Source organism: Pinus tabuliformis, chromosome 7, assembly GCF_031772625.1.
Source record: "Pinus tabuliformis cultivar Carrire ecotype Pingquan chromosome 7, CPIR1, whole genome shotgun sequence".
NCBI lineage: Eukaryota > Viridiplantae > Streptophyta > Pinopsida > Pinales > Pinaceae > Pinus > Pinus tabuliformis.
The window spans coordinates 1,985,385,952-1,985,530,130 of record NC_142293.1 but is presented as its reverse complement, the minus strand read 5'-3'; the positions used below and the strand labels follow the sequence as shown (position 1 = coordinate 1,985,530,130).

The following is a 144,179-nucleotide window of genomic DNA, read 5'->3' as shown; positions in this document are numbered from 1 at the left end:
GAGCTGGACCAACGTTCAATTATCAGAATGTCAGGCCAGTTCAACGCACAGCATTAATATTCAACAGCCATTCAATAATGATACCAACGCAGCGTTAATATGATATGGACAGATGTGCAGAGCTGGCCAGGTTATCTCAGGACAGAGCGCATGTAGTGTAGTGGCTAATTATATGGAGGAGCAGCACAGGCATTGTCAGGGGTATGGAGGCGCTTCTATATGGAGAGCAGACACTAGCAGCAGTGTAATCAGGTTGCAACTAGAATTGAGCTGAATAAATATTCATGAAATTTATGGCTGAAATAAACTGCATAGAGAGGCCATAAAACAAATGGCTCAAATTAATTTTGCAGGGCAGGAATACGCCTGCTCTAATACCATGTTAAACACACATGGGAGCAAGAACAATATGAAATATAAATCATGCAGTGCATTTTTTTATTAACAGGGGATATACATTTATAGTACATTGTTGTGACCGTTGGGTTTCACATCCCAAGGTCTCTTGGACTACTTTAGTCTATTCAGCTTCCACACTAACCCATTGAGGATTAGGTGTCCAACATTAATAAAAAATAATTGGAGCTTTTTTCACAATCCTCAGTCTAACATAGATGTTGATGAATACTTTAACAGAGGGTGTTGGAGATTTTATTGGATATATTAAGTGCGCATATCTCGTGCTTAATTGGATATAGATGTACATTGTACGACATAGTATGAGAGTCATTCATGATTTCATTCGTGTTTAACCTCGATTTGACACATTTCTTTTTTATAATAAAAATTAAATGTATTCTAAAGAAAAATACAATGTCATCTATAACAAAAAAGTTAATGAATATACATATCTAGTTTGTTTTAATTAAAAATATTATAAAACATCAATAATCACACTCTCATTGTGCTCGTTTATTTTTTTGTTAACATTACAACCCAATACAAAGGATATGTGGTAAAAATATCACTATCACTCTTGAAGTCATAAATAAGATATTCCAATGTCGAGTTTAAATTACATAATTTTTATGTCAATTCCATGTTATGTAATGTATATTTACATATATATACCACTTCGATAAGCTATTTGAATATCCATATAATTAATATATTTAAATGTGGACTTCAAACATACATATATGGAAAGACAATGAGATAAGTGAGTTACTTCACTTCATTGAATTTTTAATATAAAACTGAGATAAGTGAGTTACTTCAATTCATTAAATTTTTAATATAAAACTGATATCTGGCAATTAAAAAATATTAATAGCAATAACACAATTTAATTTGGATGATAAATAAAATATGTCCTATTAAGTAATATTGATGTATATTTAAAAATATGTTATTTACATAAAATAATTTTAATATGGATAATGCCATTAAAACATTCTTATGGTTAAAGCACTTTATGATATTGCAAGTAGCTTCATTACTTTGCATTTGGTCTTTCCTTTAGGGATATTTTTCTATCATTTTTGTTTAGAATCTAATAAATATTTGTTGGAATTTCAGATTCAAATTGTGTAATTTATACAATCCAAATATCCAAAGGAGTTTTTAAGGAATTGTATCCATTTATACACTTAAAAATGAAAAAATACACACGCACAAAGAGAACCAATATATCCATGTTAACTAGGGATTTATAAAACACAAAAAGGGATTAAATCTCGAGTTGCAAACTTTTTCAATTTCTTCACTCTAAGAAAAGTTTTCCTATCAAGAAATTTGATCCTCTTGGGACTTGGCAACCTTATAGTTAAAATATATCTATCTCCTAGATTAGCATGTACTTAGTTGAGATATCATGTCAAATATCTCAATTGTCTTGCTAAAACAATTACATATAAAATATTGTATGTAATTATAATATAAAAATAATAGTATTTTATGTGCTATAACTAAATTTATGTTAATTATATATAACACAAAAAGAAATGTGCGTAATCTTATCAACACACGAAATTGCATTTTCCCCCTAATCCTACTATACAACTTTGGGTGGGATTGTGAATTTCTTATTTTTTGAAATGTTTCTTTGAATCAATAAATATATTTAACACCTGAAAACCCTAGGAGTACTGAAACTCTGTAAATTAAATAAATTTAATTTATTATACTGAATAATTTCCATTATTTTTTTTGGCAAAATTAATTGGAAAAATCAGACCATTTTATCTATTAATTAAACTGCTCCATGATAAATATTATTTATTACATTCTTTCATCAAATCCGTAAAAACTAGAATGATTTTCTCCCTGTTCCATAGGATACTTATCATAAAATTTTAATGTTAAATTTATCTTTATAATCCTACTAAATCTAACTTATAATACTAAAAAGACAATGTCCATTACGGAGGAGGCTTCCCCTCCATTGCTCTGAGCAACTCCCAAACGTCAGATTTAATAAAGGGAAAGAGCTATACATTCCGGTTAATGCTCAAATAATGTCGAGTAACACTTAACATGTTTAATTTCATTTCAATTTAACTAAACATTGTAACTTTACAAAGTTTATTTAATTTTAATTTAGCTTAACATTTCAATATCCATGGCTAGCATTGTGGCATGTTGTATATGAATTTAACAATAATTGTGAGAGAAAGGCTCAAATTCAAGAATGGTATTACCCTTAAATAAAGGTGAAAAGCAAATATTTCAGTCTTTACAGTGTAACTGTCAGATAACTAATTCTCGGGATTAGGGTAGTCTTCTAGTGAGTGGTCATTAGAGTTCAAGAAGACCCAAAAACTGAATCAACGACTTCATTATGTATTTTTATGTACATCATGTACATCATTCTTTGAGATCAATTTTTAATATACACTTACGTTTGGTTTCTATTTTTGTTCTCTTACACTACTATCAGAGCCGAGGTTAATCCTCTCTGTTAAAATAGTTTGAGCCACTAGTCTTGTGGCCATTCAGAGCATTGAGCATGAGAACAAAGTTTTGTAAAATTAATGCATGAATATACCTCAATGCAACAATGATCATACAGTCTTCATGCAATCAGAAATTGTAGTGATCATTGGTATTAGAAATCACTAGTGAAGGTCTTCTTTCTCGATCAGATTCCTTATGATGACTGTGAATTTGATGAATAATTTCATGATTATGATTATGATTATGATTTTCTACTCAATGGTTACCCTCTACCTAGCTCTACTAAGTCAGATATCTTCTACAGAGATTTAATAAAAAAATTGCAAGTTTGCTTGATCCTAAAGATATATTTCCAAACATTTTTTTGCATTTCATGAGTGTAAAAAAAAGTGGGGGGGGGGGACTATTTATTTCAATCAAGTGATTATTTTCCCCAGTAAAAATCATAATTTTATTTAGAAAGAGAAAAATTACATGTTGTAGATGCTAATGAGCATATGCAGTAATAGCAGGTTCTGATTTCTCATAATCCATAAAAGACTAATACATTTTTTCCTACCTTTCTTCTTTTCCACTTTTCGCCAATGAGTAGTGTTGGGAGTGGAAGTTACAATAGACATTTGATTCTCGTTTGTATTTTTTAGATATTATTTGTCAAAATCAAATCCCTCTGATCCATGAATTCATTTGCTTCCCCTTACTTCTTTTCCTGATGTGTGTTGCTCATACTGCTACAAAGGGTTGTTGGCCTCTAATTTAATGCGGTGTTGTGCTCTATCTTGTCCTTATGTGGGCTGATCTATACAATCTATACATTATTATCAGCATTGTTTTATGTTGTCTCATATTCTTCTATTCTTTCTACTCATTGCTCAGTGTGTTGCCAACCTTTTGGCTTTTGAGATTGTTTCTTATTTCTTGTGGGGTCTTTTTTACCTTGTTGACATGCACTATGAAGGTGGTTTATTTGTTGACAGCCTTGGTAACGGAATGCCATATTTTCATAATCTAGTGGTTGAGTCCATTATATATTGTTATGCACTAGTATAATTATGTCAGGTAAACCATGACTAATATCTACTTCAACTCATATTCTAGAAAAGGTAAATATGCGTCTTGAAACTCTATCTGCATCATTCTTGAGAAATTTGTCCAGCGAATTCCCTATTCCTTCCAATACTTTATGATGCCAGAAATGTAGTGGAAGATTTTGTATCCTGACCCATACATGCATTTTAGAAACCACCATAGTAGTGGCATCAAAACCTGGGAACCAAGGGATCATGAATAGTCTTGCATTACCTCAGAACCATGGTCCCTCATTGAGGGCATATTCCTTATCCTTGATTGTATGGAATTTGACAATAAAAACCTCTTGGAACATAGATGAATATCACAATTTGTTGTCCATGTAGAAAAAATCCAATGGTGTAAAGCATCTTATTTAGGCTAAAATCCATTTAATCTACATCTGACAACTTTATCTACATAAAGCTCATTTACCTCAGGCACAGAGATTGTCAAGGCTCGTATCTAGGATTTTTTCTCCACGATGTTGGATACAAGTACTTTTGGAGGTGGTGCTGGTTTGGTTTGGGCTACATCCTTCCCCTTGACCGAATATTTACAAGATCCTGTGCCTTTTGAGCTGGTTCTGAAGCATCCACCATGCAGTCACAAATTGAGGATGATGGTTGAATCTGAGGAAATTCCGTAGTCTTGTAGTGTGTCATTATTCTTTATAATTGGTCCTCCATATATCAATATTTTCATAGTTAATAATATGCCTAAATGCATTTGGATTTCATACTTTTATTCTTGTATCCGTTGTCCCTTTGTTGGCTTAGTGGGGCCTAACCTAGGTTCAGAAGTGATCTAGCCAAGCAAATCCCGGTACAACTGGCCCTTTCAACAACAGTCTATGGAGCACAGACTGAGATCTCACCCGAAGTAGTATGGGAGGGTGCTAGAACCAGGTTTCTCCACCCTGGGGATGTCTGATATGAGGTGATTGGTACGCGGTCCAACCTTCACACTTACTGTGCTGCGTACACTAGCGGGTACCCCGCGCCCTACAATATTGTCTTTGCGTAGTTCTAGCCACAGCGTGACCCATTTTATTTACCCAAGTCTTCCTTAATTAGGCTCTATTAGTTTATTACTTAGATTCTTTTCATATATAAGCATTCATACAAGTATTCATCTATTGTGTGCAGTAAATAAATAGAGTAAAATAATGTATAACATCAAAATACGAATTCAAGAACAGATGCATAGAGTAAACTTCTGTTTATTAACTTTCAATCTCAAGCACAGACCCGACTCCACCCTGCGCACTCAAATGCAGGGGTCCGCACACTCAGCTGCAAACTCTACTAGACCTCTGCACACTCAGCTACAGAGCCTCTTCCTACTACTATGACCCAGTACACTTCAGATTCAACTCTAACCTCGAACCATGCCTTTGCTATACTATCTATCAGTACCTTCCTCTTTTACACTTAGAGCCTCGCTCTATTTATACAATCCCATGGTCCATGGATCATGGGTAGGCCGACACAACTTTACATTCAATTACAATATTCTAGGGTGGACAACCCTATGAATCATCCCAGACTTCGCACTCCGCACCCGTAATTCCGAGAGCCTGATAATATAATTGACCGAAACTTAGGATTTGAGCCCCAAAACCTATTGTAAGGGGATTCCATGCCCAACAGGCCCCCAACACAATCATCATGACTCATCCTGAGTCACTCTGCTAGTGTGGCGATCTTGGCACGGAGCCCCTCCAACTGTGCCTGGGATGCGTGAAGGTATGCAACGCACTATTCTATCATTTGCTAGATTTGCTCTACTCTTTCTGCTGAATGCTCTCCATCAGGGGTAGATCCATATCTTAAGGCATGGATCATCTTCATCTTGGTGAGCTTTCCTTCGATATCGACAATGATGAGGAAGGCCTCATCAATCCAAGGTTGGATGCACGCTTTAAGTACTGTCTCTTTTTGTTGTGCAACATCCACCTGTTCCTTCAATGCCTTCGCCTGCTATAGCTTTGCCAGCCATTGCGTCAGGACAATTGTCTACGTCGTTCCACACACACTGTCATACTGCACTTGAAGCTCCTGCGCCTTTGTTTCCAGGCGTTGTATGATGGGTGTTATAGACATATTTGCGCACTGCTACCCCAAACACATATGTCCCAAGGGTTTCTAAGTCCCTAAAAGTGTTGTTTCATACCCTAAAGGAGCAAGGTCAGCTGATTACATCATCTCCCATAAGTTTTCCATGAAAAACCACTTAGAACTGGTTAAAGCAGGACCATACAGACTGCCCATTGCAAAGGGTGCGATGCATCTCACTTGCCACATGCAAAAAGTGTGATGCATACCTGAAATCCCTTCTGTAGGGTGCGATGAGTGAGAGCAGACAAATGGCACAAGCAGTTTGCTAAGTGGAGAACCTAAGAATCTTCAAGAAGTTGCTCATTTAACACTTGCCTCCCTAAGTTCGCCCAAGGATGAGTAAGAGATCATGAAATCTCCAAGTGGAACCAGGAGCTATCAAAGAGATGACACTAATAAAAATCTGAGAAGCTGACTCACCTAGCTGCAAATATCTATAAATGGATCCCTCATCCCAGAGATCCAAAGGTTGGAATTTGGTAATTTTCAAAGAGGTGTTGCTAGTATCTCTTTGAAGACAATTGTTGGGTGATCTTGCTTTGTGTGATTTGAAGAGGGCTTTTAGCTGGGAGGATGGCATTGGGTCAGACCAAGTGGTTGTAATCCTCTCTTCTACTACTTTTACTAATAAAGCTATTTGAGTTTTCCTCCATATTCTTGTGTATCTCTGAATATTATGTTGATATATGCCTTTGTATGGTCAATATATATCTGATCCTACATTGTTTACAGTGAAAGATCTCTATGCTTTGATGGTATTATGTTGCTGTGAATCTACAGGTACTCTTTGAAACAGGACAAGTAAGGAAGCAATGGCGAGCTTCTGTCAAAGGGGAAAGGAAACAAGCAAGGAGCCAAGCGGAAGACTGGGGTTGGTACTCTCTGCTTCTTTCTCATCTCTCTCTCGTAAAGGAAAAACAAGTAACTTTAATCTATTTGTTTCTAAGATAGCTACCCGTCTTAGTGGGACTAGCAGCTCTGAATAGACACTAGATTTCCTAGTAACAAAATGGCGACTCCGCTGGGGACTGATTAGTTTGATTGCTTGTCTGTATTTGTTTGATTCATATACCACAGACGGAGCCTGAAGTTAAGCCAACTAGCCTTCGAACTGCATTTTCTATGCAAGTGCAAAGTAGATCAATGCTGCTTCAGTCAATCTCCAGGTTTGTTTATAAACTGAACAATTGACTTGCAAACATCCTAAGTTCCCTAGAGGTAGCTTGAGTAACCTCATTAGATCAGACCCTGTACTTTGTAGTTACTAACTATCATTTGCTCGTCCTAAATCCCTGAACTAAACTGCAAACTGTGACCAAAAACAAAGTTAAAGTCTCGTCCCTGGACCATTGCACCCTGTCTTCTTGGCAATCTGGATGCATCGCACCTCCCATGTGCAGTAGGTGGGATGCAACCCTGTTTCCCTGTGTTACAAGTGCGATGATCAGACAAGACTAAATCTGCCTCTAGATTTTGGTTTTTCTTCACTCTCTTCAGTTTTATTCAGGAGTTTTGCTGTCTATGATCAGTAGACCACTGTTGAAACCCCCTTCTTTGCACCATCCAACCTCCATTGTACAAATAATTGTGAATCTTTTTATGTATTGTGCACCATTTACAGTTCTCTTTTACAAAGAAGTAGCTTAATCGAATTGTCGTCTTTTGATTTGGAAGTGTTGCAAGTGTCGTTTTCAGTCAAAGAAAAGAATACTTCTCTTTTTTATGGTCGATTACACTATTACTCTTGTATTTTATCTGAATTTATAAGTATTTCAAGTGTCAAAAGCAGTTTTCAATTCAAAATAGAAAAAAACAGAAAGTAGAAAACAAATACATTGCATGTGCATTTGCATTTAGATTGCTTGTTGATTTTGATTTAGGATAGTGCATCTAGTGTGTGCTACTTGCTCTTTGTTGAAAAGATTTCATTTCTCTTTCCTTAGTAGCTAGGATTTTCATTGCAAACAGAAGATTAAACGACTATTTATCATCTTAGATTGCATTTTAGGAATTGTACATCTACATCATGCGGTGAACCTGAAAGGAAAATTTCTTAAGAAAGATCAACTGTAAAATAAATTTAATGAACATAAAAACGCTTCGGAACCTAACGCACAACATCTAGAAGTCTAGGCTAGAGATGTATTCTGGCGTCGTAAAGCCTGGTAACTGTCGCTTTCATCATAGGTTTGGTGATTCCTCCTCTTTGAGATGACAAGTACCAGTACGGAACTGTGCTCCCACGTACCGTCAAGTATATATTGGGAGACCACAATAGGCTATATCCTTTATCCTTAGGAAGTCGTGTCTGCTGCCCTATCGATCGCAATGCACTGAACACAGCATTCGGGAAGATTGATTGTCGCACCATAAAAAGTATTATGTAGTTTTGCGATTGGTTTGGTAATCCCTCTGTCTAGATTTTTAGAGTAGTCCCTTTCGTTCCTTTTCAGACTCCTTAAAACAAAAGGTCCATCTGAGCACTTGTCACTTCAGGCTCATTAAAAATCGAAGGCGACTAGAGTCATCCTTAGCTTTTTCTCGACTCTTAAAAATTGAAAAAGCAAGTTGTGTCAAAGCATCTAAAATTTATTTTAATCAGAATAACGTCACTGTTCCCTCGTTGGTCTTGTTGAGAAATGGAGTCCACCAACCAAGGATTTCCCCTCGGGGGGAATCCTAGTCCTTTCCCCTCTTGGGGAGATGTTGGTGCACCCCATATGGCCACATTGTCCCATCCAGGACTAACAATTGGCCTACCGGTATGGCTTTTCTTGACCTCTGTCGTTCAAAGCACCGTAATTCCTGAACAATCGAATCAGCAACTAGATGATACCAGAGCTCCCCCCAAACCTTCTACTTCGTTCGTCTCTCCCTCTCCTTCTTCCTCTTCGCTTGGTGAAGATAGTAAAACTAAAAACCAAGTAACTGAGAAGAAGAAGAAGGGGAAGGAGAAGAAGAAGAAGGAGCCAACGGAAAAAAGGGGCAACCGTGCATCGTCTAGCGAAAATCCACACACTACACCATCTAAACCTAAATCTCCATGTGTCATCTGCAAAGGAGACCACTATCACCGAGATTGTCCTTGGATCCCATGGATTCTAAGGGAATGGTCTCCCCGCTTGCGCAACCCGGTGTCGTCAACCTCTGACGATCATGTTGAAAGTACACCATCAACTAGTGAAAACGAAGTCACCAGACAAAAGAGAAAATATAAATTTCACTGCAGACTGTGCGACGACAATCATGCCCTCCACCATTGTCCCTTCCTGAACGAAGCTAAAATAACCTTGGATAATCATCCTACATCACCGCGGCGACTCCCTCCTTGGTACAAGAAACTCTTGCCAAGTCCATTGCTAGTTGAAAATCCGACTGACCCACCTTTGGAGTCGGTCGAAGAACCTATCATTGAAGATAAACCCTCTGAGTCCACATCAGACCAAAGTCAATAGGTCGAGATAGTAGTCGACCCCATCTTGACTTCAAAAGATTTACCTTCAGATGATACAGTCACCGAAGAGAATGAGAATGACATCGTTCAAATTCTTTTCGTAAACACAGACTCTGATGAACATGGGGGAAATCTACCCATTCCTTCACCGCATGAAGGAAATTCGTCAGAGTTGTATCTGGCCATTTATTTGGCCCCACCTCCAAGCAACCTATTTGTTTCCTTCGATTGGAATCTACTAGGCAGACCCCGTTTACCATCTAATGTACATTTTCGAATCATAGTGCAAACTTACATAATGGTCATGGTTGGTACCATCATAGATGAAGGGGCTTCTATGAGTATCCTTTCCTCAACTACTTGGAAAGCGCTTGGTTCGCCATCGCTTTTTCCTGAGATGTGAAATCTGATAGGCTTCCATAAAGGAACCAGTCAACCGTTAGGTATCCTTCCAAGTTTACCTATAACTTTGAGAAGGAAAATTGTTTATCTGAATGTAATGGTAGTCCAAGGACCTTTAGATTACAATCTACTCCTTGGGCGTGACTACATTTATAGCATGAGAGCCATTTTCTCCTCTCTCTTTCGAGTAATGTCTTTTCTGCATGAAGGCAAAATGGTCCAGCTTGTAGCCTAGATTTCATTCCCCAGTTCAAACATATCTAATAGTCAAATGCAATCCCTAACAGGTATTTTTGTGCAAGGAATGTCTCGTCAATCTCCAGTCCGTCCACCTAATGAGCACGAGTGATTCAGTGGTTGTGATTGAAACCCAGGGGCCATGCACCCTGGTCTGCTTCAGCAGGAAAACATCAGGTATAGGGTAGGTTTCTACAGAGGATATATGACTAAGTCTGACACACCCATCCATTTAGGAAAATGGGATTAGACCAGAATAAGATACCTCTGTTATAAGGTAGGCCTTTCCCAATAGAACAAATGTTTTGTCTGCAAATTGAGGGGTAACCTAGAGAAGGTAGGCCTTTCCCGATAGAACTAATTTTTTGTCTGCAAATTGAGGGGTAACCTGGGAAACTCTACTTCGCTATACCTGGGGGTATGCAAACCTTTTGGCGTGAAAGTGAAAAGCGACCATTTATTTTCTTAGTTTGTAGGTTCTTAACCCTTTAAACTTGTAGGATTGGTCATTCCTAGCTTACATAATAAAAGGAGTCAGAGCATAATTTTGAATGGTGCAAGCTCCCTAAAAAATGAACCTATGGATGAGACATCCTTATTATACAACTGGCACGAGCAGTTTTACACGAATTTCAAGCTCGTTAAAAGTTAAACCTAGCAATGAGCATATGTTCCACCAGAGTTTAAGATCATCAAAAAATGAACCCACCTCTGGTAAATAACCATTGTGAATGATTATCATCAACTTTTGAGCCTTGGTCGTGTTATTACTATCACCTCCACTCTATTTTAGCCAATCATTCGCCTCCATTTGATTGTTTACCCCTTTTGAGGAATAGCTACGATGAATGATCCTATTAGCCACCTTATTTACACTGCCTTGATTGAAAGTTCCAAACCTTACCTGGAACCAGCTGCTATCTGAAAGCATCACTCGTTCCTCAAAAAACGAGTCTCCTTTAAGCTCTTTTCATCTAACTCGTAAAATATGAAAATATCGTTGGGCAATTGGCCTCTCCATCTCGTTAAAGTGATTGGAAGTGTTATCCCTCCTTCAGATTTTAATATTTTTTCACCTGAGGGATTATTACACAAAAATATTGAGCGTTTGTCTTGTTCGGCTCGTTAAAATTATCGAAAAGTCATCCCTTTTGCATTGTTTTATACTTTTTCGGACTTAAGGGATTACATTACAAAAAAGGAATGTTGGAGTTTTCTTTCCATCTCTTTTTAGACTCTCTAAAATTGAAAAGGACCGAGTTATCCTTGTCGTTAAACTCGTAAAAACAATAGCGACAAACTTGTCCATTCAAAAAGAACGAGTTTCACTGTTGCTAGGCTCGTTAAAACATAGCAATGGGTTTGCCCGAAGGGCATATTATAGAACAAGCATATCTTATCCTCCTCAATCTTGACAAAAATAAAGAGGTACTGGTCAGAAATGACTGGGGAAAATTGGGAAGAAAACTTGAAGAAACTTTATTGGTAGCAGGTCGCTCTTGAACATGACACTTTCACTCCATCACAATGATTGAGTCGGGTTGGGTTATTCCGTTCACCGGTCATATCACCATTTGTCCACCGTACCATCCACTTTTGGGGTTAATGCTACCAATCCATTTCAGTGTCGCCGATATGTTCAAGAGAAGTCGCTCAAAGGATTCACCTACCCAAATTGTGTCTCATCCACTACAATACCTTCACGCTTCATTATTTCATGACCGCCACCCTGAACCTTGTATCATCAAATCGTTTTCACCTCTATAAGATCATTTGCTCCGTTCCTTGTCGTAGATTTGCGATCCATTAATGCCCTCCTATGATGGGTCACTTCTTGTCGACATCAACTCATTATCCAAGAAGCCGACCTAGGGACAACCCTTCCAGTACTTTGAAGCTTGCATGCCTCAATGGCAAGTTTCTCACTTCCGGCGACAGGTTTACACTAATGGCCTTCGACCGAAAGATTTTGCTTGGTGTTTGACATCAACTCATGTATTCAAACCACGCGAATTGTACTGCAGTACCTTGAGGGTCATCATCATCATCGGTGATTCCTCTCGCATCTGTTAACAACTTACATCATTGGCTGGTAATCAGGTGATGTCCTTCCATGTTTGACATCAGAACATCTTTTCACATGGATCGACTTGTACTTCGGGCCAAGATTGAACGAGTTTTGAAGACCCCGGATCTAGTTTCATCCAATCGGGCTGTGATATATTCAGGAAAATAAAGACATAAAATGTACATCATTGTTGCACAGATAATCATCCAAACTAAAGGATGATGGCTCTACCAGAATCATCAGTCTGCACACAGACGATTGTCTGTCCTATGTGCATGAAAATGAATTTATCAAAGTTGAGCATGGTAATTCCCGCCTCAGCTAGATCATGAAAATATTATGAAGATAATGTATTGTATTGTATCTTATTACAGGTCACCTTCCAGTGCGAAAAACCTCGGATCCTCATTATAAAGCATTTCACCCGACATCAAAAAGGATTTATGACCTCATGCTTTAGGGGGCAACTGTTATAGACATATTTGGGCACTACAACCCCAAACACATATGTCCATAAAGCAAGGGCTTCTAAGTCCCTAAAAGTGTTGTTTCATACCCTAAAGGAGCAAGGCCGGTTGATTACATCATCTCCCAAAAGATTTCCATGAAAAACCACTCAGAACTGGTTAAAGCAGGACCATACAGACTGCCCAGTGCAAAGGGTGCGATGCATCTCACCTGCCACATGCAAAAAGTACGATGCATACTGGAAAGCCCTTCTATAGGGTGCGATGAGCGAGAGCAGACAAATGGCACAAGAAGTTTGCTAAGTGGAGAACCTGAGAATCTTCTAGAACATGCTCATTTGACACTTGCCTCCTTGAGTTCGCCCAAGGATGAGTAAGAGATCATGAAATCTCCAAGTGGAACCAAGAACTATAAGAGATATGACACTAATCAAAATCCTAGAAGCTGACTCACCCAGCTGCAAATATCTATAAATGGATCCCTCATCCTAGAGATCCAAAGGTTGGAATTTGGTAATTTGCAAAGAGGTGCTTCTGGTTTCTCTTTGAAGACATTGTTGGGTGATCTTGCTTTGTGTGAGGTGAAGAGGGCTTTCAAGCTGGGAGGATGGCATTGGGTCAGAACAAGTGGTTGTAATCCTCTCTTCTACTACATTTACTAATAAAGTTATTTGAGTTTTCCTCCATATTCTTGTGTATCTCTAAATATTGTGTTGATATATGCTTTTGTATGGTCAATATATATCTGATCCCATATTGTTTATAGTGAAAGATCTCTATGCTTTGATGGTATTATGATGTTGTGAATCTACAGGTGCTCTTTGAAACGGGACACGTAAGGAAGCAGTGGCGAGATTCTGTCAAAGGGGAAAGGAAACAAGCAAGGAGCCAAGTGGAAGACTGAGGTTGGTACTCTCTGCTTCCTTCTCATCTCTCTCTCGTAAAGGAAAAACAAGTAACTTTAATCTATTTGTTTCTATGATAGCTACCCGTCTTAGTGGGACTAGCAGCTTTGAATAGACATTAGATTTCCCGGTAACAATGGGGTCCTCCTATAAGGAAGTGAGGACCACGAAGGATTCTTCCAACATTGTAGTATAGTTCTGCACTACCTGTCCTATTTCCTCCAACCCTTTTTGGATAGTGCCAGCGCACTATTCCCGAACTTTCAGGGGCATGGATGACTACGCCTTTAATCATAGTTTGGCAATATGAAGGTTGAGGTCAAGCTGTATCCTCATTGCTTCCTCCTTTGCCTCGTAAAATCCACCGGCCAATTTGTGAATTCGCACTCCTACTAGTAGATCTGTCGCAATTTCTAGCTCTGGAGCGCGACGACATGCTTCCTCTACCATTTTCTCCAACTGTTGATTCTACGCCAGCACTTCATCGCATTGCAAACTAAGCTGCTCGATGTTGATTTGTTGTTCGCTGAGCATTTGTACTTCGCGTCCTTCCCTAGTGCAGAGTTCTACTGTCGCTCCGTCATGTAGCTGGTATAATATATCCCACGAAAGGGCAGCCAAGTTTAGGCAAAGTCCCTTGATCCATCCCACCATGGCTCTATCCTTTGCGCTTTCCACTGTTAGTGCTCCTTTCGGCAGCACGATGGTGTTAGCCATTTTGGCCCATAGCAACTGTTCTATTGCCGATGTACCTGCAGAACTGTAGGCATTTATCGTTCCCTCCTATGGGGGTTGCACCTAAAGTTCCTGTAGTTGGGCCCTGAGGGCCCCCAACACATTCTATTGCTCCTTCATTGCTTCTTGGAGCACTTCCCTAGTGACCTCGTGAACTATGTTGACGATTTCGTAGAGGTCCCCCTCTGTCAGTGTAATAGGTTCATTGTCTAGTTTGGAAGCCTTAGTCTTCTTCCATGGGCCTGCTCGTTCCATACTGCGTGACCGTTTCAGTTGTATAGATGTCGTGCTTGGGTCTACGCCTTCCACTATGTCCTCTGTTCCCTGTCCCGTGGTCAAGTCTGAGTCTCCTTCCTCCCGCGTCATGGTGGCCCCTGTTGCCTGTGTTGTTGCTGCTTTTTCGACGGCCTTGGTCTGCTATGTGACAGCCTTCACTACCTCGTGGAAATCCCTTACCTCCTTGGCCAACTACTCGTTGTGCATTTATTGAGCCAGCAACTTGGTGGCATCCTTCTACTTTTGTACTGTTGTCTTATCGTGCGCCGCCAAATCCAAGGCGCGCCACTCGAGTGGCCATGAGTCAAGCACAACAAAAATGGCATCATCAATCGTGATTAAAGGAAGTTTGGTCCAGTTCTTTGGTGGGTACTTACACGCCTTAATATACACATTATGCATATCCGCTTTGAAGTCTGCAAAGCTTCGCAAACTATTGTAATTATGGGGGATAGGCACGGCCTTTTGTTGATCCACATCTGGAGGCTCACCTCCATGAGCACCTAGAAGATGTTGGTCTCGCGGATCCTCATGGCATCCTTCGTAGCCAAGAGCGATGCAAATTTTTCCACCTCTGGCAAGTCTTGTTCAAGAGGAGGGACTGACTGTCCTCAGGCAGTTCCCCAGTCACCAATAAGATAAACAAGAGCAACCACACGTAGTGGAAGGTCTTGCCCAGCTCCTGAGCTTCTTTGCAGTTGGTTACGAATTCTTCATAGAGGAATTCAGCCCATTTGAATTAGACTCCCTCCGTGCATTGTTCGGCGCAACGACCGTCATTGGTACCTCGTTGTTGTGGCTTTTTCTCATCACCTTCCCGGCCAGCGGCTGGGTGGATACACGCACCCCTTTGTCTCGAATGTTACTAATTACGTAGCCTCTTTGCTTCTTTTCCAACTTGTATTTCTTCTTCATGGCCTATGCGAGTGCCAATTCTCTGCTTTAGCCAACTATTTCTGCTGCGTCCCTTCTATTAGCGCCTAGATTTACCTTAGGCTGAGAAAGGTAGGATCCAGGGCCAACATCAAACCACGCTTAACTTGGTAGCTAACCCTACCAGGTTGGGAGAGGGCTCTCTCCGGGTCAATCTTAGCAAAATATGATTGCTAAAGGCTTGAGATGACTGATAGAAATATTGATCTTAGGCTAGGTATATGTGTGAAAGAGTTTGATTGAATAAACTGATGTTTTTGTTGGCTCTAATGGAAAGGAAAATTTTTGGTGTGTGGAAAGAGGCTCAGTCTTGCAGAGGTCTTAATGGGGCAAGGTAGGCAGCTAATTTTGGCACTTCAAATCGAATAATATGGAGGGATTAGACAGGTGAGGAGTTGAAGAGGGCAAGAGAAACCATGGATCCTCTCCAAACAGTTGAAAACATCAAGAAACTAAAGCAAACCTCAAGTAGAGCACTGCAATTTCAATGGATTCTACTTACAATCTTGTTTGATTTAGTTATGAAGAAACAAGATAGATAATTTCATACATAACACATAAACAAATATAGAATAAGTCATTGTACCAAAACAAAATGCCACAGGGATCCCAAAGAGTGCTGCAAACCCTGGTCTCAATTCCTTAGCAAAAATGTTGATATGAATGTACAATGAAGCTCAAGGCTTTCTCAAAAGTACAACAATCTACCAAAATCCAACCCCTACACTATGAAATTCATAAAATATATACATTTTCTCATCCTTTTACTAAGGGATTGAGCTCAACCATTTTTTTCAAAATAGAATTAGTTACATTAAACTTGGGCCGAATTTTTGAAAATAGGTGTTGAAGATGAACTTGTAGCTCCTAAACCATAGCACCTGTTACAAAACTGAAATAGGTTTTTGTAGATAAGGTTATTTTGGAGAAATAGATCTCTCAAATTTGGGAAATTCGTTTCCATTAGCTCGCAATCCGTTCCACAAGATCATCTCTAAAACAGAAAATCGTTAAAAATTTAAATCTGTGAAAATGAGCTGTAAAGATCTAGTCACATATCCCAATCCATGACACTTGTGAATAAATAGAAAGAGATTTTTGTTATATGGCTCATTCTTAACAAAAATCTCCTTTTTTTTTTCAAAATTACTTTCCATCTGTTGTAAAATGGCCCCGCACTAAAATGACTAAAACAGTAAAAAATATGAAAAATTTGCTTTGTTTTAATGTAGGCTCCAAATATCACTATATATCTCCCACATAGTAGAACCTGTGCATAAACTGAAGGAGGTTTTTGTTATTTAGTATGTGATTAACAAAAACCTCTTTCACTTTTGAAAAATTCCTTACCATTATTTCAGAAACTGATTTTGTACTAAACTTGTCATTGTGTGCAGCAACTGACCTCAAAACATGCATAACCAAGAATCACTCATTCATTTCTTCTAATCCAGGAACCAGTTACGGGAGTGTGATAAGTACTGTTGGAAATATTTTTTCGAGTTTCTTTTGATGGACACACTTGTGACATGTTTTTTGTTGAACATCATGTGGAAAACATCTAACAAAACCAGAGATAATAAGAGCTCATGTTGATCCCTCATGACAGGCTGCAAAGACTGGAACTAACATTGGCTCCAATGTGGATGGTAGCTCCTTGGAAGTGCCAGGAACTACATATCTCTGGAAAGCAGACAGTGCCTCCTCCATTGGGCATGGATGTTCAAACAACTACAAATCCAAAACAACTCATACCAATCCAAAAACATATACATACTGCAACATGTACATAAAAAAATACTGAAAACTAAAATGTTGCCTCGGGAAGCTTATTTATGTACGAATCTAACCCACTTTGCTGAAAAATTGATAGATCAAGTAATGTTGTAATTCCATATCAACCAATCAAGTAACTGTGACAAGGATGCTGCTTGAAAGTGGTTCAACCATGACACAAATGTAAATGATGACAACCATACATGCACATAACGAGTCTGGTTGTGTAAAAGACAATTTGATCTATCATTCAAACTGAAAAAAAAATTCCATTTACGCTGCAATAGGAACGAAAAAACCAGACTCTGTTTGCTGCCCCAACTCCTGAAACATGCTTCTAACTGCAAATTATCAATGCAAATATCCATGGGCAGCCTTACCTTATGTTCCTTTTGCTGAAAAAGGTCCCCAAAGAATGGGACTCGACAGTCCAGATCCTGGGACTGTATTTGGGTCTCCAATTCAATTAGATCTCCTTCAATTTTGATGGAAAACTCTTGCAAAAAAATGAGCTTAACTTCATGGCTGCATCGACAGGATTTCAGATAAGAAGAAAGAGATGAAGCAAAGTTCTCATCTACCTCATCATCCATGCACATATCTTCCCATTCTCTAAAACCTTGAATAGAGGGCACCTCTATTTTGAATTCTTCCTCTTTCTCCATCCATGTTTCAAGAAATATATGCCAAAAATATGCAAAAGACTTAATAGATCTAATAGGAAAACCTTCAATCCATTTTCTACATTTTCCTTGAAACGAATCAAAGAACAATCTGAGGAAGACATCTTCCTTTTTAACTCTAAGAATGTCCACAAATGTTTTAAAATTTTCTATATGTTCTAGAGTCAAAGTCAGATCTTCCCCATTGAATTTAGGGCCATTACTCAAAATGTATACATCCTTTGGTAATTGATTAGGAAAACCGGGAAGATTAGAAAAATAGATACATGAATACCTTGAACAAATAGAAGCAACATCTGAGTCCCTCATTTAGCCAGTGGAGCCACCAGCAATACTTTGAAACTCGAGAATTCGAACAGTGGAGTCACCAAATAGATGATTTCAGCCTTCATATGTGTCTGACTGCTGTCCACCATCAGCAATCAGATCTAAACTTGATTACAAAATTGTACTGGGGCAATTTGTAATTCAGATGTTCAGTTCATAAGACTAGACCGGAGATTGACTGAAGCAGCTTTTATCTACTTTCGCTAATGCAAAGCAAGAGCATTTCAAAGGCTACCTGGCTAACTTCAGGCTCTATCTATAGTCTATAAAATAAAGAACACTAACAAACAAATACACTTTTCTTCCCCAGTGGAGTCGCCACTATGTTAGCGCCTAGATTTACCTCAGGCTAAGAAAGGTAGGATCCAGGGCCAACATCAAACCACGCTTGACCTGGTAGCTAGCCCTACCAAGTTGGGAGAGGGATCTCTCTAGGTCAATCTCAGCAAAACATGATCGCTAAAGGCTTGAGATGACTGATAGAAATACTGATCTTAGGCTAGGTATATGTGTGAAAGAGTTTGATTGAATAAAATGATGTTTTTGTTGGCTCTAATGGAAAGGCGGATTTTGGGTGCGAGGAAAGAGGCTTAGTCTTGCAGAGGTCTCAATAGGGCAAGGTAGGAAACTAATTTTGGCACTTAAAATTGAATGAGATGGAGTGATTAGACATATAAGGAGTTGAAGAGGGCAAGAGAAACCATGGATCCTCTCCAAACAGCTGAAAACATCAAGAAACTAAAGCAAACCTCAAGTAGAGCACTGCAATTTCAATGGATTCTACTTACACTCTTGTTTGATTTAGTTAGGAAGAAACAAGATAGATAATTTCATACATAACACATAAATAAATACAAAAGAAAGCACTGTATCAAAACAAAATGCCACAGGGATCCCAAAGAGTGCTGCAAAACCTAGTCTCAATTCCTTAGCCAAAATGCTAATATGAATGTACAATGAAGCTCAAGGCTTTCTCAAAAGTCGAACCATCTACCAAAATAAAACCCCTACACTATGAAATTCATAAAATATATACATTTTCTCATCCTTGTACTAAGGGATTGAGATCAACCATTTTCTTCAAAATAGAATTAGTTACATTAAACTTGGGCCGAATTTCTGGATATACGTGTTGAGGATGAACTCGTATCTCCTAAACCATAGAACCTGTTACAAAACTAAAAGAGGTTTTTGTAGATAAGGTCATTTTGGAGAAAATTATCTCTCATATTTGGGAAATACGTTTCTAGTAGCTCGCAATTTGTTCCACAAAATCATCTCTAAAACAGAAAATCATTAAAAATTTAAATCTGTGAAAATGAGTTGTAAAGATCTAGTCACATATCCCAATCCATGACACCTGTGAATAAACAGAAAGATGTTTTTTTTATATGGATCATGCTTAACAAAAACTCCTTGGGTTTTTCAAAATTACTTTCCATCTGTTGTAAAATGGCCCCGCACGAAAATGAATAAAACAATAAAAAATATGAAAAATTTTCTCTGTTTTAATGTAGGCTCCAAATATCACTGTATATCTCCCACATAGTAGCACCTGTGCATAAACTGAAGGAATTTTTTGTTATTTACTATGTGATGAACAAAAACCTCTTTCACTTTTGAAAAATTCCTTACCATTATTTCATAAACTGATTTTGTACTAAACTTGTCATTGTGTGCAGCAACTGACCTCAAAACATGCATAACCAAGAATCATTCATTCATTTCTTCTAATCCAGGAGCCAGTTACAGGAGTGTGATATACCATTGGAAATATTTTTCCTAGCCTCTTCTGATGGACACACTTGTAACATGTTTTGTGTTGAACATCATGTGCAAAACATCTAACAAAACCAGACATAATAAGAGCTCTTGTTGATCCCTAGTGACAAGTTGTGGAGACTGGAACTAACACCTTCCCTTATAGGGAAGCCAATAAATCCTTTGAATAAGCTCCACCATGATGAGAATAGGCTCCTCCAGCCACAAGTACCCATCATGCACCAAGAAAAGTGGTTTCCTGATGACAAATATCATGATAGGTGCCCAGTGAAAGTGTGGAATCCATAGTAGGTGGAGTAGCCCGGCCTTCTCCACACCGCGCATCCATTTCCATAGCTCTAGTGCTATAACTGACCCATCCTCTGTTTCATGAGGTTGCTAGTCTGCAAATGTGGGAACATTTCGTTGTCCGTGAGGTCCCAATCATCAAATTTCATCGTGGGCACATGGCCTAGGACCGAACCTTCAAACAGAATTCCATCTGGGAGGAGAGGGGTTTGGAGTGTGCACATAGCAATATCGAAATCCTTGGGTAATTTTTCTTTCCCTTTTTGCAGAGGGACATACTGGGGTAATTTTTCTTTCCCTTTTTGCAGAGGGACATACTAGGGCAATTTTGCTGTAGTGCGTACCAGCTCAATGTCTTCTTCCATTTCTTCATCCACCTCTATCTCCTCTACAAAAGCTTGGAGGTCCTCCTCCTCATCATCTGTCTGAAGATTAACAGTCTTGCTCTTGTCTTCTATATAAAGTTTACCAAACCGCGGATTTCGTGGGGACATGCGGACTGGTCCTACTACTTGTGTATCTGTCTTGGGCCTTGGCATCCAGGGTGATTTCAAAAATTTTGGTGCATAACCCATGTGCACCATAGGGCTCTACGTGTCTTCCTCAGTGGTACTTTTGACAAAACCCACACCTCTTCTCCTAGTTATCATGTTGTTCGAGCTGTCTGTAGTTGTTCGTGAGTTTGGAGGCTCAAACACCGCTTGGCACTCAACACTATGTGCTCTCTGTAACAACTCAAATCTCAAAAAAACAAGTGTTGTCTTGTGGCCAACCTTGGTAGTTTTATAGCGTCTTTCAAATTTGAATTTGACCGTTTTCCCCATTTCTAAGTCATTAATGCATTCTTGGCGGAAGATCGTCCCAAATATAGTTTTGACTTCGTGTCTTAATTGCTCGCCGCCTGCTCCCTTTTGTCTTAAATTGGAAATCTTGTCATGAATAGTGACACCAACGGTCACTTCCCAGCCTACCCGCGCGGCAGCGCAACCCCCTCTGCACGGGCGCGACCCCTGTGACACGTTGATCCTGTGCATAACCTCTTTATCATGCAGCTCCCCCACAAACTCTTTTATAGTCCCGTGCTCTCTTTCAACTGCTCAGAGTGCTGAGACTGTGCTCCCTGCGGATAGTCAGGTGGTCACACCACCTGTGTGAGACTTTAATTCACCTTCCAGCCTAGTCTGAGGGCACTCCTCAATTACCCTCGCAACAGTCATCGCTGCATGGTCTTCGTTATGCAGTGCGCTCCCCTGGTTACTTTGTTTGGTAAGGTACAGTTGCAGCCATGGTAGCAGAGTCACAAATTCTCGGCGACAATCTTCTAATGAAGTAGTATGGTTGTCCGTATGTTGCCTTGTCATTCTTAGTTTATCGACGAGACATGCTTTTGCGATTTCATTTTCCAATTTTTTGATCTCCACGTCCATTAACATGCTTTTCTTCCTTAGTCGTACCCGATCTTCTTCGAGTTCGTGAAGCTTAAGGTTCCCTCGTCGAATGGCAACCTGAATCCACATATGTTCGCCTTCGCATAGCTACATAAATCCTTCGTCCTAGTCCCCGCATACTATCCCAATTATGGGAGCTATTGCATAAGGATTCCTTTCCTCCAAAGTTATGATCTCGACTCTACTCCTTAGCTTTGGAATCATCTCCACGCTCAGGTGTTTGCACATGGTCCTATAGGCCCTTCGAATCATTGGCCCTTTTGTGATTCTTTAGGTTGATGACTCCGTTCATATCGGTGGCCTAGTCTATTCCTAACAACGTGGGATAGGGATTGCTGTCATCGACAATATCTATTACTTCAAAATCCGCCTACACGCTCGCACCTTCAATATCAATTGTTACCCCTTGCAACCTTCCCATGGGAAAAATCTCCTGTTCGTTCGCCATTCGTAATTGAATAGGGGATCATTGTAATGCGAGCCTACCCATGCGTTCCTACGTTTGCTTCGGTAATAAATTCATGTCCAAATCCAGATCTAGGATTACCTGATCCATTTCATACTCACCAATTTGTGCATTCAATGTCATTTCCCTTCCAGTGCGCAATGCATGCTTCCCCAATTTCCGGACTACGCACGGTTCTCCTAACCCCGTGCACCTAGTGATCAGCTCATGTAGTCCTTTAACTACCTTACTGTCGCGCAGTAGTTTCATGCATGTCTCTAGAAAGGTAGTGAGCATTGAAGGGTCCATTCCTGGCTCTGGTTGATCCTTTCTACCTAAAGTGGAGGCCTCCATGAATCTCTTCTTAGCTTCCATGAATGTCTCCTTTGTGCGTTCTAAGTCAAACTTGAGTTCTTTTGTAAGAGCCTTGCGAACCCACATACTTTTCTCTGGTTACTTCCCCGTATCCTCTCCCGTGTCCATACTGCATCTGAGCATCATTTGTATATTCTGAGTTGGGGGAGGCTGGAATACCCCTTTTTCACACATCCTCGTGATCAACATAGGACAATCTATTGTTTCATGATCAAACTGAGCACAATACAAATAGGATATCCTCATCAAGTTGGTACAATGACGGGAATAGTGCCCTAGTCCTCCACAATTGTAACAAATTAACTGTCTACAGTCCCTTCTTGGTCCCATTCCACCTCATCCTCGACCTCACCCCTGAAACCCCACATGTGCCATCCCCGCACCTAGGTCAAGGGCTCGCGTTTCTGTATGCATTCAATAGGCAGGGGTCTGATCCGTCATTATCTCATAACTGTGGCAAGTGCCCTCATTGTGGCCTACCGACCTGCAGAAATTACAAAACAATTGATGGGGTGTCTATGTATACTTTTGCAACAAATGACAATTATCCATCATGTGTTTCCCTCCTATCTGACAAATCGCGCACCATAACGCGGATGCCACACTTGGCCTTGCCTGTGCCTCCAGTCTCAATGGAATTGGCCCTCCTCCTACCAAGTAGTTCGCGAACACTAGACAGGGATCCTCGTCATGGCCTTGGCCTTTGAATTTTATGCACCATACTTCCTCACGCACCTCTAGTTGCGGTGCCCTATCCCACTTCAAACTTTGCATTTCCAATCATATATTCTGTAGTTACGCGTGGATTTCTTGAACTCCCAACCCAGGGTCTTGTATCGGGGTCTCATGTAATATCATTGCCATTTCCAATGCTTTAGCCTGGGTGGAAAGTTTCTATTGTGACAGCGTTGTCCTCAAGTGCGGTATCAGAGATGCTACAAACCATGCGCAATATTTTCCATATGTCAGCACCATATTGGCTTTGCGGATTGTACTCTTCAACCGTTGATCCAGATCCTAGGGAGTCTCACCCGGGAGCATCGTGATTTCTTTAAACCCAATGATTGATTGTGTTTCTGACTTTGGCCTACTAAATTCCCTGTTCACATTTTGGATCTTTGCTATCCCTATGTTTGGGTGGTCGTTAGAGTGCTTGATATACCACGTTAATGCATGATCCTGTAGCGCACTCACCAATGTAGCCTTCTTAATATTGTCATCTGTGATACCTTGTGCTTCCCATACTGCTCTTACCATGAACCAGAATTGGTTTGGATCCTCATTCCCTACTCCTCTGAATACTGGTAGTTTGATCGCGCTCACCATACTCTACTATGGAGGTAGTGGAGGTGGAGTGGGTGGAGATGGAGGTGAGGGAGGTGAAGCGGGTGGCGGTATGGGTGGAGGTGGTAATTGCGGAATGTCCTGCCTTATCAAGCTGACCGCGCTTCTTGGAGAGACCTTAGCGAACTCTTCCTCGCTCTCTTGCGGGGGTGAAATTAAGGGATTGTTTTCTAATTCTTCACTACTCTTGTAGATCTTTTCGCTCTGCGTAGTCCCAAACATTATTGTATTCACGTTACCCTTTTTTCACACAATAGCATCTTAATCCAAGTATTCAAAGATTTAATATACTTACCTAGCGGTCCTTTGAGAAAGCATCACTCTACCTCGTTGTAGCTCACGGTCGTGTCTACTACAAACTCAGTGATAAATCCCCCTATTATCTAGTCAAGCCAATGGTCCACAGCTAACGCAATCTTATCTTGTGATGCTTCTAATCTGTGCACTAATTCTATAGTCCACACTATTGGTTTGTCGAGCCTACACATTCCTTGGCTATCAGCTAACTTCGCGATCCACTCATACAACTCAGAAGGAAAGGATGGAAAGAAAATATCGTGGATTTCCATATACATGTAGCACTCCAACCACTTTTCCTTAGATACTTACGGAGTTCTGTTTTCCTATGTCACAAACTCGTAAATATTCTTGTCCAACCACTCTTCAATTTCCTTCTTTGTTGGGTTCCAATGGCATAGCATTAGACATCCCTTATGCAAATCCTGGTCCCAGCAACGGAACCATTTGTTGGCTTAGTGGGGCTTGACCTAGGTTCAGAAGTGCTTTAGCCAAGAAAAACCTAGTACTACTAGCCCTTTCGGCAACAGTATGAAGAGCGTGGACTAACGTCTCACTTGAAGTAGTATGGGAGGGTGCTAGGACCAGGTTTCCGCACCCTGGGGATGTGTAATATGAGGTGATTAGTACGCGGTCCAACCTTCGCACTTACTGCGCTACGCGCACCAGCGGGTACCCCGCGCACTGCGATACTGTCTTCATGCAGTTCTAGCTACAGTGCGACCCGTGTTATTTACCCAAGTCCTCCTGAATTAAGCTTTGTTAGCTGATGATTCTTTTCATATGTAAGCATTCATACAAGTATTCATCTATTGCACACACTTAATAAACAGAGTAAATGTAATGTATAACATCAAAATATGGATTCAAGAACAGATGCATAGAGTAAACTTCTATTTATTAACTTTCAATCCCAAGTACAAACTCAACTCCGCCCTGCGCACTCAGCTACAGGGGTCCACACACTCAGCTGCGGGCTCTACTAGGCCTCTATGCACTCAGCTAGAGAGCCTCTTCCTACTACTATGACCCTGTACACTTCAGATTCAACTCTAACCTTGAACCATACCTTTGCTATCCTATCTATCAGTACCTTCCTCTTTTACCCTTAGAGCCTCGTTCTATTTATACAATCCCATTGTCTGCGAACCATGGGTAGGCCGACACAACTTTAGATTAAATTGAAATATTCTAGGGTGGACAGCTCTATGACTCATCCTATACTTCGCACTCCGCGCCCGCAATTCGCGGAGTATTACAATATAATTGACCAAACCTTGGGCCTTGAGCCCCAAAACCTACTGTGGGGGGATTCCATGCCCAACACCCTTCCAGATCCACTTCTAGACAGTCCTTCCTTGTAGAGTTCTGATAAACATTTGTATCAGATTTGGAGTTGTGGTGAGCAAATCTGTCCTTGACAGAGGTCGATTTGTTGTAAGGTGTGTTGTATCTGATAGATTTGGGTGATATGGATCCCCATCCATTGCTTGAGTCATCCGATCTGGGTCGGCATAGCTTTTCTTCCTGGGATCATGAAAATACTCTGTCGCCTTCTTCTTTTCTACTTGTAGGGTAGGCAATGAGGATTTCTCATTGTCCAATCTAGAATGACCATCTTCAAAACTAGTCACAATGCTTTCTACTGTTACTTTGTGCATCCACTTGTTTTAAGCCTGGTGGGGGTGTGGAGATAGTTCCTATCACCAGATCCAGAGTGGCTCTCGTCAATACCAATCACATAGACTTGTGGGATTTAGATTAGATTCATAAAACTCACAGGTAACCTGTTGGAAACTAAGACCATGGGAACAAATTTCTCCTCAATGGATCTCGTTCCTTTGGCGTCCAATTTATGTCAAATGATGAATCCATTGAGGGTGATGTTTATGGGGTTCACTACATAGTAGGAGCCAATACGAAATCGTATCACCAGATCTATCCGAAGCAGGGGAAGATCTACTTTCTGTGAGAGCGGATCCACTAAAACTTTGTCTAATCTATATAGGAGCATGTGTTTCTTAGGGGAAAGACTTTTCCCATATCCAAATAGATATTGTACAGGAGCTAGAATCTTGTACACCGATTCATGAGTAAAGATCTCCAGTAATAGTCCAGTCGAGTGCATAATGCAGATGGAAGATTTATTGGATAAACCATTGGATCCTGAGCTTTGTACATTGATGTTTCCCAATAGGGCAAACTGGGAAATCCCATGGGAGACTCCTACAAAAACCCTCTTTTCCACCATCGAGATTGCTTCACATCTCCCCTCTTCTTAGACCTATGTTCTTATGCAATCAGGTGCTTATTATTCATGCTTACATTCGAGTTATGTAAACCATCATGTTAAGAGAGGAGGAAATTTAAGTGGGTTTTGTGACATTTCAAGTTTACCACTAGTCGAATGTAGTCTTCATCGAGGTTCCTTTTGGGAAGGGTCGAGTTAGGCCCAAGTTCTTTTAAGATTGAGCATTGAGCACTTTCAAAGACCCAATGTTAGATGTATCTGTTGACTTCAATATTGCCTTGGGAATAGGTCCAATGGGGAAGCCTGGTGTTCCTATTAACGTTTGGACCTTCTTCACCATTTGACATCTACTTTGAAATTTCTTAAAAAAACAATAAAAAAATTTGGTCTCCTCTTTTGGTATCTGATATATATGTTGGGCATGAGGATCAAAGAACAACATCTATTCCATGGTAGTTGTGATCCTTTCTCATCAATGAGTTTCCAATTCTTCAGCAACAAGTTTGTAGTTTTTTAGCACAATTGAAGTTAAATATTGTAAAGTGCACACCTATATCACTCGGGAGAACCATGAAGTCTTCACAACAGAAGGCAATAGATGTATATTTTCAATTTGACTTATCATTCTAAGTGGAAATGATTTATTCTAGTTGTTACATTAAAGCTACGAAATACGAATGGTCCGTTTGTCATCTATGTTTTTTGGTGGCATCCATGCATGTGCATTAATTCCCATTAACAAAACTTTGTGTATGGTTAATATTCCTGGAAGTCAGTCTAGAATCTATTGTGAAATGTTTGGTGGCACAAGATTTAAGTGATCCGTTTCCTTTTCATGTCTGGTGAATTTGAAAATCGCTATGCTAACCATGCCATTTATATTTGAAGCGGAGCCTAATTATATATAGTTTGATGGTGAAGAACAATGACAGGAAAGACAACAGAAAGATGTTGCATTGGTAGTTAGAATCAATCTCAACGATGATCTGTTTGAATATCAAATAAAAACGATGTGCTTTCGAATTCCTTTACCGAACTTGTGTTTTCAAAAAACCAAGAGCTTAGGAGGAAATGTGTTATTCCTTGGAGCTCTGGACACAATCTGTTGTTGTTTATATATGAACTATTTGTCTTTGATGATCGCTCACACAGTAGAAATGTCAGGATTGTGAAATTTATTTGGAGAATGGTGGTGAGATATATGCTGGCTTGTTGGTCTCCAAAATAGACATAGTCCAACATCATTTGGTACTCACATGTTATTTATTTGGTTGAAGGAAATGTCACACACAAGTGATATCAAGTTTGAATGCGATCAAAGTTAGAAAGTGTGATTTTTTGAAAAGCTTGGGGCCAAGAAAGAAAAAATAGGTATTGAGTTATTTAATTAAGGAAAATCATATGCTTGATTTTTTTATAATTATGTGGAAAGCATTTTTCAAGTGCATTATAGAATTAAAAGGGCATTGTGGTTAGAAGAGCTCATTTGGTATATTAAATATCTAAAGGCCATAAGTTCAAATCCTTGTGTTCGATAATTTTATTTTTACAAAACAAGAGGGAAGTTAATTTTGGAGGTTATGGTACTCGCTACACTCGTGGGGCGGAAGAAAAAGGAGATTTTTGTTGCAACAATTCCACTTTTATTTGCACATGTCATTATTTGTTATCTGATAAATTTTTGTTTTCATTTTACCTTGTAGCCAAGTTCATTTTCGATTGAACCTCACACTCGAGAATGACTAAAATGGCTCAAATTAAAAATGTATTAGATATATTAAACAATATCATTAGTTGCACCAATGATGAAACGGTAAATATCAGTAAAGTAAGTCTTGTTGGTATTAGAGTCCATTTACATGATGCATTGGAGACAGTGGAATTTACCTAGATTGAGTCTCATGTACAACGAGAATATCCTAATTCCAAACAACAGTAGAAGAGTAATGAAGCCATTTATGGAGAAAGTTTGGATGCAGCTAAAAGTTCTAATGTTAAGCGTATTATAAGACCTTGGGAAAAAATTACACATAAGAAAAACAAAAATGGTGTTTGATATGATAAATATGTTTCTTTTAATGTGATTGGGTTTTCTAAATCTATGCAATTTCGTAGTGTTGGATTTCTAGATGGTTTTGTTCTAGAACAAATTTATCGATGCGAATATTGTGATAAAATAGGACATGCGGAAGATCAATGTTTTTATGTTTACTCATGTGAGCATTGTGGAAAGTGCAATCACCATTCAAACATGTATTCCAGAAAGAAGAGTGTTGCAAGAGAGAGAATTAATTTTGGGTGGATTGCTCCTTGGGATTGGTCCAAAGTAGCCAAGAATATTTACAGGACAACCGTAGGATATGTTTGAGAGTATCGACTAGCCTTGTAGTGATAAGAATACTTCATCTTCTCACCTTATATTCAACAAGGGGGGATTTTATAGAGTTGTGATGGTCTGCTACAGGTTCAAAGATTTGTAAAGCGAGACTAAGTCACAGATCCACAAGTGAGCCTAAGCCACTATACCAATTAGAGCTAGAGTTGTAGCGAGAGAGACTTTAGTTTTTGTTGAATGAGTTGTTTGTGAACGAGCACTTCAAGATTCAAAATTGTTCGAGGAACTACATTGGTGGTTCCAAAGTTGACATTTTTTATTGGTCTAAGAAGTTCTATGAACATTCCACACCTCAGTATCATTTGTGGTTTTCTCTTAAAGACCACCATCCTTGGTTTGTGGTCATCCTTAAAAACCATTTCTGAGAGACATTCAACTTTTGGCTCATATGTGATTTCAACTCCTCGCCGAGATGCATTTTTGCATTTTTAGGTCTCATTGTTGGACTTTGATACATGCCTTGAGATTAAGGGGGGAATGTTAGACAACTAATCCTCATCATTAGATTTGTGTTATGATGAGTGGTTATTAGAATCCAAAAAAACCCAGAAACTAAATGAAGAGTTTCATTATATATATATATATATATATATTGTGTACATCATTCTTTGAGATTAATTTTTAATATATAATTGAATTTGGTTTCCAGATTTATTATTAAGAAATGAAAATGCATTATATAATTTATAATTAATGTATCAAATTTTCCGATAGCTCATATCTCATATTGGACTAACATATTTTTTTCCGACCAACATTATTTGTTGGTTCCCACTCACACAGAAAGAAAAGAGAAGAGTATCAATAAAAAAAATGGCATTTTAACTTGTGTTCATTAGAATAAAAGTGACGAGAATCTCCCTCATATACTTGATTCCTATTCCTACTTCAGAGCAAACCCCAATGACAATGGCAACCTTTCTGTAATTTGAAAAGTTCATAAATCCAAATTCTATGAACATTTATTAATTCCATTATATATCAATATTCATCAAAAACCTTTGATTGCCCCAAAAACCACTCAATTTATTTTTTTAATTGAAAAAATGTCCATTGTGATCCATATTTATTGAATGATATAGGAATCTACCATGAAATAAAGTATACGACATGGGAATTGCATAGCTTTCTTGATTAAGATCCATTCATGCTAGATGTCAAGATTAACCCTTCATTATGTCAACATTCAAAATCCTATAAACAGCACCACTTGATTCGAGTGTACGCTTATTCCAATTCAACTCATATAAATGGTGGGTAATGAGAGTTTCGTTAACAAGGAAGTTTTGGAGAATTCAGAGTATTCTCTGCGGCTGGGTTCTACGGGCAAGTAAAATATGGCTCCCAGCTTCGCAAAAATAGTTGTTGGCTCAATTCCTTCTGCTTCTGGAGGGAAAACTCCTGCCCATATTGTCAGTGAAGCCCCAACTCCCACTGTCCAAGTGGTCCAGGCCTCACTCGATGAGGCTTTGAATTTTTCTGAAAGTGCCCTAATCTGTCAGTTCAATGGTTTTTCGCCATGGATGACAACTCTCCACAATTAGATCTCGGAGGTATGGAAGCCTGTCATTTCTGATAAAATTAATATCTACCCCTGTGCTAGGGGTTTCTTTATAGTAGATTTTGAAAATTCTGAAAATAGACAATGTATTCTAGATTTTGGCCCTTGGTTTTGGGAAAACTCAGGCCTATTCATGAAGCCATGGAACCCATCATTCGATCCCTCAATAGCAGTCATAACCTCAGCACCAGTTTGGGTGAGATTGCCAAGCCTACCCTTGCATCTCTAGAATCTCTCTTCGCTAGAAGCCATTGGAAATGTAATTGGGAAATTTTACTGTAGGTGCCCAGAAATAGAGGAATATGCCAGAACCACCTATGCATGCATCTATGTGAAAATGGACTTCAGCATCGGATTCTCACCTGAAATAAACCTAACAAGTAAAGACTATGTGTGGAACCAGAAACTCGATTATGAAAGTGTCCTATTCTGATGTCGATCCTGCTTTGAGACAGACCATCTAGCCAAAAATTGCCCAAAAACCTCCCAAAAAAATTCGGTTAGAAAAAACCACCACATATCTACATGGTGGGAAGGAGCACAAAAATAACATTACACTGTCATCAGAGAAGAATACTCTAGAGAAAACTCTGAATCACAAGAAATCGGGCAAGAAAGAAATAACTCTCAAGACAAGCAGGGAGAAAGCCCTGCTCAACAATAAAAAAGGGAACTCGACAACCCTTCAAGCATCAACAGTTATGAGGATTCGAATACCGCACAAAATAAATCTTCGTTTAATAGCAAATAAGATCTCTTAGACCAAGCTTCTTCTCCGACTATCTTTAAAAGGACGAACACAATAGATTGCGAAGCTAAGACACCAATGTCCAAAGAACCAGAAGAGATGAAGGAGATGCAAGATAAAGGAAGTTGGAAGACCATAGAGAAAAAAAAGAAAGCTATAGCACCAATCTCGCCAAGAAAGACGAGGAGCCAAACAATTAAAAGCTAAGAAAATTATAGGTCCGATAGACTAATTTGGTCTTAGTGGACATTAACCACTATCATCATCATCATCATCATCATCATCATTTTGATTAGTGCTAGGGAGGCACATACATTTTATAGTTTAGTATAACCATAATGTGTAATTATATTAATGGCCAATGTACAACCAATATCATAAAAAATTATGGATTAAATTTAAATATAATAATATTTTAATGTTATATTTTCATAAAAATTTATATTCAAGTGTAGATTTATAATGTGCACTTGAGTGAGTTTAATGGTTAAGAGCATGTGTTTCTTCTTAAAAGGTCATGGGTTCAAGACCAATATTTATGCTTTTGTATATTTAGCAGTCAAATACTTGTGCCGAAGTAGGTCTCTTGTCCCATAAACAAGGAAATCTCATACATCAATTTGTTGTAGGGTCCTTTGTCCTATAAATAAAAAAGTCTCGTACACCAATTTAATGTAAAATCCCTTGTCTCATAAATAATAAAGTCTCATACACCAATTTGGTGTCTAACTTAACGATGACCTTAACAATTAAACTTGATCTTATCAATAACTTATAACAATTTTGCACCTTTAATTAGAATCATTATCAGTACATATTCTTCTCATGAAAATATAGCAACCACATAAAACAATTCTTGAAATAATGTTCTAAGAGAGGTGCACATTAAGGTGACTCCTATCAACGACTCGGAAACCTCCTGCACCATTATGCCTATGTTAAAGTTGCAACTATTACCCGTATACTTTATTTCTAAAGTTATTTTATAAAAGGAACACTGATAATGTTATATTTTAGTCTTTTCAAAATCACATCATGGTTAGAAATTGTAATTATTTGTGGAGTTAGCTAAAATTAGAGAGTCTGTTAACTCAGTGTTGAATGTTGAGTCAAATTGAGTGATAGATAAAGAGTTAAGAGTTAAGTGCAGTTTAAAGTGTGAGTTAAGTGTGTGTGGATGTCAAGATATTTTAAGCAAGTCATTAGTTTGAAAATGTTAAATACCTTTTGTTGGAGTCACGATTGTCGTTACACCAAAACCCGCAGGTGTTAGTAAACAGAGACATCGCTAGTGTTAAGCACATGCTATGAAACACACGGGGAGCATTGAATTATCCTTTTACACTGCCATTAATGGGAAGTGTTGGATTATCCAATTCCCAACACCTTTTCACCGGTTCATTGTAAAAATTAAATTTTATGTGATCAATAGAAGAGCCACAGCGTATGTGTTTTGTGTATGAATTATTTGTTTTTTCTTCTTTATCTTTCCAACAAATTGATATCAACGAGTCAAGAAAGACTCACGATTTATCAAGCCGCCTTTGTGTATATGAGAAGTGCAGCACCAAGCGCTGCAAAGTTTATTATTTTTTGATTATGTAAGAGTCGTGAATTCCTTATTGGCCTGAAGTGCCACCGTATCACGAAAAGCCCGTGTGCACTAGCCGCCACCGTAAGCAACTAATCCTCCATCGCCCCCGTCTGTTCGTCGTTAACAGAGTTGGAAGACAAAAATGTAAAAGCATTAATAAATTGCAAAACTGTGGCTGGTCGTTAAAAAAGCCGTGAGTTCCCGTGAGGGACAACCGCCCTCACGTGTGGGTGGCAAACTCGTCTTACACTAGACGTTGAAGGAATAAATTGAATTCACCATTCACAAATCGAATGATATATGAAAAGTCGCTTAGCAAGCTATTCATCCCGTCGACAAGTGCTAAGAAGATATGTGATTTTTTTTTAAAAGTCACAAGATTTGACCTTATTCCAAAGGTGTTTTAATTAAATAAGTTTTTGAATTTTTTTTGAAGGGTTGAGAGATATATGGAATATTTATTTTTTTTATTTTTTTTTAAGAGTTGATGATTTTTTAATTGAAAGAGAATTAAGAAAAAAAAAGGTTTTATTGGCAAGAGAATTTAGGGCTTTGTTAAAGTTTATTTATTAGTGACTTTTTTTGGTATTTTGTTAAATATGACAATTTTTGGGTGAAGATTGTTGCCTTACGGGGCGTATATTGAAAATTATATTTTTTTCGGGGATGATATGGAAGAGAGCCTCATGCAATTAGCAAAGCATCTATAAGTAAATGAATCACAGTAGTCATGGGTCGCAAAGCGCGACTAAAGAAGACTAAGAAAAGGAATCGAAAAGAAGAGTAAGCAATTCTTGCCATGGTTAGAGAGGTACAAGCTACAACCGAGGAACTGAGAAGTCTAGCAAAAGACAAAGAAGAAATTGAGAGTGATTGGTGTAGCTTTGATTTGCTACCACCTCCTATGTTTACAGCTGAATATTTTGATCATTGGGTTATCAAGATGCTAACTTTTCTTAGAGCTAAAGAGTTAATTGAGTATGAATCTAATAAACCATATGATGCAGTATGTGATGTTTGAGTATTGAATTTTATAAAACATGCATTAGATGATAAGTGTTTGTGCAAGGTAGAAAAAGCTACAACTTCTAAGGAAGCATGAAAGATCTTGGAAGCAGAGTTTGACACAAAGGAGAGTGACATGCATCAACAGGTTATGTCACAAGCAAAGAAGTCAGCTGTAGATATGACAGTGGATGAGCAAGACTCTAAGAGGAAAACAGAACTTGGAGAATCCCACTCAAAAGTGGATGATGGTTGTCAAGACCATAAAATTGAAACCGATTAAGCATCAGATGGATTAAGAAGACGCAACAAAGATTGCATAGAGAAGGAGTAGACTCTGTGTGTGAAACAGAGCAAGAGAAAATAAATGCTCAAGGACTCCACTGTAATGTGGATGATACAGATGATTGTGAATCCCAGGCACATGTGGATGATGATTGCAAAGTGATGTGAATTGGTAAATCCAGTCACAGCTGATGGGTTTGGTGAAGTTGAAATTGTCAATGAAATTGACAATGAGCACAGGGATGCTCAGATATCCCACCATAGTGTATATGAACATTATGTTGATATTTGTGATTTCTTTTTTGAAACAAGGATTGATTGTGGAAATATGGTAAGCGCCATGTTTAATGAAACATCGAAAGGTGAAGCCGCCAATGTAGCAGCAAGATATGAAGCATTTGGAACTGCTCATGAAGCATTATGTCATCTAGCAGCATTTGATGATCAAGAAGAGCATAAAGTGATTGAAGAGATTTTTATGAGAATATCCACTAACAACATAACAGCGGAAGACAACCTCCATGTAGTTGAAAAGAAGCCAAATGTAGATCAAGAAGCTCTCACTAAAGAGAATCATATTAAAGATGTTCTTAACATTATTTTTGAATATGCATGTGTTAAAAATAGCATGGGAGCAAAAGTTCAAAGGAAGGTAGTTAATAAATTTGATGCAGATTTGAAGCTCATTGAAGAATGGATTTAGAAACCAATAAACAAATTGATGTGAGTCTTAAAGAAGGAACTAGAATAAAAAATTGAATGAAATGGTGAATAATGATCTTGAGTGTGCACATTACAGGAAAAAAACAACAGTCCCTGATGATGAAAGTGAAAATAATGACATGGATATTTCTGAAGACAAAGATGAATGCATTGAAACCATTTTTTGGCAATGCAATCAAGAATAAATAAGATTCTATAATTAAGAAATATGGGAGAAAGAAAGTCATGAATGTGAAACGCAAAAAAAAGAGCAAAGAAGACAATTTGAAGATGCAATGTTTTAACAGCAATCCATAGTTGAACTAATATTTGAAGAGGAAGTTATAGAAGAAATGATCCAATTATTTTTTAGAACAAGTTCAAGACAAGTCAAAGAAAAATTGTAGTAGCAACAAGTGAATAAAGCCTATAGCAAGAAAGTTCAATAGAGCATAAAGCAATTTCGAGGATATAGATCTTGGAAGAAGAGAAAAAGAAAATGTAAAATTGTGAAATTCTTGAGTCATTGTAAGTTTAGTTGAGACATAGACCAGCGGGCATGTTTGTGTGATAGTTAAGTCATGTTGAGTCATGGTGTCATAACTAAAGGGGGGTGTTAGAATTTGTAATTACTCCCACATGTTGAGTTAGCTAAAATTAGAGAGTCAATTAACTGTGTGTTGAGTTAAGTTGAGTGATGGGTATAGAGTTAAGTGCAGACCATATTTAGAGTTTGAGTTAATTCAGTTAAGTGCGTGTACATGTCAAGATATTTTAGGCAAGTCGCTAGTTGGAAAAGGTTAAATACCATTCACGGGGTTCATTGTAAGAATCATGTTTTGTGTGATCAATATAAGAACCATAACTCGTGTGTTTTGTTTATGAATTATTTGTTTTGTCTTCTCTGTGTTTCCAACAACCAACAATGTTTCCAACAACCAACAATCATAAAGACTACACTAAGGCTAGTAGCAAAGGTGAGCACTATCGAAGCATTGCGCAGCATTAAATGATTCATCATTTATTTAAGTTCAATTATTTATGAATCACCCTTAATAAAATTTATGTTAACTTACCAGGTGATTATAGATAATCCATTATAACATTTAATGTTATCCAATCACGTGAATAATGTTCATTCTAACACTTAATACTACTTAATAAAGTGAATAATTTTTATATTCAGGCTTCTATGATTCATAATGAGTTAAGCTATGATCCATAATGAATTAAGCAAAGTCTTTGAGTAGAAATCACATAAGAGAAATTTTGGCGTTACTTGAAATTATGTCTCTACATTGCTCTCTATTTAAGCCTTTTGCCATGGTCTCCCTCTTCATCTCCTCATGATGAACTACACTTACTTGTTGGTTCGAAACGCGTAGGCCAAAAAAATTGTAAACTTACTTGTTGGTTCAAAATGCGTAGACTAAAAATTTTTAAATTACTTGTGGGAAATCCATCGGCCAATTTCTTGTTTTAACGTGATATCTACCCAAAAAAACCCCTTTGCTTAACGTGAATAATGTTTGCTAAATAATGTTTATTATCAATAAAATAATGACTGTAAATGTTTTTCTGGTTTATTTTCAAAACCAGTTTATTTAAGTAATGCTATCCACCTAAAACACATTATCCACTCTGTATCACAGAATTTTATAAATTTGTTTTAAATTTTTGGGACAGCGAAGAGACCGATTTGAGCTCCTAAAGCGGCCGTAACATCCTGGAATTTTTCAAAATTGTAGCTTTCTTTCGGTATTCGAAACATTTTAGAAGATATTTTTAGATGGACTCATGAGAATATTAAAAAGACTAGTTGCAAAGTAGCCAATCTCTTTGCACATGTAAATAAGGTTATGCCATTTGAAAGAAAGAAAGTAGAGGGCAGAATTACTCATTTAGACTGGGAATACGAATAATATTCCGGGATGAGAAGTTTGCACCGGAAGTTAAATCCGTATTTCATAATTCTATGTATGGTTTAAATTTTCATTTGATTGAAATGGTACATCAAAATTCTATAAATTGGCATTATGGTATTATAGGAAAATATAAATTTTCAGACTTAAAAAGATGGATTAAAATAATTATCCTGAGTTTTGAACAAATGCAAACCATATCCATGTAATAAGTTATACATAATTTCATAATAGTAATTCCGAAAAATAATGGAAGATGCAGCCTTTAATAACATCAAAACTATTTTAAAATTCCATAACTTTTTACCATTGTAAAACTGAACTTCATAAAACTAAGAAAGTGAAAGACACACCATCTAATCAGAAATTAAGTTTTCATGTGGATATAAACGCGTATATTGAAATTTTAGAACGTGATGTCATTGTGTAACATTTTGGTCATTATGATTATCATAAAATGAAAAAAGTAATGTTGTTTTTATGACTTGAATGCATCCCTTAACCTTAAGATGGAAATTTAAGTTGATGCATGTATTATCAAGCCCATAGTTCTTTTTATGGTGAGGGTCCTCATAGTTCTTTTTATGGTGAGGGTCCTCACAATACTGTAGCAGATTCGTTGGCCTTCAAATATGCTTTGCAGTGTGACTGGGCAATGCGTACAATACAACGTCGGTCGACTGAATTGGCGTAGACGACTGATATAGAGGCGGTGAAACGGAATTCTACAATGGTTTCTGGGGAAATCTCAACGTTTTTGCTGTTATTAGTGTTGTGTTTGTGTCAACAGTTGTTACTGGGAAATGGCAGTGACAGACGCAAGACATTCATTGTTCGAGTTGAAGGTAACTCAAAACCGACCGTCTTTCCTATGCACGAGCACTAGTACAGATCAACCATTGCATCTGCTGTCAAGAGTGCCCTCAAAACTGAATCGGGCGCTCACAAGGATGCTCTGTTGCTTCACGTTTATAACACGGTGTTGCATGGATTCTCGGCAAGGCTGACAGAAGAGGAAGTCGCTCGAATGCTAAAACCGCCCGGCGTTCTCGCCATCTTCCCGGATCGTGTACGCCATCTGCAATCGAGGCGGTCCCCAGGCTTCCTCGGCCTTGACACACCAAATGGAAGCCGCATGTCGGCGGATTCCGATTACGGCGGTGATCAGTTTCCTGGACTTCGGCATCTGGCCGGAACGGCGGAGCTTCAGCGATCAGGGCATGGGCCCCGTTCCCAAGCACTGGAAAGGCGAATGCGAGAGTGGGATCAGGTTCCCCAAGACCCTGTGTAATCGGAAGCTGGTGGGAGCGCGTTTTTTCCACGAAGGCTACAAAGCGATGTATGGTACCTTGAACGAGACGCTGGAGTTCTGTTCAGCGCAGGATTCGGAAGGCCATGGCACGCACACCGCCTCCACCGCCGCGGGCGGATACGTTGAGGGAGCCAACATGATGGGTTACGCGCAGGGAATTGCCAAAGGAATAGCGCCCCAGGCACGTATTGTGGTCTGTTGGGCCTCTGGCTGCCTTGATTCGGATGTACTCTCTGCTCTCCACAATGGGCTAGATGACGGAGTAGACGTTCTTTCTCTGTCGATCAGAGGAGCCGGCTATCCTAATGATCTAGATAGCTTTGCGATCAGCACCTTTGAGGTGGTGAAGCGGGGGGTGTTTGTTTCTACGTCAGCGGTTAACGACAGCCCCATAACATTGTCGGTAACAAACGTGGCCCCATGGATCACCACAGTTGGGGTCGGCACTCGAGATCATCTCTTCCCCGCCAATATCCAGCTTGGCAATGGGTAGGCCATTCATGGCGTGTCATTGTATAGCGGAAAAGGATTGAACACGCGACGTCTGGTGGGGCCAGCACAGTTGGGGTCCGCACTCTCGATCATCACTTCCCCGCAAATATCCAGGTTGGCAATGGGGCGGCCATTCATGGCGTGTCGTTGTATAGCGGAAAAGGATTGAACACGCGACGCATGGTGCCTCTTGTCGATGTTGGGGACGCTGGTGAGGAGACAAATCCTTATCTTCTCCATGCACGGAGGGGTCGCTGGACCCAAAATAGCCACTGGGAAGATCGTGTTGTGTGAGCGTGGCGATAATCCTAGGGTGGCTAAGGGGCCATGGTCAACCAGGCGGGAGGTGTGGGAGTGATTCATTCCAATACCGCCTCTAATGGCGAAGGGCTCATTACCGATACGCATCTGCTCCCCGCCGATGCAGCGGGAAGCTCCGTCCGAAATTCTATCCGCAGTTACATCAAATCAACCAAAAACCCCACCGCCACCCTAATATTTCATGACAGCCCGTTGGGGGTCAAGTTGACTCCGTCGTAGCTTCCCTTTCCTTCAGAGGGTCTAATCCTATAATGCCCAAAATTCTCAAACCCGACATTATAGCCACGGTGTTCGCATTCTGGCTGGTTGGATGGACGACTTCTCGTTCGATCACAGGCGAACGAAGTTTAATATAATATTGTGGACGTCCATGTCATGTCCCCACGTTAGCGGTATCGCTACGTTGCTTAAAGGAGCGCATCCCGAGTGGAACCCTTCCACCATCAAATCTTCAATCATGATCACGGCTTACGGCAACAAATAAATCCTATGTTATTGGGATTTAATTGAGTGGCCTCTGTATATGACTATCGTTCGATTTTGCCAAAGTCAAAATCGAACGGTGGGCATATACAACTGTCGCTCAATACAGCCGGATAACATAAGATTTATTTGTTGCCACTGCTTACACTTACGACATTATAAGTAAACACGAGTTGCCAGTGGGTGATGAAGTGAGGAGAAATGATTCGACACCTTTTCATTTTGGCACAGGTCATGTGGGTCCCGCTATGCATCTTGGGCTCATGAAGCGAGGAGAAATGATTCGACGCCTTTTGATTTTGGCACAGGTCATGTGGGTCTCGCTATGCATCCTGGGCTCATTTACGATCTGGGCGTGAATGGCTATGTCAACTTTCTATGCAGTGTTAATTATTCTCAAGAATCCATCAAGTTTATCACAAATATGAATGTTAGTTGTCCTCCTCAAATAGGACAGTGCAGGAATCTCAATTATCCCTTGCTGATTCAGGAGGATTTCATCAGATCAATTGCACAGTGTTCAGTTTATCGTGAACGTTCCGTTTATCGGCAGCGTTCAGTTTTCATCAATATCCAGTATTGATTCAATTTTTCGTGGTGTTTTGGTTCATGGATATCGTCAAGGTGATTATGGGCGTTACATGGTGTTAATGTCGCATTGTGACAAAATTATGTAAATATGATTTTTTTATTATTAAATGTAAAGGGTTAGTCATCAGAGTAGGTGCTTATCCTAAGTGGCAAGGGATTAAACAAAAGAAGTTAGTACTAAACCTAAGTACTAAACCCTAAACCTAAGTCTTAAATTCTGCATTTAAATGCGTAAAAACTAAACCTAATTACAAACACCTAAACACTTAAAAGTATGACTAAACCCACTTTCGGACTTTCTAATAAAAATACATTGCAAATACACTCCATAGTTCCTAAACCGCAGCAGTAACTGCGACGGAACCACACGACATGTGAGCAATTGGGTTAAACGGCGGAGGATACACAAGCTCTAACCGTGGCGGTAGGTTAACCGGGCAGAGGTTGTAACGACAACAACGCATGTGAACACAATGTCTATCCATTAGCGGAACCGCCAAAGGGTAAGCCGTAACTGCATTGGCAGCTGTCACGTTCAACTGCCAGAGAACGCCGCAAGCCGGAACCGCTGGAGAGTGACTAGGAGGTGGCAACCTGTGGTTAGCCCGCACCCTGTTCACATGCGCAGTTTAGCCAGCGCATTGTTTGATAATCGCCAGTGGGTTCGAGGATAGACTATTGTCTATTTTGGGTTTCATATTGTTTTATATGCCGTTGCTAATTCGAAGACCATGTAACCTTATCCCTAGGTGTCATTGTGTGACAAGACCGTGACCCATGAACCTTGAAACTCAACCAATACATGCCAATCTTGGACATGAGGAATTAGAGTGCATCTAATGTCTTATAAAGTCACAATTCAATCATGGAAGAGGAGATGAGTGGGTTTGGAAGTTTGTTTGTAGATTCTAGAAGTCATAGGCAATTTTGTTTTCAGTGTAATGGGAACATCGGGAGTCAGAATTGGGAACCGTGATAGGGGTTTGCAAGCTATTTCAGAGAGCTTTTTGTTGACAGAAACCATAAGTGCATGCGTGCACATTCAGTCTAGTTCATTTTCTGTATAACCAAATTTCTCAGATTCAATCCTAATAAAGTGGTTGCCTATCTTGAAAGCGTACCCGGAGACGTAGTCCATCACGGACGAACTCCGTAATCAATATCGTTGTTTGGTATCTCTGTTATTCTACAAATTCAAGCTTAATTATGTTTCTTAAGTTATCATTTCAATCTTAAATCAACTGCCTTCCTTCAGTCTTCCACATTCAGCGCTTAAGGTTAATAATCAAATTCACTGATGGAAATTAATCCATTCTACTTTAGTTTTAATTTATGATCAATTTCAGATCATATAATTTGGTATCAGAGAAGGTTGCATTTGTATAATTTTTGCCAGTGAAATGTTAACCACGTCAAGTCGCAACGTGGAGAAGGAACACTTGAGGAGTTTGATCCAGAGATTGGAAAGCGAAGAGTCGCTCATAAATTGACCATGATAGGATCTGATGTAGGTGAAACTCTTGAAGCAAAGATGAGCGAGAAACGGTGTCAGAAAACATTTTTGAGCATGCAGTAGATGTTGGGAGAACTTTACGAATATAAGAAGGTGAGGGATACAACTTCTTCTTCAAAGAATTCGAAGAAGGACAAGGGTAAAGGCAAGGCTGATAAACCTCCTTCTCCTCCATCATCTCCGTCATCATCATCATCTTCTTCTTCTTCTTCCAGTTCAGAATCTGAAACAGAAAATAAACCTAAGAAAACATCTCTTTTAAAACTTGATGTAAAATTTGAGTTACCTGTTTATGATGGCGAAATGAATTGTGAAAAGTTAGATAACTAGATTAAGCAGTTAGAGGTGTATTGTCATATTCATAAAATTTCTGACGATAAAAGGAAAATTCGGTTAGTTACACTTAGAAAGGGGGGAACAACTTTAATCTGGTGGGAAAGTAAAACTCAAATAAATGTAAAGCGGAAAGGGAAGTCATCTATTCATGGTCTAAGTTTTTAAAAGCTCTTAGGAAACAATTCTATCCTTCAGGATACATGCAACAAGTTGTGATTGATTGGAAACATTTGAGGCAAGGTAAAGGGCAAAGCGTTCAGGAGTTTACTCAGGAGTTCAGAGAGAAAGCATTGGCAATTGGTATTTCATTGGATATACATGAAGCTTTATTAAAGTACATCGACAGTTTACATTCATATTTGCAACATACATTATTGATGTTTAATCTTGATGACTTTGATGAAGTGTGTGTTCAAGCCATACATATTGAATCAGGTGGTAGACCATTCAAGTCTTCACCGCAATCATCCAAATAGTTGTAAATCAAGGATTCCAATGACAACAAGTGGAAGAGCAATTCAAAGGGAAAGAAATAAGCGACATCTCAGAAGGAAAGACCTCCTTGTTCTCATTGCTAGAGAGTCGGTCATGATGAATCTAGGTTTTGGAAACTTCATCCCGAACTTAAGCCAAAGAAGTTCCTTAAGGAGAAGGATGAAATGAAAGAAAATGCAACAATCCAACAAGATCTAGGCTTCGATTCAAGTGATGAAAGGAGGATAACTGCTATAGTTTCGACAGGGAAAATTTTCGATACTAGTTCAAGTTCTAGTACTTCTACATCTTCTTCAAACATAAATCATTTGAATAAGGATAAAAGACTTGAACTATTTCTTGTAAGAATAATTTCTAAGCACACAAAGATAGATACAATGTTGACAGTGGATCACATGCAAATTTGATATCTGAATATTTATTCAAGTAATTGGGTTTGGAGACATGGAATCATCCAAGACCATACCCATTAGGTTGGCTGAATAAATCAACTCAGATAAATATCACAAAGCAATGTTGGTTAAAATTTTCCATTACAACTAATTACATTGATGAAGTGGAATTAGATGCGTTTCTAGTAGACATATGTGGAGTAGTGCTAGGAAGTCCTTATCTCTATGATCAGGATGCAATGTTTTATAGGAAAGAGCATAAATATCACCTTAAGAAAGATGGGGTCGAATTTATTGTCAGGGCACGTAAAACTAAAACTAACTTGGATTTAGTTATTGCTAATCATATGAAGCGATTAATAAGTTCAAATAAGAGATTTGTAGTCATGTGTGTAAAAAAGCAACATAAAAATCGACATGATGCTTGCTGAGGTTGTGAGTCTTAGTTTAAAGATAGTTTGGTTGAAGTGATAGAATATTTTCCAGGTCTATTTAAAGAATCAAAACATCTTCCTCATAAACAAGAAATACAACATAAGGTATTGTTGATGTCCAAATCTCCTCTTCCTAATGTTAGAATGTATCATTTTAGTCCAAGTTGGGAAGTTATAAGTTTCAGGGGTGCAGATCAGTGTTGGGGAAAGTCATCTTTTCATTTCTCTTGTAATGCATCACCATTTCATGTTTTAAATAGTTTTAAAACCTCATCTTAGAGGAGAGGTAAACAAATAAAATCGTGTGAAACTTCAAAGTAAAAAATGGTAACATTTCCACTAAACCTTCAGCAAATAGAAGTTGATGATAGTAAGTATGAAATAAGTACAATTTTGTTTCAGAAATAGGCGCCTATTTGTTTTCATATTGAAGCATTTTCTAAAGCAATGTGAAAGTATCCAACACATGATAGGGAAATTTATGCTTTAATGGGAAGTGTTAAAAAATGGAGACATTAGTTAATGGGCGAAGAAACAGTGATTCAAACAAGTCAACAACTACTTCAATACCTTCAAATTCAAACTAAGTTGCAGCAGTCTTCACATTACATTTTGGTGGGTCTATTGCAGCAAATCCACTTAGTAATCAAGAATCAGGAAGGTACATCAAACAAAATAGTTGATATGATGTCAAGGATTTCTTTGAATGTTTTAGTTATCCTACAAAATAGTTTGTTAGTACATACCAGTTGTATTGAACAATATCCTGCAGAGACTGTTTTCAAACATAGTCATGAATCACTAACTAATGATGCACAGATGGAAGAAACAAATCAATCATGTTTATGACGGGTTGTTTAACCATCTTGGCAAGTTGTGCATACTACAGATGGATGGAACAATTCATAGGTTCAAAATGCTCCATGGTAAGCATGATAAGGGTGATCACTTTCAATGTGGTGGTCGAATGTGGTCTTACATCAGTAAGGAAAAGTGGTTAAATATCGGGAGAGTGAGGGAGCTCTACCCTCACTTGATATCTGCTTAAATCAAACTTTTATGGTCCAAAAGCTTTTAAGTGGAGAGGATTGATCTAGGAGGATTTCATCAGATCAATTGCATAGTGTTGAGTTCATCGTCAACGTTTAGTTCATCGGTAGCATTCAGTGTTCATCAGTATCTAGCATTGATTCAATTCTTCATGGTGTTTCGGTTCATGGTTATCGCCAGGGTGATTATGGGAGTTATGTGGTGTTAATGTCACATTGTGACAAAATTATGTAAATGGGTTTTTTATTATTAAATGCAAAGGGTTAGTCCTAAGACTAGGTGTTTATCCTAACTGGCAAGGGATTAAGCAAAAGAAGTTAGTACTAAACCCTAAACCAAAGTCTTAAATTCTACATTTAAATACCTAAAAACTAAACCTAATTACGAACGCCTAAACACTTAAAACTATGACTAAACCCACTTTCGGACTTTGTAATAAAAATACATTGCAAATAAACTCCACAATTCCTAAACTGCAGCAGTAACTGCGTCTGAACCACATGGCGTGTTAGTAGTTGGGTTAAATGACATAGGTTATAGAGGCTCTAACTGTGGCGGAACCGCTAGAGGGTAAGTTGTAACTACGTCAGTAGCTGTCACATTCAACCACCAGAGCACATTGCAAGCCAGAACAGCTAGAGGGTGACCAGGAGGTGGCATCCTGTGGTTAGCCCGTAGCCTGTTAACATGGGAAGTTTAGCCAGCGCATCATTTGATAACCGCCAGTGGGTTCAAGGATAGACTATGGTCTATTTTGGGTTTTATATTGTTTTATATGCAATTGCTAATTCGAAGACCATGTAACCTTATCCCTAGGTGTCATTGTGTGACAAGATCATGACCCATAAAGCCTAAAACTCAGCCAGTACATGCCAATCATGGACATGAGGAGTTAGAGTGCATCTAATATCTTATAAAGTCACAGTTTGATCATGGAAGAGGAGATGAGTGGTTTTGGAAGTTTGTTTGTAGATTCTCGAGGTCATACGATGTTTTGTTTTCAGTGTAACAGGAGCATCAGAGGTCAGAATTGGGAACCATGATAGTGTTGGAAAGTGATTTTAGAGAGCTTTATGTTGACAGAAACCAGAAGTTCCTGCATGCAAATTCAGTCTGGTTCATTTGTTGTGTAATCAACCTTCTCAGATTTAATCCTAATAAAGCGGTCACCCATATTGAAAGTGGACCCAGAGACGTACTCCATCAGGGATGAACTCTGTAATCAATATTGTTGTCTGGTATCTCTGGTATTTTGCAAATTCAAGCTTAATTATGTTTCTTAAGTTATCATTTTAGTCTTAAATAAGATTCTTTCCTCCAGTCTTCCACATTCAACACTTAAGGTTAATAATCAAATTCACTGATGGCAATTAATCAATTATACTTCAGTTTTAATTTATGATTGATTTCAGATCACTCGCTTTCTATTTTTTTTATGAGATGCAATCTTCTAACATATCGAAAAGCTTCATAAGAATGGTCACCATTGTGGGTCCTACCATTTCAACTTAGTTGGCCATCATGATTTGTCCAATAGGGGTACACGTGACAATGGATTCACCTTTTCTAAACTTTAGGAAGAGCCATGACAAGTTGAGGTTCATGTTGCACTTCACGTTGCGGGTCAGTGCCAAGCCCTTGATATTTCTCCCAAAAATCAATTTAGATACCATCTTTGGGTTGCTGGCTTGGAGTGATGGGAGGCACGTTGTGTGGAGCCCCATTGCAATAACTAGGAAGAAAATCTTAGCTATGCTTACTCGTGTCTTTTTGGTATGAGTTGTTATTGAATATAGAGAAATAGAATAATGGGAGCCCACGAAGATCAAAGGCAGTTTGGTTTCTTACTTCCTGGTTATTTGAAAGGAATTCTTGCTTTCATGTTTTCTATTGGCCTTTCATCAGAGTAGGTACATTTGTTGTATAATATAGGGACAACAAAGATCGAAATATCCTACAATAAAAATAAAAAGCATCTTGTTGAGAAGCAGATAAAAAAATTAAGAAAATCAATTAGATTAATTGGTTGATTTGTAAGAAGTTTACTTTTCATGAATTTCAAATTTAATGGGAGGAATTGAAGGTGGGACTTAGTTTTGAAGTTTATAATGTTTCAAAAGACATTCATAATGAACTAAGTTTTATAAATATACAAAATGATATTGACAACATTCAACACATTTGGATTTTTTTTTCAAATATACCTTTGCAACATCCATCACCCTGTAAATATCCATATTCAATGAAGTCATCATTATAGGAGAATTTATGCACTAGATTGCATTTGTTTGGAGAAACGAACATTGTGAAATTTTATTTTGTTGAGCACTTGTTTGAACAATCACCTTCAATCCAAGATCCAAGATGAACCATTCACAAATCGATGATCATGCCCAAAGAGATGATATTGGTTGCATAGAAGGAACCACGAAGAAATTAGAGGTGATATGTGCATCCTTTGAACCAGGTTGCAGAGGTTCAAAAGATATTGATCATAATAATTCTCAAGTGGAAAAAGACACCTCAGAAAATGTCGAAAGATGCGTGGAAGGAGAGATAGTTCCAAAGCCAAAGGATGATTTTCAAAGAGAGTTTTTGACATTTGTTATGTTCAACAACTACAGACCTAGAATTTATCTGATAATTCCCACAAGCAGGAGATCCTAAATGTGATGGAAAATGTCCAACAACATGAAATCTCATATTTGATTGAGAGAACTCAACTAAAACTGAGAGAAGAAGAGCACCTAGTGGATTTTCATAATCAACTTAAGGATAATTTCTATCTGGTTGAAGAAAATGTTGAAGGAGAAGTGCCATCTGTTTTAACGCCATTATAAAACTGAAAGAACATGGATGCCATACCAATACATACAACTTTAGTTAGTAACACAACATAGCGATAGACATATTACTATGTAAATTAAGTAAAGTAATGAATACAATATATATAAAATTAAGTTTTCATATAGATTAATGAGTTTTATATTTTCATTTATAAAAGAGAATGGTTGGAAAATAATGTAAGTTGCCTTTTAATTTTTCTTTACTTAATTTTAATGAAAGGGAATGATTAGGGAAATAACGTAACACAAAATCAAAGTAGTTTTAGTTTTTTCTTAATTTTTTAGTTAGTGTGCAATATTTAATATATTTTTTTTATTTGTTTAAATTAGAATTAGAATTAGAGTTGTATCAATCTACATATATTGCTAATGTTGATGATTATTAAAATTTACTAAGGTTTAAAATTGATTTAATAATATTTAGCATATATATATATATATATATATATAATTTAATTTATACTTTTATTACAAAAAATTTTGCTTTTGATTTATTATCTAACTTTAAGGTCGTCAAACTCGAATTTGAAATCGAACAAGGTGACCTAGGATGCAACAAACACATGTCAGGTTTAGGAGAGGTTAGGGATATTTCCCCTCCTTCTGACAATAATGGCTTCCAGTTCCTCAGAAGACATCGCTTTCCCTATGCTGCAGAGGCTAATGTTTAGGGTAGACCCTTTTCTTAGAAGATTTCCACCAAAATAACATGCTATGAACTATTTTAATGTGAGACCATTTCCTATACAAGAACTACTTATGGATCAGATCTCTAAATTTATTATATGTGAATTTTTGAATTTTACCAAATGTTGTGCACAAAGTTCCTGGATCTAATAATATTTCAACTATAGATAGTTTTTAGGTATTTTTGAGCCAAGAGCATGCCGTAATTTTCATATTCGAAACCCATTCAAGTTTTGGTTGATGAAGATTGTTGGTTCCAAATCCAAGGAATGGAGTTATCACTCTGGTGGTTACATGAAATCATGGGCATTCTTTCATAAATATATTTGAAGTTTGTAGCACATTCATGGATTTCAAGCATATGTAGAATGTGAAAAGAGATGTATCTGATTTTTAACCAACTAGTCGAAATTTTTTAGGTGTTGCAGTTGGAAATGAAAATTAAATTTATTTGACGGCATTTTACTCAAATTTTGGTTTTACTTACTTCCATATTCCCCACTTCTCCTATCGACATTCCTATGCACCTCTTGGTGCAAATGCTAGTGTATAATCAGGTTAACATTTTCAATTAATAAGGATAATAGTTGTGGCATTATGATTTGAATGCATTTGTTAATCCTAAAATGAAATGGAGTTTAAGATGATGCATCCTTTATGTATAATGAAGTGAAAATTTTGGATTAATAATGATAATATGTGTGCACTGTGCATTAAAAAAACATTATAAAGAAATTTGGTATTATTTGGGAAAATTACAAATTATAAGTAATGGAATTAAGAAATCCCACGTTTTACAAAAATTATTCTATTAAAATAATAAGAATGCATATGTAACACTTTATCTTATCTTTTTAGGTCATTTTTTGGCACTGAAAGGTGTTACATTGGATTTAACCCGATCTCCAAGGTCTATTATAAAGATAGGGTCATAAAAATCCTCAAATTTGAACATTCTCAAAACCCAAAACTAATCCCACCATCGTGACCAACTCATTGAGAGATTTTTGACAATATAAATATTTATCTCAATCACATACTTAGATCAAAATTTACTCCCATTTAAAGTTCTGATCATTTAAACTTGCCTCATCAACAAGCACTACCACGTGGTGCTACGAAGTGACCTATGTGGCTCTCCCACATAACTATACAATCATGTCATCATGCCAGAGCAAGGATTAGACCCTTTTCTAAAACCTCCACAACACAAATTATATGTCGCTTAATGTAATTATTTACCATCGCACGACTCCTGTCAATCAACACTACTACTAATTTGCATGCACTCAAACCTTCTATGTCATGATTCTCATGTTATTTGATGGGGATAATTCTCATTGGATGACAACAATATTCTTGTTCCACGCCTCTACCTTTCACACCCAACCACTATTAATAATGTGAGTAAATGTTGGGGGTCTGTGATCCATGATGATGTTTCCTTGGGCCACATCACTCCACATTGGCGCCATGTATCACATCTAGGCCATGTGGCACCAGTTACCGCTACCATGTGGCACTGAAATTCACACTCCTTGACCTCCTAACTAGGCCAAATCACCTTACCACATGGAATTTTGTGGGAGCGTGTTGGCTTGTGGGAGCCTGACTTAGGTTCAGTGTGAATTAGCGAAACAAATCCCTACACTACTAGCCCTTTCGGCAATAGCCCGCGGTGCGCAGACTAAAGTCTCACCTGGAGCAGTATGGGGGGATGTTGGAACCAAGTTTCCGCACCCTCGAGATGTCTGAGGGGTTGATTTAGTCCAAATGTGAATACTTCATGCAGGTCACTTCGCGCACTATCCTGACTTGCGATACCCTCGCGATTTGTTATAACCGCCTTCGCGCAGCCCTCACCAAGGGCAAAGGTACTTTCACACTACTAGGGCAGCGATATGCGTTATTTCCCCAAGTTACACCGTGTATCTTACTTATCTTCTTACAATTGTTAGTTAACTTCGTGTAAATAAATACCTTATCTCACATTTACTTAATCAACACAATCATATAAGTTCACGCATTATATAAACAACTGAAACATAATTTATACCCAATACATTCAATGCAAAAAATAGTAAATGAATACACAGGAATGACATACAACTTCTCTTTATTAATGCTTCAACAGTTACAGACTCAACCTGCCCTGCGCACTCAGCTATAGGGGTCCGCGTACTCTGCTGCAAACTACTAGGCCTCTGCGTACTCAGCTACAGATCTTGCTCCTACTCTATGACCCAAAGACTTGACTCTACACTTAAGACAAGACTCTAATCCCTAAATTTGACATTACATTACAAAATTAAGGGCAGACAACCTTATGACTCATGTATAAACTTTGTGCTCCGCGCCCATAAAATGTCGACTCTTTATATTGGATTTACATCTTTTGACCCAAATCTGGGCTTTAAGCCCCAAAACTTCCCTTGGGGGATCCCATGCCCAACAAGCCCCCAACACAAACATCATGACTCGCCCTCGAGTCACTCTATTGGTGTGGAGATCTTCGTGTGAAGACCTCCCAACTCTACTTGGATTGCTCCAAGATCAACAATGCACTAAGAAACTACCTGTTGCACTTGACGCATTGTTCAGAAACTGTTGTAACTGAACTGCTACCTTGAACTTGTTCCTGCATTCCTTGCATCTGTGCAAGCTTGGATTTAATCGAGGCTATAATGACGAATGCCTCATCGAACCATGGTTGTGCGCGTGCCTTCAGGACAACTTCCATATGTCGCGCAACGTCTACCTACTCCTTGAGCGCTTTTTCCTGTTGCGTCCGCGCGAGCCTCTGTGTAAGGGCCACCATTTGCGAGATCCCTTTTATGTCATCATACTATTGCTGTAGCTCGCGCACCTTTGTTTCCAGGTGTTGTATGTTCGGGTCCTCCTGCAGAGTGGTGAGGACCTCGAACGATTCTTTAAAAAGTTTGGTGAAGTCCTTCACTGCACTGCTCATCTCCATTATTCCTACTATAATGGCGTTGGCGCGCTACTCTTTCACCTTTGGCGGAGTTGAAGGTTGCGCCTTCAATTGAAGCTCAGCGATCTGAAGGTTTAGCTCCAGTTGAACCTTATCCATCTCTTCTTTTGCCTCGCTCACCCCTGTTGCTAATCTCCGGATGCGCGCCTCTGCTGGGATGGCCAACTCAGGGACCATCTGGCAGGCTTCCTCAACCACCTTCACTAGCTGCCTGTTCTGTGTGACAACCTCATTGTGCTGCAGGCTTAATTGTTCCATATTAATCTATTTATCGCTTATCACCTGGAGCGTGTGATTCTCTCTGACCCATAGTTTGGTAGTCACTCCATCTTGTAGAACATAGAGCATCTCTCGCAGGAGCACAACCATGTTTATCCAAACTCCCTTCAGCGCACTGACCATGGGCCTGTCGACCTCATTTTCTGTAACCAGTTCCCCTTCTGGTAGCACTAGAGTGTTGTTCATGTGGGCGCACAACATTTCCTCAGCCGCGACCATGCCTACTGTGAGGCTGGTCGATAGAGTACCAGCTTGAGGAGTGCGCACTTGCAACTCATGTATTTGTGTCCGGAGGCCCCCCAACACCATTTGGTTTTCCTCCACGAATTTCTGGAGGGCCTTTGCAGTGATGTCCTGCATCATCTCCCCTATATCATGTAGATCTCTCTCAGTGAGGGTGATCGGGTCAAAATAAGTCTTGGAGGATTTTGACTTCTTCCGCGGCCCCACCTCCTCTCTCGGGCGTTGCTGCTTCAGCTGTGTGGATGTTGTCTGTGGGCCTGCGCCACCTTCCTCTGTTTTGGGCTCCTATTCAGGCAAGGGTGATTTTTGGCCCTCACACTCCTTCTCTACTACATGTTTCTATTCTGCTGTTGCCTTCGCGGTGCTGCACGCCTCCTGCACCTTGGCTGCTGCCGCTTCGTTCTTTCTCTTCTCTGCAAACTGCACCATCCGCAGTTTTTCCTCCTCCTTTTTCCTTTGTGCAGTAGACTTCTCTAATTCCATCATGGAGCTGGTGGGAGCACGCCACTCTGGCGATCATGACTCAAGCACGATGAATATGACATCGACCGTGTCCAGGTAAGGTAGCTCATTCCATTTCTTCGCGGGGTCTTTGCGCCCCCTGATATATACATGATGGAAGTCCGCCTTGAACTCCACGAAGCTCTACAAACTGTTATAGACAGTGGGCGATCATGGCTTGTGGTTAATCCCCATTTCGATGTTCATCTCCATGAACACCCAAAATATCTTGTTGTCTCTGATTCTCTGTGCATCTTTCGTTGCCCACAGCGAAGCGTACTTCCCTGCCTCGGGAAGAGCCTTCGTAATCACTGGGAACCGGCTGTCCTTGGGAAATTACCAAGCCACCAAAACTATGGATAGCAGAAGCCATGCATAGTGGAAAGTCTTCCCTTGTTCCTATGCTTCGCGAAAATTTTACAGGAATTCTCGGCATAAGTAATCTGCATAGTTAAACTGGACCCCCTCTGTGAATTGCGCGGTGTTGTAGCATTTTTTGGTTTTGGTAAGTTAGAATCAATTAGTCAAAAAATGAAAATATTTCTCAAAAAATGTTAAGCTAGGATATGGAAAAAAAGAATATTGAATAAGAAATGTTAGGAAATATCTTGATAACATGTCCATATCAAAGAAAATGTTAGAATAGATGCCCTAAAAATGAAAGCAAAAATAAAATGTTAGGTTAGAGAGAAAAGCAAAAAGTAATAAACTCTGAAAGTGTGCAACTCCAAGTGCCACTACTTTTACTTTATTATGCAAAATAATGCTTGTGTAGAGCTTGTCATAAATGCCACAACCCATGACAGTGAAATAATTTAATCTTGCCTAGTTCATGCTTTGAATTTCATGTTTATAGTTAGAGAATAAAGATCTAGCCAAACTCTTTAATCTTGGTAGATCAATAGTTAGGTAGAGAATAATAAGGAGCTCATCATTTTAATTTGAGCCCTTGGATGTTAAAATGTTAGAATTAGATAGTTTTCTTTTCAAAAGAGAAAGGAAATAAAGGGTCGCCAGCTTAAATGCACCCAATTAAGTGCAGAAAAAAAGGTTAGGGTAAGTAAAGGGTAGGTAGAAGAAAGGTTGCAGAAGTACAAAGTTGATTGAGGCATAAGCACATTTATCATGATTGATTATGTGTTGCAGTATGCAGGAGCAGTTATGAGGGTGAAAAGATGTTCACAAGTTGATTTGGTTAACTTCCCCTCATTTCATTTCACCCCCCACTACATACTTACTAATTTCATCATTATCCCATCATTTCCTAAGAAAATACCATTTTCCATTCATTTTCACCTTTTCCCCTTGGTTTCACACATTTCCGTAGTGATTTACCGTCCAAACTCATTCCCCTACCCAAAAACCCCTTTTCCCTATTGTGAAACCTATTCCCCTTTGAAGAAATCACTTTCCCCTTGTAATTTTCCTATTTTTCCTAGAAAACCCATAAAAAACCCATAATACCCCTTATCCTAACTTTTATTCCCCCCTCCACTTTATAAAGTTAACTCCACTATATTCATGTTTTCCCGACAAAAACCCTTTTTACACATAAAACACCTTCAGCCTAAGTTTTATGTTAACCCCACATTACTTAACAAAACTACGCAAATCACCATTTTCTCGACAAAACCCATTTAACCCAACCCCGTGGTGTGTTTAAACAAACCCCAGATTCAACCCTAGGTATGGTTAATAAACCTTCCCCGATACCATTTAACCTTTATCCCTAGTGTATTCATTCCCTGGTGCCACTTTATTAAACCCATCGCAATACGTTTAAACCCCACTTATATCATAAAATAATTAGAAATCCTTTGTAATTAACCCCTGGCCCCTGCTAATCTCTTTCAATTGTCCTTCATGAAACTCCACCGTGCGATAGTCGTCAGATCATCCGCTCCCGGATCCAACAACCCACAGCAATATCACATGCTCCTAATCTCCTAGCTTTACCTGCCTGAGAGCATGCAGAATTCGTGGTTTTGCTCAGGCCCCTTGTGGTTACGTGGTAGTCTCACGTTAACTCGCATGCCCTTCGAGAAAAAAAACCCCACGGAAAAAAACAGTGCGATGAGCCTCTGAAATCGCCTCCCCTCGAAGGCTGAAGCCATCACTGTTCACTTATTGGTTTCTGCGTCAAATTTTTAAAAAAGTTACCATTTCCCGTTTAAACGCCAAAGACCCTCATTTTCGCTCTTTCGCTCGTTTACACAGTAAAACTTGCCTGCACCACCTTGAGCCTCTGCAACCAAATTCAACCTCAGGTTACCTTCCAAACAATGTGAGGACTCTGTCAATACACTATCTTTTCCCCTCAAGCCATTATCACCTCCCTATCCGCCTGTGTTTTTCTTAAAAATTATTGTATTTTGTAGGTGATCATATAAAACCTATTTGTTCCAGATTCACAAGGAAATCCATTCAAAAGCCTTTATTCAGAAGAAAAAGACATTTATTACAGAGCAAATGAAATCCTTCACACATAGACAGTAAATGCTAAACAGAGGAAGCAGATAAAGACATACAGTTAAAAGACAAACAAATGAAATATACAGAAAGATGATCAATATCAAACTACCTGATACTGATACATGTAAAAACTAAATGATTTACTGTTGAAATACACAGTAAAAACTTGAATTGTACAGTAAAAGTAAAAAGCATAGTAAGGGTTATTGACATGTCAACAAGGTCAAAGAGTATCATATGAAAGTGTATCAGATGAAAGGTCATAAGTAAATATGATGTCCAGCGTGAAGACCAAACAACCAAGCAGCTTAAAGGGCAAAAGATCAAAGATCAAATCCAGCAAAACCTAAATAACAGGGACATCAAGCAGCAGTTCAATAGCTGTCTTTATTTTCTTGCATGAAGATATTTCCTTTTCCTTGAATAAATCTCTTTTTGTAAAAGCAGTTTAGGATATTTTCTATTGTTGTATAAATAACTCTCTTCATGAGTTATTATGGGTTCACTATTGAACCAGGTTGACCATTGAAAGAAAGTTTCACTCTTGAAGAAAGGTTGCACCTTGATGAAGCATTTGTAAACATTTGATGTACTTAGCTTTTCTGGACCCTTGATACAAAGATAAGGATTCTAAATTTAGTTTTACATAGTTTGTGTTTCCTGTAAGTTTTTCCAGTAACACTCATTATGTTTTTCTTCATATTCTTATGTGTTACAGAGATAACTAGGTAGGAATAGTTGTGTTTCAATCTATTCCTATAAGCTTCTGAAGTGATAATCTATAAAGAGAATGGATTAATGGAATATCTGTTTAATTAATTCCCTCTGAATCAATAAATCATCAACATCTTGTTGTAAGCATAAGCATATTCTCTCGAACTTTCTGAACATCGGTCAGAGGTTTTCATACCTATGATTATTTAATTTTCTATCTGAAAATTGTGATGATCATATTATTTTTTGTTTCTGCTCACCACTATTCAAGCTTTATCACTGTGTGAAATTTTATGGCAACCCTATGTTTTTGAATTAATATTATTCAAAAGGTTAGGCATTACAGTGTTACATCTGTTTCATTCATTGGTCCTCCAAAGTAAAGCAAAACCCCAAAACAATTATCTTAGATGCTTTGGCTTGATAGCGGACCATTATTAACTCAGAGGTACAACATCAAACTAGCACCATTGCCAGGGATTCGAATTCCATTAAGTTTTCCTGGGGCAACAATATTCATTCTATTCCTTTAAGGTGATTAAAATTCTAGAGAGGTTAAAATAATTCACCTCGCGACTCCACTAGCCCAAACTGGCACCTTTTAAGCGCACTAGATCTCATTCAAAATTTGACTTAGTTAATCCTTTGTCAGATCCTGAAAAAATTATGAGAAAAGTCAGTTCTAAAAGGAGACATCAACCATCTTCTTCTTCCTCTTCTACCTTGCAGTCTGAAGATTTAGTATCATTTGATCCTTTTAGTCATATTCCATCCAATCTTGATTTGACACAAATACCTCCTAGGGTTTCTGAATTATTAGATAGGGGATTTGATTTAGATTCAACTTTGCTCATTCATTCTTTTGAAAAGCATCCAAAATCCCCACTACCACCAGGATCACCTAAAATTGAGTATGAATTGGCTGTTCATTTACCTGAATACAAACCCACAAATTTCATATCCCCTACCACTTATTCCTTTCCTTCCACTTCTAAACGACTTGAAGCTTCTACTTCTGAACAACATGAAGAGACCATCTCTGCATATTCAAATCCACTCTTTGAAACAAAAGAGGATATTCATTCACAGGTCCAAAAGTTAGTTCTTAAGACTCCTTTAAAGTCATTTAGGAGGTCTCCTCCTTCTTCACCTCCACATAATCACACACCCCCTCAATCACCTTCTTCTGCCTCTTCTTCATCCACACAAACACCTCATACACCACCTTCTACTATGGCATTTCAACCTATTGTATAGGCTAGATATGAAGCTTTAATATTACCTTCTAACCTCGATGCATTGCCAGGTGGATACTTGAAATACCTTCCCAGGTATAATGGAGAAACTGGTCCCTCAGTTGAGGACCATCTTCAATATTTTCTAGACTTTGTAGACAACATGAATATTGAACAAGAAAATGTTTACATGAGATTGTTTGTATATTCACTTGAAGGAAATGTAAGAATCTGGTTTGGGCAGTTACCTATAAATTCCATTAGAAATCGGGAAGAGCTTACAAACATATTTAAAATCAATGGGCCGTAAAGAAATATCCTCTTTACTTTCTGACTGAGTTTGAAGAACTTAAAAGAAAATTTGGTGAACCTATATCAGATTTTATCAAAAGGTTCAATAAACTTTATCATAAGATGCCCCCTCATTGTAAACCCCCCGTAGCAGCAGTTAAGTCTAGGTTTTCAAAAGCTTTTGATGATGATTTTGTTGTAATGCTAAGAGAGAGAACTTCAAGAACTCTTGAAGAAATGTAAAAAAATGGTATATAGGTGGAAGAAAATAGGGCTGCTTCAACTTCCTTGAAAGCTAAAGAGGAAAAGGCCCAAAGAAAACTCAAATCTATTCAAGAAACCTCTACTTCCTCTAGTTCTTCTAAGACTAAAACTGAAGATTCTAAAATAGATGAAATAACTTCTCTTCTTAGAAATCTATCTAATAGAATTTCCAAGATTGAGACTCAACCAAGGATAGTTCAAAAAACAGTTACCAGACCCCAAATTCAAAATCAAGGTCAGTATAGAAGGAATCCACAATTACAAATTCTTCAGAGACCTAGTAATGATCAGCAGGCTCCTACTCCTTTATTGATAGATGACCAAAAACTTGATGAAAATACTATGACTATTACTGAAGATATCGATAACATGGATACTTCTTCTAATCAAACAATTATGATTCCTCTTTCACAACAAAATCAGGTTCAAGAAGATCAAGAATCCTAACAGGTTTCTAAATATTGTGCCTTCTTTGAATTTTTAATTGCAAAGTTGAACAAGAGATATGATCTTAGGCCTAGACCTGGCCCTCGAAGACCTCCTAAGGAGACTCCAATAATTTAACCTCGTACCAAAGCTGCTGAAACTCAAACAACTATTATTCGACCATTAAATCAGTCAACTGATACTTCTCAAAATGATAAAAATGCTTTGACTACATTTAATGTTGAAAAAGAGTTAGAAAGACTTAAAATCCAAATTCCACTTTCAGAACTTTCCAAAAACACTGGGTATAAAAATCAACTCTCCAAATGGATACAAAACACCTCGGTTGATGCTGAAAGTGATATCATTAGTCTGCAAGATGAAAAACCAACAATTGTCTTTGGTCCTAGCTCAGATATGATAGATGAAATAATGCCTCCTTTCTATGTAACTCTTAATAAAAATGATTCCATGTTATATAATTGTATGATTTTATTTTGGAGCATCACATAACATCATGCCAAAAACTATCATGGACCATTTGAAACTTGACATAACTAGATCCTATCTGTAGAATTCCCGCAGAAACTCCGATAGATCTAGAATTCTAGTTAAATTAAACACAAGTAATTTGTTGATATTAAAGAGAGGAGAGAAATAATTTGTTCCATAAAATCATTGTATTAAATTAATGAACAATAGTAATACATGAGCAACCAAACATCTAATCCCAAAGGGAGGTGGTTATATAGAAATTGCCGAATCTAGAAAACTAGGGAAAAACTAGTAAAAAACTAGAAAAGGCTAAGAAAAGCTAAAGGGAGGCCTAAAATAGCAACAATGACTCAAGACAACCTATGCCATCTATTAGCCACAAGGAAAGCATGAGGAGGGGTGCATTTCTCAAGGAAGGAAACTTTAAAACATGCTGAAATGCTCTGGGGGACCAAATCCTTTGATTTAAGGGGGAATCTTCATGTGGGGCACCAATCCTCAAATAACTCAAGTGGATGAGGTGTGGTTAGGTGTGAAAACGCACATAGATGTCTAAATATTTTAGGAAAGTGGTTGGACCAATATTCCCATAATATTAAGCCTTTAAAGGCAAAAGACAAGGGAAAGTTGGTCCATCGAGCTAGTTTACCGAAAACCAAGTGTGAACATGATTTTTAGTGCATGTGGCTAAGTCAAGGATACTTAGGCTAAAAAATAAATGTAGATGTTAGGATTATATTCCAACCCCCCCGCCCTTCATCCTAAATCACTTGTCTAAACTGAGTCTCGGCCAAGATGCCATGTTAGGTACTTAGGTACAATAAATAAAATATCCTCATAAAATGAAGAAAGAGGGAAAACCTCGTGGGACCCCTCGCCAAAAGAGGAAAGAAAAGGGCTAAGTGGCCAGAAGGGCCTACTCAGCTGTCTCCACCACTGCAAGCATAGCTCTCAATTCTAAAAATTTATTTTAGTGAAAGACTTGGTGAAGATGTCTGCAACCTACTACTCAGTGGGGCAGTACTACAGTGATATGACTCTGTCACCGATCAGCTTGTGGATGTAATGCATGTGAATCTCGATGTGCTTAGTCCTCTGCCTCTAAACTAGATCAATTAATATTTAGATGTACCCTTTATTTTCACAAAATATGATAGTCAGAAGTGGATATTGAATACCAAACTTGGAGAGAAGTCCCTGTAACCAAATAGTCTGTGTAGTTGCATTCACTGCACCTCTATACTCTGCCTCGGGTGTAGATAAAGCAATAGTGGATTGCTTCTTGCTAGACCAGAAAAAAGGCTTTGAACCAAAGCTGAAAACATAACCAGAGGTGGACTTGTGGTCTGTACCATCGCCAGCCCAATTAGAATTTGTGTACCCAATTAGTGAAAGTGGGCAATCTGCAGCATAAAAGATACCAAAACTGGAAGTAACTTTCACATATCTAAGGATTCTCTTTGCATCTTTCTAGTGAAGCTCATGGGGCTCCTGTATATATCTAGAACAAAATCCTATTGCAAAAGATATATCAGGTAAGGTGTGAGTAAGATACAACAAACTGCCAACCAACTGTCGATACAGTGTACTGTCCACCAAAGGTGTAGTACCTACATCCTCAAATCTGATCCCTGAAAGAAAGGGAGATGTTGTTGGCTTGCATTTTGTCATATGAAAGTGGAAAAGTAGATTTTATGCATACTTAGACTGTGCCATCTTGATCCCTAAAGTAGACTAAGAAACTTCAAGACCAAGAAATTAGTGCAACAATCCGAAATCTGTCATGGAAAATCGATCGTGCAATGTTGATTTTGCCGAATCAATAGCTGAGGTAAGGTTCCCTGTCATTAGTAAATAATCTACATAAAGTACTATTAGCAAAATGAAATCATCATGTTGCAGAAAATAAACATTCGGATCAGATTTTCATCGAATGAATCCAATGGAAAGTAGGAAAGAATCCATCTTTGCATACTAGGCTATGGGAGCTTGTTGTAGGCCATACAAATATTTCTTTAATCTGCAAACGAGGAAAGAGTTCTGAATGTATCCCTATGGCTGCTCCATATATATCTCTTCCTTGATATCTCCATGAATAAATGCACTCTTCACATCCATGTGATGAGCTTCCCATTTGCGAGAAGCAGCAATGGCTAAAACTAGTCGAATGGAGTCCATTTTTGCAACAAGTGCAAATGTCACTATGTAGTCTATGCCATGTACCTGTGAGTATAATTTTACAACAAGTCAAGCTTTGTTCTTGATGATCTCACCATCTATAACAATATTTGTTCGATAGATCCATCAGCATCGAACAAGCTTTCTTGCTTTCAGAAGTGGAACGATGTCCCATGTGTTGTTTTCCATGAGAGTAGAGTACTCTTCATCCATGGCAGCCTCCCAAAGCGGGTTTCCAGTAGCCTCAAAGTGTGACCGTGGATCTAAACCAAGTTTCATATAGAAATGTATGAGAATCAATGGTTCGGTGGCAGCCAGGGCTTGAGGAGACCCAAAAAATTGCAATCTAGTCCTTCTCGCATCCGCAGGATCACCAACTAGTTGACCCGTATCTTGCAGGGTTTTCTCTGCCCAAGTTGGCAGTTGAGTTGGAGCAACCATGAATTTCTCCCCATCCTATAAATCAGACCCAAGAGGCTTCTATGATGGCTGCTCTAAAGCCCTCAAAGAAGTTTCGTACTCCTCCTCATCAGTGGAAACAAGCGGTTCCTCCGCAGGGTCTACTGAAAAATCATGCAGTGATTCTTCTTCAAACTTCACACTTCGAGCTTCAATGAAATTTCTAGTGTGAGAGTCTAGCAATATATATCCGTTGAAATTGTTAGAATATCCAAAAAAGATACATTCAAGAATTTTTGGCTCCAAGGCCTTCCTCTTATTTTTCGGAATGTGAGCCCATGCTCGTGAACCAAAAATGTGAAAGTGCGACACTTTCAGTTTCTTACCAGTCCAACATTCAAATGGAGTGGTGCCTTTGAGTGCTTTGTGAGGAATGTGGTCCTGAATGTATGCTGCATGATTAATAGCTTCAAACCATATCTTAGGAGCTAATTATTTGGACTGTAGCATACAATTGGTGATCTCCTTTAACGACCGGTTTTTCCTCTCCGTGACACCATTCTGCTGTGGTGTATATAGCACTGTGTGTTGTAGCTGTATACATGCATCTATACAAAGTTGTTGCACATCTTTGTTGACATACTCCCCCCTATTATCAGTACAGAGTATCTTAATCTTACACCTAGACTCATTCTCAGCAAGTGCTTTAAATTCTATAAGGCATTCAAATACTTCCGATTTTAATTTCAGAAAAAATACCTAAGTAAAGTGAGAGAAATCATCTATGAAGGTGAGTACATATCGAGCCTTACTGATTGAATTATCTAGTAATGTTCCCATGATGTCATTGTGAATCAGCCCAAGAGGTGAAGAAGCCCTCCGTGCCTTCCCTTTGTCAAACTTTTGCTCCAGATGCTTGCCTAAAATGCATCCTTGCCGCTTGTGAATTTAATAGTGGGTAATCCTTCTACCATGTTTTCCTTGCTGAGTTGATGCAAGTACTTATAGTTTAGATGGCAAAATATTTCATGCCATAACCTACTGATATCGTTAGATTGTGAAAGAAATACAGTGCTAATAGATTTATGAACGAAGTGGGAGAAAAAATACAAATGAGAACCGTGATCTGTAATTCCATGTGCAAGCTGTGAGCCTGTGGAAATGTCGGTAATCATTGCGGAGTCCGGAGTGAACTCCTCCTTCCTTCCAGTGTTGGAATGAGTGATCTAATATATCAAGAGAATATTTACAGACATTGAGGGAACATGAAGCAAATTTGTGAATCGGCCCCCTTCAATGCCTACAATTCCTTCTCCACGCACCTTTGCGGGTGTGGCATCTCCAACGTAAATTTGGGATATGGTGCTTTCTTCGATGGAGGAAAATTCATCTTCTGATGCAGCCATATGGTTCGATGCACTTGAATCAAGGATCCAATATGATGGAGTGGATGTGACAGCCATTAAATCATGACCATCTCATGCTCTCCCTCTCCCATCTCTTGTTCTGTTATCATCCTTCTTCTTTGCATTCTCGGGCACGGTGAGATTGTGCTACCGAAATTTCTTAGCCATCTCGTCGATTGTTTTCCTTGTGAAATTTTCTTCGAGATGAAAACCTTTGGAACAATAGCTACAAATTGTTCTTTCCTTCTTCTTCTTACCCTTGGGCAAAGAAGAGCTCTCTAAAGATTGTACGGGTCTCTCCTTCTTCGATTCATTAAATTTACCCTTCCCTTTTTTCTTGTCTCTTCCACTGCTCTTTGGAGCATCAGTAGCCGCAAGTTCTTGGTTCTTTAAACACTTGATGGCAGCCATTTGGATTAGCTTAGCTTGCTCTTGAGTCAATGCTGAAATGAAGTCATTCAATGGAGGCATTTTCCATTTTTCCTGAGTCAATTTAGATGCTTGAAAAGACGATACAAATATGGAATATTCAAGGCCTAATTTCGAGAGAATCGAAAGGATGAGTTGATCTTCCTCTTTGTTGACTCCACATGCATCAAATTCAATGAAGAGGGATTTAACCTTGGTGAAGCATTCTTATAGGTTGCTGAATTGAGTTAGACTGAGGGATATGATTTCATTCTCTAGTTGATGCACTCTCAGTTCATTCTTCTTGTTGAATAGTCCTTCCAATGTGGTCCAGACCGCATTGGCAGTAGTCGCTCCGCTGACATGAAAGAGGAGTTCTCTGTAAATTGATAGGTATATCAGCCCAATTTCTTCATCTAATTTATTGAAATACTTGATCTTCTCCGCTGTATAAGTTGGTTTAGTATTCGTTCCCATTGTTGCCCTATAAAGCCCTTTGCTTCGGAGGAGCAGAGTAATCTCTGTCTTCCATTTGAAGTAATTGAAAGGATTTAGAATAAGTTTTGTGGGCTGAGAGAGATGATCCATTATTTCTTTCTGTGCCTTCTGATGATCTATACCTGCAAATAAAACCAAGTGCAATCTACTAGATTCGAACTAGCTCCAATACCATGTAGAATTCCTGTAGAAACTCCTATAGATCTAGAATTCTAGTTAAATTAAACACAAGTAATTTGCTGATATTCCAGAGAGGAGAGAAAGAATTTTCTCCATAAAATCAATGTATTAAACTAATGAAAAATAGTAATACACTAGAAACCAAACCTCTAATCCCAATGGGAGGTGGTTATATAGAAATTGCCAAATCTAGAAAACTAGGAAAAAACTAGTAAAAAACTAGAAAAGGCTAAGAAAAGCTAAAGGGAGGCATAAAATAGCAACAATGACTCAAGAAAACCTATGCCAAATATCATCCACGAGGAAAGCATGAGGAGGGGCACATTTCCCAAGGAAGACAACTTTAAAACATTGTAAAATGGTCCAGGGGACCAAATCGCTTGATTTAAGGGGGAATCTTCATGTGGGGCGTCAATCCTCAAATAACTAAAGTGGATGAGGTGTGGTTAGGTGTGAACATGCACTTAGATGTGTAAATGGTTTAGGAAAGTTGTTGGACCAATATTTCCATAATATTAAACCTTTAAAGGACAAAAACAAGGGAAAGTTGGTCCACCGAGCTAGTTTACCAAAAATCAAGTGTGAACATGATTTTTAGTGCATGTGGCTAATTCAATGATACTTAGGCTTAAAAATAAATGTAGATGTTAGGATTATATTCCAACACTATCATGAATTGTACACCTTTGATTCTAAAAGGATGCCCTGCTTAGGATTGATTAAGGATTTAGTAGTCACCCCTGCCCAAATTCCAGAGAAAAGTGTAGTGCTTGATATAGTTGTCATAGGTATCCCTCCCAAATTTGGAATGCTCCTTTATAGGTCTTGTTGTGCCAAATTATGGGTAACTCTTCCGATGGATTTGTATTATGCCACTATTCAAGTTTATGGGGGAGAACAACTAAGCTTATATAGGGAGGTAAGATTTGTGCACATTGTTTGCAAAACAAACCAGCCAAGGAACCATCCCATTTATGCAATTGATAAGGATTTTGGTTGCTTTCAACTCTCTTCAAAACAAATACATGAAACTCAAGTTAAAATAGAATATTTAATTGAAAGTCTTGTACCAAATCAAACTGATGTATGGAAACTATTTTTTGATGGTTCTTGTACAAAAGATGGAGCAGGAGCTGGGGTAGTTTTAATTTCACCAGAAAAAGAAAATATCACCCAATCATGCAAACTCGACTTCGAAGTTACCAATAATGTGGCTGAATATGAAGCTTTCCTTTTAGGACTCCAATTAGCTAAAAGCTTAAAGGTTCAAAACTTAAGTGTTTTTACTGATTCAGAACTTATTATCAAACAAGTGAGAAATATTTGCCAGACTAAGCATCCTAGACTTAGGTCTTATCGAAATGAAGTTTGGGATTCAGTTGAAAACTTATTTGATGCTTTTAATTTGACTTATATTTCAAGAAATCATAATATTCATGTAGATGCCTTAGTTGTTTCTGCTAGTTCATTTAAAATTCCTGATCAGACCAATGTACTCTATCAAATACAAGTCAAGTATAGACCATCCATCCTAGACAATCTAAAATACTGGCAGATATTTGAAAATGATGAACATTTGAAATCTTTTCTGCAGGTTATAGATGATTTTTCAGTTCTACAAATTGATGAAGATAGAAAAAAATAAATGAAAATGATACTTCAAATTTCAATTCAAAAATTGTTGGTCCTGAAATTATTCAATTGTCTAACAATTTTATTCCCAAAGGCCTCATTCCTTTAGAAAAATTGTTTGATCAAAATGATGTCCTCTGAAGCTCTCAGTCCATTTATTCACAAGATGACATAGAAGAAATTAATATTGGAACAAATGATGATATTAAAAACATCAAAATCTGTGCATCTCTAGATCCTGAGATTAAAACTCAATATATTAAGTTACTTCAAAATTATAAGGATGCTTTTTCATGGACCTATGTTGATCTAAAAACCTATGATACTTCATTAATACAACATAAGATTCCTTTAAAGCCAGAAGTAGTTCCTTATCAACAAAAAATTAGGAGGATAAATCCAGCTCTTCTACCAACTGTAGAAAAGGAAATTAAGAAAATGTCAGATGCCCAGATCATTCTCCCTCTAAGATATTCTAATTGGGTTGAAAATTCAGTTCCTCTTAGAAAGAAGAATGGAAAAATTAGACTCTGTGTGGACTTTAGAAATTTGAACAAAGCATCACTAGAAGATAACTATCCTTTTCCCAAAATGGATTAGTTACTTCAAATGGTTTCAAGAGCACAAAGACTTTCTATGCTTGATGGTTTTTTAGGCTATAATAAGTTAAATGTTGATTCAGCAGACAGAGAGAAGACAACCTTTACTACACCCTGGGGTACATTCATGTATGCTAGAATGCTATTTGGCTTATCCAATGCTGGAGAAACATTTCAGAGAGCCATGGATGTAGCTTTTGTTGGCCAGGTAAATAAATTTGTGGTAATTTATTTTGATGACATAACTGTTTTTTCTAAATCTGATCAGAAACATCTAAAGCACTTGATGAAGGTTTTTGATAGGTGTAGAAAATTCGAAATATCATTGAATCCTAAAAAGTCTTTGTTTGCTATCAAAGAAGGAAAACTGTTGGGCCATATAATTTCAAAAGAAGGAGTAGTGATTGATCCAAAGCTTGTGTCTGCCATTGAAACATTGACCTTACCTAGAAACAAGAAGGAGATTCAAGCTTTTATAGGAAAAATTAGTTTTTTAAGGAGATTCATCCCAAATTATGCTGAGATTGTAAAATATATAACTGACATGCTTCAAAAAGATCATGAAGTTAAATGGATTGTCTCTTCCAGGCATGCCTTTGATCAGATCAAGAAAGCTATCTCTGAAGCTCCCACCTTGGCTGGCCCTGATTACACTGAACCATTTAGTATCTTTTCATTTGCCTCAGAGACAACCCTTGTTGTTGTTCTATTACAAAAGAATGAAGATTCCCATGACCAACCCATAGCCTTTTTCAGTAAGGTTATGAGAGATGTCGAGCTTAGGTATGACATAATTAAGAAGCAAGCCTATGCCCTTATTCAAGCCCTGAAATCATTTAGGATGTATGCCCTACATTCTCCTATTACTACTTATGTTCTTAACAGTGTTGTGAAAATTGTTTAAACAAACCAGACACTGATGGAAAGAGAGGTAGATGGATCACTCAAATACTGGAGTTTGATCTAACTATCAAAACTACAAAGCTAATAAAAGGCCAAGGATTAGTTAAGCTTTTAGCTTAATCAAACTGTAAAGTGCTCGGAATCAATTCTGTTTTAGAGATACAAGGGAAGAATCCACAATAACCTTCTCAAACTTCAGATAAGAAGAATACACAAGAACCTTCGGTCCTTGCAGAAGAGGAGAATCCACAAGAACCTTCCCTTCATCCCGAAGAGGAAAATCCACAAGAACCTTCCCTTCATCTTGAAGAAAAGAATCCACAAGAACCTTTGCCTTCAAATCAGATCAACCCCTTATACATTGATGACAAATTTCTGTTGTCAGATTGGTACCAAGACATTGTAAATTTCTTGATCCATTTTGAATGTCCAGCATCATTCTCCAAAAGCTAGTGTAAAACTCTCAAACTAAAAGTGGTCAAGTACTATATCATAAATGAAAATTTGTACTAGATGTTGGCATTTTGGCACAGGTGTGGCGCTACGGTACAGGTGTTGTCCTTGATGGCAACTCTCTTTGATGACAGATCTCAGTCCAGACTACAAGAATGAAGAGAAATTTCATATATGCAGGTTCATTAAGCCCAAGTTGCGTATACACGCTAGTACGCTATATACTAAGTCACGGATACGCAGTCTCGCTATATACGAAGTCGCGTATACACGCTGTTTCATGAACAGAAAAGAGCGTACATGTCGAGAAGCTTCCCTTAGGTCCGTGGTAGTTAGTCCTCGGTACTTGAGCCTATGTTTTTGACCAAGGTATCTCGACAGACGTGTTGATCCCTAGTTTTGAAGTTGATGGTATTGTGTTACTATGGTTTTGGACCATGGTATTGTGATGGGCCTAAGGCTATATAAGGAGAAGAAGATCATTAGGAAAGTGCACTGAAAAAGTCTTGAATATCTGATAAAGAAAGAGATCTAGTATGCAGGTTCTGGGTTGCTTGATCTAAGCTAAGGAGAGATCACACCGGTTGATGGAAGACTAGATCTAAGGATAGATCGGGATCAAATGGTTTGAAATGAACTATCGGTATATGATTGATTACGCATATTTTTAGATCTGCATACTGACGCAATGTTATGTTCTGAGTATGACTGATGTCTGGTACAGCTGCAAGTTATGAGAAATTATTTTTAGATCTGTACGCATGTTGTCTTTGGTAAAAGCGAGTGTATACATGGGTTGGTTTCATTGAAGTAGCGTATATCTTTTGAAGCTTAATTTTTGGGTTGCAGTTGGGTCTGACTGTTATTGCAGAAGTTCTGTAGTCTGGTCTGTGTTCTGGTGACTGGGTGTTGACAGGGTTTCAGTGGTTCAGTGATTCAAAGATTGATGATGCTAGTATGATCTGTTATGAAAATTGATGAATTGTGGTCTTCAGATTGTAATGTTGTGCTTCAGGAATATCCAGTCTGAAAATGTATGAAAAGTGGTTCCTGAAAGAAAGAAGATTGTAGGCCAGCACCTACGTACTAGTATCTTAGCTAGTACAAGAGCAAAGCGGGTTGGAGCTCCCTTCCAGGAGAGTCTGGAAAACGAGAGAAGGTTGAGCCTTCTACAGGTTGTAGCCTGCGTACTGGTATAAGGCTGCACCAGTACAAAAGATTGTAAACTAAAGTTTCTTATTAAAGAAAGATAGAGACGACTTGCAGCAGGTGGTTTTCACCCACATTGGGTTTCCACCTTATATCATGGTGTTCATGTGTGTGGCTTTTGTGTGATGATATGTTCTGTTATACTGCACCTATTTACTTTTAATATGGTTAATAATGTCCTGATGCATTTACTAAAGATAAACTAACTGAATCATAAGATTTCTGGTTATACACTGGTTGCTTTAGACACAATAGCGTGTACACACTGGTTCACTTAACTGAAGTAGCGTATATGTTTCTGAGTATTGAAAAAGTTTTATTGATCTGATAATACTGATTCACCCCCCCCTCTCAGTATTATTTCCAACAATTGGTATCAGAGCAGGTCCTTAAGAGAAGCTTGATCGCTTGAAGGTAGATCATTCATCATGAGCAACTACGAGAGAGAAGCATCAATCAGGCCACCGGTTTTTGATGGGACAAACTTCAATTATTGGAAGGTAAGAGTTACTGCCTATCTTCAATCTCTTGGTACATAAGTTTGGGACATCGTAGAGACAGGTTACACTTTTCCTTCAGCTACTCCTACAGATCCAACCGAGAAAAAGAAGTATGAAACAAATGCGAAAGCAGTCAGTACTCTATTAGGATGTATATCCCAATCGGAATTCATGAAGGTAATGCACTATAAATCCGCAAAAGAAATATGGGACAAAATTGTCACGAGCTATGAAGGAGACGAACAGGTAAAGCGTGCTAAACTTCAAACTCTCAGGATTAAGTATGAGACTCTCAGAATGTATAATGATGAAAGTGTGGCTAACTATTTCCTTAGGGTAGATGAGATTGTTAATTGCATGAAAAACTTGGGTGAAGAAATAAAAGAGGCTATTGTGGTTGAAAAGGTTCTAAGATCATTGTCCCCCAAATTTGAATCTAAAGTGTCTACAATAGAAGAAAAAGAAAATCTACGAATTCTTACTATGTCTTAGCTTCACGGAATTCTAACTGCTTATGAAATGAGAAAAGGAGGTCCATCAGACAGAAGAGAAGCTGCTTTCAAGGCTTCTGGCAAAGAAGATTATTATGAAGCAAGTCACGTGCCAGAAGATGAAGAAGAAGAATCAAATTTTGTCAGAAATCTTCAAAGGGGTTCTGGAAGGTTCAGAGGTAAGTTACCTTTTAAATGCTTTGCTTGTGGAAGAGTAGGTCATTATGCTGCCAAATGTCCTCACAAAGATAAGAGTGACAAGGGAAAGGAACCTGTTAAATGGAACAAGAAACAGAATGAAAAGAAGAAAAGCTATTACACTCATGAAGATAGTGATGGTCTTTCAAATAGTGACGAAGATGAACAGGGTTATAGATATAAAATTTTAATGGCTTTTGAAGATGATGACTACATGGATGCTATAGATGTAGAAGGCTTTTGTGAAGAAATGAATAATCTCAAAGTTTGCTTAGAAGAGAAAAGTGTTATTATTTATTCTCTACAATGTCAACTGGCAGAAAAGGAAAAACATCTTGAAAAATTGGAATGTGAGATTGTTTGTCTTAGAAAGGAGATTGAGAAAACAAAAGCGATTAATCTTAAATTTGTTAAAGGATCTGAAACCTTGGATGAGATTATCAATGTGCAGTGTTCTCCTCTGATCAAGACAGGTCTGGGATATAATGGAGAAACATCTCAAGCTTCTACCTCTAAAAGTTATCTTGATGCAGCAAGGAGGAGTGAGCAAAGACCAAATAAAAGTCATCAGGTGAATCAGGGACAGTTTACCTCAAGAACAAATAAAGACTATCAAGAAATTCGGGGACAAGCTGCCTTAAGGACAAACAGAAGCTACAATCAGCCACAGGTAAAATCTTCCCAATTTGCCCCAAGAATGGATGTCAATAGAAGCTACAATCGGTTGGATGATAGATCTGATTATCGGAGAAATTTCTTTAATGGCCAATGTTTTTCTTGCCATAACTTCGGTCACAAAGAAGCTCAATGTGTTGCCTACAAGACAATCATGACTAGAGAAGCTCAAAAGCAAAGAAGTATGACTGGAACCATGAAAAGGACTTATAACAACTTTTCGGTTCTTGAAAATGAAGTTGAATGCTCTATTTGTAATAACTTTGGTCATGAATACTCTGAATGCAGGAGCAGGTTCTGGAAGACAACTCAGAAGGAACAAACCTCAAATGTCAGAACATGGAGAATAAAGGAACCACAAACAGAAAGATGTGGGATAGCCTTTTATGCAGAAGGTCAAGAAAGTCTATGGTACATTTACAGCGGATGTTCGAAGCATATGACAGGGGACAAAGAAAAACTTGAATCATATACCGCATTAGAAAAGGGAAAGAAAGTTTCTTTTGGAAACGATATCTCTGCAGCCATAAAAGGAAAAGGTGTTGCTCCGTTGAAAGAGTAGGTCAAAGCTGGAAATGTTTTGTATGTTGATGGATTGAAGCATAATCTTCTGAGTGTCAGTCAGATGTGCGATCAAGGAACAGAGGTAATATTTAGATCAAATGGATGTTGTGTTCGTGATCTTGATACAGGTGAAATAGTGATCAAAGGAAGAAGGACTCCAAATAATCTATACATATTTGAAGAAAGACAACAACAATGCTATTTGAGCAAGAATGATGAACACTGGCTATGGCATCGGAGGTTGGGGCATCTAAGCTTTCCACAAATAAGGAAAGCATGCAAATATCAAGCAGTTCGTGATCTTCCAGATATCAAAATTCCAGACAACACCATATGCAAATCATGTCAGTTTGGAAAGCAAACCAAAACTAATTTTCCTGAGAAGGAAGGATTAGCTAGCATGCCTCTTGAGCTAGTACATACAGATACATGTGGTCCATTCAGAAAAAGAACACCTCAAGGAGAAGAATATTTGATATTATTCATTGACGATTTCTCCAGGTTTGTTTGGTTAGGACTTATGAAGCACAAATATGAAGCATTTAAAAAATTCAAATCCTTCAAAGCCTTGGCTGAAAATGAATCAGGACACAAAATTAAGTGCCTCAGATCTGACAGAGGTGGGGAGTTTACCTCGAATGAATTTTTCGATTTCTGTGAAGAACATGGGATAAGAAGAGAATTCTCTACAGCTAGAACTCCTCAGCAAAATGGAGTTGTGGAAAGAATGAACAGAACAATCCAACAAATGGCTCGTGCTATGCTTGATGAATCAGGTACTCCCGCAACTTTCTGGGGTGAAGCTGCACATGCTGCGGTTATTATTCTCAACAAAACAAATGTCCGAGTAAACAGCACTCAAACTCCTCATGAGCTCTGGTGTGGTAAGACTCCTTCGGTGAAGCACTTCAAAATCTTTGGGAGCAAATGTTATATTAAGAATACTGATGAGAAACTTGGCAAACTTGAACCAAGAGCAGATGAAGGCATTCTTCTTGGTTATTCTCCACATAGCAAAGCATACAAGTGCTACAATAAAAGACTTGGCAGAATTGTCGACAACATTGATGTTGTGGTTGATGAGAAGGGATACATTCCTAGGCAAGTTAATCATGAAGACATCGAAGAAGATGAAGGCTACCCTCAAAGACAGAATGATGAAGAAGAACCTCAAGAAGAAGAAGAACCTCAAGAAGAACCAGAGGAGCAGACAAGAATAGAAGAGAAGACTCCATCCAGATATGTTCAGAAGAATCATCCAGAATCTCAGATTGTGGGGCAGAAAGAAGCAGGAGTACAAACAAGAAGAACAATTGCAGAAGCTTCAAGCTATTTGGCATTACTCTCTTCCACTGAACCACAAAATGTGAAAGAGGCATGCAAAGATGAATGTTGGGTCAAAGCAATGGATGAAGAACTTGAGCAGATCGAAAAGAACAACACTTGGGAATTGGTTCCTAGACCAAAAGATAAGAATGTCATAGGGACAAAATGGGTCTTCAAAAATAAATTGAATGAAAATGGAGAAGTAATTAGAAACAAGGCCAGACTTGTTTGTAAAGGGTATGCGCAGCAAGAAGGAATAGATTTTGAAGAGACCTTTGCTCCTATTGCAAGACTTGAGGCCATCCAAATGTTCCTTGCTCTCTCAAGCTTTCAAAACTTCAAGGTATTTCAAATGGACGTGAAATCAACCTTTCTGAATGGAGACTTAGAAGAAGAAGTATATATTGAGCAGCCAGATGGTTTCATTCTTGGGAATGATCCAAACCTTGTATGCAGATTGAAAAATGCTCTCTATGGTCTCAAACAAGCTCCAAGGGCTTGGTACTATCGTTTGGACAAATATCTTCACCAACAAGGTTTTTCAAAAGGATCAACAGATAGCAATCTCTATATGAAAGTTGAAAATAACAAATTGCTAATACTTGCTGTGTATGTAGATGATATTATCTTTGGCAGCAATGAAGAGGCTATGAGTCAAAACTTTGCCTTGGTTATGCAGAAAGAATTTGAAATGTCATTACTTGGAGAATTGACATACTTTCTTGGATTGCAAATCCAACAAAATGAGGGAGGTATTTTCTTGTCTCAAACCAAGTACCTCAAGCAGATCTTGAAGAAGTATGGCATGGAAGATTCAAAGCCAGTATGTACCCCCATGGTTACAGGATGCAGCCTCAGTACAAATGATGAATCAGCAGCAGTTCATCAACCAACTTATAGATCCATGATTGGGAGTTTGCTTTATTTGACAGGTACCCGACCAGACATTATGCATGCAGTAGGAATTGTTGGAAGATTTCAAGCCAACCCAAAGGAAAATCATCTTCAGGCAGTCAAACGAATCTTCAAGTATCTTCAAGGGACTCAAAACTATGGCTTATGGTATCCTAGAGATACAGATCTCACTCTTCATGCTTACACAGATGCAGATTGGGCCGGAAGTGTGGATGACAGGAAAAGCACAAGTGGTGGTGCATTCTTCATGGGTTCCAGATTAGTATCTTGGTTCAGCAAGAAACATAGTTCGATTTCTTTATCTACAGCTGAAGCAGAATATGTGGCTGCGGCATCTTGTTGCACACAACTTCTTTGGATGATGCAGACCTTGCAGGATTTTCAAATCACTTGCACTCCACCTGTCTCTATCTTATGTGATAATACAAGTGCAATCAACATTTCAAAGAATCCAGTCATGCATTCAAAGACCAAGCACATACCAATCAAGTATCACTTCCTCCGGGAACAAGTGCTTGAACAAAAGGTCAAGTTGGAGTATGTTTCTTCTAAAGAACAAGTTGCTGATATTCTCACAAAACCACTGCCCAGGGAGACTTTTGAATATCTCAGACAAAAGCTGGGAGTAGTTGATGCTTCATCCTGTTGTTGAAGCTTGTCTGTTCTAAAGAAAAGTTGGTGTACGCGTGTTGTATAAGGAATATCCGCGTATATACGCTGATTTATGCAGGTGAAGTCGCGTATATGGAATTCTGAATAGCAAGGGCAGACTCTGGTTGGAGAAGGTCTGAGATGGGTATGCCAGGGTCCTTCAAGCACAGTTTCAGGGGGTGCAGCAGGCACAGTTTCAGGGGGAGAAGCTTAAAGTCTAATAAAGCATTGTTGGCATTTAGATGTTTTTGGTTCTAGTTCACAACTGTTGTTGGTTTTAGGAGAAGGAGCACAGAAGGAAATCTTGGTTGCTGATCTAAAAGATGATTATCAGATGCTGCTGGTGACTTTCATAAGTCTTGGTCTAGATCTTTCGTCTCTATGTCATGTATCTCTTTTGTGATATCTCTTTTATGATGTCAAGGTCATGTAACGGCCTATGTTGGTTTCCCCACTATGCCTGGGATGAATGATGTAATGTAATTGGTTGTTATATGTAAATTTCTGATGTATCCCCTCTTGGTTGGGAATATGGATGTATGTATTGAGTCTTTTGGTGATCGGAAGGTCCTTTATGATGTATAAGTTTTGGTTCTTTTTGAAGAACATCTTTTGCAGATCTTGCCTACAGTCAGGGGGAGCATGTTCAGCACAGCAGAGCAGAGATATCAGCATGTTCTCAGGGGGAGCACAGCCCTTTGCCCTTGATGACAAAGGGGGAGAATGATTCTAAGGATCTTGGGGTTGCCATCACGTCCAAAGGGGGAGATTGTTGGCATTTTGGCACAGGTGTGGCGCTACGGTACAGGTGTTGTCCTTGATGGCAACTCTCTTTGATGACAGATCTCAGTCCAGACTACAAGAATGAAGAGAAATTTCATATACGCAGGTTCATTAAGCCCAAGTTGCGTATACATGCTGGTACGCTATATACTAAGTCGCGGATACGCAGTCTCACTATATACGAAGTCATGTATACACGCTGTTTCATGAACAGAAAAGAGCGTACATGTCGAGAAGCTTACCTTAGGTCTGTGGTAGTTAGTCCTCGGTACTTAAGCCTATGTTTTTGACAAAGGTATCTCGATAGACGTGTTGATCCCTAGTTTTGAAGTTGATGGTATTGTGTTACTATGGTTTTGGACCGTGGTATTGTGATGGGCCTAAGGCTATATAAGGAGAAGAAGATCATTAGGAAAGTGCACTCAAAAAGTCTTGAATATCTGATAAAGAAAGAGATCTAGTATGCAGGTTCTGGGTTGCTTGATCTAAGCTAAGGAGAGATCACACCGGTTGATGGAAGACTAGATCTAAGGATAGATCGGGATAAAATGTTTTGAAATGAACTATCGGTATATGATTGATTACGCATATTTTTAGATCTGCATACTGACGCAATGTTATGTTCTGAGTATGACTGATGTCTGGTACAGCTGCAAGTTATGAGAAATTATTTTTAGATCTGTACGCAGGTTGTCTTTGGTAAAAGCGCGTGTATACACGGGTTGGTTTCATTGAAGTAGCGTATATCTTTTGAAGCTTAATTTTTGGGTTGCAGTTGGGTCTGACTGTTATTGCAGAAGTTCTGTAGTCTGCTCTGTGTTCTGGTGACTGGGTGTTGACAGGGTTTCAGTGGTTCAGTGATTCAAAGATTGATGATGCTAGTATGATCTGTTATGAAAATTGATGAATTGTGGTCTTCAGATTGTAATGTTGTGCTTCAGGAATATCCAGTCTGAAAATGTATGAAAAGTGGTTCCTGAAAGAAAGAAGATTGTAGGCCAGCACCTACGTACTAGTATCTTAGCTAGTACAAGAGCAAAGGGGGTTGGAGCTCCCTTCCAGGAGAGTCTGGAAAACGAGAGAAGGTTGAGCCTTCTGCAGGTTGTAGCCTGCGTACTGGTATAAGGCTGCACCAGTACAAAAGATTGTAAACTGAAGTTTCTTATTAAAGAAAGATAGAGACGACTTGCAGCAGGTGGTTTTCACCCACATTGGGTTTCCACCTTATATTATGGTGTTCATGTGTGTGGCTTTTGTTTGATGATCTGTTTTGTTATACTGCACCTGTTTACTTTTAATATGGTTAATAATGTCCTGATGCATTTACTGAAGATAAACTAACTGAATCATAAGATTTCTGGTTATACGCTGGTTGCTTTAGACACAGTAGCGTGTACATGCTGGTTCACTTAATTGAAGTAGCGTATATGTTTCTGAGTATTGAAAAAGTTTTAATGATCTGATAATACTGATTCACCCCCCCCTCTCAGTATTATTTCCAACACTGGAAAGACCCACTAAATATTTTGTTATTATGTTTAACAAAATCAGAAACTGAAGGAATCATTGACCAGTTTCATACAGGATTTTGTGGAGGACATTATGCTTGGAGAGCAACAACATATAAGATACTAAGGGGGGGATTTTATTGGCCAACATTTTTCTTACAAGTAGGAGCAAAGGTAAGAAGTTATGTGCCTGGTCAAATGCTTGCTCATAAGAAAAAATTAGTAGCTCTTCCACTGGTTCCATCAATAATTTGAGAACCTTTTAGCCAATGGGGATTAGATTTTATTGGAGAGATTCATCCCACTTCAAGTAAACAGCATAGATGGATCCCCACTACAACGGACTACTTCACTAAATGGGTGGAAGAAATTCTAGTGAGAAATGCTACTGATTCAGTAGTAATAAAATTTATTTAAGAGAACATCTTATCGAGATTTGTTTGCCCAACTCAAATTGTCACTGATAATGCAAAAAAAATTTCTAGTGTTAAAATGATTGAATTTTTCCAGAAATATTAGATTCTGTTACATCTTTCAACTCCATATTACCCACAAGGTAATGGCCTTGTAGAATCCTCCAATAAAAGTCTGGTAAAGGTAATAAAAAAGACTCTAGAAGATCATAAAAATAGTTGGGACTCTCATTTAATTTATGCATTATGGGAAAAGAGAATTACTCCAAAGAGATCTACTAGAAAATCTCTTTTCCAGTTAGTTTATGGGAAATATGCAATCTTCCCTACCAATTTGATCTTCCTTGTTTTGAAATTCCTACAGGATTCAACAGATGAACCTGATGATTTTTCAAGGAGAATAAATCAGATTATTGAACTAAATGAAAATAGAGATGGAGTTCAATACAAATTGAAAAAGAATGAGAGTAAGATGAAGAGCCTATTTGACAGAAGAGCCAGGGAAAGGGACTTCAAGGAAGGTGATATATTTCTAATATGGGATTCCAGGAGAGGAGAAAAGGGAAGACATGGCAAGTTTGACAACTGTGGTTAGGACCTTTTGCAATTGCTGAAGTAAAGGGAAACAACACTTTTGTGCTACAAAATCTTGAGGGGCTATATTCCACTTATCTTATAAATGGAAGGTTTCTCAAACATTACATTCAATACTGAGAAGTTGAAGTAGATTTTATTACTACCATTGTAAAAACTTCAGTTTCTTTTACTTTTCAAGCTGTCAATGTTATTTTTTACAGAAAAAGACTCCATAGCTCGAGGTGAAGCCACATGGATATACAGGTTCTTTGCATTCTATAGGAGAAAGAAGTCCCTAGTTGGAGCCAATGTTGTAGCATTTTTTGGTTTTGGTAAGATAGAATTAGTTAGTCAAAAAATGAAAATATTTCTTAAAATATGTTAAGCTAGGATATGGACAAAATGAATATTCAATAAAAAATGTTAGGAAATATCTTGATAACATGTCCATATCAAAGAAAATGTTAGAATAGATGCCCAAAAAATGAATGCAAAAATAAAATGTTACGTTAGAGAGAAAAGCAAAATAAACTCTGAAAGTGTGCAAGTCCAAGTGCCACTACTTTTACTTTATTATGCAAAATAATGGTTGTGTGCAGCTTGTCATAAATGCCGCAACCCATGACAGTTGTATAGTTTAATCTTGACTAGTTCATGCTTTAAATTTCATGTTTATAGTTAGAGAATAAAGATCTAGCCAAACTGTTTAATCTTGGCAGATCAGTAGTTAGGTAGAGAATAATAAGGAGCTCATCAGTTTAATCTGAGCCCTTGGATGTTATAAGGTTAGAATTAGATAGTTTTCTTTTCAAAAGAAAAAGGAAATAAAGGGTCTGCTAGCTTAAATGCACCAAATTAAGTGAAGGAAAAAAGTTTAGGGTAAGTAAAGGGTAGGTAGAAGAAAGGTTGCAGAAGTACAAAGTTGACTAAGGCATAAGCACATTTATCATGCTTGATCATGTGTTGCAGTGTGGAGGAGAATTTATGAAGGTGAAAAGATGTTCACAAGTTGATTTGGTTAACTTCCCCTAATTTCATTTCAACCTCCCCCCCCCGCTACATACTTACTAATTTCCTCATTATCCCATCATTTCCTAAGAAAATACCCTTTTCCATTCATTTTCACCTTTTCCCTTTGGTTTCACACATTTTCCTACCAATTTATCCTCCATACTCATTCCCCTACGTAAAAACCCCTTTTCCCTAGTGTGAAACCTATTCCCCTTTGAAGAAATCACTTTCCCCTTGTAATTTTCCTATTTTTCCTATAAAACCCATAAAAACCCATAAAAAACCCATCATACCCCTTATCCTAACTTTTATTCCCCCCTCCGCATTATAAAGTTAACTTCGCTATACTCATGTTTTCCTGACAAAAACCATTTTTTACACATAAAACCCCTTTAGCCTAAGTTTTATGTTATCCCTGCATTACTTAACAAAACTACACAAATCACCATTTTACCGACAAAACTCGTTTAACCCAACCTTGTGGTGTGGTTAAACAAACCCCACATTTAAACCTGGGTATGGTTAATAAACCTTCCACGATACCTGTTTAACCTATATCCCTAGTGTATTTATTCCCTGGTCCCACTTTATTAAACCCATTGCAATATGCATAAACTCCTCTTATATTGTAAAATAATTACAAATCCTTTGTAATTAACCCCTTGGCCCTACTAATCTCCATTGATTGTCCTCCGTGGAACTCAACCATGTGATAGCCGTCAGATCATCCACTCCCAGATCCAATGACCCACATTAATATCACACGCTCCCGATCTCCTTGCTTTACTTGCCTAAGAGCATGCGGGATTCATGGTTTTGCTCGGGCCCCTTGTGGTTACGTGGAAGTTCCACATTAACTCATGTGACCTTGGAGAAAAACCACCCCATGGCCAAAAGCGGTGCAATGAGCCTTCGAAACCGCCTCCCCACGAAGGCTGAAACCATCACTGTTCACTTATCGGTTTCCACGCCAAATTTTAAAAAAGTTAACCATTTCTCGTTTAAATGCCAAAGACCCTCATTTTTGCTCTTTTCGCCCATTTACACAGTAAAACCTACCTGCACCACCTTGAGCCTCTGCAACCAAATTCAACCTCTGATTACCTTCTAAACACTGCCAGGACTTCGTCCATATACTATCTTGTTCCTTGAAGCCATTATCACCTCCCTGTCCGCCTGTGTTTTTCTTAACAATTGTTGTATTTTGTAGGTGATCATATAAAACCTGTTTGTTCTTGATTCACAAGGAAATCCATTCAAAAGCCTTTATTCAGAAGAAAAAAACATTTATTACAGAGCAAAAGAAATCCTTCACACAGAGACAGTAAATGTTAAGAAAAGGATGCAGATAAAGACATACAGTTAAATGACAAACATATGAAATATACAGAAAGATGATCAATATCGAACTACCTGATACTGAGACATGTAAAAACTAAATGATTTATTGTTGAAATACACAATAAAAACTTGAAATGTACAATAAAAGTAAAAATCACTTTAAGGTTATTGACAGGTCAACAAGGTCAAACAGTATCAAATGAAAGTGTATCAGATGAAAGGTCATAAGTGAATATGACATCCAACATGAAGACCAAACAACCACGTAGCTTAAAGGGAAAAATATCAAAGACCTAAGCCAACAGAACCTAAATAATAGGGACAGCAAGCAGTAGTTCAATAACTGTCTCTATCTTCTTGCATGAAGATATTTCCTTTTCCTTGAATAAATCTATTTTTGTAAAAGCAGTTTAGGATATTTTCTACTGTTGTATAAATAACACTCTTGATGAGTTATTATGGGTTCACCATTGAACCAGGTTGACCATTGAAAGAGAGTTGCACTCTTGAAGAAAGGTTGCACCTTGATGAAGCATTTGTAAACATTTGATGTACTTAGCTTTTTTGGACCCTGAATACAAAGCAAAGGATTCTGAATTGAGTTTTACATAGTTTGTGTTTCCTGTAAGTTTTTCCAGTAACACTCATTATGTTTTTCTTCATATTCTTATGTCTTACAAAGATAACTAGGTAGGAAAAATTGTGTTCCAATCTATTCCTATAAGCTTCTGAAGTGATAATCTATAAAGAGAATGGATTAATGGACTGTCTGTTTAATTAATTCCCTCTGAATCAATAAATCATTAGCATCTTGTTGTAAGAATAAGCATATTCTATTGAACTTTCTGAACATTGGTCAGAGGTTTTCATACTTATGATTATTTAATTTTCTATCTGAAAATTGTGATGATCATATTATTATTTGTTTCTGCTCAGCACTATTCAATCTTTATCACCATGTGAAATTTTATAGCAGCCCTCTGTTTTGGAATTAATATTATTCAAAAGGTTAGGCATTAAAATGTTACATCTGTTTCATTCATTGGTCCTCCAAATTAAAACAAAACCCCAGAACAATTATCTTAGATGCTTTGGCTTGATAGTGGACCTTTATCAACTCAGAGGTATAACACGCAACAAATGCAACCACTGGCGTAGGCACCTCATCCGCGCGGCACTTTCACATGACTATCCCAGCCAATATCTGTGTTGTGAATTTAACCACAACATTATTGATATTGGAGATTGCGTGCCTTCTCTTTTTCTTCTCCATCTTGAACCTTTTCTTCATGGCCTCTGCGATAGCCAAATCATCACTTTTACCCTCGGATATGTTCGCTAGATCCTCCACTTTGCAAGGGAGCTAGGTAATTTTGTGAATTCGGTGGTCTATGATGGGGATGGGTTCCTCCAACCAGAAACACCCATCATGCACCAGGCAAAGCAGTTGCCTGATGATAAACATAGTCACTAGGGCACGATGGTAATGCGGTACCCAGAGCAGGTTTAACAATCCCGCTTTCTCTACTCCTCGCAACCACTTGTGTGGCTCCAACTCTATGACTCCTGTCACTGTATTATTCTTTAGCCACATTAGTTGCGCGGTTGCCAAGTGTGGGAATTTCTCGTGGTCTGTGAGATATCAGTCTTCAAATTTTAGAACTGACACCCGTCCCAAGTGCACTCCATCAAAAAGGATATCATCGGGTAGCAGTGGAGTCTGCAGAGAGCTCTTGCTCTCATCTAGGTCCTTAGGCACCCTTGCTTTCCCCTTTCACGGAGGAACATATGCGGGCAACCTGGTCAGAGGGTCCGCACCTTGGGTTTCTTCCTCCATTTCTTCATCCTCCTCCTCTTCCACCAGGATTTCCTCAAGGTCTTCCTCCTCCTCATCGAATTCCAAATTGATCGCCTTACCCTTTTATTCCATGGTAAGTTTAGTTCTCAATGGGCTTCTAGGGCACACGCACACTGATACCATAGGCTACTTATCTTTCTTGGGTCTTGGCGTGCATGACGATTTAGAGATTTCTGCAACTATCTCTATGCTTTTTGTTGCATCTCCTATTGTCATGGCCTGCGCGGCCTCTTCAACAGTCATCTCTCTAATATCCATGGCTTCTTCTGGCGTGGCCATATTGTTGTTCCACAAATCTCTCAACAATTTAGGTAGGTGCTCAAATAATGCCTTCGACTTCACAAGATCGAACAAATCATGGTTCATGAATCTCTAGGTGCGCAATAGCTTAATTCTCAAATGGCCAAGTGTTGTTTGCTGAGTAGCCCTTTGCAATTTATAGTGCCTTTTGAATTCGAATTCGACCATTCCCCCCAAAATCTAGTCCATTAATGCTCCCTTGGTGGTAGATTTTCCCAAATCTAGCCCATAAAGTTCACCTTAAATGCCGGTTGCCCGATCCATTTGGTCTCAAACCAAGCATCAAATCGTGAATAGTAACTATAACGGTCACTTTCCAGCCAACCCATGCAGCAGCATAACTACCCTTGCGTTGTCGCGGACCTTGTTACACCTCGCTACTATGCATAGTCCTGACATTGCGTAGCTCTCTGGCATGGTAGTTTATAGTCCCACGCCTCCTTTCAGCTGCCTGGAGCGCTAAGACTATGCTTGTTGCGGCTAGTTAGCTAGGCGGGACACCTGTGTAAGGCTTCAACTAACTACCATTTACTTTTCCTGGGAAGATTTCTCCATTTAACTTTACCAATTGCATTACGCCACCATCTGTGATTTCCTTAATAACATATGGTCTCATCTCATGTATCAAACTGAGAAACTCTCGGTGGTGGCCCCCAAGTCTGTCAATATAATTGAGCTCATCCTGCTTTATCACTACAATCTTTCTATCAAGAAAGTCCTTCCTTATTCCTTCCTCAAGCTTCTTGACTTCTGCTTCCACCATGGAACTTTTCTCCCTTAACCGAACTCTTTCATTCATGAGTTCTTGGAGCCTAAGATCACCCTATTGGATCTCCTCATCGAGTCCCAATTGTTCGTCTTCGAGCTCTTCCAATCGCACGAGCCTTTCTTCCAGGGCTCTGCAGTCCATTACCTCGGTGAGCGTCATTATGTGTGGAATAGACAAGATAGACTCCATAGGCATTACGACTTCTACTCTATTGACCACCCGAAAAGGTGTCTGTCCGGGCACGCGCAGGTCCCAATCACTTCACTGCGCGTTGCATACCCTACTCAGCATGTTTCACCCCTTGTCAATTGCTTCCACGTGGATAACCTTCCGCGGGATTGTGCTTCCCACATACTGTATGTCCAAACTTAAGAGCCAATTGTACATATGCCCCCCCAACACAAGCTTATTGACCATACCTCTTAGCACGAAGTTCATGCGCATCTGCGTAAGTTGTTTTCCATATGTCTGTATCCACCTGGCTAGATGTGCGCGCGGATTATCCTGCCCATTTTGTTTATCTGTCAATTGCACTCTAGGCTTCCCAAATCGTGTGCACATCATTCTCCTACATTCACGCCAGTCCCAAAAGCTCCCTTTATGCATACCCAACCATCTCACGGGCGTAGCGTGTAGTACCCAATTCAAGGCCTGGAAGCATTTCTTTTCCAACACCTCCCTTTCAAATTTTTCCAAGAAGGTATCTACCTCACCTAACCCATCATAAGTAGGTAGATCCCTCACTTCCGTCAATACATAGCGTAGCGATCTTGTCATCATATTATAGTTCAGCATGGTTACCTCATGTAACCAGTTCTACCATCACTCTCTCTCCTCATCAGAATCCAACATACACGAGCTTTCTTGCTCCCATGAGATCCGTCTGTCCATGGTGGGATTTACCCAATCTTTCTCTCATGTGATTATTTTGTAGATGCAGTCCAAATCATCGTCACTTTAATACTTGCGCACCGGCTCTATATAGCGTGATCCTTCATCAGGGTCCAAGGGTATAACTATGTTCAGAGACTTCTTTTCAAAAATCATCTTGAGCTTCTTGAGATTAATCACCCCGTTCATGTCAGTGGCCCAGTAAATTCCTAAGAGCACGGGGTAGGGATTGCTATCATCAACAATATCTATTACTTCAAAGTCTGCTAGTGTGCTCACTCCCTCAATATCCATAGTGATTCCCTGCAATTGCCCCATGGGTATTATTTTCTACTGGTTCACCATTCGTAGCTGAATAGGAGACCATTGCACCATAGGCCTCCCCATGTGCTCCCATGTCTGCTTCGGCAAATCCTAAATCCAGAATTACTTGGTCCATCTCATATTCTCCAATCTGCATGGTTAGCCTCATTTCTCTTCCCGTACTCGTCTTATGATTTCCAATCTTCCGGACTACGCGTGGTTCTCCTGGCGCGGTCCCAATGCATCTATTGATGAGTTCCTATAATCCCTTTATAGCCTTACTATCACGTAGTAACTTCATGCATGTTTCCAGGAATGTCGTGAGCATAGATGGGTCCATCTCCGACTCCGGTCTATCTTTGCTTCCTGAAGTGGAGGCATCACCGAAGCTCTTCTTAGATTCCATGAAGGTTTCCCGAGTGCTCTCCAAATCAAACTCTGCTTCTTTCACTGGAGCTTTGCGAACCCAAGTACTATGTTCGAGCTGTTTGCCTTTGTCATCTCCCATCACAATTCTACTTCGAAGCACAATGTTCACATTCAGATCTTCCTCGCATGGCTCAGACCTCATCATCTGTAGGTTCTGAGTCAAGGGAGGCGGTAGCGCTCCTTTGTCGCGTATCCTAGCTATCATCGTAGGACAATATTTTGTCTCAAGATAAAAAATGTACAATACAGACATGATGGACGTGTTGGGTTCATACAATTGTGGGCATAATGTCCTAGCTCAATTATAGCATATCAGCTGTCCACAACCTCTTCTAGGTCCTCCTCCACCTCGGCCTTTTCCGCACACTTGAAATCTTGTTTGTGCCACTCATATGTTCTAGTCTAGGGATTACATTTTGGCCTAAACTCTGTAGGTGGGAGTTATCCATCATTAACTCATAGCTTCTAAAAGTGCACTCATAGTGTCCCACTGATCTACAAAAGTTATAGAACAATTGCTGTAAATTTTGTGTATACTTCTGTAACAAATGGCAGTTGTCTGTAGTGTGTTTCCCTCCTATTTGACAAATCGTTCACCGCAAAGCAGGTGCCGCACTAGGTCCTACTTGTGCCTCTGGCCTTAATGACATCGGTCCTCCTCCCATGAGGTAATTTGCGAACACTGGGCAGCGGTCCTTATCCCGTTTCAGACTCTGCATCTCAAGGCATAAGTTTTTCAACTGCACATGGATCTGCTGAACTCCCAAGTTAGGATCCTGCATCAGGGTCTCATGTAGTCTCATCGCGATCTCTAAGGCCTATGCCTGAGTCACTAACTTCTGCTATGATAATGCACTCCTTCAATGTGGCATTAGCGATGCTACAAACCATTTGCAATGTTTTCCATCCATCATATTCATATTAGCTTCACAAATTGTACACTTCAACCTCTGATCCAACTCCCAAGGAGTTTTTCCTAGTAGCATAGTGATTTCTTTGAACCCAATGATCAACTATGCTTCAGACTTCGGCCTGCTAAATTCTATGTTTAGCTCTGCTTGGATATCCATGATTCCCGCATTTGGATTATCATTGGAGTGCTTAATATACCAAGTCAGTGCATGGTCCTGTAGCGCACTAACCAGTGTCGCTTTCTTTATATTGTCATCTATAACTCCTCATGCTTCCCATACGACTTTTATGATGAACCAAAATTGGTCTAGATCCTAATTTCCCACTCCCTTGAAGATAGGCATCTTTATCGTGCTTTCCATATTGACTCGCGGTGGTGGCAGAGATGGTACGGGTGAGGATGGAGGTGATGTTGATGAAGCTGGTGGCGGTGTGGGTGGGGGTGGAATGTGCGGAATCCTCTGCCTTATCAAATGGATCACACTTCACAGAGAGACCTTCATGAGCTCTTCCTTGTCCCTTCATGGAGGTGAAATTAAAGGGCTATTCTCTGGTCCCTTACTTCCTTCATTCTTGTAGTTTTTTCCGCTTCGCGTAGCTCTGAACATCAAGGTAATTACATAACCCTCTTTTCACACAATAGAATTTTAATCCAAGTATTCAGAGACTTTATGTACTTACCTCACAGTCCTTTGAGAAAGCGTCACTTTGCCTCGCTGTAGCTAGCTAAAGTGTCTACCATGAACTTAGTAATGAATCCTCCTATAATCTGATTAGGCTAGTGATCAATAACATGTGATATCTGATCCTTTGATGCTTCCAATCTGCGCACCAACTTTGGGGTCCACACAATAGGACCATCGAGTTTCCACCTTCCTTGGCTATCTACTAGGTTTGCGATCCACTTGTACAGCTCAGGAGGTAAAGATGCGAAAAAGATCTCGTGGATTTATGTGTACAGGTAGCAGTGTAACCACGCTTCTTTTGTCAGTGGTGGATTCCTGTTCTCCTGTGCCGCGAACTCGTCAATCCTCTTGTCCAACCAACCTTCAATTTCCTTCTTAGTTGGATTCCAATGATACGATATCAGACATCTCTATGCAGATTCTGGTCCCAGAAATGGAACTATTTGTTGGCTTGTGGGGGCCTGACCCAGGTGTCGAGCGATAAAAAGGTGTCTTTTTAAATCCTAATTACCTTCACATTAATTATCAACCCAGCGACGACTTTTTATTTCAAGAGTGTACTCAGTCTGAGGCGGCTATTTACTCAAGAGTAATGTTTTGTAGTATAGTGCTTAAAATCCAAAAGTAAATGAATGCTTGAAAAAGAAATCTAACAATAACATAAAGTCAAATGCTCTGAAATCCAACTATTCACTCAACAAACATCAATTGAGGATACAGTAGCAGTAACTCATTCCTCTAGAGATTGATGCAATTCAAATCAAACTAGAACAAGACAATCAATCTGGGAACGAGGAAGCAATAACCAATGTTCTCTACAGTTGACAGTCCTGCTTTAAAGTAATTAAAAGGAAATAGAAATTGAACTAAAGCTGCCATTGAAAGTAAACTAGGAAAACTCTTTAAAAGCAAACTATTGCAATTAATCAACAAAAATGAACAACAAAGTAAATGGGTAGCAAATTGTAATTAAAGGAATCTGAACAACAAACTCTAATTAATGGAAATGAACAACAGCAAAGCCAAACTAATAGCAATCTTTACTTTAAGAATAAATCGGATAGCACACAGAAATAGAACAACAGATTAAACTTGAATGTACAACAACCCAAATCAAGCACACAACACACTTATCATTAAAAGGAATAGTAATCTGAGCTTCGATACAATATGCATGAATTACAACTATAAAGTAACAGCAATTGTAATGGAACAACAATCCCGAATAAACAACAGTCACAATTTAAGAATATATCATACAGTTGTACCGATTTAGAAACATACAATGCGGTTAATCTGTAATCGAATGACAATTTGTAAGGAACGACAATGTTATATCAACTATCAAAAGGAACAACAGTGCGATACAAAGTTAAAATGATAACATAGCATTCCTGTTGCAGATAACGATAGTATCCAATCAAGTATATATAACAGCGCTGATATGTAAAACAGTAAAAGGCGTCAGAATACTAAACAGATTAAATGAAAGAAATCAAACCACACATGAATCGTAAAGATATAATACAGCGACAGCGTACTCCACCAGAGGCTGGGCCCTTAGCCGCCAGCAGATGTTGCTGGGTTACTTTAGGATCAACGATGGAATGGTAACAGATTTATATTAAAATATCAAAGCAGAGTTACAGTTGATTACAACAAGAAATCTCTCCATCTCTCAGCCATTATCCATTCTCTCCGCCATCCTCAATTCTGAATCTCTAATTCATCCTCAATTCCATCATTCAAATCCACCCCCCTCTCTGATCTCTGTTTTCGTTTAAATAGAGAGAGATCAGAGAGAAGTTACAACATAGATAATTACAACATGATTTCTATTACAAAATTAGATTGTTTCCAACCAATTGATCAACAAGAAAATATATTTCCATCCATCTTTCAACAAGAACAAGGTGAATTTGGTCTTTGCAGCTGAGATTTGGAGGACGGCCGCAACAACAAATCTGAGAAAATCGAGCTCAAATAGCCCTGCGTTTCTCTCAGTACAAGTCGAATTTGGGCAAAGCGTTCTTTGATAAAGTTAATTGGGTCCGTTCTGGACAAAACACATGTTCTAGATTTTCCAGATTCATCTTCATTTGCTCAGAATCTCAACCGCAAAACTGTCACTTCTTATTCCAGTGCATTTCTGAGTTGGCACTTTTGATGATCAAATCTTCAATCTGGAAATTATCTTGGATGCTAAAAATGGTAAATAATGTTATAACCAATTTATTAAACTTTCATTGATAAAACCATGCATAATCATCAATTTATTAGAAATAAAGGAGAATAAATAATATTTTTACATAAGAGCATAAATCATTGTAAAATAGAATTATATGATAAATTGTGATAAATGACGTGATGAAGAATGGTAGAAATGGGTGGAATAAGTGTTCAAAAGTGACAATAATAATGGTATATTAACGACCCAGCATGCCCCCACACTCAATATGTTGCATGTCCTCATGAAACCCAAAGACAAAACCCATGTGTTAACCAAGCAATACAAAAATTTATTCATCCCAGCTCATGAAATGGATAGAACAAATGAATTCTTCCTTAATTAATGAATATTCACTTTTAGCACTCTTGATGAAGGCATAACAATTTTTACATTGACGTTCAAGTTATGTGCATATGAAGTTTCAGCAAAATATGATATAAGTGACATCAACCTTCATTAACCATTTTCCCAAAAACTACAAACCAGATTTTGTTGAAATGTTGCAAGTAAATTTGTAATATATGAATGCCTCTATGATCCAAAAATTAGATCGTTTTGATGTACGGATCATGAGATATAAAAAAAATGGCTGTAGGTGAGAATGCATGATTTCTGAAATTTTATGAACCAATTCATCTTGAAATTATCTGAGTATGTGTATTTTAATGATACATCTGTATTATCTAGAAATCACAAGAATTGAGTTCATAGTTTTAAAAGTACTATGGAAATCAATTTCTGCACTGTGTAAAAATGAAATTATATGCCTTAAATGAGAAAGAAAATAGAAAACATCCATCATGTGTAAAACTCCTCTAAAACTCATAAGGCAACGACACCAAAATGTCGAGCAATAAAAAGGTGTCTTTTTAACTCCTAATTACCTTCACATTAATTATCAACCCAGGGACAACTTTTTATTTCAAGAGTGTACTCAGTCTGAGGTGCCTATTTACTCAAGAGTAATGTTTTGTAGTATAGTGCTTTAAATCCAAAAGTAAATGAATGCTTGAAAAAGAAATCTAACAATAACATAAACTCAAATGCTCTGAAATCCAACTATTCACTCAGCAAACATCAATTGAGGATACAGTAGCAATAACTCATTCCTCTAGAGATTGATGCAATTGAAATCAAACTAGAACAAGACAATCAATCTGGGAACGAGGAAGCAATAACCAATGTTCTCTATAGTTGACAGTCCTACTTTAAAAAAATTAAAAAGGAAATAGAAATTGAACTAAAGCTGCCATTGAAAGTAAACTAGGAAAACTCTTTAAAAGAAAACTATTGTAATTAATCAACAGAAATGAACAACAAAGTAAATGGACAACAAACTATAATTAAAGGAATCGAATAACCAACTGTCTATAATGAATATCAAGGTCTGGAATGAACAACGAAGCTTTACATTTGAAATGAACAGCATAACAATATACATTGAGAAGGATGATAACCTCTGTCATGATTGAAAAGAACAGCCATGCGATTCAATCTCAGCTTGTGCAATAAAACAATTTCATAAAATATTATAACAGCTCGCTGCAAAAACATGAAACTGTAAGGCAATACGATTCAAGGAAATAAGAATTAAATCAAACCATCACACGGCGGAAATTGGAAATATATAATACACAGCAGCAGTATAATCCACCAGTGGCTAGGCCCTTAGCCGCCAGCGGATGCTGCTGGGCTACATCAGATGAGGAGAGTGAACAACAACCCTTTTATTTATTCATCATCAAATTGTGAAATTATTACAACAGCTAAAGCTTTGAGAATTACAATGGAAATGAAAAAATATCCTTTTCCTCCTATTCTATCCTATCCCATCATCATTCTTGAATCTCTAATTCTGAATCCTCAATTCTCCATCATTTTTCCATCCCCCTCTCTGATCTCTGTTTTCATTCAAATAGAGAGAGATAAGAGTGAAGTTACAACAGAGATAATTACAACATGATTTTATTACAAAATTAGAATTTTTCCAACCAATTGATCAACAAGAAGATATATTTCCATCCATCTTTCAACAAGAGCAAGGCGAATTTGGCTTTGCAGCTGAGATTTGGAAAATGGCCACACAACGAATCTTAGAAAATCGTGCTCAAAGAACCCTGTGTTTCTCTCAATACAAGCTGAATTTGGAAAAACCATTTTTCACTAAAGTTAATTTGGTCCGTTCTGGACAAAACCCATGTTCTAGATTTTCCAGATTCATCTTCATTTGCTCAGAATCTCAACCGCAAAACGTTCACTTCTTATTCTAGCGCATTTCTGAGTTGGCACTTTTAATGATCAAATCTTCAATCTGGAAATTATCTTGGAGGGTAAAAATGGTGAATAATGTTATAACCAATTTATTAAACTTTCATTGATAAAATCATGCATAATCATCAATTTATTAGAAATAAAGGATAATAAATAATATTTTTACATAAGAGCATAAATCATTGTAAAATAGAATTATATGATAAATTATGATAAATGATGTGTTGAAGAGTGGTAGAAATGGGTGGAATAAGCATGCAAAAGTGACAATATTAATGGTATATTAACGACCCAACACCAGGTCCAGAGTTAATTAGCCAAAAAAATTCCTACACTACTGGACCTTTCGGCAACAGCCCATGGTGCACGGATTGAAGTCTAATCCGATGCAGTATGGGGGGATGCTGGAACGAAGTTTTCGCACCCTCGAGATGTTTGAGGGGTCGATTTAGTGCAACTGTGAATACCTTCACGGAGGTCACTTCGCGCACTATCCGGACCTGCGATACCCTCGCGATCTTTTATAACTACCTTCGCGTAGCCCTCACTAGGGGCTGAGGTACTTTCATGCTACTAAGGCAGCGATCTATGCTATTTCCCCAAGTGACACTGCATATATTACTTATCTTCTTACAATTGTTAGTTAACTTCGCGTAAACAGATACCTTATCTCACATTTACTTAATCAACACAATCATATAAGTTCGTGCATTATATAAAAAATAGAAACGTAATTTATACCCAATAAATTCAATGTAGAAAATAGTAAATGAATACACAGGAATGACATAAAACTTCTCTTTATTAATGCTTCAATGGTTACAGACTCAACTTTCCCTGTGCACTCAGCTGCAGGGGTCTGTGCACTCAGCTGCAGACTACTAGGCGTCTGTGCACTCAGCTGCAGAGCCTGCTCCTGCTCTACGACCCAAAGACTTGACTCTACACTTAAGACAAGACTCAATTCTCCATGATTCCTCTTATTCTATTGACTGATTTACAACTTAGAGCCTTGCTCTATTTATACAATCACATGGTCCGTGGACCATGGGTAGATTCCTAAATCCAACATTACATTACAAAATTAAGGGCGGACAACTCTATGACTCATACAAAAACGTAACGCTCCGTGCCCATAAAATGCAGAGTCTTTACTTCAGATTTACATCTTTTGACAAAAATCTAGGCTTTAAGCCCAAAAACTTCCCTTGGGGGATCCCGTGCCCAACAGAGTGCCACGTCAACTTTTATTCCACATCATCTTCCCCCACAACCTAGAGTCGGTGTCCCACCAGGTCCCAGGCCTCTGTGTTTTTCATGGAAAGAAATTTTGCCTCTAAAACACTCTTGTTGTCAACTGCCAGATCTATTTCTTTGTTCTGCTAGACAAAGACATTTTCATCCCACTACCATGCCCCGTTACTACAACACAATATTCATACCTTAAATCAACTCAAGACATTGGAAATGATAATTCTCACAAGTGATGGTGGCGGATTTCATCTTATGCCTCCCATCAGTCACGCCCCAGAAATCATGTTACCATATAACATAGTTGTAGGGGCACAAAAAAACATGATTCTTCACTTTGGTTAATGGGTATTTTCCCCATCCCATGATCACGCCAATCTCTTGAAAATCCTAAGGCATTTCATTAGAATTTAATAAAAGCTCATAGCCAAAATATAGGCTTATTTAAACCTTGTGCCAACTTCAGGACTCCAAGGACTAATGAGGCTCTACCGAGCCTTCCCCGAGTTTGAGTGTATCTCAAATCAATCTGATTATGGAAGTGATTTTTTTTAACCATCATGCAATATAAATAGCTTAGAGATTGCAACAATTACAACAATGGCTCATAAAAAAAGTTTTATAGTAGTATTAAACAAGTTGTTGAGTCTTATAACTCATAAACAACCCAATCATTAGAGTATTGAAATAATAGATAATTTCATGTCTCTATGTTATTATAAGCTTGTCAATACTAGGGGGGAAGGCAAGGGGCAGGGAGGGTGAATCTATATTATGCACTATTTACTCACTTATACTGATTTTTTACTTTTATTTAACAATTAATTGATTACACAATGATTAGAAACACATGACATGTGGAAAATCTAAGCACACATCATAAGTAGCATATAAACATGAAGACATAAGCACATCACACACATAAAAGTAATGGATATAAGATGGAAACTGAAAGGGAGAAAGCCACCATCTTCTTATGATTTCCCTCATCTCCTTTTCATTAATCAAAATTTTGATTTACATGTGTATTGGCCACCACTAGTATGCAAGCCATAACATGCCAATCATGTGAGCAACACTGATGGTCTATTTTTGAATGTTAATTTCGTTGTGCTAATTTCAACTTTAGATTTAAAAACAAATGCTGGTCCATTGCTTCATGTGTATAGGTTTCCTTATGGTGTTTGTGAATGTAAATAGGTAAATTTATCAAGTTTTATGTTAAGATCATGAGCAAAATAGCATGAAAAACAAGTGCTGAACAATAGAAATTAAAATTACAACAAACCATCAAATTGAACATTTAACACGGTGTTTTGATGAAGGATTTCACCCCTCCTCGGCTACATCTCATTGGTCCAGTTTCCATGGCTTGGGCTTCTATATTAGCTAAATAATGGAAAAAGTGTTGTTTACAATACTCTACTACTCCTGAAACATTCTTCAATGTGTTCAAAATGCTCAAACCAGCTAGGAACACCTTTTCCTAATCTCAATTTGGCCGAATGTTTCTCTACTTATGACCAAAATTATTTTCTCCTAGTAAAATTCCTCTAAAACTAGAGGAACTGCAGTTAGTTCGGCTAATTTTGGAGGAATATTTGAATTTGGTGGTACCGCTGAATTCTTCACCAAGTTAATTGCAGTTTAATTAATTGTTAAGTGCATTTTAAGTAAATATTAAACCTCTTTAGCGCATTTAAGTATGTGGTTATGGCTAATCGTTAGCCTTTAACCCTCCAATCTTCATGGTAGGTCACATGTCATGTTATAAATGTCACAGTTAAATGATGGCCATTGGTTATGGAGAGTTCTTAGTGTTGGCAGCTAGTCGTTATAGTATCCCAGTGGTTATGATGTTCACATGGGAGGGGTGGCCCGCTGGTTGGCCCTCCTACCCCCCAAATGTAAACACGTTACAATTTGAATATAAAAGGTGAACTTAACAGTTAAGAAACAACATGGTGGTGTAGTGGTATGGCACAAGGTTTGTTCGGAGCAGGTCCCAGGTTCGACCCCCCATCCCGCAATAAAATTTTATCACTGTGCCATAAAACAACCTTTAGGGAGGGACATGTGGTGGCCTCCAAGTTTGCGACTTGGCCCCCCCTCATTGGTCCTACATTAACCAATCAAAACTTGCCACATCACCATCCAAAAACCAACCATAATCTGACACTGGTCGAAACCTGATAAGTAGCTGACCAAACTTTGACCCTACCCAGTCACCTGCCACATCAATAATACGGACTGCTCACTATTTCGAAAAGCAGACATAACTCATTATCTTCCTCATATGAACTCGGTTTTTAGTGAAATGAGTTGCATTGGGATCGTTTCACTGAGATGAACGTGGTTGTTTAGGTTTCTAGTGATTTTGAGAACTTTGATTTTTGAGCTAAATACCGAGCACCTGATCATTCCTCCCCACTAGGAAGCCTTTTGGACCCCAAAATATACTATCAATTGTTTAGTAGGTGAGAGTACAACTCCCTCACCTTCTCGATTTGCAACCATTTGGCTTTAGAAGGCTTTTGTCCCTTGAGTCCCACTCTAAGGTATTCAACATTCTCTCTCTCTTCAAAGTTCTGGTTCTTCTGTCAAGTATGAGATCCTATTGAAGTTCATCAAGGTATTATGGAGAGAAATCATCTATTGATTGCATTTGAACATGATCTCCTTGATCATTAATCAAAGGAGGCTCAAATAGTCTCAAATTCTCAACATTAACAACAAAGTATATTTGCATATAAGGAGGCAAATCTAGCTTAAATGCATTGTTACCAATCTTTTCCATAATTTTAGAAGGACCATAATGGATTAGCTTAAGCTTTTTAACTCCCCCTTGAAGTCTCCCTTTGCTAATATATAACCAAAATTTTTCTCCAACTTGAAATTTATGATCGACACGGTGTTTGTCATGCCTTTCCTTGTAGCCGATTTGACTCTTTTCCAACTGTTCCTGCACTGTCTGATGTATCAGCTAAATTTTCTCTATGAACTTCCTTGCCTTATCGATGTCACTATGACCATCGATGGTGACATCTTTCTCAAAGATGAAGTCCAATGGTGATCTTGGCAAGTATCAAAAACATGCCTCAAATGGCGATGCGTTTGTGGATGAATGATTTGCCCAGTCGTATGTATGTTGTATGTAATGCAACTGTTTATCCCACAACTTGGGATGTTTGCTGCAATATCCTCTAAGAATATGAATGACTGTCCTGTTGACCACCTCGGTTTGTCCATCTGTTTGCGGATGAAAGGTTGTACTCTTCTTCAACTTATTGTCCATCATGTCCCACAAATTTGACCAAAAATTTCGAACAAATCAAGAATCTCGATCACTTACAATGGAAATAGGAAGACCAAAATGAACCTAAATGTTTTGGAAGAAACGACGAGCTATTTGTTCAGCTGTAATTTTCTTTTTACATGGTGTTAATATACACATTTTGCTGAACTTGTCTACAACTACATACAAGTAATCAGGACCTTTCCTTGAAAATGGAAGACCTCCTACAAAATCCATTGAGATACTCTCCCATGGACGTGAAGGTACCAGAAGTGGAGTGTAAAATCCTAGTTTCCTATTGCCAGGCTTACTTGTTGCACATAAATAACATCCCCTAATGAAATTAGATACATTATCAAACATGCGTGGTCAATAACAATGCTTTTGGATATTCGCTACTCTCTTGCCTACACCAAAGTGTCCAACAATCAATGAAGTGTGCATCTTCCTTATGATATTGTTTCTTCCTTCCTATGGAATACATAACTTTCCCAAGTGATACAAAAAACTGTTATGTACATGGTAATCTAACTCTTCAATTTGATTTCCTTGCCTCAAGATTGCATACACATCTTGAAATTCATTATCATATGCATATTTCTCAATGTAACTTTCATGTAAAACATAATTATGCTTGAGTAGAATAGATGAATTTACAATAGGCCTAGAAAGCATATCAGCTACCTTATTGTAGATTCCCTTTTTGTACTTGATAACCAAATTAAATTTTTGTAGAAAACCCATCCATCTGAAGTGTCGTGATTGCTACAACTTAGACTGTGACTGTAAGTACCGCAATGGTTGATAGTTGGTATGGATAATGGTCTCCATCCCCATCAAGTAGTGTTTCCATTTCTTGACACTTTGTACCAATGTGTAAAGTTATTTTTCATAAGTGGGATAGTTAGTCACAACTCCATTAAAAATTTAAGAATGAAATGAAATTGGCTTACCATGCTGCATAAGAACTGTTCCCATGGCATAATCACTAGCATCTCTTTGAATCTAAAATGGTTGTCTAAGATCCGGAAGAGTCAATACTAGCGTTGAACTGATCTTTTTCTTTAAAGCATCAAATGCTTTTTGCTGTACATATCCCCAATGGAATACTTTCTTGACACTAGTCAATGTATGTAACAGAGTTGCAATGGAAGAAAAATTAGCAATAAATTTCCTCGAATATTGTGTTGCCCCAAGAAAGCTTCTTACCTCTGTAACCGTATTGGGCTTGGGCCAATTTAGAATGACCTCAACCTTAGAGGGGTTTATCTTCAGCTCACCTCCTACAAAAATGTGTCCCAAATACACTAAAGAAGTCTTGCCAAATTCACACTTTGACATCTTTAAAAACAACTATTCTTTTCTTAAGACATCAAGTACTTTGCTCACATGCATGACATGTTCATATCTGGATTTGTTGAATATGAGAATATCATCTAACTAAACAATGACAAAGTAATCTAGAAATGGTCTCAATACATCATTCATAACTCTCATGAAAGTAACTGGAGCATTTGTAAGACCGGAAGGCATAACAATCCACTCAAACAATCCTTATTTAGTTTTAAATGCGGTTTTCAAAATGTCCTCTTCAACTATTCTAACTTGATGATAACCACTTCATAAGTCTAACTTAGTGAAATACTTTGCATACCTCAACTGATCAAGAAAATCATCAATTCTTGGGAGTGGATAATGATTCTTTACCAATATTTTGTTAAGTGCATGGAAATCCACACACATGTGCCAAGTCCGTCCTTCTTTTGAACCAATACAATGGGTGAACCACAGGGCGAAGTAGACGGGTGTATGATACTTTGTTCAACAATTCTTGAATTTTCTTCTTGATTTCCATGCTCTCCATAATAAACATGTGATACATGCCAATGTTTGGAAGTGGAACGTCCTACTACAGTTGTATCTCATGATGAATTCCCCTCTTGGGAGGTAACCCCTTTGGTCCCTGAAACATCTCTCCATGCTTTCTCACCACATCAAAAAAATCATATTTTAATTTTGCATGACAACCTTCAAAATGTTCATAATCAATATCATTCTTTTTCTTGATCATGAGAAGCACAAAATTTTTGCTTGTTTTTACTGGTCTCTTCATCTGCCCTACATTAACCAAACAAATGTTTAACTTTTTGCAACGAGATCTCACAATGTACTCCACCCCATTCTTGACCAATAAGTATTTGTTCTCATGGCGATAAAATATTGCTTTCCTATCATATAAATATGGACTACCCAAAATGATTCCTGAGATGTCAAGTGGAACTACATCTAACACAACTTCATTAATGAACCTTTCAGTAATAGAAAACTTGAATAAGCATTTCCTTGTAACCTTTAAATTTGCATTATTAACTATCCATCCCAATCGATATGGCTTGTGATGAGGTACAGTTTCAAGGATAAGATTTCTGACCAAGTCTTTTGAAATTAAGTTTGATTGGGACCCATTATCAAATAATGCATCAATCTTTGTATGATTTGAAATTACCCTTACATGGAACAATTCTATTCTTGATTCTTCATTTGGAGTGTTGTTGTGACTATGTGAGGAACTAGTGCTTGCAACAACTTATTTTCCTTTTGTAACCATGGCTGAAATCTTGGTCTCATCACCAGAATCTGATCCAAGATCATGTTGTGTGGTAGCGGTCATCTTTTGTTTTCCCTTATTGTTTGGTTTCTTAGGCCTTAATTCATGATGTAATTTCCACCAATGGGTTTCATCATGCCTAACTTTGGAACAATGTTGGCATATAGTTTTCTCCCCTTTTTTCTTCACACTTGAATTCTTCCTTCCCTTCCATTTTCCACCCGTCTCTTTCTCCTTAGCCTTGAATGGCTTCTTCTTACTACCCTCTTCCTAAATGTTCTTTCCCCTTGCTTCAAGGTGCGTGGCTTGCACACATAACTCATCCAAATTGCTTGGATTGAACATAAGGATAGTATGTTTTAGGTAGGAATGTAATATTTCAACAGTGTATCTTGGGAATTCAAGTTTATTCCTAACAACAAAGCCCTCTTTCTAAACTCCTACGTATAGTATTGAACTGTTTGGCCTTTAAGTTGCCTAAAATTCTGCCAACTCATAATGGATTTTTTCATATAGGCAGGATAAAGGATAAAACCATATTTTTATTACAGAAACAAGTTCAACCCAAGAAATGGATATCTTACCATGAATTGACATTTCCTCTTGAGTCTTTGCTTCCCGCCGGATTAATGTTGCTCGTTCTAGCCTCAATGAAGGCAACATGATCTTTATGTCATCTTCTTGAAGGTTATGAATTATGCAATAAACCTCCAATTTTCGAATCTAGTTGTCTAACGTTTCTGCATTCACCTCACCATTGTACATGGGAAGTTCAAACTTAATGTCCAATTTGAGTAAGGGAGTTTTTTCCTTTGGGGTTTTTGAATGAGTATGAACAATTTTTGTGGTTGAAGTGGAAGAAGTTGTTGTTTGAGATGTTGAGGATTATGAAGATGATGAGGAAGATGATGAAGATAGTGGAGATGGAGGAGGCTTTCCTCAATTACCCTTTGAATCCTTCTTTTCATCATTTTTATCTCCCGAGCTTCCCTCTCTATGTGGAGGCATAGAACTCTCTCTAGCCATTCTAGTGTTCCTCTCTTCATAGAGGACTCTAACCATGTCAGTTAAGTCATAGAAATATTTCTTGAATGCTTCCTCTTTTAAAAGACCTTCAGTCTCTCTTTCACTAGACATGATGGCTTTGGAATCAAGCTCAACTTCTAGTACTACTTGTACCTCATCAATATAAATTGAAGGTAAAACTTGAGGTGCTTCAAGTGAAGCTGGAATTGCAACTTTGGGTGGATATTGTGGCCTTGTGGCTCTCCTTCTTCTGGTCATTATCTCAAGAGTTGCAACCAATAGTTTCACTTCTCCTCTCTTCAACTTTAACCTTGTAAGCATCACAAATTTGCAACCATTAAAACCCTTCTTGCTTAAAACTCAAGCAATCAAGCAAATAAACCTTTCCTCTAATACCAAATTGATATGTAGTTGAATGTTATTTTTTTTGTGCTAATTTCAACTTCATATTTAAAAACAAATGCTTCTCCATTGCTTCATGTGCATAGGTTTCCTTATGGTGTTTGTGAGTGTAAACAATTAAAGTTATCAAGTTTTATGTTAAGATCATGAGAAAAATAGCATGAAAAATAAGTGCTAAACAACAACAATTAAAAGTACATCAAACCATCAAATTGAACACTTAACATAGTGTTTTGATGAAGGATTTCACCCCTCCTAGGCTACATCTCCTTAGTCCAGCTTCCATGGTTTGGACCTCTGTATTAGCTCAATAATGGAAAAAGTGTTGTTTACAATACTCTACGACTCCTTAAACCTACATCAATGTGTTTAAAATGCTGAAATCAGCTAGGAACACCTTTTCCTGATCTCAATTTGTTCGAATTTTGCTCCAGTTATGACCAAAATTGTTTTCTCCTAGTAAACCTCCTCTAAAAATGGAAGAACTCCGGTTAGTCTTGCTAATTTTGGAGGAATATCTGAATTTGGTGGTACCGTTGAATTGTCCGCCAAGTTAACTGCAGTTTAATTAACTGTTAAGTGTACTTTAATTAAATATTAAACCTAGTTAGCAAATTTGAGTACGCGATTATGGCTAACTGTTAGCTTTTAACCCACTAGTGTTCGTGGTAGGTCACATGTTGTGTTATAATTTTCATGGTTAAATTCTGGGCATTGGTTATGAAGAGCCATTAGTGTTGGCCGCTAGCCGTTATCATAGCCGGACGATTATCGTGTTCACATGGGAAGGCTGGCCAGCAGGCTAACCCTCTAACCCCCAAATGCAAACACGTTACAATTCAAATATAAATGGTGAACTCAACAGTTAAGAAACAACATATCAGTGTAGTGGTATGGCACAAGGTTTGTTCGGAGCATATTCGGGGTTCAACCCCCCAGCCTGCCATAAAAGTTTATCATTGCACCATAACCCGACCTTTGGGGAGGGACACGTGACAGCCTCCAGGCTTGCCACTTGTTCCCTCACTGGTCCTCCATTAACCAATCAAAAATTTCCACATCATGATCCAAAATCCAACCACAATCTGACACTTGCCTAAACATTATAGAAGTTGACCAAACTTTGACCCTGCCCGGTCACCTACCACATCAGCAGTACGGATTGCTGACTATGCAGTGACTGTAATTTTTTTTGCAAAATTTCTTTTATTTGGCAAAGCAGACAGAACTCATTATCTTCCTCATACGAACTTGATTTTTAGTGAAATGATTTATGTTGGGATTGTTTCACTGAGACGGACGTGGTCGTTCAAGTTTCGAGCGATTCTGAGAATTTTTATTTCTGAGCTAAATACTGAGAACTTGATCAACTCACTCCAAGACGCTACCTATCAAAACCCACCAGCTACTAAACTCGGGAGACCACTCTCTGTTGGAAGCCACTACTCTGAATTTACAAGCTACCACTTAATGGGTTCCTTCACATCAAATAGTCTATCCAACCACCACTAGATAGAAGCCTCTACTCCCAAGTTCTTATTCCACTACCTAAAGGATTTTTCCACACCTTGAATCTACGAGGCAACACTTGCTATCACCATAGAAAATTTTATGGGCAAATATTACCCCATGGGTGGAATTTAATGGGTTTTATATTTTGGAGGGGCGAATTTTTTATATTACATGCATTTTCTATAGTTAGCCCAAAAATTATTTAAAAAATAAATATTTATTATATTTTATCCAATGAGAAAAAGGCACAAATAAACCTTCAAGCCTAGATTCGCCTAGTTTGAAAGGCAGATTTGCTTCAATCACCCAGATTTCATGTTTCATTTTCTTCTAATCGCCTGATTTCCAGGAATGAAACTAGGTAGGGGTTATTTCACCTTCTACCATGCTTGGAAATCGATGGTAGGGTTGAATTCAAGGGTTTTATATTGGAAACTGAGGGTAGGTTTGAATTCAAGGGTTTTGTGTTTATTCCTCATTATTGAGTTGTGTGTAGTGGTCATGTCTCACTAATTTGTGATATTCTTGTTCTATATATTCTCTATGATTCAGACCCAAGTTAGTTGCTCCTGCATGTGTGATATTATTGTTTTGTATATTATTTGTGATTCAAATCCAACCCAAGTCAGCAACGTGAAGGAGGAAATTCAAGTTAATGTTGGTTACTTTCTTTTATGTTTTCCTCTGCCAGAGAATTATCTACAACACATCAAGTTTTGGATTCACAGGTCTCATGATATTTGATTGTTTTTCACATTTTGAAGTGGGCATAGAGGATAACTCTTGTTTCAAGTGAAAATGTATTCATTACAGGTCATAATGGGCATTGGAGCAGTATGGGTGGGCGTGTTGGGTCAATATACTTTGAACCCAATTATAAATTCGATGCCCAAAACTTCACAACTAGTTTTGGGGGTTCCCGAGCAACAGAAAAGAAGAAAACTAGGAGGTTTGAGGTCATACCCATCATATAAACCTTTTTGTATCATATCAAGCTTGAAAATGGGAAATCCATTGGCGTCCGCACCAGTGCAACCCTACAACTTCGCAGGTGTGCATGTTGTTTTCCATTCAGGCTATGATTTATTTATTTGTGTATTTATTTTTAGTTGAAATTGTTGCATGTATAGATAGCCTGTGTGATATCCTTGATCATATTTCCATTTTAAGGCGAAGTGAAGAAAGCATAGATCACAATTGAATCTAGTTTAACTTAGAGGCACTTAGAATATTCATTTATGAATTGAGTTGTGGCAAATAAGCTTCTCATCTTCATTTAATGAGCTATGCCAAATAACTCAGTTTTATTTATAGTTTTGTTGAGTTAATGGTTAGTGAATGGCTTGATAAAGACTCTGTTCTTGATCTGTATTCCCCTGGGATACCAGCAAACATAAATCGTATACCTCAATAATACAGTTAATTCTCCTACGAAAAACCATGCTTCAGTTACTCAGGGTACTATTTTTATTGTGATTTATTTAACTAGTTTGTAAATTACTTCGTGCAGAGGGCAAGCAGAGCTTTGTAGATCCTCCTCTAAGTGAGCTCAATCTTGAAATGAATGCAATAATTGAGAAAGAAAAGAAACAACAATTTAGAGGCTTGGAACTTATTTCTTCTAATAATTTTACATCCTGAGCGGTGATGGAAGTTGTTGAATCATGTCTAATGAACAAGTATTTAGAAGGAATCCCCGGTAAGACATAAGTGCATGAAGTTATAACTTGGAATGTGAAGAATGAAACCATCATGATTGTTATTGTGTTTGAGCTGCTTGGCAGTTTCTTCTTGCCACTTAGTCTTTTTTTTCTTGTTAAACTCAATTTCTCTTAGCTTTTGGACTTGTACTTATTAGTTTCAATGTTTGACATGTGTGTAATGGTTTCTAGGTTCAGTGTTATAGTGTTGAGACATGTAGTTGTTGCATGAGTATCTGTTATCACAATGAAGGATACAATCTTTGGACACTTTTCTATATTTATTCACTACTATGTTGGGTTGGGATTTATGCCATGCAGATAATATGCTAGCAATGAATTCATTGACCAAAGTGAGAGGCTTTGCTAGCAGAGGGACCTAGAAGCATTCCATCTTGACAACAATACATGGGGTGTTAATGTTCAACCATTATTTGGATCCCCAGCTAATTTTGTTGTTTATACAATTCTCTTCCACCCACATGATCGCATTATGGTGTGTATGGTTATGAACTATGAACCTCCTTTGATAAGATTATCATTCCTATTTGGGCATGTAATGCGTGAAATATTTCTTTGCAACATTTAGGGTTTGGACTTACCACTTGGAGGGTTTGTTTCATGGATCCATGATAGCATAAAAGCGAGTATCTGCTACATCAATTTACTTTGAATCAATGCCATATTGTCTAGATGAGTCCACAGGTGAGATCGCATTGCCAGTCTAACAATAATTAGGAGGGAAAACATTCCATGATTGACAAATATTGAACCAATATGTTGGGGAAGTGTTCAAACTGTTAATTGTTGTGTTTGTTTTCTTAGTTTATAGGATTTATTGATTATTAGATGCTTCAGAAGACTGCCACCCTTTTTAGGCCCAAGATTATCATTGTTGTTGTTAGTGCATATCCCCAAGATATTGATTAAGCCCACATGAGTTAGGTATTGAAGTTGGGTATTTCTACAGATCTTATAATGGAAGTCCTTTCAAAAATTTCTCTTTCTAGCAAAATTTATTCTAGGATACTTTATTAATATGTAATGTTGGATTTTTTATTCTTTTTAGTACTAAAACGCTTGTGGCTTGGAAATATTGCCGATACATTTGGGGCATAATTAATGATGGATATGGCACACATAAGTGGCCTTATCGTTGCTTCTATAAGGGCCAGTACATTTGACTTTTGTGATGTAGTAACAACTACAATGCACAAGATGAGTTGATGCTATTAATTTTCTCTGCAGTTCACAACCATTTTGATTAAAAAACTGGCTATATTAGTTGGATATTTTTTTGGATATATCTTAATGCTATCTATCTATGCCATTCCCCCCATGTAGAAGAAAAACAATCCCATTACTGTTCAATAAAAGGTGAAGAACTAAAACAAATATGACATTCCCATAATAGGAGGAGTGATTTTAGAGTTAAGAGGTGTAGATTTTCCTTTTGATTCTCTTACATGTCTCTGATTCAATTTCCTGTTTCCATTTGTTTATGTTATTTTTTTTTCTTCTCACTACTAGATCAAAGCTTCAATGGAACTCATTATGTTCCTTGAATTGTTTGTCAATTGTTTCACTTTTTTCTCTTTGTTTTTCTCTTTTTGATATTTTCATTCTGAAACATTTTTGGATTGGAGGTTTATTATTTTTTGTCTTTACAAATTCGTTGGGGAGGCATTATATTCTACAGCAAGGAACCAGTATTGGGGGTTGACCTAGAGAAAACCATCAACAATGCAATTTTTCCAAGGTTACAGGCCAATCTGAGTTCTCCTTCTTTTGCTTCATCATCCATATTCTTCTCCTTCTCACTAATATCATAATATTGGATATATAGATTTTTTGTATCATTGTGTTTCTAAAATATACATGAAATAATATGTTGACTTCTAGGGAGGACCACATAACCATACCGTAGGAGGGTTGGATATTTGTTTAAAGCAAACTATAACTGCAGAGTTCAAGGCTTATCAAGTACAGGTGTATCAGTGTCACATGCCTAAGCTTTTGTAAACTTCATGCATGTGAATATTTTGTGAATGGATTTTGTTTCTGATTAAAGGTAAAATAGTTTTAGCAGGTTGTAGAAAATTGATGAGCCCTTGCAAAGAGACTAATGGATTTGGGTTACAATTTAGTGTCTGGTGGTAGTGACAATCACCTAGTTTTAGTTGATTTGAGGCCCTTGGTAAGGATCCTTTGTTCATATGTTGGAGTAAACAACCTACTTGTATATTGATTTCTATTGGATTTAGTTGGTTGAATGCAACATGGTATATATTAATCGTCTTGGATAGGGAATTGATGGTGCAAAAGTAGAGAACATTTTGGATGCTGCTTCTATCACATTGAACAAGAATTATGTACCATGACACATTAATGTTTTCTTTGTATATTTAGATGTAAGGGAGTCATTGATTTTCCTTGCTCCATCGGATGATATATCTTACTTTCAAACCTTACATTTTCCGGTGATAAAAGTGTTATGGTTCTTAGTGGTATTCACATAGGGACTCTTGCATTAACGACCTGTGGGCTTCTTGAGGATGAATTTATTAAGGTTGCAGATTTTATCCACGAGGGGGTGCGGATAGCCATTAAGGATACAGGTTCTATGAAAAGTACAATTTTTTTTTTTTTTTATAGAATCTATCAAGTCATACAATTTCCAACTATGAAATAGCATTTTTGATCTCAAAAAGCAGGTTGAATTGTTTTCTAGCCAATTTCCATTGCCTAGTGTTGGCACTGAAAATCTTAGTTAGAGATATGACGTGCTCACAACCTTAGAAGTGTGCTTTATTAACTTTTAGGTTGGGCTTCAGTGACGATAACCAAGTTGGTAAGATTTGGTTCCATGTGTAGATTATAGTGATGAATAATGTTGGAAGCTTAATTTTGTCTAAATTTATGTGCTTTCTCGGCATTAGCATTAACAAATTCTATTCCAATGTGTTAGATGTTGAGTTTGCCATTTTATTTATTGGAAATATGTATGACTCTCTTATTTATTGGAAATTATATATGTCTCTCTTTTTGTTCATCACAAGAATTTTGGCTTCAAAATAATTGATAACTTGTATGGAAGCTATTATAGTACTTCATTATGTGGTGTGACTATGGATATTTTTTATAGTGTGGGAAGCAATATTCCATGCCTCTAAAGGGCCCAGGTATTGGGCCAATCACACAGTTTCATAAAGTGTGTTCACTAATATACTTCTACACATGCACATATTCCATGTATACATGACACATTTGCAATCAATTTGCCTTCTAAGATTTTATTGTTACATTCATCATCTCACAGCTAATGCAATCACTCCAACTGTTACACAACCTCAACAACCAATTCTAAATATTTCAAACAAATGACAACGTGCATGTAACAATTTCTTGAATTAAAATTGCAATAGAAAAGTTCATAAAGAAATTTCACATTCTGCTACAGATTTAATGAGAAGAGCACAAGAGTTGCTTTATCTTGCTACAATAGACTTCAGAAAGCACTCCATGAACATAGTTATGGTGCATTTTCCATTTTTTATTTTTCCAAATAACTATTCATTTACAGGTGAAACTTTGGTACTTTTTGTGGGCTATAACCCTTTTTCTCGCAAGGGAGATACCATATTTTCGATTTACATCAACTGTTCAAAAATCATAATTTATTTTCAAGAAAGTCACCAGCTCTTGCTACAACACAAAACCAAATCAGTATAGTTTAGAGAAACATTTCAAATTAAGATATTTAAGAGCTCTTAACCAGAATATTCTAAGGCTCAAGATGTTATCCAAGTAGTGACTTTGGAGTCCTTAATACAGTTGGGAAAAGATAAATCTAATGATTTGCATGCAGTTTGGTAGTGAAACATCCTGTTGTAGATGGAAATAATTCAATCAATGCAGTAAGTTCTACTTTCATACTTTGGAGAAGCCCACAACACTTACCAAAAAGGTCGACAACCTTCAACTAATCAAGAATACAATAGTTCCATTCTTTTCTTTTGAAGCATGAATTTACAGAAATAAATAATACGATAGTTAGATAGTAGATAGTAATACATTAGTTTGAAACATTAGAAATCTATATGTGGACCTCATCTTTGTGAAAACAACTTTCAAACAAAGTAGGCATTATTTAGAGACTCTGAGTTATAGTCTTATAGACCTTTACAAGTACATCTCATTAGCACTCCTCAGTGTCCCAAGGATGAGAAGGGAGACCTATGGAGGTAACCTCAAACCAATATTTTAGTTTGGCAGCTAGCCCTACCAAACCAGAGTGGGCTCTCTCTATGGTCACAACCAAGGGTTTGACTAGTGTAAGAATGGATTTCAGGCTAGATAGTTCAACTCAATTTGAGGTTTTTGATTTTACGGTTTTTGCTGGATGATGGTCTAGGTCTAGGGGGCTAGGTTATGGTTTCCAAAATATGAGTTTGTAGAAATATAATGGGGCAAGGTAGGCATGCTAAGTTAGCATTCTTGATTTTTCATGGTCGATAGGGTAGAAACGTAACGTTTCAAAATGAACATGAGTTCATGAATTCATTTTTATCAGTGGAAAATGTAACAAAAATATGTGAGTTTCAATAAAACAGATCATAAACATATGAATTTTGTTTAATATTTATGAAATAGTCACAAGAAATCATTAGGATGGAAGTAGAGAGGTTAATACATTCAAACTGATGACAACAGAAGAAAAATCACGGCTCATGAACATACCACAAGAATCCCACTATAATAATTGCAACTCCTGTATATTACTCCTGCAAATAGTCACAAGTACACTAGCTCCACAAAGCCATGAACAAAAAGCATCCCAAGCTCACTCTAAAAGCGCAGTGCTTGGGTCAAAATAGTGTCAGAAAGTGAGTTTTTAGGGTGTTTTTTGCCTTTTTATTCCAAAATGAAAGACGACATGGCACCCAAGTGGCATAGCTGATATGTGCAGGCGATAAGCTATCCAAGATTGCAATTTTTTTTTCATTTGGAGGCCCCAAGGAAAAGCGCAGTGACAAGGCACTGCGCTTTTGGCTATCTGAGATTTCCTGTTACAGCTAAAAAGTCGCAAAAATTTAAAATTTTCAACATTTTCCTCAAAAATGGTCCCGACATGCCCCTTTGAGTTGGAGAATTATGTGCTAGGCAATGAGAGAGGCCTCAACCAACATGTCAAGTTTATCCTTCTTCCTTTGCTTAACTAGGGTTTTCCTCAATTCCCTTTTCAAATTTTTGACCCTGATTTGATTTATCATGTGTTGAAAGTAATGCCTTTCCATGTGCCTCTATAGGTTGGTGGCCCTATTTTCCCTTTTCAAGAGAACCTCCAAATGATCATTTACATTCTCAATGCAATACTCTTTGTTTTCTTCAAGATCTACTTCAAATGCTTTAACAAGGTCTTACTGACCTAATGGAGTAGATGACTCACTTCACTGCACTTCTTGTCTCTGTAAACCCCTGGCCTTTGGCCCTCTAGGCTTGATCTGAACCTTCTTTCCTTCAACTAGTTCCACATTTACCACTACCTTTCCTTTTTCAAGCTCTGCCACCACATCAGTTTTAGGTTTGTTGAGAAATAGATTTTTTACCTTTCGCTGTCCGTTTTCCAGCTGTAGTAAAACAATCATATAGTTGTCCTTTGCCAAGTCATCCTTTAGCCCTCTAATTTTCCCTCTTTCTCCTTGATGATTTTCTCATGTGACATGTCCTCGTCATGCATTGCTGGAACTGCCATATAGGTGTCAAAATCTACCTGCTCTTCCTCTTGCAAAGGTGCCTCATGGTGATATGCTAATGTCTCTTTCTTAATTGAAGTAGGCTTGGCCCTTTCAACATTTCTTTGAGAAAATACAAGCCTCTTTCCTCTGTTGTATGTTTTAGTCACTTCAGCTATATATATTCTTGTTACAGGTCTTCTTGTAGAACCCACTTGATGTGGTCTTGGTGATGCCAAAGGTGTAGACTGTCTACTAGATTGACTTGGAGTAGGAAAAAGAGAAGTTGATTGCATGAATGCCTCCCAAGACAGGTTGACCTGTTTAAGCTGATGGTAGACAATGATTTTTACCAAGCCATGATGGAGCAAACTTTCTTGATGATATTTTTCTTTTCTATGTACATTTTTTGCCATTTTGACCAAGCTTCTATAGAGGTAGTAAGGTAGGTTAATAGGTTTAACACCTATGAAATGCATCAGTAATCTAACATAGTACTGATATATCCTTGAAATCCTACTCTCACTTGTGAATTATTTTGTGATGATTTTCATGAGAGGGGCATACTTTTCAAGCAATTGTCTAAAAGGAAAAATATGTTTTGGGGCAACTTTGTATGCATATTTCAAGAACATTTTGTACTTTTCAAGTTCTAGGTTTTTCCTCTTGAACCAAACCTCTCCATGATTTGGGAGCTGTATGGTTGTGGTGATGGCCTTTGCTGAAATGGTAAAAGTGTCCCCTGCAATAATTTCCTTATCCCTCCCTAGACCGGTGGCAAAGGTTCTTGTCAACTTTTCATTAAAACCTAACTATTCAATTATTTGGCAGAAAACAAGGGAACCTACATCTTGGAATGATTTCTTAAGAAAGGGTGAAGCCATGATGTCCTACACTTTAGCGGGTTCATATATGATGATATTTCCTCCCTTATGCTTCTTATAATCAATGTTTGAGGTTTTTAGATCCATTGCAAACCCTAGCCCACTAAGAATAAGAATTTGGGTTTTGTTCTAGGAAAACGAGGGATTTTGGGGCAGTTTTAGGAATGGAGGGAGATGAAGGGGTTAGGGAGCTTCTAAATTCTTGGGAAAATTTATGGGAGTAGGAATACATGTTAGGGAGTGTAGGGAAGTGAAATTTTATGGGATGGGTGAGAGGAAAGGGTGCAAAAGTGGAAAACACATCCCTAACCTAGGAAAGTGTAGTTTAGGCTAGGGTGTGTGATGAATTGAAGGAAATGGGGAAAATGAGTGCAAGGAGGTGTCAAGGAAGGTGAATGAAGGTGAGGTAAGGTTGTTTGAGCCTTAACTTAGGGTTTTCTTAGAACAAATGGATAAAAAACACTCAGGCAACCAAAAATGAAGCAAACCCTAGGAGAGGGTGAATTTTGAGCTCTCAAAGGAAAACTGAAGCAAATGGAAGGTGAAGGAGGGGCATGAGAGCCTCAATTACTTGTATTTCAGGAGCTGACACCACTGGCTATTGAAGAAATCCCTAGAAAAATATTATTTGACACTTTGGAGGAAAAACACAACATTGGGATAAAAGTGTAGCACTACTGGAGAAAAGCACAACACAATGAGAGAAAAGTGCAACACAACCAAAGAAAAGTGCAGTGCAACAGTTATTTGGCACTCTTGGGGAAAAATTTATTTTAGAAGTTGAGGGTGAATTTTAGTGATGGAGTGAAGTCTTGAGAGGATGGAATGGATGAATGTTTATCTCTTTTCATATTTTATAGGCAAGGAGGTCGATTTTATTTTGAGTGGTAATGTGGGCCCTCCTTGTCTTTTTACAAAATGACTTGAGGTGCTAGTGTACTGTAGCCTTCAACTTCATCATGCAATATTACATCTTAATGAAGATCAAAATATGCTTTAGAGATCATTATAGAGTAATTTCCTTACTTACTACTCCCACAATTTTGACCTAGATGATGTCACGACTGTTTTTTACCATAGTGATGACATATAATGGAGAATGAAAGTAATGATTTGGACCTTGAAACATGACTAAACATGAGATGATGACTGAGGTGATGATCATGACACTTTATTGATGACTCATTAAATGAATGACAGCATGACCAAGATGGCATTTTGACCATGAAATAGAGGGAGTAGTAACATACCTAGACACACTAAATAGTGACCATATTTTTATTTGAAAACCTATTGAAACCATAGAAATTTGACCTAGGATTGTAACAAAAATATTGAAAGAGTATATTTGATCACTGGTAACTTACATGACTGACAAACACTAACATTAGTTGCAGCTGGGTATGCAAGCTCCATTAGGAGGTGTCAATAACACCATAGACCAGGTTGCCTTATCCATTGGGAATGGAGTAAAAAAGTAAACCAACTCAAAAATGAAATGACTGACTAACAAAACATAATAAAGTTTTAACTAACTTAACTTTCAAAAACAACAGTTGATAAGAAAAATTCTTATGGCCCTCTCCTCAGGATTCAAACATTCATGAAAACTCCTTCACACTTGGCAACAAAATAAACTAATATGTACAATGGAAATGAGGAATTTCTGAAGGAATCAAGTGAGGTAATGTTTGAGTAATCGACCATTGATTGGTCCTCCTTTCAACTCTTTTCCATATAGTTCTTATAAAAAACAAGCATTTTTACCTCTGAAAGTTGAAATCGTGTATGATCCTTTCCACAAGTTATCAAACTTTCCATGCTTACCTTTCTCCTCATTCTGGGCATCCCATTGAAGAACAAAATTGCCCAAAACAAAATCATCTGCTTTGGTTTTTCAGTCATAGATTTTCTTGTTCATTTCCCGAAGATTTGAAGTATTCTAAAGTACTTCCTCTCTAGACTGCTGCATATGAAATATCTGATTGATTCTCCATTGAATATCATTGGGTTCACTGTCAACTTCCTACAAAATATTCATCACCGAGACAACAAGAGAAGTCAGAAAAATAGTTTCTACTCCATAGACCAGCTGAAAAAGTGACATACCTAAGGACTTCTTGGTGCTCACTATGTCTGCCCACAGAGCATTGATCAAATTTTTGTGCCAACTCTTCTTGTTTTCATCCAACAACTTCTTAATGATATTTACCAATGATTTATTTGATGATTCAAGCAGCCCATTACGTTGTGGGTAATATGTCATTGAATGCCTGAGTTTGATGTGGTACTTGTCACATAAATCAATAATATTTTTCAACTTGAAGGTTCTTGCATTATCAATGATAATTTTCTATGGACAACCAAATTGGGAAAAAATATTAGACTCAAGAAATTGAATTATTACTACATTTGTAGCTTGTCTAGTGGGGATGGCTTTGATCCACTTCGTGAAGTAATACGTTCCTGTCAAAATCCACTTGTGTTGAGATGAAGATAAAGGGTGAATCTCACCAATAAAATCTAGACCCCACTTTTGAAAAGGTGCTTGGACAGAAATTGGTAGCAAGGGCAGTGGCAACAACTTTCTCTTTCCCTAAAAGATTTGATACTCGCGACAACTCATTATAGTTTTGTAGACATCAGAAAATAAACTTGGCCAATAATACCGAGATATCAAGATGATCTTGTTTGTTGTAGTCTTCAAATAAAGGTGACTACCACAATCACCCTTATGAAAGTAATTCGTGAGTTCCTTTGCTTCGCTTTCAACTAGACAATTCAACAAAATCCCCCCCCGAATCCTTCCAGGAAAAAATATTGTCCAAAATATCAGATTGCCAAGGAGATGAGGTAAAAATTTGTGATACTTGAACTGATGGATCAGCCACTTCTTCTTTGGACGTTGCAGCAATAAGATTGATATTCAGATCATGTAAATTGGATTCTGCCATCAACTTCGCCAAACCCTGCCCTTTGACAAGATTTGTAGGCTTAATTTCGAGGTCATACTCCAACATTGCAGCAACCCATTTACCTCACCTATGTTCAGGATCATTCTACATCAAAACATCATTTACTACAACATTTGGAACATAGGCAACAGTATGTGAATGAATAATGTAGACCCAAAAATCCTTCAAAGCCTTTACTAGGGCCAAAGCCTGTTTTTCAATGATATTGTAGCTTAATGTCGCATCCCTTATGGTTCTGCTAAAAAATGCAATTAGCTGCTCGACTTTTTGGTATTTTTCTTCATTAGGACAACAACCAATGTGTTCTTAGAAGAAAATGAAAAATGATAAAAATCCATAGTGTAATCAAGGCTGATTAATATGGGAGCAGAAGACAATGCAGTTTTGACTTGGTTGAAATATTTCCTTGCATTCTTGAACCAAATCACCTCGCTGTCACTTTTCAACACGTTAGTTATTTCTCTTAGATGTTCACCAAGGTTAGGAATAAACCTTCTTAAGAAGTAGATCTTACCATTAAAAGTCTTAATTTCCTTATTGCTTCTTACGTAATCCAATTGTTAGATTGCCTTGATTCTTGTAGGATCTATGCAGATGCCCTCCTTTGATATGATATGACCAAGTAATTTTCCCTCTTCCATGGAAAACAAAATCTTGTTCAGATTCAGGGATATATTGAATTTCATGCACCTCTGGAAGACTATTCTCAAATTATGCAAGTGGTCTTCATCTGTTTGGGAGAAAACTGTGATATCATCAGTGTAACTAACCGAAAAAACATCATTTTCATTAATGAAAGCAATGTCCATCGCTCGCTGAAATGTAGCTCCTGCATTTTTTAACCCAAAAGGCATCCTGGCATACATGAGAGTATCCCATGGTGTAGTGAATGTTGTCTTTGCTTGGTCATCAGGATGGACCAAGATTTTATTATACCCGGAATAGCCATCAAGTAAAGACATTCTAGTAGATCCCACTATCCTTTGCAGAATGTGATCCATATTTGGGAGAGGGTAATTATCTTTCAAGTACACTTTGTTCTATTTTGAGAAATCAATGCATAACCGAATCTCACCTAACTTCTTTTGGACTAGAACCAGAATTGATATCCACTTTGAAAAGCGAAGAGGAATAATGATAGTAGCTTTATATAATCTGTTTACCTCTTTCTCTACGGATGACACCAGATTTTGATTGATTCTCCTAGGTTTTTTCCGGAAAGGGTTTTGATTGGGCTTGATAGGAATAGTATGTTGAATTACACTTTTATCAAAAACCTTCAAATCTGAATATTCCCACGCAAACACATCGGAAAACTCAACCAAAATTGCAACATACTCACGTTTCATTTCTGGGGTTAAGGAATTTGATAACTTCACCATCTTTGGCTTCTTAATGATGCCAATATTGATGTCTTCAACTCCTATTTTAGTGCGGACCAATATTAGCTTTTGTTCAACATCATCATGATCGAAGAGATCTTCCAATGGTACAATACCTCTTGGAATGGAATTGTCCTCTAGCTGTAATATTTCCAATTCTATGGCATGGATCTCCTAATCATCTTCATAAAATACTTCATCAATGTAAGAGGTGGTGAATTCTTCCTCCATTTTCAAAAAATTATTGATTTCCTTATCATCTTGAAACACTTGCTAGTATCAAAGATTATCAAGGACAACATGGCGATGTTTAACATTGATTTCGAATTTCTTATTGGAATGTATTGGAATTTTAAACATGCTTGCAGCAGTAGCAAGAGAATCAGCCATGAAATTTTGGCTTCTTGGAATCAGAGATAATGTATACTTAGGAAAATTTTTGAGGATATCTAACACAACATTGTGATATGCTCACATCCTAGAATTTTTGGCCTGGTATTCCCCCTTTACTTGTTTGATAACCAATTCGGAGTTGCCATAAATTGAAATTATTTTTGCACCTAGCTTCTTAAGAATCTTAAGACCGGTAATCAAGGCTTCCTATTCCACTTCATTATTTGAGCAATCAAAATCTAGTTTATATGAACATGCCCTGACATTACAAGGAATGTTACTTGAGTGATTCATTGGAGTATGAATCCAAATCTTGATTCCAACTCCTTCCTTTCCCAGGGATCCGTCAAAATCCATGGTCCAAAGAGCCTCTTCCTCATTAGGAAGCTAAAATTCGGAAGACTAATCTTTATTTTTGTTGGAATATGACCTTCTATCTCAACATAATGTATTTCCTTCACTGAATCCTCTATCCTTTCAACTAATATATTAGGCTGCAAATTGTTCAATTCCTGTTGTTGATTTTCTGCAAGTGGAACTACTTCAACACTACCTAAAACTTCTTTAGTCTAACTATCTAAATCAATTGAACTACTGTCATTGTACAAAATAAAAGATTCTAAATCAGTATGTACATCATGTATAGGTTGATTATTCGACTTCTCTTTGCTCCTCATCTTGGTTTCCCGGTACAATTTCCTAAGTTAACCAAACACCTGTATAGTAGCATAAGAGAAATCAAACTGCAAAGTAACTTTGAGTTTTTCTCCCCATGACCGGGAGAGAATCATCCCATAGCTTGGAGGAATATCAGCAAAAACCACATCCAACAACATTTTTTGATGGAATCTGATTTAAAGATACTACGAAGTCTTTAATGAGACTAAGACACTTAACTCTTCTTGAGTCAAAGGAGTAAAGATCATGATATGATCAGGTAATATCTAGCCCTAACTTGTCCAGGATGGCCTTAGGCATGAAGTTGTGAGAAGCTCTGGAATCTAACATGGAATTGTGAAGGATGAAATCATGGATCCAAAGATGGAGGAAAAATGGTGGGACTATAGTGTCTTCTAAATTTCCATCTACGACAGGGCCAAACAAAAGTTCAGGGTGGTCATCACTATAATTCACCATGTCTCACATTTGATCGACCTTCAACAATTTGGCTATATGGAATTTATACTGACCATTATTAACTAATTTAGTCAAAGGAATGGAAGTTTTCAATTTAGAAATCTCATTCTATAGACTAAATAAGTTAGAATGTTTTTCCACCTCTTTGGAAATAATATCCTTCTTTTCTGGATGTTCTTTTGTGGGAACCTCTTTTCTCTATCCTCCAGTTTGTGTTTCTGCATTGCTCTTTCCCTGACTAGTGGTAGCAGCGTCCTTTTCTTTACTCTAATTTGTAGAGGTTGATTCTTTCGTATGAGTATATTTTTGAGAAGTAGGAATCTTTTGATTTGAAGTAAGTTTCACACTTTTGTTCCTCCAATTATACTACCTTTCCACTTGGCTAAGAGAATTTTTAACCCCTTTGATAATCTTCTGTTCCGACTGCCAACAAATCATAATTTGAAATAAAAGGTCTCTAATCATCAGCTGTATATGCTTCTTTAGAAAACTCATCCTCTTTTGTGAGAAAAATAGGTTGTTGATCCTTCTAAAAAAAGTGGTTCTCACCTAAAAAATCTTCTTCTTCATCAAGTCCCTATGCATAATTCTTCTAGATTGGGGTACAAATCTGTTGTTGTGCTTGTTGTTCCTCACCCTTCTACTCTCTTTGTTTTATCCTAAACTAAGGTTGCTATCGTTGACCTTGGTAATTAGGATTCCTGACTTGAGTTTCTGATATTGTCATCTTATCCATCATTTTCTCCATGGTTTTGATTAAAGTGTCAAGCTTAACATCTCATGAAGTAGAGGGATCCTCTTTGACTATGACCTTCTTGTCCACTTTCTTCTAAGATTTCTTAATCAGAAGGTTTGCTTCAACACTCACAACATTTTGCTGCATTTGTTTAAGAGTTTTTGGATTCCTCTCTATTAGTTGATTGCCCTTGTCAGGGTCAAAGGCTTCAGGATAATGAAACAATGCCAAGTCAGGAGGAGGTTTGATGTTGTTTGGGATAACATTGTAGACCTTATTGAATATGATATTGAAGTCTTGCACAGATTAATTTGGATCTCTTTTCAATGAATTGTATTCACCCAAGCTCTGGAGGTGGCTCTTTTTCTCTTCCCATATGGCCAAGAACAAGTTTATCAACTGTTAGGGATTTGATATTGAGGTAGCTTTGAAAGCACATAACCACTTCTTCACTTCACCAAAAAACAATTTGAGCTATGAGGCACATTTTGGCATAATATTCATCGACTTCTTAGAGGTCAATGAAAACATTTATCTTATCAACATGTTGTCTTGCTGTGATCTTGGATGTGCCGTTAAACATAGGAAACCTTTGACCATAATTCTAAGGTAAAGCAACAAGTTTCCTGGGTAAAATCAAAAGGCAAAATCTCACCATAAATGCTGTAGAAGGTAATATGACAATTAAAATAGTGGGTATTAATGGAGGAGTTATTTTCGAAGAGTATGCTATGGGATGATATGATGGTTTAGAGGTGGAGGATGACGAGGTAGCTATGTAAGGAGGGGTAACAATGGAGAAAACCTCTTGCTGATATAGGGTATAAGCTTTTTCAGAAGTTACTTTCAACTGATCAACTAGATTCTAGAGTTTATGGAAATTTGACCAAACCTTATTGTCAAGCTTATCAGATAAAGCCTTGGAAGATTGTACATATGACTCAAACTTCACAGGTTCAAAAACTGTTTCTGAAAGAGAATATTTGGACTTGGACTTGAATAATGATAACTCAAAGTTTAGATGAAAAGACAAATCTTCAATAGCAATCAGTTGTGCAGGTAAAGATGTAGTTCTTAGCAATGGATATGTGCATGCTTCAGATTCTGGAAGTTGAGACTTTAGTTTCCTCAAACGTTTCTCAGGATTGTCAACTACTAATGGAGGGTTGGGATCTAGATTTGACCTTGTATATGTTTTAGGAGCTAGTGTTTTCATCAATATGCACTTTGGCTTAATTATGGAATTAGCCTCTTGAAAACTAGGACCTATCACCCGCAGGCCTAGATCTTGATGAACTCGCAAGAAAAATCCTGGGGAAGTTTTGTAACTTCGCTCCCCAATATGGTCGCCTAAAATGTTAGCACTCCTCAGTGTCCCAAGGATGAGAAGGGAGACCCATGGAGGTAACCTCAAACCAATCTTTTAGTTTGCCAACTAGCCCTACCAAGCAAGAGTGGGCTCTCTCTATGGTCACAACCAAGGATTTGACTAGTGCAAGAATGGATTTCAGGCTAGATAGTTCTACTCAATTTGGGGTTTTTGATTTTAGGGTTTTGCTAGATGATGGTCTAGGTTTGGGTTTCTAAAAGATGAGTTTGCAGAAATATAATGGGGCAAGGTACGCATGCTTAGTTATCATTATTGATTTTTCATGGTGGATAGGGTAGGAAAGTAAGGTTTCAAAATGAACATGAGTTCATGAATTCATTTTTATCAGAGGAAAATGTGACAAAGATATGAGAGTTTCAATCAAACAGAGCATAAACATATGAATTTTGTTTAATACTTATGAAACAATCACAAGAAATCATTAGGATGGAAGTAGAGATGAAAATACATTCAAAATAATGATAACAGAAGGAAAATCATGGCTAATGAACATACCACAAGAATCCCACTATAATAGTTGCAACTCTTGTATATTACTCCTTCAAATAGTCACAACTACACTACCTCCACAAAGCCTGGAATAAACAACATCCAACCCTTTCACTGACTTAGATTTGGCTTGATATAGACCAAAAAACTCTTTCCCCTCTCTAAGCGTCTAAATCCAACATGATAGGAACTATTTACGTAAGAATATCTAACCAAACCTAAATCTAGGAAAGTAAAAAACAAACCCTCACTATAGAGAAACTAATTAACTTTTACTTTTACAACATTAATGAGCATGAATCTGACTCAACTTGACCTCTAGTAGCATATTTACATCCAATTACATCATATTAACTAAAAAAATGACAAATTACATCCTCAAGATCTGAATTTGACTCATGAATTTCAAAAATTTGATCTCTACGGAAAACCACAACGAAATTGGAGAAAAGTGCACCACCTCCAGGGAAAAGCGCAGCGCTAACTTTTAGGAGAGATTTTACTAGCTTCCTGAGCTCCAAATCCAAAGATGTGAAAAACTCATTCTCCCAAGGTTGCTCTAAAAGCATAGTGCCTGGGTCAAAATAGTGGCAGGAAGTGATTTTTTAGGGTGTTTTTTGCCTTTTATTCCAAAATGAAAGCTGGCATGTCACCCAAGTGGCATAGATGACATGTGAAGGTGATAAACTATCCTGGCATTCAAAGTTTTTATCATTTAAAGGCCCCAAGGAAAAGCGCAGTGACAAGGCGTTGCGCTTTTGGCTGTTTGAGATTTCCTGTTACAGCCAAAAAGTTAGAAAAATTTAAAATATTCAACATTTTCCTCAAAAATGGTACAGACTTGCCCCTTTGAGTTGGATAATTATGTTCTAGGCAATGCGAGAGGCCTCAACCAATAGGTCAAGTTTATCCTTCTTCCTTTGCTCAATTAGGGTTTTCCTCAATTCCCTTCTCCAATTTTTTACCCTGATTTGACTGATCATGTGTTAAGTGTAGTAATGTCTTTCCATGTGCCTCTGTAGGTTGGTGGCCATTTTTTCCATTTTCAGGAGCATATCCAAATGATCATTTACCTTCTCAAGCCAATACTCTTGTTTTTCTTCAAGATCTTGCTTGCTGACCTAATGGAGTAGATGACTCACTCTCCTACCCTTCTTGTCTCTATAAACCTATGGTCTTTGGCCCTCTAGGATTGATTTGAACCTTCTTGCCTCCTACCTATTCCACATTTGCCACTGCCTTTCCTTTGTCATGCTCTACCACCACATCAGTTTTAGGTTTGTTGAGAAAGAGTTTTTTTACCTTTAGCTATCTATTTTCTTGTTGTATGAGTGAAATAATATAGTTGGCCTTTGTCAAGTCATCCTTTGGCCCTCTAATTTCAACTTCTTTCTCCTTGATTGTTTGGTCATGTGACTTGACCTCCTCATGCATTTCTAGATCTTCCATACAAGTCTCAAAATCTTCCTGCTCTTCCTCTTGCAAAGGTACCTCATGGTGATATGTTGATGTCTTTTTCTCAACTGAGGTAGGCTTGGCCCTTTCAACATTGCTTGGAGGAAACAAAAGCCTCTTTCCTATCATGTATGTTTTGGTCACTTCAGCTATAGATATTATTGTTACGGGTATTATTGTATAACCCACTTGCTTTGGTCTTGGTGATGCCAAAGGTGTAGACTAACTGCTAAATTGAGTTAGAGTAGATAAAAAAGAGGTTGACTACATGAATGCATCCCAAGACAAGTTGACCTATGTAAGTTGATGGCAGAAAATGATTTTTACCAAGCCATGATGGAACAAACTTTCTTGACGATCTTTCCCTTTGCTATGTACCTATTCTGCTATTTTGACCAAGCCTATGTAGAGGTAGTGAGGTAGGTTAATAGGTTTAACACCTGTGAAATGCATTAGTAATATAACATCATACTGATATATCCTTGAAAACCTATTTTCAAGCAATTGTCTAAAAGGAAAAATATGTTTTGGGGCATTTTTGTATGAGCATTTCAAGAAAATTTTGTAATTTTCAAAGTCTACGTCAGTCCTCTCGAACCAAACCTCTCCATGATTTGGGAGCCCAGTAGTTGAGGTGATGGCCTCTGTTGAAATGGTAAAAGCGACCCCTGCAATAATTGCCTTATCCCTCCTTAGATTTGTGGAAAAGGTTCTTGTTAACTTTATTCATTAAAACCTAACTCTTCAATCTTTTGGCAGAAAACAAGGCAACCTGCATCTTGGAATGATTTCTTAAGAAAGGGTGAAGCCATGGTGTCTTACACTCTAGTGGGTTCAGATCTAATGATCTAGCCTCCCTTATGCTTCTACTGATCAATGTTTGAGGTTTATGGATCCATTTCAAAGCCTAGCCCACTAAGAAAATGAATTAGAGTTTTGTGCCATGAAAACAGGGGATTTTGCAGTAGTTTTAGTCATGGAGGGAGATGAAGGGGCTAGGGAGCTTCTAAATTCTTGGAAAACTTTATGGGGCTAGGGATAGATGTTAGGGAGTGTAGGGAAGTGAAATTTTAGGGGATGGGTGAGGGGAAAGGGTTCAAAAGTGGAAAACACATCCCTAACCTAGGAAAGAGTAGTTTAGGCTAGGGTTTGTGATGAATTGAAGGAGATGGGGCAAATGAGTGCAAGGAGGTGTGAAGGAAGGTGAATCAAGGTGAGGAAAGGTGGTTTGAGCCTTAATTTAGGGTTTTATTAGAACAAATGGATCAAAAACAGTTAGAAAACCAAAAATGCAGTAAACCCTAGGAGAGGGTGAATTCTGAGCTTTCAAAGGAAAACTGAAGCAAATGGAAGGTGGAGGAGGGGCATGAGAGCCTCACTTGCTTATATTTTAGGAGCTGACACTGCTGGCTACTGAAGAAATCCCTGGAAAAAGATGATTTGGCACCTTGGAGGAAAAATGGAGAACTGGGAGAAAAGTGCAGCGTTGCTGGAGAAATGCGCAGCGCTGCTAGAGAAAAGTCCAGCATAGTCAAAGAAAAATTGTAGCAGAGAAAAGTGCCTCGCAATAGTGATTTGGCACTCTTGGGGAAAAATGTGTGCTTTCAGAAGGTGAGGGTGAATTTTAGTGATGGAGTGAAGTCTTCAGAGGATGAAATGAATGAATGATTAGCTCTTTTAATCTTTTATAGGCAAGGAGGTGGATTTTCTTTTGAGTGGTAATGTGTGCCTAGCTTGTATTTTTACAAAATGACTTGAGGTGCTAGTGCATTGCAGCCTTCAACTTCATCATGAAATATTACATCTTAATGAAGATCAAAATATGCTTTAGAGATCATTATAGAGTAGTTTCCTTATTGCTACCACCACGATTACTGATATGCTGTCATGACTGTATTGAACCATTTTGATGACTTGATGGTGGTCTAGGTGCAGGTGTTAGAGATAGTCATTCAAATATAGAAACGATCTCTTCAAGTGCAGGTGGAAGTTCTTCTCGGATTTCCTTTGGAGTTTCAGTCATCTCCCTCCAAATGTAGTTATTCTGCTGAAATAGCCGAAACTATTAAAATTATCCGAAATATGGTAGAACTTCACTTACCATGGAACCAAAAGGAAAGAACATTGTCGTTCATAAACTTCTCGTGTCTGCCTTTTCCACAAACCTTTACCTTTCCCATGGAACTGAAAAGAAATGAAGCTGCAGTTTTTACCCTTCTCAGGTTCGAAATCTATATTAACTTGCGTGCATATTTTGACGTGATATCCATTGGATCTCGTCACTTCAATTGCTTGCTCTGTAGTTATTCTGCTGAAATAGCCGAAATTGTTAAATTAACTGAAATATGGCCAAAACTTCAATTACCACAAAATCAAAAGGAATTAAGACTCTGGCACATAAACCTATCGCGTCTGCCTTTTCCACAAATCTTTATCTTCCCCACAAAACTGAAAGGAAATAAAATTGTAGTTTTTACCCTTCCCGGGTCCGAAATCTATAATAAAACCCATGCACTTTTTGACACGATATCCATTGGATCTTGTCACTTCATAGCAAACAACTATGATCGATCCAAACTTCAACGGATTAGATCATAGTTCATACAATATCGCGTATGATTTCTAAATTAAACCTCGAGCTTGTTAACCACACGAGTGCCGTCAGATCAGCCTCCTTCCAACAGGCAGTCTAGATTAACTTTGTTATTAACTTAGTTAAATAATTTCTCGCATTTGGTTTTAGAATTAACATTCACGCTTGTGAGCACGCGATCATTGTTAGATCTGTGCCTATCGATCGGATGGTTCAGGTCATTTCCTAAGGTTTCTCACAACTTTTGTCGGGGTTTTCCTCATTCCGCCAAGAATTTGCCTTCTGCCAAGTTTAGACTGTGTCTAAGTTATATTTCTTTTAAACATATCCCAGCTATATCAATACATAGAAATAAAGATTTAATCACGATAACACAAGATTATACCAACCTCTAATTCTAAAGGGCTAAACTGTAAATCAATAGAACTCAGAGAAATTTCGAAGGAAATTCAACCCTTTGGGATTGACCATTCATTCACAGAATACACAGAGACACAAAGATATTTCAATTTCTCAGTCTAATCTTTCACAGCCAAATCCAACCAAATCCCATTACACTTCTTCAAAACTTACATAAGTATCATTACATACACCAATCAGATCCTAAATCAATGGATCAAATCTTCTTAATACTAGATGACACCTAATCTACATGATATTCTCCTCAAGAATCTCAACTAAGTCTAATATTTGAATTAATTACAAAATTGTTCAAATCCCTAAATTCTACATTAAATCCTATCTAGAAAGCTTTGTAAAGTGACAACTAAATGATCCCACTCCTTTGCTTGTAAACTTTTTTTGTATTTTTGGAATAAAATTGAAGCCTTTTGTCTTCAAGCCTCATGCTCCTACATCAGACTGCTGAGGACAAAATTCTTCATGGGCTCTTGTCCATGAGCTTGTTTCTGGGAAAACTAGTGTCTTTTCAATTGACTAGCCCTCTAGGATTGGCAGCTACCCTAGAAATGAACAATTTAAAGCAATTTGCGATTTCCTCTATGTATGATAGATAAGAGAGAGGTAAAGGAACCAACCTGGAACTACTGCTTAACTCCTTGCTTGATCTCTCTCCCCCTTGATAGAGCTTACAAATCCTCTCCTACTTATCCCACTTAAAGAATACCTGTAGAAACATAGTAATGAAACACCGTCAAATCATCTTGATTTATTATATCATAAGCATTGCAGAATCAGAAATACAATGAACATACAATGGCATTCACAAATAACAACATTCACAAATACACAATTGTATGGAGGAAAACTAAAAGAACTTTATTATATAGAAGGGAGAATTACAACCTAGCTGTCTGATCCAACATCATCCTCCCAGCATCAAAGCCCTCTTCACCTCATGAAAAGAGAGATCATCCAACAATACAATGCTCTTTCTCAGATACAAACCATCAAAACTTCCTTGCAAATTACAAAATTCCAGCCTCCAGATCTCTCAGATAAGGGATCCATTTATAGATGTGTGCAAGGGTGTGAGTCATCTCTAGGTTTTTGATTAGTTTCATTCCACTTGTTGCATTTGGTTCCACTTGGAGATTTCTTGGATCTCTTACTCATCCCTGGGCGAATTCAGAGAGGCAAGTATCATAGGAGGAGTTTCTAGAATATTCCATGAGCATCCACTTAGCAAACTGTCTCGGAATTTTTCCATCCTTGCTCATCACACCCTACAAAAGGCCTCATCAGTATGCATTGCACCTGGCTAGTGTAGAAGTCAGTATGCATCGCACCTTGATAGTGGAGTAGTCAGTATGGTCTAGCTTTTGCCAATTCTAGATGGTTTTTCAGGTGGAACTTCTAGGGAATGATGTAATCAGTTGACCATGATCCTTTAGGGTATGAAGCAACACTTTTAGGGGTTAAGGAGCCCTAGTTTATTGACATATAAAATTAGGGTTGAAGTGCCCAAATATGTCTATAACAGTTGCCCCCTAAAGCATGAAGTCGTAAATATTTGATGTCGGGTGAAATTCTTTGTCATGAGGATCTGAGGTTTTCAAACTGGAAGGTGACTTGTATAAGATACAATAAAATACATCATCATCATATAATTTTCATGATCTAGCTGAGGCAGGCATTCCCATGCTCAGCTTTATAAATTCATTTCATGTACATAGAACAGATAGTCGTCTGCAGTTGTAGACTGGTGATTCTTCATATGTAGATTTATCATCCTTGGCTTGGATGACAGTCTGTGTAGCTTCTGTGTTATGAAACCAGCTCACAAAAAGATAGAAAAGAGAGATCAACGCCTTAGAATTCAGCCTCTTCGAGGGGGCAACCTCCTTTACGTTACACAAATGAGCAATTCTTGGATGATTGAAATGACAAAACCTCATTTCTATATATAGGAGTCTAAGGAGTCACAATATAACCCAGCCGAACTAAGAATAATAATATAAAGCCACAAAAATAACAATAGAGGGATTATATGGGGCACAATAATAAAAATATGGGGACAATAGGGGCACAACAATATTAATAAGGGATACAACTACAATAGTAATGGGGTAATCACTAGTATTATAGGGACCTAACATGCCCCTCTCCTTCAAAAAAGTGTTTTCCTCAATGCCTGAGTAGTTATGGATGCTTCTGTATAAAATTCTCATCCTCTCATGTGGAATCTTCGGTGGATAAGTTCTTCCACTTGATGAGATACTCTGAAATTGATCGATTACGTAGCTGTCGAGTTCTTGTTTCTATGAATGCTTCTGGTTCCAATATAATTTTTCCTTCCTCATCAAGTTCTGGTAATATTGTTTGAACTGGGGGCTTGTCGCCTATAACCTTCTTTAAACATGAAACATGGAAAATTGGATGCACTCGAGACGCTGCAGGAAGCTCCAATTTGTATGCCATTGTACCAATCTTTTGCAACACCTTTTACGGACCATAATACTTTGGTGATAATTTATTATCCTTCTTAGCTTGCTTGAGGGACATTTGTTTATATGGTTGTAGCTGTAGGAATACCCAATCACCTACATCAAAACTTCTTTTGCTGCGATGTTGATCTGCCTACTGTTTCATTCTATTTTGTGCCAACATGAGGTTATCCTTTAAGAGTTGGAGGACTTGTTGTTGATGTTCTATGTGATGTTCCACTGCTTGAACCTTAGAATTTTGTCTTAAATATGATGTGATGGATGGTGGATGATATCCATAAAGTGCCATAAATAGGGTCATTTTTGTTGATGTATGGAAGGAAGTGTTATACCACCATTCATCCAGAGGCAACCATTTGGCCCATTGTGTTTGTTTACCAGATACAAAGCAACGAAGATATCCTTCCAAACAATTGTTTACTATCTCAGTTTTTCCATCAAATTGAGGATGATAAGATGAGCTATGAGCTAACTGAGTACCAAGACAAGAAAATAATTTTGTCCAAAAATTTCCAGTGAAAATGGGATCTCTATCACTTACAATAATCTTTGGGTTTCCATGTAGCTTTTGAATTGTTTCCATAAATGCAGTAGAAACTATATTGGCTTTAAATGGATGTGATAATGCACAAAAGTGTGCATACTTGGTAAGTCTGTCAACTACCACCATGATGACACTCTTTCCCTCAGACTTGGGTAAACCTGTGATAAAATCCATTGAAACCTCCTCCTAACACTGGCTTGGAATGGATAAAGGTTGTAATAGATCCAGGGTCTTAATTGTTTCAACTTTATTTTGTTGGCAAACCAAACATTCCGCCACAAAATTTTGAATATCCGATTTAAGGCCATCCCAAAAAAATTCCTTCTTAACCCTGTGGTAATTTTTTAAAAATCCTGAGTGCCCACCTAAGGGAGAAGTGTGCAATTCCATAAGAATCTTTTGTTTGAGTTACGAATTCTTACAGAGGTATAAGCGATCTTTGTACCATAATGAATCATTTTTCCAGCTAAATGTATCAGATGTACTGGAATCTTGTTGTAACTTTTGAATAAGTGTCCACACTTCTTCATCATTCTTCCATTCCTTCCTTGCATCATTTATCCAATCTGGTTGGATAATAGAAATGGCGCACAATAATGCTTCCACATCCTCATCCTTTCTTGAGAGTGCATCTGCCACCACATTTTGCTTACCTTTTTTGTAGATGATTTCAAAGTCATAACCCAAAATATTTGTGACCCACTTTTGTTGCTCTTCAGAGGATAATCTTTGTTCTAAAAAGTATTTAAGGCTATCATGATCTATTTTTACCTTGAAGTTTCTTCCCATTAGATAGGGTCGCCATTTCTTAAGGGCATGTAGTATTGCCAACATTTCCTTCTCATAAATAGCTTTGTGTAAAAACTTTCCCTTGATTCAACGACTTTCAAAAGCGACAGGTCTTTCATCTTGCATTAAAATGGCACCAATTCCATTGCCTGAAGCATCACATTCCACAATAACGGTTTTTGTGAAGTCTGGTGTAGCTGAGACCGATGCTTGGCACATTGCCTCTTTAAGATGTTCGAAGGCCTTTGTTTCTTCTGGAGTCCATGAAAATGCATCTTTCTTCAATAATGTTGTTAAAGGTGCTGCTATTCTCCCATAATTCTTAACAAACTTGTGATAATACCCTGTCAACTCGAGAAATCCTCATAGATGCTTTATGGATGTGGGGATTTTCCATTCCTTAATGGCTTTAATTGTGCTAGGGTCTACCTTAACTCCTTCATGAGATACAATATGACCCAGATATTCCACCTCTTGTACTCCAAAGAAACATTTGGATTTTTTGCGTATAATTGTTTCCCCTCCAATAGTTGTAGCACCATGTCAACATGTTCAACATCATCCTTCCAAAACTTGCTGTAGATTAGTATATCATTAAAACATACTAACAAAAATTTTCTAAGGGTTAGAAAATCGAATTCATCAAACCTTGAAATGTAGAAGGTGCATTGGTAAGGCCAAAAGGAATGACCAAAAATTCGTAATGACCCTCATGAGTTCTAAATGCTATTTTTGGAATGTCTTCAGTCTTCATTCTGATTTGATGATATCCTGAACGAAGATCCAACTTGGTGAAGTAAATTGATCCATGCAATTCATCCAGTAATTCATCAATGACAGGAATGGGAAACTTATATTTAATAGTGAGCTTGTTGAGCTCCCTATAATCCGGACACATGCACCATGATCCATCCTTCTTATGTACCAATACTACTGGAGCAGAGAAATAACTTTGACTAGGTTGAATTATACCAGCCTCTAGCATTTCTACAACCATACGTTTAATTTCACTCTTTTGGACATAGGGATATCTGTACGACCTGATGTTTGGAGGAACACTTCCGGGAATCAGATGAATAGCATGATCATGATCATGAATAGGTGGGAGACCTTTGGGTGTCTCAAATACCTTGGAATTATTGTCCAAGACATTTTGGAGATCTGGAGAAATAGATGATTCTAATGTGGAAACATCTAGCAAACATAATTGTGCAATTACACCTCTTTGTTCCTCTTTTAGAAGCTTTGTCATACCATTAGAGCTGATTATCTTTCCTGGTTTCCTTGCAATACCCCTTAATTCAACTTCCTTTCCTTCCACAGAAAATTTAATGAAAAGTTCTTGAAAATTAAAAGCTATTGTACCCAAGGATTGTATCCATTGGATTGCTAGTACAACATCAGCACTTCCCATTGGAATGGAAAGCATTGGGCTAGTCAATACATATTCCCCCATGGATAGCTTGATATTATGGCACTTTCCAGAGCAATTTATCATTCCTCCATTTGCAACCATCACTTGACACTCTGGTGCTGGATATAGGAAGCAATTCAATTCTTTTGCTACCTTACAATGAATAAAATTGTGGGTGCTTCCTGAATCAATCAACACTATTACCTTTTTCTTCTTGATTTGTCCTTCTATCTTGATGGTTTAAGGAGTGGTAATTCATCATTTCTTATTTATCTAGGCTTTGTTCCTAGAGTATATCCTCTTATTTTGACCTTTCTTGCTCCTTTTCTTCTTCCTCTTCACAATCTATTTAGAATAATTTCTTCTCAGCACACTTATGACCTTTAGTGTATTTGCTATCACAACTGTAACAAAGCCCTTTTGCTCTTTTTTCTTCCAATTTTTTTGGTGTCAACCTTATAGGTTGTGGAATGCTAGGGGTAACAACACTTCCATCTTTATAGTTGTGACTAGTATGCTTCCTGGTTGCCATAATTTTGCTTTCCATTTTTCTTGCTAACCTGAATGCCTTCTCTAATGAATCAGGTTCCCAAAGGCGAACATCATATTGGATATTATCCTTTAAATTCCTTATGAACACATCAATCCTATGTTCCTAAGGAATATTTTTTACCCTTATGTTCAATTTTTGGAACTCCTCAATGTGCTCCATTATTGAACCCTTTTGTTTGAGACTTATCAATTGGCTAAAAAAAGTGTTGCTTTTTTTATCCTCATAATGTGTTGTCGATTCTTCCTTAAAAATTACCCAAGTGATAATTTGTTTACGAGAGCAAAGCCATTGATACCATACAAACTGATTTGGTTCCAAATATAAAGTTGCAATACATACCTTTCATGTGTTTTGCACATTATTGAGATCGAAAAATTGCTCCATCTGTAATATCCATATTGCAGGATCCTTGCCATCAAACTTCCTCATATCGATTTTCGGAATATGGTGGGTCTTCGATCCAACATTAGAGTCTGTGGGATCATGATTAACATTTCTTTTGTTCTCATCATGAGTTTCCTTTACTACCCTTTCACCGTTAGTGACCATTTCTTGTAGCAACTTATTCATATTTATCTTCAATTCTTCCATCTTATCATCCATGCCATCAATTTTAGTGTCCATGCCATTGATCTTAGCTTCCATGCCATCCATATTAGCTTCTAAACCTTTATTTAAACAATCCATCTTAGCTTCTACACCTTTCTTTAAACCATCCATCTTAGCTTCTACATCTTTCCTTAGACCATCCATCTTAGATTCTGTTGCTTTTTGTGCAAGTGACACTTGTTGCAGTTTGTCTCGTAATTTTGATATATCATGTTGCATTTCTTCCTCTTATTCATGAGTCATGCTAGAGCTTTTAAGTTGCTTACTAGGAGTTTGCATTTCTTTCCTCAGGGCATCAATTACCGATAATAATGCTTTACTATGCCCTTTGAATTCCTTCAAACTAATTTTTCAAACCAAGCTTATGCAAAACTTTAAAAAAAACTACACACCTTTTTTCACTTTGTAGAAGCTTGATATTGAAGCTAATGTATCTCTGCAATTTCATATCATCCAGTTCTAAAATTGCGACTTGTAGTAGCCCTCTGTGTCCTCTTTACAATGCCACCAGTCAAATCCAATTGGATTCTCCAAGGAAGAGTTATGCACAATCTCCCAAGATGACCTGATTATAGGCCTTTCTAGAAGAGCGAACTTATATGCAGTGCCACATGTCATTGTTTCAACCTTTGGCTCTGAAAAATATATACAAGAAACTACAGTCCGTCCTCCTTTTGTGCCTTCTTACAAAATGTGAATCTGATTCTCAGAGAGAAAGCTATGACGATTTTCCCCAGGTCACCTGTTTGGAATGTAATTCAGGAGTCTGTAAAAAGACCAACTTCCTCAGATCATATATCTGCAAATATAGCGTGAAAAGTTCTGAAATTTGGATCTGAGCTTCAGTACGATTTCTTCTCAAATGGGTTTTTCTTTTCACTTCTGAAACGACGCAGAAAAAAATTTATAGCGAAAATGCCACGATGACCTTTTTGGAGCAGCAAAACCCTAGAATCCAAATCTCTGATACCAAATGTTATGAAACCAGCTCACAAAAAGATAGAAAAGAGAGATCAACGCCTTAGAATTCAGCCTCTTAAAGGGGGAAACCTCCTTTTGCATTACACAAATGAGAAATTCTTGGATGATTCAAATGACAAAACCTCCTTTCTATATATAGGAGTCTAAGGAGTCACAATATAACCTAGCCGACCTAACAATAATAATATAAAGCCACAAAAATAACAATAGAGGGATTCTATGGGGCACAATAATAAAATTAAGGGGACAATAGGGGCACAACAATATTAATAAGGGATACAACTGCAATAGTAATGGGGTAATCACTAGTATTATAGGGACCTAACATTCTGTGTACATATGATGTCTTTATATCCCTGAATATATTGTAGCCCGGATGGATGAAACTAGATCTGGGGTCTTCAAAACGCGTTCAATATTTGCCTGATGTACAAGTCAATCCATGTGAAGAAATGTTCTAAAGTCGAACATGGAAAGGCATCACCTGATTACCAGCCAATAATGTGAGTTGTTAATAGACGCAAGAGGAATCGACGCTAATGATAATGATCGTCAAGGTACTACAGTACAATTCACGTGGTGTGAATATATGATCCGATGTCAAACCCCATGCAAAATATTTCGATCGAAGGCCATTGATGTCAACCTATCACCGGAAGTGAGAAACTTGCCATTGAGGCATGCAAGTTTGAAAGTACTGAAAGGGTTGTTCCTAAGTCAACTTATTGGATAGTGAGTTGATGTCGACAAGAAGTGACACGTCATAGGAGGGCCTTAATGTATCCCACATAAATGACATGAAATGAAGCAAATGATATTTTGGAGGTGAAAAATGATTTGACGATACAAGGTTCAGGAATGGCGGTCATGAAAAATGGAGGGTGAAGGTATTTGAGTGCATGAGGCATTAATTGGATGGTGAATTCTCGACTGAATGACTTCTCTTGAACATATCGGTGACACTGAGATGGATTGGTAGCGTTAACCCAAAAACTAGATGGTGTGAAAGACCAATGGTGAAATGAATGGTGAACAGAACAACCCAACCCGACTCAATAATGGTGATGGAGTGGAAGTGTCATGTTCAAGAGCGACCTGCTACCATAAAATTCTTCAAGTTTTCTTCCCTTTTTCCATAGTCATTGCTAACCAGTACCTCTTTATTTTTGTCAAGCTTGAGGAGGATAACATATGCTTGTTCTATAATTTTCCCTTTAAGAAAACATGTCGTTATGTTTTAGCAAGTTTAGCGACAGTGAAACTTGTTCTTGTCTAGGTGGACAAGTTTGTCGCTATTGTTTTAACGAGTTTAACGACAAAGACAACTCGGTCCTTTTCATGTTTAGAGAGTTTGAAAAGGGATGAAAAGGAAACTCTAGCTCAGTTATTTCGTAGGATAATCCCTTAAGTCCGAAAAAGGATAAAATAATATGAAAGAGATGACTTTTCGATCACTTTAGCGAGCCGGAAAGACAAGCACTCGAAATTTTTCGTGAGATAATCCCTCAAGTTCAAAAAAGATTAAAATATACAGGACGAATGGTACTTCCAATCACTTTAACAAGTTGGAAAGGCCAATTGCTTGATGATCTTTTCATATTTAACGAGTCTTAAAAGAGTTTAAAGGAGGGTCGTTTTTGAGGAACGAGTGGTGCTTAGGGTAGCAACTAGTTCCGGGTAAGCTTGGAACTTCTCAAAACATGGCGATGTGAAGAGGTTGGCTAACAAAACCACTCATCACAACTATTCCTCAAAAAGGTAAACAACCAAGTGGAAGTGTATGATCGGCCAAAAGGATGGAGGTGATGGCAGGAACGCAACCAAGGCTCAAAAGGCTGATAGCATGGAAATCACAAAGATTATTTACCGAAGGTGGGTTCATTTTTTAACGAGTTTGAACCGTGGGAAACTATGCTCAGTGGTAGGTTTATTTTTTAGCGAGCTTGAACCATGTGATAACATTGCTCAGTTTTTAGTTTTTCTTTTTATGCAAGCTAGAAACGACAAAACTAAAAAAAACTAGAAAAGACAAAAACTAAAAGTCTTAAAGTCTTTTTGATAGTGAGGAGCACACATTAATGATGCTTTTATCAGGGAACCGTTTTAAAGCATCAAAGGAAGCTTGCGCAACCTGATCCCAGCGGAAGGGTACTCCTTTTCTCAAAAGACGCCTATAACCTTTAGGGTTTTACAAAACTAAAAAGCTAGAGAAACTAGAAAGCTAAGGAACTATTGAGGTTAGGTAGGATGGTTTCGTCTGTAGGGTAGACAAAATACTTCATTTGCTTCATCCACAATGCAGACGAAGGTGAATGGTGTGTCGGACCAATCACCCAACCTAAGAAGCTAGAAAGCTAAAAAGCTAAAAAAAGTTGAAAAGCTGAAAAAACTAACATGGTGAAAAGGGGAGTCTCCAGTAACCCTATGGATATCACTATGGTTAAGCAGGATTGTTTCATCCGCAGAGCAAACAAAACACTTCCTTGGCTTTTTCCATGGTGCAGACAAAGGTGAATGGTGTGCCAGACCAATCACTTAACTTACAGGGAAATTCATATGGTTGGATGGTTTCGTCCACAGAGTAGACAAAAATCTTCCTGGGCTTCATCTGCAGAATAGACAAAGGTGAGTGGTGTGTCAGACCAATCACATAACCTACAGGGAAACCTATCTTTTTAGCTGGGTTCGTCCACCAAATAGACAAGGGTGCATGCCCCCAAGCTTTGTTACATTCACCAGACTACTCCCGGAAATCAGGAGTATGGAATGAAGGTTGAAGAGACACCACTAAAGTATAAGGGCTATTTAGGGATGATGGTTGATTTGGAGCTGTGTTTGAACCGGGAAATGAAAGCTGGTCAATAGTGACAATTTTGCCTTCATACTAGAAACACATCACTCGAAAGAGGGTTGAAACAATAGCCTTCATGTTGTAAATATATTCATGTCCAAGGAGTAGATTGTAATCTAATGGTACTGGGACTACCATCACGTTCAAGTGAACAGTTTTCCTTCCCAAAGTTATCGATAATTTAGGAAGGATCCCTAACGATCAACTGGTTCCTTTGTTGAAACCCAACAAATTCTGTGTAACAAGCATAAGCGATGGCGAACCAAGCACTTTCCAAATGGTTGAGGAAAGGATACTCACTGATGCTCCTTCATCTATGATAGTGCCAGACACGATCATTTTTTAAACTTGTACTATGATCCGGAATGGTACATAAGAAGGAAGGCAGGATCTTGCTAGTCGATTCCAATCAAAGGAAGTGACTAGACTGCTTGGAGGGGGTACCAAATAAAGAGGAGAAATAACCCTTTGATTAGCGGGAACTGGGGGGTTTTCCTCCTGTTGTGAAGGACCAGGCGGATTTCCCCCAAGTTCATCGGACTTTTAAGTAACAAAAAGAATTTGAACGGTATCATTCTCACTCTCTTCGGGAAGTGAATGATCTTCTGAAGGTAGAACCGGGTCGATTGCCACCTCAACCTGTTGACTTTCATCGGGTATAGACTCAGAAGATTCACTTTCAACGATAGGTGTTTTGACCGACGGTTGAGTTATGTCAGTCAGATTTTCAACTAGTAAAGGACTTGGGGAGAGTTTCCTGTATCCAGATGGAAGTCACTATGGTGAAGCAGGACGGTTATGCAAGACTCTTTTGGCTTCATCCAAAAAAGGACAACGGGGAAGGGTATGGTCCCCTTCACATAATCTACATGGAATTTTGACCTTTCCTTTTTGTCCATGAACTTCACTATTACTAGTTGATGGTGTGCTGTCAACATGATCACCAGAGGTTGATGACACCGGGTGGTGTGAACGGGGGGACCATTCTCTCAAGATCTGAGGAATACCTAGACAGTCTCGATGAAAATGGTCTCCTTTACAAATTATGTAATGAAATATAAGAGATTTAATGTGCAGATTTTCACCAGATGATTCATGGTTGCCCCCTTTCTTAACTAACTTCTTCTTCTTCTCCTTCCCTTTCTTCTTCTTCTCAGTCACCTAGTTACTAGCATCACTACTTTCACCAGGCGAAGAGGAAGAAGGGGAGGGAGAAACAAACGAAGAAGAAGGCAAGGGGTCAACTTCCATATTAACTGGATGCTGATTCGATTGTTGAGGAATCACTATATTTTGAACCATAGAGGTTTAGAATAGCCATACTGGCAGGCCAATGGTGATTCTCGGAAGGGACAATGTGGCCATATACAGAGCACCAATATTTCCCCAAGAAGAAAAAGGACTAGGATTCCCCTCAAAAGGGATTCCTTGATTGGTGGACTCCATTATCTCAACGTAAGATCAACGAAGGAACAGGGATGTTATTCCGAATTAATAAATTTTAATGATGCTTTGACACAACTTTGCTTTTTCAATTTTTAAGAATCGAGAAAAAGCTAAAGATGACTCTAGTCCCCTTCCATTTTTAATAAGCCTGAAGTGACAAGTGCTCAGATGGACCTTTTCTTTTAAAGAGTCGAAAAGGAATGAAATTGACTACTCTGGAAATATAGACAGAGGGAATACCAAACCAATCGCAAAACTGAAATATACACCTTGGTGATAAATTAAAGAGAAATTACCAAGGACTTATGTATGGCAGTCAATCTTCCCGAATGTTGTGTTCAGTGCATTGCGATCGATAGGGCTGCAGACACAGCTTCCTATGGATAAAGGATATAAGCCTATTGTGGTCTCCCAATATATACGCGACTGTATGGGAAGCACAAGTCCATGCTAGCACTTGTTGTATCAAAGTGGAGGAATCACCCAACCGTCAATGAAAACGATAGTTACTAGTTTTTATGACGCCAGAACACGTCTCTAGCCTAGACCTCTAGATGTGTTGCATTAGGTTCCAAAGCGTTGTTAAGTTCATTGAAATTTATTTTAGAGTTGATATTGTTTAGAAGTTTTCCATTTAATGGTTCACCACATGATGTTGATTTGAAATTCCTGAAAATGCAATCTACAATGATAAACAATAGTTGTTTATTTTGAGCAATGAAAATCCTAGCTACTAGGGAAAGAAAATTACAATTTCTTTCAAACAAAGAGCAAAGAGCACACACTAAATGCACTTTCCTAAATCATTTTTCGCGCACAAACTAAATGCAAATGCAAATGCATGTATTTGTTTTTCATTCCCCTTAATGTGAAAAATGCCAAAAAGGAAAACTAAGTATAGCAAAGATCTAAAATGTTTCAGTCAAAGTGACATTTTCAATAATTTCTTTTTCAAAATAGAAAGGAAGATTAAACGACACTTTTCAATTTCGAATAGAAAATGCTTTCAACACTTCAAATATCGAAAATTCAAATCAATTACTTGAAAAAATGTTCAATCGACTATCCAGGGAAGGAAGAATCCACGACACTTTTCTTTTTGACACAAAATGCTAGTTACGACACTTTTTGTACCAAAGCGAAAAATCGATTTAAGAAACTTTTCAACAAAGGATTGTAAATGATGGATAAATACCTAAAAAAGTTTACTAATCCTAATCAATGGAGGCTGAACTATGTGATGCAAGCAGGCTTCAGTAATGAGGTACTCTTCATAGGTAGCAAATCAATTAAACAAAGCTGAAAACAAAGACAAAAACCCCAAATTTCAAGAAGAGAAATAGGCTCAGTCAGTCATCGCACCTGGGCTTCACAGAAATAGGGATGAATTGCACCTACAACACTCGGAAGTACGAAGCATACTGGCTTACAGTGATAGATAGTGCGATGGGCTAGGGAGCGCAACTAAAGTGGGTTTTGGCTCAAATTTGCAGCTGATTTTAGTGAGTTAAGCTGAGCTATGATGGAAAATAAAGAGAAAAGTACAAAGGAATGATATTGAGAGGTTACTGAGCTACCAAAAGGGCATCTAGAATTCTTGTAAGTCAAATTTTAAATTCATAAACTAAACCGGAGATTGACTAAAGCAACATTCATTTATTATGCAATTGCAGAGCAAGAGAAGTTTGAAGGATACTTGGCTAAATTTAGGCTCCATCTATAGTTTATAAAACAAACAATAACAGTAAACAAACATCTATTCAATCCCCAGTAGAGTCACCATTTTGTTTCTGGGAAAACTAGTGTCTTTTTTATCGACTGGCCCTCTAGGATTGGCAACTACCATAGAAACAAATAGTTTAAAGCAATTTGTGATCTCCTCTGTGTATGATAGATAAGAGAGACGTAAAGGAACCAACCTAGATCTTCCGCTTAACTCCTTGCTTGATCTCTCTCTCCCTTGATAGAGCTTGCAACTCCTCTCCTACTTATCCCGCTTAAAGAATACCTGTAGAAGCACAATAACGAAACACCATCAAAGAATCTTGATCTATTGTATCATAAGCATTGCAGAATCAGAAATACAATGAACATACAATGGCATTCACAAATAACAAAATTCACAAATACATAATTGTATGGAGGAAGACTCAAAGAACTTTATTAAATAGAAGGGAGAATTACAACCAAGCTACCTGATCCAGCGTCATCTTCCTAGCATCAAAGCCCTCTTCACCTCATGAAAAGCAAGATCACTCAATAATACAATGCTCTTTCTCAAATACAAACTATCAGCACTTCCTTGCAAATTACAAAATTCCAGCGTCCAGATATCTCAGATGAGGGATCCATTTATAGATGTGTGCAAGGGTGTGAGTCATCTCTGGGTTTTTGATTAGTGTCATTCCACTTGTTTCATTTGGCTCCACTTGGAGATTTCTTGGATCTCTTACTCATCCCTGGGTGAATTCAGAGAGGCAAGTGTCATAGGAGAAGTTTCTAGAAGATTCCATGAGCATCCACTTAGCAAACTATCTTGGACATTTGTCCATCCTCACTCATCGCACCCTATAGAAGGAATCATCAGTATGCATCACACTTGACTAGTGTAGAAGTCAGTATGCATCGCACCCTGACTGTGGAGTAGTCAGTATGGTCCAGTTTTGGCCAATTCTGGATGGTTTTTCAGGTGGAACTTCTGGGGAATGATGTATCAGTTTACCATGATCCTTTAGGGTATGAAACAACACTTTTAGGGGTTAAAGAGCCCTAGTTTATATACATATAAGATTTGGGTTGAAGTGCCCAAATATGTCTATAACAAGCTCTTCTACAAAACTGCCCAACTTCTATGGCATGAAATTTGTCATCTAGGTACCTTCAGCTATTGGTTGATCTTTCCAGTTGACCAAATACTGAAAATAATCCTATCCCCTTGTCTTCTTAAACACTCGATTGTCTAAAATCTATTCTGGTTGCAATGCCTTTGCTGTAGCTAACTGTTTTACCCAATCAACCTCTTGTTCTTCCTTATCTTCTGATGCATCATCTACATTTCCACTTTCATACTCGTACAAATCAACATCATTGAAAATTGGAGTTATTCCAATATCTGGGGGTAACTCAATTTCATATGCATTTGCATAAACTTTTCTCAAGACTCTGCATGGTCCAATTTCCTTAAATTTCAACTTGTTATACTCCCTTTTTGGAAATCTTTCCTTCCTCAGGTGTGCTAGAACCAAATCTCCAACCTCAAAATTAACTTCTCTCTTCTTCAAATCTGCTCTACTCTTGTACTTTATATTGCTATCCTATAACTGTTGCTTTACCTGTTCATGTATTGCTTGAATCTCTGAAGAAAAATCTTCTCCTCTAGCACTTCTCATTTTAGCTTTTCCCAAGTCTCTTAATTCAGGCACTCCTCTTGGGTGCATTCCATAAACTATATGGAATGGACTCTGCCCTGTACTCTTGTTAGGAGAATCATTATAAGCATATTTAGACTATGCCAAAATTTGATCCCACTATTTTGGATGTTCACCTGCAAGAATTCTCAAAAGGCTACCCAAGCTTCTGTTTACAACTTCAGTCTATCCATCAGTCTAAGGATGATAAACTAAACTGAAACTCGGTTTAGTACCAAGCTTCTTCCACAGTGTCCTCCAGAAATGGCCAACAAATCTGGTGTCTCTGTCTGAAACAATGCTCTTAGGTAACCCATGCAACCTTACAATCTCCTTGAAAAACAAATTAACAATGTGAGTAGCATCACTGTTTTTATAACATGGAATAAAATGTGCCATTTTAGAAAATATGTCTACTTCAACATAAATTGAATCATTACCTCTTTGAGTTTTTGGTAAACCCAAAACAAAATCCATACTTACCATATCCCAAGGTGTATCTGGAATAGGTAATGGAACATACAAACTTCTGTTTTGGCTCCTTCCCTTTGCATACTGACATACTTTACAAGTTCTCACATACTTCTCCACTTTAGATCTCATCTTTGGCCATAAATAAAATTGAATCACCTACTCATAAGTCTTGTCTGAACCAAAATGTCCTCCAAGTCCACCACTATGTTTCTCCTTGATTAAATTTTCTCTCATAGAACACTTTGGTTTGCACAACTGATTTCTTCTAAACAAGAATCCTTCTTGCAAGAAAAAATCCATCCACTTACTTCTATCTAACAAAATAGGATTTCTACAAGCTTCAAATGCCTCTTTAAAATATAAATCTTTCTCATATAATTCCTTAAGAAAATCAAAACGCAAGACTTGAATTTGACTTTCTTGAACTAAAATACTTTTTCTACTTAAGGCATCTGCTCCCTTCTTCGATTGGCTAGTTATATGCTTCAATACAAAATTAAAGATTTGAAGATATTCTACCCATTTTGCATGTTTCTGACTAAGTTTTGGCTATTGCATAATATACTTCAATGCATGGTTGTCTAAATAAAGTATAAACTCCTTAGACATCAAGTAATGTCTCCACTTCTTTAATGACTGTATAAATGCATAAAACGCCTTATCATAAGTAGAATATTTCTTCTTTGATTCATTCAATTTTTCACTAAAATAAGCTACAGGTCTATCCTCCTGATTTAAAACACCTCCAATAGCTTCTCCACTAGCATCAAATTTCACTAGAATTACTGATCTATCCTGATGATGAGCCACGGTGGCGGGCTCGAAGCGTCGATACAAACAAATCATGGATGCGAAAACTCCAGAAGATAACAACACACAAAGCACTGATCGCAGAAGCCTCAAAACAATAAGGTTTATTAAAATCAAGCAAAATTAAAATAGGTTTCTCAGTGATCTTTCTTTTCAATAGTTGAAAGTTATTTTCTGCTTCAACAGTCCATTTAAATGGTTGTTTATCCTTCTTTACAGTGTCAATAATAGAAGCATTGATCTTACTGAAATTCCTTATGAATTTTGTATAAAAACTAGCAAGACCATGAAAAATTCTTACCTCAAAAACACATTTTTGGAGAAGGCCACTCCATGATTGCCTTGATCTTCTCTGGATCCATCTTTAATCCATTAACAGAAACAACAAAGCCCACATATACCAATTCTTCCTTCATGAACGAACATTTCTATAAATTTAGTAGCAACTTTTCTTGTTGCAGCTTCTGTAAGACATAACTAAGATGTCTCATATGTTCCTCTCTAGATCTGCTATAAACTAATATATATCTAGATATACTATTACAAATTTACCAATAAATTCTTTCAGAACTTCATTCATAAGCCTCATAAATGTACTAGGAGCATTTGATAACCCAAAATGCATTACCATCCATTCATATAGTCCTTCATTTGTTTTAAAAGCAGCTTTTCATTCATCACCTTCTCTAATCCTTATTTGATGATAATCACTTCTTAAATCTAGCTTTGTAAAATATCTTGCTCCACTTAAACAATCCATTAAATCTTCAATTCTAGTTAAAGGAAATCTGTACCTAATTGTTATTTTGTTGATGGCTCTTGAATCAGTGCACATTCTCTAGCCTCCATCTTTCTTTGGACTCAAAACTGTTGGCACTACATAAGGACTCAAATCTCTCTAATCGGTCCTTTATCTGACAGTTCCTACACCTGTTTTCCGATTTCTTCATTTTTTGTGGGAGCCACCCTATAAGCTGCTTTATTTGGTAGATTTTCTCTTGGAATCAAATCTATATGATCGCTGATATTTCTAATGGGTGGTAAATCATTAGGAAAATCATCTACAATGATATCACAATAATTCTCCAGCATCTCTTGAATTTCAATTGGAAAATCAGAAATTTTAGTGGAAGTCATTATTACCTTGGGTTTGCAAATCAATGCAAAATTTACCTCATCCTCTTCAATTTGCTACAAGTATTCTTTTGCACTATGCAATAAGGTCTTTGTATTATATTTTCTTGATGTATCCTCCTCTTCCATAGGCAACAATGTATGATTAATACCATCTTTACCAAATTTGTATGTGTTCTTTTTCCCATCATGCATAGCTCCTCTGTCATACTACCAAGGTCTTCACAGCAATATGTGACACACATCCATAGGCCTCACATCACACAGAATTTTGTCTTTGTATTTGGCAAACTGCAACTCCACTTCACACTGTTCATTCACTAACAACTGATGTCCTTTTGGAAGCCATGACAACTTGTAAGGTGTTGGATGTTTCTTTGTCTTTAATTTCAACTTCTCCACCACTTCTGTAGAGACCAAATTATCAATACTGCCACTATCAATTATCATTTGACAACATTTTCCTTGAACCTTGAAAACAATCCTAAACAAAGTCTTTCTCTGTACTGGTTCAACAACTTCCTTTGCTGCTTTAACAAAACTTTGTTAACTACCAAAGATTCCCCTTTCTCTGGTACATTTTCTTCTTCTATCACCTTTTCTACTTCCTCTTCTTCTTAGCAACAATTACATTTCTTTGACTTGTTCCTATGTTTTTTGGGCACTCATAGGCTCTGTGTCCCAACTTATTACATCTGTAACATTTGATTTCTCTTCCTTTGCCTCTACCTCCTCTTCCTCTAAAAAAACTCCTTCTGCCACTTGCATCACCTTCTGTGGGTGTATGCTAACTCGAGTTGTTGCTAGCTCCATATCTAGGTGCTGTAGACCTTACTCTACCACCTTGACTTCCCTTTCCTCATAAAGTACCTCTACTTCTGATAGATTTCTTCCTTATGAGTTTTTCTTCAGCCTTCAATACCATCTGATAAGCCTCTTCTATTGTTTTAGGAGACAACAAACTTATCTCATCTTGGATCTCCATTCTGAGACCATTTACGTATCTTGCAACCTTCTCATCTATATCTTGAATTTGTCTAGCTCTTATGCTTACTTTGTAAAATTCCTCTGTGTATTCTTTGACTGTCAAAGACCTCTGTCTAAATTATGCATCTGTCTAAATAATGTTTGTTGATAATCACTTGGCAAAAACTTACCTCTCAACTTTACCACCATCCTGTTCTAGTTCTTAATTCGTTGCTTACCAAGTCTTTTTATTTCTGCTTGCACTCCATCCCACCAAAGTGTTGCATGTCCTTTCAATTTTGTGACAACAAATTTCACTCTCTTTCCTTCTTCCATTTCTTCATAATCAAAGAACTTGTCCATGCTATTAATCCAGTCTATCAACTCCTCAGGGTTTAAACCTCCTGCATAAATTGAACCCTCAAGTATGGGTTTAGATGTGGAATTCAACATTGATTTAAAGAATCTCATTTCAGGAGTAATTTCTGCATGTTCCTTTGCTTCTACAGCTTCAACTTGAGGCTCACTGACATCTCCAGCATCTGCATCTCCTTGATTTCCCATTTCCACTACTTCTAGTCTAGCTTGCATATGTTGCATAGCTTCGAACACTTCAGCATTTGCAACTGGTCTTCCTCTTCTTTGTCCACATCTTCCTCCAATTCTGAAAGCCATGTTGGATTTCTTTCTCTATCTTTGAGATCATGATCAGTGTCAATAAGCTGCTCTGATACCACTAATGGTGGTCTGGGTGCATGTGTTAGAGATAATCATTCAAATCCAGAAATGATCTCTTCAAGCGCAAGTGGAAGTTCTTCTCGGATTTCCTTTGGAGTTTCAATCATTTGCCTCCAAATGTAGTTATTCTGCTGAAATAACTGAAACTGTTAAAATTACCCAAAATATGGAAGAACTTCACTTACCACGGAACCAAGAGGAAATAACATTGTCGTTCATAAACTTCTCACGTCCGCCTTTCCCACAAACCTTTACCTTTCCCATGGAGCTGAAAGGAAATAGAACTAAATTTTTTACCCTTCTTGAGTCGGAAATCTATATTAACTCACGTGCATATTTTGATGCAATATTCGTCGTATTTGTCACTTCAATTGCTTCCTCCATAGTAACTCTATTGAAATAGACGAAACTATTAAATTAACCGAAATATGGCCAAAACTTCAATTACCACGGAATAAAAAGGAATTAAGACTCCGTCACATAAACCTATTGCATCCACCTTTTCCACAAATCTTTATCTTCCCCACGGAACTAAAAGGAAATAAAACTACAGTTTTTACCCTTCTCGGGTCCGAAATCTATAATAAAACCCGTGCACTTTTTGACGTAATATCTGTCGAATCTCGTCACTTCATAGCGAACAGCTATGATCGATCCAGACTTAAAATTTTTAGATCACAGTTCATACAATATCATGTTCGATTTCTAAATTAAATGTCGTGCTTGTTAACCACGCGATTATCGTCGGATAGACCTCTTTCCAACAGGAGGTCCAGATTAACTGAGTTATTAACTCAGTTAAATAATTTCTCGCATCTGGTTTTAGAATTAACGTTCGCGCTTGTGAGCACGTGATCACCGTTAGATCTGTGCCTGTCAATCATATGGTTCAGGTCGTTTCTTAAGGTTTCTCACAAATTTTGTTGGGGTTTCCTCGTTTCGCCAAGAATTTGCCTTCCGCCAGGTTTAGATTGTGTCTAAGTTATATTTCTTTTAATCATATCCCGGCTATATCAATACACAGAAATAAATATTTAATCGCTATAACACAAGATTATACCAACCTCTAATTCTAAAGGGCTAAACTGTGAATCAACATAACTCAGAGAAATTTCGAAGGAAATTCAACCCTCCGGGGTTGACCATTCATTCATAGAATACACAGAGATACAAAGATATTTCAATTTCTCAGTCTAATCTTTCATAGCCAAATCCATCCAAATCCCATTACACTTCTTCAAAACTTACATAAATACCATTACATACAACAATCAGATCCTCAATCAATGGATCGAATCTGCGTAATACTAGATGATACCTAATCTGCATGATATTCTCCTCGAGAATATCAACTAAGTCTAATATTTGAATTAATTACGAAATAGTTCAAATCCCTGAATTATAGCTTAAATCCTATCTAGAAAGCTTTGTAAAGTGATAGCTAAAGGATCGCACTACTTTTCTTGTAAACTTTTTTTGATTTTTTGGAATAAAATCGAAGACTTTTGTCTTCAAGCCTCATGCTCCTACATCACTTGACCATAATGATGACATATAATGGAGAATGAAACTGATTATTTGGGCCTTGAAACATGATTGACCATGAGACGATGTTTGAGGTGATGATTAAGACACTTTATTGATGACTCATTAAATTAATGATAGCATGACCAAGATGGAATTTTGACCATGAAATAGAGGGAGTAGTAACATACCTAGACACACTAACTAGTGAGAAAAGTTTTATTTGAAAACCTATTGAAACGATACAAATTTGACCTAGGACCATAACAAAAATATTGAAAGAGTAAATTTGATCACTGGTGACTGAAAATACTGATAGACACTCACGCATCTTAACAACTCTGCTTCTTTAAGCATGGAGAAATTTCCCCTTGATTTCTTTTTTATTGCTCTTAATGCTTAATAGATCTTGAGTTAAGATGAACCTACACTGGTGTAGAAAAAACATGAGTATCACTATTGATATAGAGTCAAGGAAATGATTCAAGATAGGGCAAGAATTACCATCAAACATAATAGAATGTAGCCTGCTACTCCAGGAAATATGGAGTACCACTGTTGTAGGTTTTGAAACTTTGGCCCATCAATGAAAAGATATCAAATCAAATTTGTGTCACAGGCCCAACATCAGATTGAAATTACAAAAATTGAAGTGAATTTGATTGAAAATGCAACAAAAGGTTTCATTTTTAAGTGAAATTGATTCCAGGTAATGTCATATTGTATAGATACAATTTCAAAGAATGGGATAAATGAATGGAAACACACCAGGAGGACGGAAAGAACCAGAATGAATCATGACTTGCATAGATGCAGCTAGGGATACACTGCGGACGACCCAACCTGGGAAAAAAAAAAGATATTGCAATCACTCCAAGTGCTGCACAAACTCACAACCAATTCTAAAGATTTCAAAACAAATGAAAACATGCTTGTAACAAATGTTTGCATTAAAATTGCAACAGAATCAACTAAGATCTCTAATAGATACGTCAGTCACAGCTTCATAGACAAAAGTTTGCTAGCTGTAAAGTTTATATTATAAGGAGTTTTGTACCCTGCAATCAAGAAGGATTTACCTGATGAAAAAAACATAGATACTGAAAGATTAATCCATCTCTGGGTCTTTGGGACTTCTGTTACTGAAATCATAAATGGTTATATGCTTGTAAGCATCTAGTGTGGACCTCTCTAAGAAAAATCATGAGGATGTGGATGCTTAATAACCATGAAGAACATTTAAGTCATATATTTTCCAACTTAACAAAAAAAGAGAAGAAAACATCAACTAGGAATATTCTAAACTATTGGGATGACAGCAAGCAAGCTTCCTCGGCTCTTCAAAACTACTTAACTAACTCCATTAAATGAGTATTCTCTTCTCCAAGAATGTTGAAGAATCTAGATTTATTTATATATAATAAGCATACAAATTCTTTAGACTCGACCATTGTGGTACCAACCATCACTAAATTAATTATCTTACTAGACAAAATCACATACCTATTTTTAAGTGTATGGCCGCATTCAATATCAATCAAATGCAATGTTGTTTGGAAGTAACTACATGCCCCTTTCCTGTTGGGCACCATTGTTGGATCAATGTCAAGATGGAGATTTCTCCTTCCATCATGGCTTAAAATGGAGTGTCATAGGTAGAAATAACACCTTGATATCGAACCAATATATCACTAGGCCATATGCCCCTTTCATGGAGGGCACTCATTGGAGATAAAGTTGCAGGTTGTTGATTCCTACAATCTGTTGGCATTATGTTTTCTGGTATGACTGTATGTTACAGATGTTGTACTTGATGGCAACTCCAGTGGTAAGGCTCTCAGTTTGTTGAAAATTAAGAAGGACGCAGGCAATCGGTTCAGAAAGTGCGTCCCCGCAGGTATACCATGCAGAACCCGCGTCCAGGGACGCTGGCCAGCCGTTCAGGGGGTGCGTCCACCCAGTGCACACATTTCAAGGTAGAGAAAAGCACGTGGGGGTTTCTTGTGTGGTATCTAGCCGACGGTTTTGTGTTTCTATGGTGTCGGCTCGTGGTATTGTTCCATGTTTTGGGGAGGAGCTTGCCTATATAAAGCAAAGGAGTTCATTTGGATTTAGCAATTGTCTTGGGTTGAATATCTTATTTGGTGAGATCTAGTCCAGATCTAAGAGGGCGAATCTTCTAATGGACTGTGATCTCTATGGCGCATGATCAGATCTGTAGATCTGACTGATTGGGTTTGTCTTGAAGCCTTCATATCATTTATATCTGAAGGGTCGCAGGATCAGTGAAGGGAAAGTGCGCCGGGACGCAAGTACTGTAAAGGGCAAGTGCGCCGAGACGCAGCACAGTAGAGAGAGAACTGCGTGTGGACGCAGGGCGATCAAGGTTCAGGTGCGTCTCTGAAGCAGAAGGACGCGGCGCGATAGTGTTTTCAGGTGCGTCTCTGTAGCGAAAGACGCGGCGCGATAATATATTTGGGTGCGTCCCTGAAGCAACAGAACGCAGAGCAGTCAAAGGAACAGTGCGTGGACACGCAGCTGAGCAGAAGGATATCTGCGTGTGGACGCAGAGTAGTAGAAAGTTAACGGCGTCTGGTCGCAGGCCACAGAAAGAAAAAACTGCGTCTTTGTTTTAAGATGTTCTGTTGATTGAATTTCTCTGTTGATAAGGTGTTCTGGGTTGGTTCTGTTATTGCTGATCTGATATCTGTAGTGGTCTATATCTGTTATGTACTTGTTGATCATTTGATGCTTTATGAAAAGAAGTAGGGGGTTGTAGCTCCCTTCCAGGAGTAGACTGGAAAACGAGAAAGAGAGAGAGTTGTAGCTCTCTGCAGGTTGCAGCCTGCGTACTGGTAAAGGACTGCACCAGTACAAAATCATTGTAAAAGAAGTTTCTAAATTGAAAGAAGATAGAGACATATTGCAGCAGGTGGTTTTCACCCACATTGG

At 37.9% G+C, this 144,179-nt stretch overlaps 1 protein-coding gene across 1 annotated transcript; it reads left to right on the top strand.

Annotated features, from left to right (window-relative positions):
* Positions 1-38,125: 38,125 nt before the first annotated feature.
* On the top strand, positions 38,126-39,979 carry LOC149256433 (subtilisin-like protease SBT1.5). Its single transcript, XM_089455367.1, has 3 exons — positions 38,126-38,503; positions 38,620-38,882; positions 39,628-39,979. Exons 1-3 carry the CDS (start codon positions 38,126-38,128, stop codon positions 39,977-39,979), a joined length of 993 nt encoding a protein of 330 aa, XP_089311493.1.
* The last annotated feature ends 104,200 nt before the right edge of the window (positions 39,980-144,179 follow it).

What these genes read in the sequence shown, in the direction of transcription:
- LOC149256433 (XM_089455367.1), top strand. Translation starts at nt 38,126, where the DNA reads ATGTATGGTACCTTGAACGAGACGCTGGAGTTCTGTTCAGCGCAGGAT. An exon ending in ACAGCCCCATAACATTGTCG is followed by an intron (nt 38,504 to 38,619) that starts GTAACAAACGTG and finishes GTCATTGTATAG; the next exon opens with CGGAAAAGGATTGAACACGC. An exon ending in CACTGGGAAGATCGTGTTGT is followed by an intron (nt 38,883 to 39,627) that starts GTGAGCGTGGCG and finishes ATTTTGGCACAG; the next exon opens with GTCATGTGGGTCCCGCTATG.